Source organism: Rattus norvegicus, chromosome 7, assembly GCF_021556685.1.
Source record: "Rattus norvegicus strain SHRSP/BbbUtx chromosome 7, alternate assembly SHRSP_T2T, whole genome shotgun sequence".
Classification (NCBI taxonomy): Eukaryota; Metazoa; Chordata; class Mammalia; order Rodentia; family Muridae; genus Rattus; species Rattus norvegicus.
This window is the reverse complement of record NC_141540.1, coordinates 142,968,904-143,107,660: the sequence shown is the minus strand read 5'-3', so window position 1 is coordinate 143,107,660 and position 138,757 is coordinate 142,968,904. Positions and strand designations below refer to the sequence as shown.

At 48.7% G+C, this 138,757-nt stretch overlaps 8 protein-coding genes and 1 pseudogene across 20 annotated transcripts in view; 3 read left to right on the top strand and 6 right to left on the bottom strand.

The window, feature by feature from the left end:
* Nucleotides 1-19,439: 19,439 nt before the first annotated feature.
* Nucleotides 19,440-19,536, bottom strand: LOC148004995 (U6 spliceosomal RNA; annotated as a pseudogene).
* Nucleotides 19,537-26,718: 7,182 nt separating this feature from the next.
* Nucleotides 26,719-36,950, top strand: Sp7 (Sp7 transcription factor). 4 transcript variants are annotated; one of them, XM_087556861.1, is made up of 3 exons: nt 26,719-27,013; nt 27,487-27,514; nt 34,135-36,950. In XM_087556861.1, the coding sequence occupies exons 2-3, from the start codon at nt 27,494-27,496 to the stop codon at nt 35,398-35,400; spliced, it is 1,287 nt and encodes a 428-aa protein (XP_087412987.1). In that variant the 5' UTR covers nt 26,719-27,013; nt 27,487-27,493; the 3' UTR covers nt 35,401-36,950. The 4 variants fall into 4 exon arrangements, with proteins under 4 accessions (XP_087412987.1, XP_087412986.1, NP_001032721.1 ...); XM_087556860.1 differs by having other exon boundaries at nt 27,203-27,514; NM_001037632.1 differs by lacking the exon at nt 27,487-27,514 and having other exon boundaries at nt 26,775-27,013; nt 34,135-35,400.
* Nucleotides 36,951-44,054: 7,104 nt separating this feature from the next.
* On the top strand, nt 44,055-57,181 carry Aaas (aladin WD repeat nucleoporin). Of its 3 annotated transcripts, none has more exons than NM_001106795.2 (16): nt 44,055-44,319; nt 44,715-44,842; nt 48,265-48,320; nt 48,602-48,693; nt 48,815-48,861; nt 49,542-49,640; nt 50,953-51,096; nt 54,902-55,022; nt 55,265-55,389; nt 55,534-55,594; nt 55,739-55,829; nt 55,957-56,050; nt 56,122-56,189; nt 56,469-56,550; nt 56,639-56,723; nt 56,932-57,181. In NM_001106795.2, the coding sequence occupies exons 1-16, from the start codon at nt 44,197-44,199 to the stop codon at nt 57,154-57,156; spliced, it is 1,641 nt and encodes a 546-aa protein (NP_001100265.1). In that variant the 5' UTR covers nt 44,055-44,196; the 3' UTR covers nt 57,157-57,181. The 3 variants fall into 3 exon arrangements, with proteins under 3 accessions (NP_001100265.1, NP_001424835.1, NP_001424836.1); NM_001437906.1 differs by having other exon boundaries at nt 44,055-44,343; NM_001437907.1 differs by having other exon boundaries at nt 44,055-44,361.
* A 342-nt stretch (nt 57,182-57,523) lies between these two features.
* On the bottom strand, nt 57,524-64,802 carry Myg1 (MYG1 exonuclease). 2 transcript variants are annotated; one of them, XM_087556859.1, is made up of 7 exons: nt 64,552-64,802; nt 63,093-64,414; nt 61,802-61,961; nt 58,458-58,610; nt 58,216-58,338; nt 57,927-58,108; nt 57,524-57,738 (listed from the first exon to the last, which is right to left on the bottom strand). In XM_087556859.1, coding segments are annotated over exons 2-7 (819 nt in total). In that variant the 5' UTR covers nt 63,095-64,414; nt 64,552-64,802; the 3' UTR covers nt 57,524-57,539.
* Nucleotides 64,803-65,029: 227 nt separating this feature from the next.
* On the bottom strand, nt 65,030-69,767 carry Pfdn5 (prefoldin subunit 5). 2 transcript variants are annotated; one of them, NM_001106794.2, is made up of 6 exons: nt 69,653-69,767; nt 69,374-69,476; nt 69,058-69,089; nt 67,398-67,472; nt 67,177-67,282; nt 65,030-65,244 (listed from the first exon to the last, which is right to left on the bottom strand). In NM_001106794.2, exons 1-6 carry the CDS (start codon nt 69,722-69,724, stop codon nt 65,168-65,170), a joined length of 465 nt encoding a protein of 154 aa, NP_001100264.2. In that variant the 5' UTR covers nt 69,725-69,767; the 3' UTR covers nt 65,030-65,167. The 2 variants fall into 2 exon arrangements, with proteins under 2 accessions (NP_001100264.2, XP_087412983.1); XM_087556857.1 differs by lacking the exon at nt 69,374-69,476 and having other exon boundaries at nt 69,653-69,748.
* A 793-nt stretch (nt 69,768-70,560) lies between these two features.
* Nucleotides 70,561-97,481, bottom strand: Espl1 (extra spindle pole bodies like 1, separase). 2 transcript variants are annotated; one of them, NM_001170602.1, is given in 31 exon segments: nt 70,561-71,218; nt 71,451-71,615; nt 71,741-71,824; nt 71,980-72,095; nt 72,280-72,384; nt 72,509-72,679; nt 72,775-72,930; nt 73,937-74,059; nt 74,167-74,294; nt 75,031-75,221; nt 75,311-75,524; nt 77,001-77,162; nt 77,321-77,669; nt 78,177-79,162; nt 80,786-80,895; nt 81,526-81,682; nt 81,798-81,926; nt 82,289-82,460; nt 83,437-83,556; nt 84,443-84,577; nt 88,540-88,679; nt 88,862-89,000; nt 89,089-89,233; nt 89,659-89,898; nt 90,666-90,859; nt 91,803-91,939; nt 94,460-94,571; nt 94,854-94,958; nt 95,134-96,189; nt 96,970-97,059; nt 97,381-97,426. In NM_001170602.1, coding segments are annotated over 30 exon segments (6,330 nt in total). In that variant the 5' UTR covers nt 97,051-97,059; nt 97,381-97,426; the 3' UTR covers nt 70,561-71,010.
* A 12,664-nt stretch (nt 97,482-110,145) lies between these two features.
* Nucleotides 110,146-112,445, bottom strand: Slc61a1 (solute carrier family 61 member 1). 2 transcript variants are annotated; one of them, XM_087557610.1, is made up of 3 exons: nt 112,270-112,445; nt 110,788-111,722; nt 110,151-110,703 (listed from the first exon to the last, which is right to left on the bottom strand). In XM_087557610.1, exons 2-3 carry the CDS (start codon nt 111,702-111,704, stop codon nt 110,352-110,354), a joined length of 1,269 nt encoding a protein of 422 aa, XP_087413736.1. In that variant the 5' UTR covers nt 111,705-111,722; nt 112,270-112,445; the 3' UTR covers nt 110,151-110,351.
* Nucleotides 112,446-115,721: 3,276 nt separating this feature from the next.
* LOC134479581 (uncharacterized) lies at nt 115,722-119,730 on the bottom strand. Its single transcript, NM_001447245.1, is given in 2 exon segments — nt 115,722-117,736; nt 117,764-119,730. A coding segment is annotated over 1 exon segment (534 nt). The 5' UTR covers nt 119,704-119,730; the 3' UTR covers nt 115,722-117,736; nt 117,764-119,169.
* An 11,528-nt stretch (nt 119,731-131,258) lies between these two features.
* Rarg (retinoic acid receptor, gamma) overlaps nt 131,259-138,757 on the top strand; it is a 22,191-nt gene continuing 14,692 nt past the window's right edge. Inside the window, 3 exon segments of one of the 4 annotated variants that reach the window (NM_001135249.1) lie at nt 131,259-131,535; nt 132,300-132,369; nt 135,585-135,910. In NM_001135249.1, coding sequence (NP_001128721.1) covers nt 135,727-135,910 — 184 coding nt within the window. In that variant the 5' untranslated portion in view covers nt 131,259-131,535; nt 132,300-132,369; nt 135,585-135,726. 4 annotated transcript variants of the gene reach the window in all.

Below are 138,757 nucleotides of genomic sequence, written 5' to 3'. Positions count from 1 at the left end.
AGAGTCAGGAGGATCTTGGCCAGCCTGGTATAGTGAGTCAGGGGCTGGAGAGATGGCTCAGTGGTTATGAGCACTGACTGTTCTTCCAGAGGTCCTGAGTTCAAATCCCAACAACCACATGGTGGCTCACAACCATCTGTAATGGGATCTGATGCCCTCTTCTGGTGTGTCTGAAGATAGCGACAGTGTACTTGTATATAATAAATAAATCTTAAAAAAAGATAGTGAGTCAGTACTGGTGGATATGTAGTTTAGTATTGATGGATATATAGTGTAGTATTAGTGGGTATTATTGGCTGGTGTCTGCAGGGAGTAGGAGATAAAGCCTTGTAAAATAATAGTAACCCACTTGGTATTAATTTCAGACATTAGATTGTTTCCACTTGTTAGAACTTAGTTTTTGTCTTCCAATACTTATGGTTATGCTTATGTCTCTACTAAAGGTTCTTTATTTTAACACACAGGGACAGTTTAGAGCAGATAACTAAAAACAGACAAAGGTTGTTTAACTCAGATACAGTTAATAGGTAGTAGCCTATCAAACCTGTCAGAGAACCTGCTCAGTATGGCGTTTAAGATGCTTAAACTCACCATAACAGAGACTCCCAAATCCTAGCAGCGACCTTCAAGGTCTCCAGGAAGATATGGGCACAACAACAAAGGCCTCTCTCTGGATTGTTATAAAGTTTAAGTGTTATTTATATGACACAACCAACCCCACACACAATAATCAAGGCAGAGTCCTATGGATTTTTTTTAAAGATTTACTTATATTTATATGTGTGTATGTGCTCTATCCGCATGTACACCTGTATGCCAGAAGAGGGCATCAGATCCCATTACAGAAGGACGTGGGCCACCATGGAGTTGCTAGAAGTTGAACTCTGGTCCTTTGGAAGATCAGCCAGTATTCTTAACTGCTGAGCCATCTCTCCAGCACTATCCTATGGGTTTTTCAAAATCATCTATATAGCACAAGTACTGGGTAATTACCCCAAATCTATATTGCTAGTCACTAGACTGTCTACTTCCCAGCTACTGCGTTATCCAAGAACTTGCCGTTTGAGTCTTGCCCGAGTTACTTGTGTTCCTTCACCACGCGGTCCTCAGGGTCCATCTCACTCGCGCATGTACTTCCTGGTCCATATCCAATGGAAACTTCCTGTTCTTTCCGTTTCCTTTTCCTCTTCCTTCACTTTTCTTTCGCCTTCTTTACCACACTTTTCCTTCATCCTTGTGGTCCTTACCTGTGACCCTCAACCGGGTACCTGAAACTCCGCCTCCTTCTATTCTCCCCAGCGATTGACTGTAGCCATTTTTATTTAACCAATAGTTTAAAATTTGGGAGCGTGGTGCCTGTGAGGATCATCTGTTCATGGGGGCAACCAGATCTTGTGGGCCAGTATGTTTAACAGTTGAATACATAAGCAGCCCAGATCAACCAGATTGTGGTACGCTAACCCCTGGATGAGGCTGCCCCATTGCCTCTCCTGCGCCTAGGGCCCTGTCTGAACTGTGGACATACAGGACAACCAGAGAATTAATTGTCCCACATTCCTTAAGACAACGAGAGGTCAATCTTTCCCATGTTTCTCCTCCACAGAAAAAGCCTCTCATCTTCTGGGCCGGATGGCCAGACTGCCTCCCCTGAGGCGCCATGGGGATCTCAGGAACCTGGGATAACTGTCTAGGTGGTGGACTTTGCACTAGTCTCTGTCATTTTAACTGATACATAGGCCATTTAGATTATAATTTATCTTTCTCAGGTCTCTGAAGGGTTTGAGGACTAGACTAATGAAAGAAATAACCTTTTACTATTTCTGTATCTAAAGAAACTCACTTTACAGGGGCTGCTCCCAGTCAGTGATCAACCATTCATGCCTGGTGGTGAATAATTGGACAGAAGAAGTATAAAGTTTAAAGTTTATGTAAGGTCTGAGCATACAAAAGCTTCTAAGAAAGTATTTGAGGATCTAAGAAAGTGATGGTCTAGGAAGGTGTTTTGAGGTTGGTAAGTGCATGTTATGAAGTTCGGAGGATGTGAGAAGCTTGAACGGTGATAGGAACCTGAGTTAAGGTATCTGGGATGCATAAAAATGCTTCAGATTTCCTCCCCTCACTGTGCTACTGTTGTACTGAGACCTCAAAGTTCAGAGCTTTAACATTACACAGTGGCAATACTAATACATCTGAAATGTATCTCTGTGTAAACTCAAAAACATTCTTATAAGCTTCAGGGCATGCACTCTAATCCACCTCTCACAGGTCAAGTAGACTCCATGTAAGTACTGTTAATCAATAGCCCATTTCCTTCCCCCATGCCTATTTCTGAGGGTGGGATCCATTTCCCTTTCCCTGGTCCTGGGGCACCCCCATACACACCCCAACTACCAAGACCATGAGCCTAAAATTTTCAGATGTGTACCCAAGAAAAAAAATTTCTCTCTAAATTCCTTATCTTCTGCCATATGTATGTATATATGCATTGTACATATACATATACATATACATATACATATACATATACATATATACATATATACATATATACATATATACATATGTGTTACAGCATCCTGCCAAGTCCAGGTATTTCCTGGAATCTGCATCCAGGATCGCTCTGAAGTGGCTACCCACAGATGCTTCAACTAGGCCTTTGTGTCTAGCTCTAGATGGACATGAAGTAAAACAAGTAAACCAGCCTGCTCTTTCTGGACTTGGCCAACATTCCAAACCCCCGCACCCCACAACAATGCCTTAATGTCAGGAAGTGGTCATAAACAATTACCCAGGATCCCTCAGACCCTACCTGTTACAGGGCATGGCTAGCATACCCTGCCCTCCTTCTCCCCTGAACTTTCCAGCCAAGGGACCAGGTTTCCCGACCCCCAAAAGCTCCTCCCTATAAAATCCACTTCTTCTTGCTTCCTCTCCCCTTCCCCCTCTCTGCATTTTTCCTCTCCTGACCTGTTGCATGCTCTTTCTCTTCCTCCTTCCCCTCTCTCTCCCCCTTTCCTCCCTCCTCTTCCCCCTTTTCCCTCCCCTTCTCCTCAGCATTTTCTTTCTCCTTTGCATGTTCTTCCTTTTCCCCTTCCTGACTGTCTACTTCCCTGGCCTCCTCCCTTGAAACCAGTGAACCTGCCAGAGAGCAGCTTCCAAATAAAACTGCCTTTATTTACTCTAATTTGGCTTGAATTAGCTCATTTTCCTGGCAGAGAATAACTTATCAGGAGAGAGGAGTTGGGGGTGGATACTGAAGTGAATTTTATATACATGTATGGAATTGTCAAAAAAAAAAAAAAAGAGAGAGAGAAAAGTATTCTAGAGAAAAAACTGAGCTTTGTCACCTCCACTCGAGTGTCTTTGTCTGAATCCAAGGCAGTGGAGCTTGTTTTAGTATGAATTTCTCTCTCTCTCTCTCTCTCCCTCTCTCTCTCTCTCTCTCTCTCTCTCTCTCTCTCTTCTTTTTTGGTTTGTTTGTTGTTTTAGCGATGGTTGTATTGGTTACTTTTCCTGTTGCTGTGCAACGCCAGGGCAAAAGGCAACTTAAGAATAAAGTTTATTTTGGCTTATTGATTCAGAGGGATACGAGAAGTCTATTATGACAACCAGGCAGACACAGTGGCCAGAGCAGGAAGCTGAGAGCACACATCTTTCATAAAAGCAAAAAGTGGGCTGGAGAGGTGGCTCAGCAGTTAAGAGCACTGACTGCTCTTCCAGAGGTCCTGAGTTCAAATCCCAGCAACCACATGGTGGCTCACAACTATCTGTATGGGATCCAATGATCTCTTCTGGTGTGTCTGAAGACAGCTACAGTCTACTTAAAAATAATAAATAAATCTTTACAAAAATAAAAGCAAAAAGCAGAGAGGAAGAAAAATATAGGTAAAAAGCCCCACTCCACCTTCAACAGGAGATATAGTTCTTTAACCAAGGCCGCACTTCCTAGACCTCCCTAGACAGTACCCACCAACCAAGGACCAAGAGTTCAACCCCCTTAGCCTACGGGGGACATTTCTTTTTTTCTTTTCTTTTTTTTCTTTTTTTCTTTTTTCCTGGAGCTGAGGACCGAACCCAGGGCCTTGCACTTGCTAGGCAAGCGCTCAACCACTGAGCTAAATCCCCAAGCCACGTTTCTCTTTTAGTATATGTGCTGCCGAAGCGAGCACATCACATTTCTCTTTTAAACCACTGCACAGGAGTTGAAGAGATGGCTCAGCCGTTCAGAGTACCTGCTGTTCCCTCAGACAATCCAGGTTCAATTCCCAACACTCACGTGGCGATTCATAACCCCCTATAACTCCAGTCTTGACTTCTTGGGCACTGCCCTTGCATGATGTGCACAGGAAAAAATACACAGTAACAAAACGCCCATACACATAAAATAAATGGAAACAACAGTTAAACCACCACGTTGTCTTTTATTTAATGAGAAAAAAATGAATTTTTTTTTATTTTAGGTACATGAATACACTGTCGCTGTCTTCAGACACACCAGAAGAGGGAATCAGTTACCATTTACAGATGGTTGAGAGCCACCATGTGGTTGCTGGGAATTGAACTCAGGCCCCCTGGAAGAGCATTCAGTGCTCTTTACCTCTGAGCCATCATGCCCAGCCCCGAGTGAATTCTTCAAACTGTGCCACTAATGAAAATATCAGATAAGAGAGGGTTTTGCTTTGCTTGTTTGTTTGTTTTACAGAGTTATGTCATACCATTTGTGGTGGTTTGAATGAGAAATGTCTCCTGTAGGCTCAGGTGACATTTGGTCCCAGTTGGTGATGCTATTTGGGAAAGACTATGGAACCTTTAGAAGGTACAGCCCTACAGGAGGAAGTATGTCTCTCTGGGCTGGTTTGAGAGTTTGAAGCCTTATTTCTTTTTTTTTTTAAAGATTTATTTATTTATTATATATAAGTACACTGTAGCTGTCTTCAGATACACCAGAAGAGGGCATCGGATCTCTTTACAGATGGTTGTGAGCCACCATGTGGTTGCTGGGAATTGAACTCATGACCTCTGGAAGAGCAGTCGGGTGCTCTTAACTGCTGAGCCATCTCTCCAGCCCTTGAAGCCTTATTTCTAGTTTCCTGTCTCTGCTTCTTTTGTGCAGTAGAGATTCTGAGTTCTAGGTTCCGGGCCTGACTGCCTTGCCTGCCTTCTGCCATACTTCCCCAGACATCAGAGACTTTCCCGTGGGAGCCTTAAACCAAGACAATCTCTTTCTTCCATAAATTGCTTTTGGTCATGGTGTTTTATCCCAGCAACAGAAAAGTAACTGATCCTGAGTCCTTTGGGAACCTCTGCTGGAAGAGTAGAATGGAGTCTCAAGTAATGGCTCTTAATTAATTTGTAACCTCAATCACTATGGAGACAGGACATAATGTAAAATATCTTGTACCTGCTTTATGATACATTGTAGTGGCCATGGCCTGGCTCATCACGTTTGTAATAATGTTATTTTAAAATGTTTGCTTTCTACATGATAAATATAATTTAAGAAATGGTGCTAGGGGGTTGGGGATTTAGCTCAGTGGTAAGTGCTTGCCTAGCAAGCGCAAGGCCCTGGGTTCGGTCCCCAGCTCCGAAAAAAAAAAAAAATGGTGCTAGGGGGCTGGAGAGATGGCTCAGTGGTCAGAGGTCCTGAGTTCAAATCCTAGCAACCACATGGTAGCTCGCAACCATCTGTAATGGGATTCAAATCCCTCTTCTGGCGTGTCTGAAGACAGCTACAGTGTATTCACATACATAAAAGAAAAAAAGAAATGGTGCCAGTAGCTGGGTGATGGTGACACACGCCTTAGGTAGGACAACAGTAATGGGAAAAAGAAAACAGAGGAGGCAGGGTAGCAACAGTGATGCTTTCCTAGACTCAACTTGGTGGTGGAGGTCTATAATGCTCACAGTTGGAAAGGAGAGGCAGGAGGATTGACCCAAGTTCCAGGCCATCTTGATCTACATAAGGAATTACAGGGCAAAAGGAAGGAAGGAAAGGACTGGAGAGATGGCTCAGGGGTTAAGAGCACTGACTGTTCTTACAGAGGTCCTGAGTTCAATTCTCAGTAATTACGTGGTGGCTCACAAACATCTATAATGGATCCAATGCCCTCTACTGGTGTGTCTGAAAACAGCGATAGTGTGCTCACATACATGAAATAAATCTTTTTTTTTTTCTTTTTTTTTTCCGGAGCTGGGGACCGAACCCAGGGCCTTGCGCTTGCTAGGCAAGCGCTCTACCACTGAGCTAAATCCCCAACCCCGAAATAAATCTTTTTTTTTAAGATTTATTTATTTATGTATAAGTACACTGTAGCTATCTTCAGAAGAGGGCATCAGATCCCGTTACAGATGGTTGTGAGCCACCATGTGTTTGCTGGGATTTGAACTCAGGACCTCTAGAAAAGCAGTAGGTGCTCTTAACCTTTAAGCCATTTTTTCAGCCCTAAATACATCTTTATAAGAAAGAAAAAGAAAGGAAGGAATGAGGGAAGAAAGGCAGACAAATCATCCATGTGTATTAGACATTAAATTTTTTAAAGCCTTTTTTAAAAAGTTTTATTTAACATATGAGTGCTGTTGCATATACATCCGCTGGCCTGAAGAGGGCATCAGATCCCCTTATAGATGGTTGTGAGCCACCATGTGGTTGCTGGGAATTGAACTCAGGACCTCTGAAAGAGCAGCCAGAGCTCTTAACCTCTGAGTCATTTCACCAGCCTTCAGACATTAATTTTTTACTTCAAACATGACAAGTAGGCTTGATAATCTCAGCACTCAGGAGGCTGAAGAAGGAAGGTGGTGAATTCAAAGCCAGCCAGGTATGATGGTACACACCATTAATTCTGCACTTGAACAGGCCGAGGATCAAGAATTGCTTCAAGCTTGGGTTTAAGTGAAAGACTATCTCGACAGAGAAGGGCAGAGAACAATGGGTAAAACTGTATTCCTGGGGTTGGGGATTTAGCTCAGTGGTAGAGCGCTTACCTAGGAAGCGCAAGGCCCTGGGTTCGGTCCCCAGCTCCAAAAAAAAGAACCAAAAAAAAAAAAAAAACAAAAAACAAAAAAAAAAAAACAAAAAAAAACAAAACAAACAAAAAACTGTATTCCTGCTGTCTTCCTCTAGTCTCCTCTAGCCCTCCCACATGCACATGCCACCAAATGCTCACATGTGCTAAACGACAACGACAAACCAGACAACGACAAACCAAGCCTGTGATCCTAGATATCTCTGGAGATGAAGAGGCAAGAGGGTCAGAGGTGTCCCGTACCGCCCCCATCCCGCCTCATGATACCCCCCCCCCAACACACACACACCACACCCTGTGCACTGCGTCCTCATCTTCATTGAGGCCAGCTCAAGCTATGTGAAGCCCTGTCTGAAAAATAAAACAAAAGCAAACAGGCCTTGGTGCTGACTCGGTCCTGGAATCCTAGTACTCAGGACAGTCAGTAGGGTCAGAAATTCAATACTCTGAGATCTCAAACTGTCTCACTCTGTGGCTCCTCCCAACGCTGCCCGCCCCGCCCCCTACCCGAAACCTCTGCCTCCTCCTATGGGCTGGGCCTTGCTTCCTTTCACCAAGCCTGATCCCCATACAGCTCAGTCGTTTTTTTTTTTGGCGACCCAGGTGTCCTGGCCCTAGCCACCTCGCAGTAGGTGGCTCCTCTCCTGTTCTCTCACCCTCTCTCCTCTCATGGCTCAGTTTAGTGGTCTGGACATGGTCAGCCTGAACTCTTCCCTCTGCCTGCTTTCTCCCTATTCTATAATAACAATATTCTCCATACCTTAGGAGTCATCACATCCTTTTTTTTTTTTTTTTTTTCTTTTTTTCGGAGCTGGGGACTGAACCCAGGGCCTTTCGCTTCCTAGGCAAGCGCTCTACCACTGAGCTAAATCCCCAACACCCCCCCCCCCCCGTCCTCTTTTTTTAATACCATCCTACATGGTGTGTTCCAGGCCATCTTGGGACTATATAAGACCCTTTTAGGCTGGAGAGATGGCTCAGTGGTTAAGAACACTGACTGCTCTTCCAGAGGTCCTGAGTACAAATCCCAGCAACCACATGGTGGCCCACAGTCATCAGTAATGGGATCTGATGCCCTCTACTGGTGTGTCAGAAGACAGCTACATTGTACCCATATGAATTAAAAAGAAAAACCCTTAGTTTTATTTTCAGACAAGTTCCCACCATGTAGCTCTGGGTGGCCTGGAACTTACTATGTAGACCAGTCTGGTCTTGAATTCACAGTGGTTCACCTGCCTCTGCCCCTTGAATGCTTTAATTGAAAGCTTGTACCACCACACTCCACTTATTTTATTTTTTTAAGAACATGGCCTCTTGGAGCCTAATCTGGCTTCAACCTCTACTTGTATCCATGGTAACTTTGAACTACTGACCTTCCCAAGTCCCTCAGGTTGCTAAAATCACAAGAAAGTGCCATTTCACTAAGGTTTATCGGCCTTAGGGATGGAGCCCAGGATGAGACTCTGTATGCTAGGCCATTTTTCTACCAGCTGAATTGTGTAGTCATTCAACTCTGGGAAGAATTGAGCTGATGCCTGTTGATGTGTGGGGAGAATCCAGAACATACTGGCCTCCAATCAGGGAAGCTAATCTTGTCCTTGGTCCCCGTTGATACTGAGGCAGGGAGTGCCTGTCTTTGTTCTTTAAATGTATCTGCCTCACTCCTTTTCCTATGTTACTCTCACTCTCCCTTCCTCTCCCTTCCTCCCCCCCCCACCCCCCTGCAGAGTCTACTAAGCAGCCCCATCGACCCTAGAACTATCTATGTAGACAAGACTGTCCTCTTTTTTTTTTTTTTCTTTTTTTCCCGGAGCTGGGGACTGAACCCAGGGCCTTGCGCTTCCTAGGCAAGCGCTCTACCACTGAGCTAAATCCCCAACCCCGACAAGACTGTCCTCAAACTCACAGAGATCTGTCTGCCCGAGGGCGAGGCTTCCATTGTAGTATATCCAGCGTCTTCGAATCTCTACTTAGTGCTTCCATTTACTGGAAGTTTTCAATACTGAGTTCTGTGGGTGTTCGCGTGTATGTGGTGGTATGAGGAAGTGAATCCGGCGCCTTCTGCGTGCTCGGCGAGTATGCGCTCTACCACGGAGCCGCAGCCCACTGTCCATCTTCGAAGGAAGTGCCCTCATCTTAGGGACAAAGTCAGAGAGGGTAAGGTAACTCCCTGGTTATCTGACGCCCAAGGTGGTGTGTTTACTCAGTATTCAAACTGCCTTCCAGAGTCATGGCCAAGTGCATGCAGTTTTTTACCAAGCTGTCTTCACCAGTTTACACTTACTCCCTCCCACACTTCTAGAAAACCCCTGGCACACAATAAGGGGCTCAAGAAATGTCTTTGAAAGGAATACAAGCAGGTGGGGTAGGAAACCGGAACTTTGGATTCTGGCCTAGGGAACAAGATACCTTTGGACCTTTGTCAAGTGAGTCTCTCAGTCAAGACTGTAAGAAGGGCTAGAAACATTACCACAGACGTTTCCCTGCTCCAACCTTTGCTCTAGTACTGATAACTCTGATATTGCCTCCTACAGAAGAGTGCCCCTATGCTGCCCAGAAGTCAAGAGGCCCAGAAGATGCTTAAGTGCTACAGCGGCAGCTTCTGAGTAACTCACTGCTGCCACCTGGTGAGGAGTAACATTGCTGACTCCCTAGGACTTCTTATGATTCGTTCTCAATCACAGAAAGATTTGACATTCCTGATGTTTCCACAGGCTGAGCTGATCTGGACCGTGTGAAGGGTTTTTGTTTTTGTTTTGTTTTAACATTTATTGTGTGTTGTCTGTGTATGCATGCGTTTGCCACCATGTCTGAGGACCTGAGTTAGACTCCAACACAGACTGAACCCTGAATTCTACATGTGCATCTTGGGATAAACACAGACACACACAGACACACAGACACACAGACACACACACACACACACACACACACACTAAATAAATAAATAAATACAGATCTTTCTTCTAAAAAGAAACATTAGGTGATTTCTTTAAAAGCGATCTCTCAGGCTGGAGAGATGGCTTAGCAGTTAAGAGCACTGACTGCTCTTCCTGAGTTCAAATCCCAGCAACCACATGGTGGCTCACAACCATCTATAATGGGACCTGATGTCCTCTTCTGGTGTGTCTGAAGAGAGTGACAGTATACCCATATTAATAAAATATACCCATATTAATAAAATAAATAAATCTTTAAAAAAATAAAAGCGATCTCTCAGGCTGATAAGAAGGCTCAGCGGTTAAGAGCTCTGACTGCTCTTCCAGAGGTCCTGAGTTCAAATCCCAGCAACCACATGGTGGCTCACAACCATCTGTAATGGGATCTGTTGCCCTCTTCTGGTGTCTGAAGGCAGCTACAAGTGTATTTATATACATAAAATAAATACTTTTTTTTTTGTTTGGTTGGTTGGCTTTTTGTTTTTTTGTTTTTTTCTTTTTTTTTCCGGAGCTGGGAACCGAACTCAGGGCCTTGTGCTTGCTAGGCAAGTGCTCTACCACTGAGCTAAATCCCCAACCCCAACTTTTTTTTTTTTAAAGATTTATTCATTTATTATATATAAGTACACTGTAGCTCATTGAACTAAGGACCTCTGGAAGAGTAGTCGGGTGCTCTTAACCGCTGAGCTATCTCTCCAGCCCAACTTTTTTTTTTTTTTTTTTTTTTGGTTCTTTTTTTTTTGGAGCTGGGGACCGAACCCAGGGCCTTGTGCTTCCTAAGCAAGTGCTCTACCACTGAGCTAAGTCCCCAACCCCCCCTTTTTTTTTTAAAGTGATTTCTCCCTTCCTGTTCTTCAAGTTTAGCACTGGTGGGTACCACTGGGAACTACACTATGGAGGTAGAATACAGCAATATAGACTTTCTCCCACCCAGAAACAGAGAATATTCCTAATGTAAGTCTATAATCCCTTTTTCATTAATGAATTTCTGTATTATATAAATTGGTCTTGCCTAGGATTCTACAGAACAAAAAAATAATACCTCCCACACACTTTCTTTCTCTTTTTTCTTTTTTTCTTTCTTTTGGTCTAGCCTACTCTCATTCTGTAGACTAGCCTGGCCTTCTTGAACTTGTGGCAATTCCCTTTCTTTCTCTCACAAGTTCAGGGATTACAGATTTTGTGACACCTCTTGTATTGTTTTAGTTAGGGTTTTATTTTGCTTTTTTGTCACAGGTCTCACAATGGAGCCCTCATGGCCTGAAACACATTATGGACTCAGACTCAGAAATTGCCCTGCCTCTGCCCCCGAGGTGCTGGATTGAGATGTGGGCCCCAACACCTGGCTGAGGTGTTTGAGATAGGATCTCGTTGTGTATCTCAGACTGGCCTCAACTCAAGATCCTCTTGCCCCAGCCTCATGAGCACTGGAATTACAAGCATTTGCCATAATAGATGGATGGTGTCTCTGCATCTTCCAGGAAAGGGATGCTTGCTGGCCCTCTGTACCTTGTCAGAGTGTTGATGAGTCTGTCATACCTGTGTCTATGAGTTTACCTCTCAATAGCCACAATTTCCTTTCTTCTTTTTTTAAATTTTATTTTTCTTTTTTATTTCTGTTTTTGAGACAAGTTTTGTCCGTGTAGCCCTGCCTGTCCTCAAACTCAGAGATCTACCTGCCTCTGCATGCTGGGATTAAAGGATGTGCCCCTACACCTGGCTCCCCCACTAACCCCCCCATGAGACTTTCTCTTACACAGCTCATGCCTGCCCTGAGCTCCAAGTAGCCAAAGATGACTTTGAATTCCTGATCATCCCGAGTCCTGAGATTATAGGCTTTACCACCAGTATATCTCCACAATGTTTTTTGTTTGTTTGTTTTTCTTTTCTTTTTTATTTATTTATTGTATGTATATGAGTACACTGTAGTTGTCTTCAGACACACCAGAAAAGGGCATCAGGTCCCATCACAGATGGTTGTGAGCCACCACATGGTTGCTGAGAATTGAACTCAGGACCTCTGGAAGAGCAGACAGTGCTCTTAACCACTGAGCCATCTCTCCAGTCCTTGTTTGTTTTTCTTTTCTTTTTTTTTTCTTGTTTGTTTTTCAAATCACAATGTATCTCTATCTCCAGGAGAATGGTTTCAACTCTCAAGAAAGATCTCAAAGTTGCAGTCTTTACCATTTGTTAAGTTTCTTTCTAAATGTCTGTAGTGAAGAATAGACACTTTGAATTTAATAAAATGTCTTTGTAATATCCACTTGAATGATGTGGTTTTTTTTTTCTCTTGTTCTTGTTATGAAACCAGCATAAACCAAAACCAAACAGAGTCATTAGTTTTGAGCAGTTTGCGACCATATATTCATCACCCCCATCCTTCAATAGTGACTTAGGACTCAGACTTCTGGAACTTTCCAATTCCATATACTTCATACTTCCTCTGAACCAATGAGATGGTCTGAGAAGCAGAAGACTATGTATCTCTCTTCTCAGCTTTTCTGAATCTTTGTTCCAGACTACATCGGCAGATGTACTCTGCCCCCCCCCCCCCTAAGAGGCAAACAGATGGGAGGCATCATAGTTCACACGTGTAATCCTAGCATTTGAAAGATGAATATGGAAGAATCAGAAGTTCAAGGCCATCTTTAGCCATGTAGTGAGTATACACAGGAGGCTCCATATCAAAGCAAAGCAAGCCCCACAAACAGACAATCATCTAGATGTTATGTGGTGATCCATGCCTTTAATCCCAGCACTTGGGAGGCAGAGGCAGGTGAATCTCTTGTGAGTTGGAAGCTAGCCTGGTCTACATATTGAATTCTAGTTTGTTTGAGACTGTCTCAAAGCAACAACAATAACAACAACAACCCAACCCCTGGATGTCATATGGTGAGCCACGTTTTCTCTCTTTTATAATTTACTTATTTTTATTTTATGTGCATCCGTGTTTTGCCTGCACAGATGTCTGTGTGAGGGTGCCAGATTCCCCAGACTGCCATGTGTGTACGGGGGACTGAATCTGAGTCCTCCAAAAGAAGCAGCCAGTGCTCTCAAACACTAGAGCCATCTCTCCAGCCCCACTTACACACCTTTAATATCAGCACCCAGGAAGTAGATGCAAGCCGATCTCTGTGAGCTTAAGGCTGGCCAGGGCTACAAAGTGAAATCCTATAAATATCAGAGGAGCAGCAAAGAGAGAGGAAGAGAGGCCTGTTACCAGGGAGGTTTCTTGATTTCCTGTCTGTCCTTGAGAGACAGACAGCCTAGTGTTTGTTCTCTCCCAGGAATGTAGAATCCCAGCATCTGCTTGTCTTTGCTCTCTTGGACTCTGGCTGTCATATATAAACCTAGTGGACGGATATCCTGCATTTCTATAGTGGAAACAGAAGGTGCCCTCAGAGACACAGTCAAGAAGCGTCTCACTTCCCAAGGCCCACGAGAGATGAATCAGACCTAAAAGTCACTCAGAAGGGGAATGGGGTCCTAGGTATTGTGCAGCAGAGCATACTAGATGTCCCAGTCTGTCTTCTTTGTAATCTAATACCTTCCTGGGGCACTATTCCATTATTTTTGGATCCTTAAGGTCTCCTCATGAGACAAGGAAGGACCAAGAAGTTAGAAGGGGGTGGGGTGGGGTGGAGATAGAGTGTGGTGATATCTATGGGTGTGTTGACTTTCTAAGACTCCTCAGCCTGTGGTTCCTGTGTCGCCACGAATGCCCATGAGTGTATGACTGTGGCATGTGGTGTATGCCTATGTCAGTCTGTGTGTCAGGGTAGGGGCTCCCTGTGGTGTGCAAATGTGTTGGGAGGGGGTGATGGTGAGAGCCTGGCTCCTTTGCTTCCACCCCCCATCCCTGCTCCCATCTGGCCTTGATCAGTGGGTCCCTGGGGAGGGAGCCGCGGTTTCGGATACAGGAAAATGTTCCAGGAAGCGGCCACTGTGCTGAACCCTGCTTGGGCTCCCCCAGCGGAAATTGTTACAGGAGGGAGGAGGGGAGGGAGTGTTGCGATAGGATTAAGGGTGGAGGAGGGTGGCTCTTGGCTCCTCTCTGGATGGGATGAAGCTAGATAAATTGATGGGAATCTCAGGTCAGGCAGGATCCTGGATGCTATTACCCCAATCATTGAATGCAAAACTGGGAACGAGGAAAAAGAGTCCCTTTCCTTTTTTATTCACTCAAATCCTTTTTATAGCTCTGTTACCACGAATACCAGCTGGGGACCAGGATACCTGGGCATTGCCTGAAAATGACTTGGTTTGGTGAGGGGCTAAAGAGTCTGCCCCTCTCCTCTCCTCATTGAAGGGGCTTTGAAGCTTCTGTCCAGGACTGGGAGGGATGCCTAATTGGGATAATGGAGGTTAATGGGGCGCCTGGAGGGGGGTGGCCACGCTTTTAGATCAAAGAGGCCAGCTCTTCCCAACCACCACAGCTGGAGGTCACAGCTGGAGGGGGAGGGGCAGGGGCTCAGAGCCAGCCGGCAGGGGGTGCTCTGGTCTCGGAATGCTTGTCTTCTGGTGTCTCTGGTTCCTTCTGGGATCGGCTTTTGCCGAGAGCGCTTCTGAGGAAAGTGGGATTAGAAAATCTGAAATCTTGAAGTTCTGAGTCCTCCTTCTCGGGTGCTGGGGAAGAGGGACAGGTCAACAGGATGTCAACACCCTCAGGTTGTTGCAGGGTCCCAAAGCACTAGCTTTAGATCCAGTTTGGAGAAAGCCCAGGCTGGGAGGCTAAGTTTATAAGGGAGTCTGAGAAAGACCCGGCTGGGCATCTAGGGGGTGCTGGCTCGGATGGAGGCAAAGGGGCACCAGCGCTCCCCCGCCATCGCCCCCCTCCCCGGGGTTGGCGCTCCCTCTCGGGCTCTAATCGGCGCGGCGGCCGCAGCGGGCAGAGTCAGCGCCGCCAGTCTCCGGGACGCGACTCCCAGCAATTGTGGTCGGGACCGCAGATATGCAGCTGCCTCCTGCCCGGGCGCCTGGCCCGGCCTGCCCCGCCTGCGCCCCGCCCCCAGCCGGCCCGCCCCTTGCCTGCCAGCAGCACCCGGACCCTAAGACTTGCAAGAGGTCCGGGGCGGCCAGCGTAAGCGGTGGAGGTGCCCCAATCCAGACCTCACTACTTCGTCCCTCTGGCTGCATCTGTTTCTCCTACAGCCTTAGCTGGAGGCTGAGACTCAATGTTATACTTTCACTGTACGCCTAGCTTCGAGCCTCCACAGGAAAAAAAGTCGAACAGTGCTTTGAAATGCAGAGGGGATGTCCGACCGAGATGGAGGAGGAGGAGGGTGGAGATGGGCGTGATAGCGGACTCTCACTGCCGAGGGCAGCGGGAAAGTTTCTAAGTAGAGAAGAGGAAGGAATGGGAGAAGCAGGGGTGAGAGTCAAAGGTAGGGAAATTGTTCTTTAGAGGCACCCTAGCTGTTCAAGGGCTTCCTGCTAGAATGCTGAGAGAAAACGCTCAGATACTGCGCTGGACCCTTATCACTGTTAAGCAGAGCCACCGGCTATCCTGGGCCATTCTGAGAACTGAATTTTAAAACCTGTGTGCCTGTTTGTTCCTCCTGTGAGGCTGTCTCTCTCCTTTCCACTACAACCTTCCCGTACACTTTTGACCTCTGGCTTGGTGGGACGACACACACCAGTTGCTTTCCTCATCACCAGTTTTGTCCTCCAGCAACTTGTGATGACACTAACAGGTATCATATATGAAGCAAGTGCCAAGTGGTGGACACTGCTTATCATCGTTAAGGGATAGCGGCATAGTCTGATGGTAGTTATAGGCGTAGTTCAGTAATAGAGCACTTATGTAGTTTGTGTGAGACCCTGTGATTGATGTCTTAGCACCAAGTGGGTGGTTCAGCATACATTTCTCATTCACGTGGGTTTTTAAAAATTAGCCAAGCGGTCGTGCCCCACACCTTTAACCCCAGCACTCAAAGGCAGAGGCAGGCAGATCTCTGTGAGTTAGAGGCCAGCCTGGTCTACATACACAGTGAGTTCCAGAACAGCCAGGGGTCACAGTGAAACCCTGCCTCAAAAACCAAACAGACAAAATCACTTTTATTTGTGTGTTGGGCTGGTGTGTGGGCCACGGCGCGTATGTGGTGGAGGTCAAGAGTCAGTACTCTCTTTCTACCATGTGGGTCACAGGGATGGAACTCAGGCCCGTGGCTTGATGGTAGATATCTTTATCCACTGAGCATTATTTTCTTTTTTTTCTTTTTTTTTTTTTCGGAGCTGGGGACCGAACCCAGGGCCTTGCGCTTGTTAGGCAAGCGCTCTACCACTGAGCTAAATCCCCAACCCCTGAGCATTATTTTCTAATCATTATAACAACCTTGGGAGATTACTGTCTTGTTTCCCCTTTCTGCAGAAGAGGAATCATAGGTTAAACCATTTGCCCAAGCTTGTGCCATACTAAATGGCTGACAGACACAGAACTGCCTGGCTCCAAGACCTCCTTTCATCCATCTTTCTTTTGGTTCTTTTTTTTTTTTTTTTTTTTTTGGTTCTTTTTTTCGGAGCTGGGGACCGAACCCAGGGCCTTGAGCTTCCTAGGCAAGCGCTCTACCACTGAGCTAAATCCCCAACCCCCCTTTCATCCATCTTTACACCAGGGCCATCTTTCTAATACACAAACATTTCTATATGTTGTCCTTGGGATCAAGTCCACATACCTTGCATAGCTGATGAGACATCCCCCCCTCAGCCCCCCTCTGCTTTCTCTCTCTTGTTCTGGGGTGGAACTCAGGGGAACTATGCTTGTGAAACACTACCACTATCCACAGGCCAGCATCCAACCCCCACACCCCCCCCCCCCCCCGTGTGTGGCAGAGTTTCACTAAATTGTCTATGCTGGCCATGGGCTCTGGAGTAGCCCGCAGCCTCTGGAGTAGCTGGGAATACAGGCCCAGGCCATGAGGCCTGGTTCAGCCTCCACCCCATGGTGCAGTCATATTCACTATCAGCGCCACAGAGGTGTTGACTCTGCTTCCCCTGGGACACTGCGCATTTGCGGTATCTCTATATTTGTTGTTATTTGTTTGGGGAATAAGATATCAGGATGTAGCTGCCTGGCCAGGAACTCATGATTCTCTTGCTTTTCTGCCTTCTATCCCAACTGCTGGGATTGCCAGTGTGTTCTACCTCGCCCAGCCAGACCAATTCTTTTTTTTTTTTTTTTTTTTTTTGGTTCTTTTTTTCCGGAGCTGGGGACAGAACCCAGGGCCTTGCGCTTCCTAGGCAAGCGCTCTACCACTGAGCTAAATTCCCAACCCCCAGCCAGACCAATTCTTAATTTTTATTGAGCCTTCCTTTCTTCCTCCCTTCCTCCCCTCGTTCCATTTCCTTCCTTCTTTCCTCTGATAGAATCTTACAACATAGCTCAGGCTAGTTTTAAACTCATGGCATCCCCCTTCCCCTTACCTCAGCCTCCTAAGCGCTAGGGTCACAGGCATGAGCCCCCCACCTCCAGCTTGGTTTGGTTTCTTTGTACAGTCCTGTTTTCTTCTAGCCTTCCAATACTGACTTAGATCAATCCCGCCTCCTGTAACACCCTGTACTTGCTGTGATGAAAAGGATTCCTCTCTTTTGTCAGTTGCAGGCTAGTTTGTGACGCACCGAACTGGATCAGTCAGTCATGCTTACCTTTGTAGACCTGTGCCTGGCTCTGTGCTCTGCCTGCGTAAAGTAGGTGCCCTTTGAACGTTTGCTGAGTGAGTCAACACTCTGTAGACTCACCCCACATCTCATGTATCTGTGATCCTAACAACAAGAGCAGGGTTGTGCCTATTCAGCATGTGGGAGATCCTGGGTTTAATCCCCTGACATACCACACACACACACACACACACACACACACACACACACACACACACACACACGCATGGGGGGGGGAGAGAAGAGAGAGAGAGAGAAAGTTAAAGATTAGGATGTAACTCAATTGTTGAAATGCTCTCTTGGTCTGCATGAGGGTCCGGCTATAATCTCCTCTAATATTGCACTGGACGTCATGGTTAACTTTTGTAATCCCAGCACCTTGAACTTAGAAACAGGAGGATCAGGACTCAAGATCAAGAAACCAAGAAACGGGCTTGAAACTCACTGTGCAGCCCTAGGCCGACCTTAATTTAAGGTAATCTTAAATTACTTAGGCCTTGGCCTCCAGAGAATCTGGTTTATATTCAGAACTTCACTTTTTAGAAATTCAGTCTTTTTATTTTATTTTATTATTTGAGACAGGGTTTCTCTGTGTAGCTAGCCCTGGGTGTCTTGGAATTCACTCTGTAGGCCAGGCTGGCCTTGAACTCAGAGATCCTCCAGTCTTTGCCTCACAAATGTTGCCATTAAAGGGGTGTGTATTAAAGGAGTGCGCCCCCACTGTGAAAGTGTCATTTCTTAGCTGGGCATGGTGGTGCACTTCTCTAATCCCAGCACTGGGGAGGCAGAGGCAGATGGATCTCTGTGAGTTCAGGGTCAGCCTGATCTATACAATGAGTTCCCAGGACAGCCAGGCCTACATAGAGAGACCCTATCTCAAAACCCAAGCCAAGGGCTGCAGAGATGGCTCAGTGGTTAAGAGCACTGTCTGCTTTTCCAGAGGTCCTGAGTTCAATTCCCAGCAACCATATGGTGGCTCATGACCATCTATAGAATGATCTGATGCCCTCTTCTGGTGTGTCTGAAGACAGAAACAGTGTACTCACACACATGAAATAATTAAAATCTTTAAAAAAAAACCAACAAAAAAAACCCAAGCCAAAACAAAAACGTATGTGTGTTTTTATTTATTGTTTGTATGTGCATGGGCACAAGGATCTCACAACACATGTGTAGAAGTCAAAAGACAGTTTGCAGGAATCTTTCTCTTCCACATGTGAGTCTGGGGATTGATACATTTGGCAGGAGCTACTGTAACTGTAACTCACTGAGCCATCTCACCAGCCCTCTCAAAAGGAAGATTTATTTTGTTTTTAACTGTGTGCCTGTGCGTGTGTGTATGTGTGTGTGTGTGTGTGTGTGTGTGTGTGCGCGCGCGCGCGCGGGCACGCACATGCGTGTGTGTGAGCAGGTGCCTGCAGAAGCTAGAGACATCAGATCTGGAGTTAGAATTATAATTGGTAGTTGTGGGCTACCTGATAAGGGCAGGGAGGACTGAACTCAGGTTCTCTGAAGGAGCAGTCAGTGTATACTTTTTTTTTTTAAAGATTTATTCATTTATTATATATAAGTACACTGTAGCTGTCTTCAGATACACCAGAAGAGGGCATCGGATCCCATTACAGATGGTTGTGAGCCACCATGTGGTTGCTGGGAATTGAACTCAGGACCTCTGGAAGAGCAGTCGGGTGCTCTTAACTGCTGATCCATCTCTCCAGCCCCAGTGTATACTTTTTATCACTGTGTTGTCTCTCCAGTGCCAAAGATGCTACTATGTTTCATGTGACAGATTTCAGGTGTACTTTTTTTCTCTAAAATTACAAATATGGAACACTTCATGTACTTGTGTATCATCCTCTCACAGGGGCTGCCTGGATCTCTGTGTTGTTCCAAGTTTTAATACCTGTGCTACAGGTCTGGAGAGGTGGCTCAGTAGTTAAGAGCACTGACTGCTCTTCCAGACGTCCTGAGTTCAATTCCCAGCAACCGCATGGTGGCTCACAACCATCTATAACGGAATCCGATGCCCTCTTCTGGTGTGTGTGAAGACAGCGACAGTGTACTTATATATAATAAATAAATAAATCTTAAAAAAAAAAAGACCCTGCGTTACAGAAGGGAATACCCAAGACCTTTCCCCGTGACTGAGAGGGTCTTAGTTCAATACTGACCTGTAGATACCCAGCCAGGGTAGCATCTCGTTTTCCCAGGATACACCTGTTTTCCTGTTTCCTCCCAGATTCTCTCTGTCCTTGTTTCTTCTCTTTCTTGTCAGAGTTCTCTCTGATTCTGAGCTGTCTCCCCTGAAACTGCAGTTTCATTTCAGAGGTCAGATGTCAACCAAGGAAACTGAGATTCAGAGAAGGAGGAGTCCAAGACTGGAGCCTTGCAGTTGCCGGGAGACAGAGAAACCTGTATTTGTGTATATGTACTTGTTGGGGTGGGGGACTTCTTTTCCAAGCTGCCTTGGATGAAGTTTGTCCCGCTTACCCCTTCCTGTGCCATCAGCTTTACCTCTGAGCTCCAGACTCCTCAACATCAAATCAAAATGCTAGACTGGGGGCGCTAGGCTCTTCCCAAATCCTGAGCTCATGAGTAAGTCCTTCCCTTGACCCAAGGAAAGTTTCTCTGGTTTCCAGCTCGTGGGCTTCAGCTCAGTCAGGTGAGCTTCTGTTCTTCACAGCTGTGTTCCTACCCTGTGTCTATCTATTTTCTGTTTCCCTGTCTTTGTCTTTTCTGGCTTTTTGTTGGTTTGGTCCTTGTTTGTTTGTTTTTTTTTTTTTAAGATTTTTTTTTTTTTGGTTCTTTTTTTCGGAGCTGGGGACCGAACCCGGGGCCTTGCGCTTCCTAGGCAAGCGCTCTACCACTGAGCTAAATCCCCAACCCTTTATTCATTTTTTTTAATGTACATGACAAGTATACAGTCGCTGTCCTCAGACACACCAGAAGAGGCCATCGGATCCCATTACAGATGGTTGTGAGCCACCATATGGTTGCTGGGATTTGAACTCAGGACCTCTGGAAGAGCAGTAGGTGCTCTTAACCGCTGAGCCATCTCTCCAACCCATCCTTTCTTTCTTTTTTTGGTTCTTTTTTTTCTGGAGACCGAACCCAGGGCCTTGCGCTTCCTAGGTAAGCGCTCTACCACTGAGCTAAATCCCCAGCCCCCATCCTTTCTTTTTGAGATGTGTTTTTACCATGTCATCCAGGCCAGTCTTGAACTCACAATCCTCTCCCTCGGGCTAACCAAGAGGAAGAGCCTCATACCCTGTGTCTGGGTCTTTTTGTCTTTCTGGTTTCCTATCTCTGGTGCCTACTTCTTTCTCTTCCCCTCTAGATTGCCTGTCACTGGAGTCATGACTGGAGGGGAGGGTTGGGCCAGGGTGCTTGGGGGCGGGTAGTGGCCAGACTAGGGGCCCGGGACATGAGCGTAACTTTCCAAGCTTCTCTTCCAGGCCCCTGTGGTTGGGGAGCTCTACAGAGGGAGAGATGAGTCAGCAGGGCCACAGAGCAGGGGGGCAGTTGGGTGGGGGTAGGGATGCCTGGGGTTCCCCAGGGCCCAGGAGTCTGCTAAGGCTATCTGGGTCTCTGGGTATTAAGGGATTGAAGGTGGCTTCTACTCTAGTAGGAGGGAGAAAGGACAACATCTTCTTGATGCCTAGTCTCAGATTTGCTTGCTCGCTTTCTCATATAGCCCAGGCTAACCTTGACTTCACTATGTAGCTGAGGGTAACTTTAAACTTCTGTCTTTATTCTCCCAAGTATGGGATTGCTTGCCTACGAGGAGATGCTGGGCTGACATGAGTCAGTGTGGGCTCACAGGGAGGTGTCAAGGTCATCGAATCTGTATGCATGTGATGTGTATGAACTGGTGCGTATGCCTTTTGTGCTGGTGTGAATGGGGAAATCATCGAGGAGCCTTAGCTTTGAGCGCTGTATGCACAGCTCTGAACCAGTGTGTGTTAGCGTGAATGATGATGTCTGCATATTACACAAGGTGAATGGGTTCTGGGTTCTCCGGGAAGTTCGCTAGTGTGTGTACCTGACTGGATGCTATTCGCTCGGCATGTGGGGTTACATGTCAATCTCGTGGGTTCGCTTTGGTCCTTTCTGCTGAGTCTCCCTGAGCAGCCAAATCTAGAACAGTTCCAAGGGAAGAGCCTAAGGGGCCCCTTGGATTAGCGATTTCAAAGACAGCTCAGCCTAAACAGAGTGGGCACAGGCAGAGGTTGTGGAAGAAGGTAGTTCCCCTCACGTTTCGTTCTCCCTCCACCTTTCTGAAGAGATACAAAATCTTTAGAGAGAACTGAAGGCAGGTCCCAGATTCAGCCCCTCTAGTGTAGGGAAGCCCACCCTGAATCTCTCAAGGGAGGGAGGAAGGGAGGGAAGGGAGTGGTCCCCGTGGTCCCTGCGGTTCAGCTCAGTGCTGGCATTGGAAGATCAGAAAGGCACCATCCACCCTTCAAGGGACGTCCATCTTAGAGCTCAGCGTCTGGGTGGCCATGGGCGGAGGCTGAGGGGCCCCCAGGGTGGTGGGGGGTGGTGGATAGAAACCAGATGCCTAGGGGGTTTATACTGGAAGGGCCAGAGCCGCAGCCTCTACCCGCCCCTGCCACATGGCGCCTCTGCCTGGGCAGCCCCACCCCCTGGGAGGCTGGGCTGAGGGAGGCCTGTGAGGGTGGAGGTAGGTCCTTGGTAAGGGATTCCTGTTGCTACCCCCAGCCCTTGAGGGCACTGGAGAGACGGTGGGGAGCAGGTCCCAGGGATGCCAGATTCACAGCTGGCTTGCAATACCGTCTTTAACAGGCACGTGAGAGATGTCAGAAACCAGGGTCTGAGGACACTGGGCGAAGGTGGCATCTCTGAGATTTAAGCAGCCCTTTGCCTGGTTCCAGGAGGCTTGTCTGTGTCGGTGTGCTTACTCCTCCTCCAGGTGTCTGGCTTTCACGTCTTCCGGGGACTCCGCTCCTCCTGTTTCTTTTTCTAAAGTTGTTTGGATATGACAACTTCTATCCCTTCCCACCAGGAAGTGGCAGGGCTGACCCTTGCCTTAGCTCAACCCCCTCGAGTCTCTTCTTTGACCTCTTTATCCATCCCTTGCTCTTTCACTCCTCCGTGTCCAGTCAGATTTGAGTGCCAACTGGGTCTCCCACTTTGTTCTAGATTTGCCTCCTGCCTCAGTTTCCTGACCAATCTATCCTCCCTTTGTCTAGTGATGCAGTAATCTCTGGAAAGCTTCCCTTTCTTCTTTCCAGTTTCTTAGCTAAAGCCCTAGAAATTCAGCTAACACTTTGGCCTCAGACTCCTGCTCCCCATCCCCACCCCCATGGAGGAGACTACGAGGTCATAGGAACATCCTACCACGGGCACTTCCTTTTGGGCAGACGGGTGGGGTGGCCCGTGTAATCATCGGACACAATTATGCACTATTTATACTCCTTCCCCGCCCCCCACCTGCTGGCTGCTTTACCTTCCACCTCCTCTGACCCGATTGTGTTCCTCCATCTTTGTTCCTCTGAGTTTGTTTCTTTTTCTTTTAAGGTGATTTTGTTGTTGTTGTCGTCGCTTTTTCTTTTGCGCTCTCTGGGTTTTGTCTTGTCTTGTCTTTTTCAAAGCCAGGTGTCTGGGGTTTGTTGTTGTTGTTTCCTCCCTCTCTCTCTCTCTCTCTCTCTCTCTCTCTCTCTCTCTCTCTCTCTCTTATTGAGACAGGGTTTTTCTATATAGCCCTAGCTGTTCTAGAACTCGATATGTAGACCATACTGGCCTTGAACTGGCAGAGATCCTCCTGCCTCTGCCTCCTGAGTGCAGGAATGAGAGGAATTATATTAAAGCCAGGGCTACATAAAAAAATACCACACCTGGCCTTTTTTTAATTTTATTTACTCTATCTATCATCTATCTATCATCTATTTATTTATTGAGACGGGGCCTTACTATGTATCCTTGGCTGACCTGGAACGGGCTGGCCTCAAACTCATAGAGATCTGCCTGCTTCTGCCTCTCAAGTGCTGAGATTCAAGGTGTGAACCACCATACCCCAGCTCTTCCTTTCTTAAGCCAATACCTTTCAGATTCTCTTGGACTGTTTCCCTCGGTGTGTCCTCTGATCCTTCTGTTTTGCCTTTTGCCTCACTTTTTTGTCTGACAGCCACAAGGTTCCAATACTTTCTTTGAACGTTGAGGTTGGGCTCACAGGGTTTCTTTTTGAAATCGTGTGTGTGTGTGTGTGTGTGTGTGTGTGTGTGAGAGAGAGAGAGAGAGAGAGAGAGAGAGAGAGAGAGAGTTTAGCATGCACCGTCACTGAGTTACATCCTCAACCCTCCTGGGGGGAAACAAAAAACAAACTTGAGAGTTGGAACCCAGAACTCTTGAATCCTACCTGAACTCTGCTTCTGCTTGCTGCTTAAACTGCCATGTCCCTGAGCCTCCATCTACCTTCCCTCTCTGGTTTTCTTTGAAGAGCTGTGAGGTCAAAAGGAACAAGAAAGTAGGTACTCTTCCCCCATAAAGAGAAACTGAGGATTGCTAGAGAGTCAAGAGTGGAAGAGTCCAATCAAGACTGGCTGGGTGGGGCTGGAGGGATGGCTCAGCGATTAAGAGCACTGGCTGCTCTTTCAGAGGTCCTGAGTTCAATTCCCAGCAACCACATGGTGGCTCACAACCATCTGTAACAGATTCTGGTGTATCTTAAGACAGCTACAATGTATTCATATCCATTAAATAAATAAAATATTTAAAAAAAGACTGGCTGAGAACAGAGGGTGATGATAGGCTGCCCTGCAGTCCTCCTGCATTCCACCTCTAGTCCTCCTGCACTCTACCTCTAATCCTCCTGCAGGCCCCCTCCAATTCTCCTGAAGTCCTCCTGCAGTCCTCCTCTAGTCCTCCTGCAGTCCTCCTGCAGTCCTCCTCTAGTCCTCCTTCAGTCCTCCTCTAGTCCTCCTCCAGTCCTCCTCTAGTCCTCCTGCAGTCCTCCTCTAGTCCTCCTTCAGTGCTCCTCTAGTCCTCCTTCAGTCCTCCTCTAGTCCTCCTCTAGTCCTCCTGCAGTCCTCCTCCAGTCCTCCTCTAGTCCTCCTCTAGTCCTCCTGCAGTCCTCCTCTAGTCCTCCTGCAGTCCTCCTCTAGTCCTCCTGCAGTCCTCCTCTAGTCCTCCTCTAGTCCTCCTGCAGTCCTCCTCTAGGCCTCCTCCAGTCCTCTAGTCCTCCTCCAGTCCTCTAGGCCTCCTCCAGTCCTCTAGTCCTCCTCTAGTCCTCCTGCAGTCCTCCTGCAGTCCTCCTCTAGTCCTCCTGCAGTCCTCCTCTAGTCCTCCTCTAGTCCTCCTGCAGTCCTCCTCTAGGCCTCCTCCAGTCCTCTAGTCCTCCTGCAGTCCTCCTCTAGTCCTCCTCCAGTCCTCCTCTAGTTCTCCTCCAGTCCTCCTGCAGTCTTCCTCCAGTCCTCCTGCAGTCCTCCCCTAGTGCTCCTCTAGTCCTCCTCCAGTCCTCCTGCAGTCCTCCTCCAGTCCTCCTGCAGTCTTCCTCCAGTCCTCCTGCAGTCTTCCTTCAGTCCTCCTGCAGTCCTCCTGCAGTCTTCCTCCAGTCCTCCTGCAGTCTTCCTCCAGTCCTCCTGCAATCCTCCCCTAGTGCTCCTCCAGTCCTCCTGCAGTCCTCCTCCCCAGACAGGCCCTCCCCTCTGTGGGACATGTGCTATTTTTTTTTATTCCACTTAGTTATCTAGTCTTCTCCCACTAACTTATCCTAGGGCCAAAGTTGGGTTTTTTTGGGGGGGGGGGTTCTGCTAGGGCCAAAGTTGATCAGTTAATAAATATTTTAGATTTCTCTCTCGCATCCTAATTGAAATTCCTTTTCTTTCTCATTCAGATTGGATGCCACAGCAGGAAGTCTTGATTAAGCACTTGCCTAAGTTCTTTCTGGAGTGAGCTGAGGGAGTCGCTGCCATTGAGAAGGAGCAGGAAACCCCATCCAGGGAAACAAGATGATGTATGAGAGGAGCTACTGTTGAAGAATGGATATTAGATCCTTAGCCAAGAGGGCATCGGGGATGGCACCCGGTGACTCAGAAGGAAGGATAGAGCTAGAGTACTTTTTCTGAGGGGATTAATCCCAAGAGGCTAAGTGTGAGCATGAATGAGTTGCTTTGTGCCTCAGTCCTGCTTGCCTTAAACCATGTCAGTTTCCAGGTTCTGTCCTGCAAACTGAGGTGGGTCTCATTGCTTAACAGTGAAATCGAGGCTGCCCTCATCTGCAAACAAGACGCGGTCTTCCCACTCTCCATCACCTGCTCTCCAGACTAACTCATTGACAGTGAAACACTGAAACATTGCAGTAAAAGAAAGCACACTTGACATATTATCCCTCCTACTCCACACAAAACACACACACGCACACACACACACACACACACACGCGCGCGCGCACAGCACAAATGCACTCTCACACATGTACACATACACACACATGGACACACATGGACACACACATACATGAATACACACACATACACATACATGCACATGCATACACATACATACACGAATACACATGCAGACACACGGACACACATGTTCACACACATGTTCACACGTGTGCGCGCACACACTACATGTGCACACACATACATGTGCACACACATACGTGCATGCACACATACACAGGTGTGCACATACATACACGCATACACATGCAGATACACACACATTTGAAAACACACACGTTCACATGTCACACGTGTGTGTGCACACATGTTCACATGTCACACGTGTGTGTGTGTGCACACACACAGACACGCACAGTGCCATCCTGATCTAGTGGTGGCTGAATGAACAAAAAGTCTCTATCACCAGCTTGGGAGGTGGTAGGTGGTAGTGTAGGTGCCCCCATTGTGTGATCATATTCATTGTATATGAGTTTGTCTGTGTTCATTCATCACATTGACAGTCCCCATGTGGGTAGCAGTGAGTACGTGTTCATGCATCATCCCTGTGTTTGCTCATGAGTGTGTATGTCAGTGTGTTCCAGTCCTTCTGTGTGAGTGTCGTCCCCAATCCCCCATCCCCCCCCAGATCTCTAATTAGTGGTTTGGGGTTTGTTCCTTTTCCCTCCTGTTCCTTCCCTCAGCAGCGCGGCAGCGGCGGCAGCAGCCTCGGTGGTAGCAGCAACAGCAGCAGCAGCAGCAGCAGCAGCAGTAGCAGCAGCAGCAGCAGCAGCAGCAGAAGCTGCCGCGCCACTGAGTAGCGGCAAGGACTCCGAGTCAAGAGTCGGATTCTAGGATTGGATCTGAGTGAGCCGGCCTGAGAGAGGAGAAGATCCCTCCCAGCGCCCTCGGGCCACCCATTGCCAGTAATCTTCGTGCCAGACCTCTTGAGAGGAGACGGGACAGCCAACCCTAGCCTCCCCAGGTACAGATACTGGGCTGCTCTGGGGGACTGCCCACAGCTGTCTATTGGATTTTTGGGGTATGTAGGACACCTGGGTCTACCAGCCCTTTTCACCTTTCCCCGTAGCACCCCAAGGGAGCTCTGACAGCTTGCCCGTGTTCCTGCTTCCCACACGGTCCCTGGGCACCCCTTTTCTTCTCTCCCTCCCAGATCCCTTCTTTGGGGAGCTCAGCAAATGGAGCAGGAAATTTGGACCCTCTGCCTCCCTCTCTCGCCTTCCTCATTGGATCCGGAGTCTTCTCCGCTGGGAAAGCTGTAATTAGAGGGTGGATCCCTACAGACAGAGAGCAGCCCCCCCACCCCCACCCCCCAGTCCCTTCTAACTTTAGATCTCTTCTCTCCCATTCTCCCATTCTCCCTCCCTCTCCCTTTCCCCTCTCCCACTGGCTCCTGGTTCTCTCCATCTGCCTGACTCCTTGGGACCCGGTCCCCAGCCTGAGGATGGCGTCCTCTCTGCTTGAGGTAACTGTTCCCTCCTCTTCCTTAAGAAACCAGCTACAATCTTCCTGGTCCTAATCCATGCCTACTCCACCCCCTCGGCTCACACAGACAGTAGCTGCACTGCTACTCACTTCCAGGGTCCTTCTCACGAAGAGGAGGAGTGGGGTCCTAGAAGGGGCAAGCAGAGGGTACAAGCAAGGAAGAGGAACAGAGACAGGGGTCAGAGGGCAGCAGTCAAAGAAGGAGAAAGCCAAGGCCCCTAAGGTCATGTAAGCCACATGAGTGAGAGAAAGGGAAGAGAGGGGATGGGCAGGGAGAACAGGTAAAGTGACAGTGGACGATGTCTGAGTGGGCACAGAGAAGCCTTTAGCTACTGTTCTTTGAGTTAGGGGGAATCCCATGTCTAGGGCTCCTACATCAAGCAGGATCTGGTCAGGTCTGTGTTGAGGAAAGAGCCTGGCCTGTGAGCTGGTGTGTGGGAGAGGAGGAGGGCAGCCCTGCATGTGGGGGGCTGGCCAGGGGAACTGAGCCCAGGACTGAGAGGGAAGCAAGGAGGAGGGACAGGGTCTGAGGCCGCTTGCCCGGCTCACAAATATTTAGCTTTCAGCCAAAGACAAACTAAGCTCTATTTTGGGAGTGGGAGGCTCCAGGGAGGACTGGGCCACTTCCCTTCCAGACTGGGACCCCAGCAGTGTCCCTTGCCTCTTTGGTTCTGAAGATGAAGCGAACCAGGGTACCATGTGAGTTTAGGATCTTGAGAAATTAGGATTAACTTTGTCAGGGCTTCTGGGGTACCCAAGACATAGAGTTAGAAGGGAGGACTCAAGTCACTCAGAGCCTGAGTTCTTCCTCATCTCCCAGTGTTTCTGTGTCACCATCTCTGGGCTGCTTTCAGGGTATCTCTGGAGAAATCTGGGGTGAGATAATACTCCTTGAATGTCAGTGCCCTCCAGGAGCCTCAAATCGTCCCTATTCACGGGGCCTTATCTCAGTCCAATGTAGTGACACAGATCTTTAATCCCAACACTTGGGAGGCAGAAGCAGAAGCAGGTGAGTTCAAGGCCAGCCTAATTCTACATGGAGAGCCCCAAGAAAGCCAGAGCTACACAGAGAAACCCTGTCTCAAGATCAAACCAAACCAACAAAATCTCTGTTCTGGGAACCCTACCTCAGGTCCCAGGAGTGACTTAGCCCTTGCTGATTGACTCATCAGAAAGCTGACTAGTTCAACCTGAAGGAGAGGGTGTGTGTGTGTGTGGTGTGTGTGTGTGTGTGTGTGTGTGTGTGTGTGTGTACACCCGCCTGCCTCAGCAGGAAGCTTTTGAACTTAAGCATCCACTGGCTTACCTATGTTAGATACATTGTTATACTTGTTGCTGACTTTACCTGTGTGTGGGACCACAAGAGTGCATGTACACACACAAGCTGGATTGTGTTAGTACTTAGCCCAGATGAGAAATGGTGTCTGTAAGACTATGAGATAAGGACTTTATGACTGAGTTTGAGGTAGTGGCATATGAGCCAGTGGGTGGCCACATTCTGTAAGCAGGTAGCCCAAGTACAGAGATCCACTTTCAGCTGCATCGTGAACAGATTGTTACCATGCCCTTTCCCCCCAACAGACTCTAAATTTATTCCTTATTACTTATATGTATGACCATAGTGGGCACACGTGTGCCGCTGCTTGTGTGTGGAGGGAGGGCAGAGGAGAACGTTTGAGAATCAGTCTTCTAATTCCACCTTGGATTCTGGGAATTAAATTCAAGTGGGCAGGCTTTCCTGGGAGCCTGCCGAACCTTTATCATCGTCATTATTATTATCATTGTTGTTATTATTTTTACTCAACAGACTTTATGTTGAGCCACCATTGAAACAATGGTTTTGAGGAAGCAGGAGGAAAGAGGGGCATATAAGTCCTGGGTTCGCCCTGTCGGTCCATATCCGTGGACACTGCCCCTGCCCTGCCAGCGTGGCATTCTTGCCTGGGGGAGGGGCAGTTCAGAGGCTTTCTGAAAAGACACAGGCTTGGGGAAGCATTTGGCAATAGAATGTGTCACGGATGCTAAACTTTTGGTTCCCCCCTATTCTGTGTGAACAGGAGACTCCCTAACGTAAAGACACCCCGTCTCTCCATTTGTTTTTTCTTTCTTTTTAGTTATTTATTATCTATTCACGTATTTATTTATTTTTTTGAGGCAGGGTCTTCCTTCATAGCCCTGACTGTCCTGGAACTTACTATGTAGACCAGGCTGGCCTCAAACTCACAGAGATCTGTCTAGCTCTGCTTCCCCAGTGCTGGAGTTACCTGGCAGTTTCTGTTCCTCTTACCTAGCTTTTAGGATCCTGGGTGCTTTACCTCCTCCCCAATCCCTCTGCCTGCTACGAGTTGGTTCTTCAGCAGTGGGAGGGGTTAGGGGTTCAGAGAAGGGACTCAGCTGCTGGGGGTAAGACACGTAGCAGGGGATCAGAGAAGAGGGAGAGTTGAGGGAAGGACACTAGGCAATGAACTGGGAAACTCATGCTAGAGACAGATACAGCTCAGTGCTAGTGTGGTCGCTCAGCAGGGAAGGGACCTGGGGTCCAATTCCTAGCCTCTAAAAAATACTCATAATAAGAGAAACTGGTTTTTAAAAACTGCAAAGCTGGGGGAATGAAGAAACTGGGGAGAAAGCTGGGAGCTAGGGACAGGGACCCTTGGTGTTCAACATATGTAGTGGCAGCCCCATCTCCCTCCCTCCCAGCCTCCCAGACAGGGTTTCTTTGTGTAGCCCCTGCTGTCTGGAACTTGCTCTGTAGACCAGTCTAGCCTCAAACTCAGAGATCTGCCTGCCTCTGCCTCCCGAGCAGAGCACTGGGGTTAAAGGTGCAGGTCACCACCTCCCAGCTTGGCCATTTTCAGTTTTTGAGACAAAGTCTCACTATGACTGTCCTGGAACTCTGGGTTAGGGTTAGACTATTTGGACTAGGCAGGCCTCAAACTCACAGAGATCTGCCCTCCTGCCTCTGAGTGATGGGATTGAAGGCATGCACCGCCATGCACCGCTATGCGAGGCTAAGCCCTTTATTTTAAAGGGTGGTAGAATAGGGATAGGGACAGGGAAACTGGAGAGTGGGTGTCCCGGGTACTACAAGGTAATGCATATGGCCAGGTAAGGAGCGCATGCTCAGAACCCTGAATCTTCTCCCTAGGCTCTCGCAGAGCGAGCAATCAGCCCGAAAAGGAGACTGAGGATATGAAGGAACTTCAGCGCTTGGCTCCACGCGCGGTCCAGTACTTTGGTTTTTCTTTCTGGCCTTCAGGGGCCGCGTTGGCCTTGCTCCCCAAAGTCGGGGTCTCATGTCAGCTTAGGGTTGGCTGTCTTCTTTCACCCCTCCCTACCTCCCCACAGCTGGGTGGGGTCCCTGGGCTTGGCTGAGGCCCTTGTGGCCACAGTGTGAGGGCCGGGCAGGCGGGGGACCGCGTCGGCGTTTTTAAAAATAAACCGACCGCAGGGAAGCCACCGGAGCTGGAGCCGAGCAGGGCCATGCTGGGCAGGGGGGGAGGGGGCAGCAACTAAGGGGAGAAGGAGGGAGGAGTGGCCTGGTCCGGGGGTTTTCTGGGGCCCATCGCCATGGTGGGTTTCTCTTGGGTGGGAAGTCTACGCTGTCCTCCCGCTCCCTCTTTCTTCACCTCCTGTGTTTTCCTTAGCTTTTCTGGCCCAGGATCTCTTACCACCTCTCCTTTGTTTATTCTGCTTCCCTCGCTCTCCCTCCCTTTTGTCTTTTAACGTTCCTGTCCATTTCTGCCTCTTAATGCAAACTTCTCCCTTAGGGGCCCGCCTTCTCTGTCCTGCGGAGCTTTCCACAGCAGTTCCTCAGGCACACTGGACTTTGTGTCCCATGGTTTTGTGCCTCATGCGTCTTTGAACTCCCATGTTGCTACCTCTCCTTCATACTAAGTTTGACTCCAGTCCCTATCAGCTCTCTCTTGGCTTGGGTCATTAGCAGATCCAGGGAAAGTCTTACTGGGAAAGCCCAGGGGGTTACTTACTGTTGGACAAGGTTTTGGTGGCTCTTATTGAGAGCCTATAGGATTGGCAGGTCCAGAGAGAGAGAGAAAGGAGAGAGAGAGAGAGAGAGAGAGAGAGAGAGAGAGAGAGAGAGAGAGAGAGAGAATATGAATGAATTGGGCAGGAGTGCAGTATAGTGATCACACACACCTTCACTGAAACCTTGAGACACCAGTGTTGGTTACCGCTAAGATTTGGCGTCGTGTATCTGAGAGCCCTGGATTCTCTCCTCCTTCATATGTTTTACTAGGAAGGCACTGGACAATTAGATTTTTCTTTTCTGTAGCTCCAGCTGTCCTAGAACTTGCTGATAGGCTGGTCTTGAACGAATTCAGAGATTTGCCTGCCTCTGCTTCCCCAGTGCTCTGATTAGAGGTGTGTACCACCACGTCTAGCACTTTTTAAAAAAATTTTTATGTGTATGGGTGTTTTGGTCACATGTATGTGTGTGTTCCTGGTGTCTGTGGAGCCAGAAGAGGGAGTAGGATCACTTGGGACTAGAGTGACAGATGACTTTGAGCTACCACATGGGTGCTGGGAATCCAAACCCAGCTCTCTGGAAGAACAGTAAGTGCTCTTAACTTCCAAGCCATCCTTCAAGTCCCAATGGCTAGCTTTTAAAAAATTTTTGGTAAAACACACACACACACACACACACACACACACACACACACACACACACACACACGGGGCGGGGGGAGGCAGAGAGGGAGAGAGGGAGGGTAGGGTAGGTTTATGGGAATGCCATGCCAAAGCATCTGAAGAAGTCTGAGGACAACTTTGTGGGAGTCTCTCCTTCTAGCATGTGGGTTGTGGGGATTGACTTTAGGTCACCAGGCTTAGCAGCAAATGCCTTTACCCATTGGGCCATCTCGCTGGTCCCATATAGTCCAGCTTTTGAAAGATGCTTCTTGGGTTGGGGACTTAGCTCAGTGGTAGAGCACTTGCCTAGCAAGGGCAAGGCCCTGGGTTTGATCCCCAGCTCGGGGGAAAAAAAAAAAAGAAAAATGCTTCTTATTTTTTTTCTCTTTTTTATAAGTCGATTTGGTTGAACCCAGGATCTCATACATATTAACCAAGGATGCTGAAGTGTATTTCTTCATAAGTGGTTCTGATTCTAACCTAAAGAGGGTACCAGGAGGTCCTGAGGGATGGTTGTCATTGAGGGATGGTGTTATGAGGGGGGTCAGATTGGTCATAGCAGTTTGGTAGGTATTAAGGAGCTCTTTCTTTCTTTCTTTTCTTCTTCCTTCCTTCCTTCCTGAGGCAGGGTTTTTCTGTGTAGTCCTGGCTGTCTTAGAACTTGCTCTGTAGTCTAGACTGACCTTGAACTCATAGAGACCCGCCTGCCTCTGCTTCTGGAGTGCTGGGACTAAAGATGTGTGCGGTCACTGACCAGCTACCTCTGTGTTTCTAACCACCCCCCTCCATCCCACTTTCATGTTTTACTTCATTCACAGCACTTGAATGGTGAGGTGCAGACCAATCCCATGTACTACACCTTGGGGGACACTGAAGCTGTGTCTAGGGTCTTAGCTCCCTGTCTCAGAGCGTCCTGAGGACTTTGTAGTCTCTCACTGCTCAAAGGGACGCTAGCTGGTGATGCCCAGCCACTGCTTAAAAGACATTTCTTGCTTCACCACAACCCAGGCTTGGCTGAGGCCCTGTTCCCTCTCAATGTCCCAGTGTCTCCGCTGTCCCTTCCTCTACCTTCCCGGGTCCAGAGTGCACGCCAAGAGATTCTTCACTAGGGACATGTGGATCTGACCTCAGGGAGATGGGGAGACAGTGGCTCCTTAGTCAGGAGCTGAAACAGAGACCGGAAATAGAATTGAGGTGAAGACAGGAAAATCTGGAATGGGGTAGGATGTCCCAACACCGTTGCTTCTCTCTGTGCCCCCCACACTGCTTTCCCTGGAGAAGGTATGGAAGACGGTGTCCTTGCTGTGCTGACCAAGCTGGTCTCAAAGACTCCTGGGCTCAGCCTGCTGAGGGGCGAGGCTAGTTTGTTTGTTTTTGAGTCAGGGTCTTTCTACATAGCTCCGGCTGTTCTGGAACTTACCATGTAGGCCAGGCTGGCCTTGAACTCCTGCCACCACACCGAGCTTGCTTGTTTTTGAGACAGGGTCTATGTAGCCTGGAATTTGCAGTGTAGCTGAGGGTGACCTGCGGTTCTGATCTTTACTTCTGCCTCCTGAGTGCTAGGATATTATAAATGACTGCCACCTCATCCAGGCCATACAACTAAAGAGTCCCTGGCTGGGCTTCTGTCTGCTTCATATCCACTCTCCTAGGTCAGGCCCCTAAATCTTACCTCAGCCAGCTGGCTGCTTCCTTTGTTTCAGCTCTTCCTGGGAGACACTTGTACACCCCTGTGGACTCCACTGGAGGCTCTTCTTCCTGTCTGCCGGGCTAGAGCACCAGGCTTGCCGGGCCCCACTGGCAGTCTCGCCTCCAGGTCCCTTTCCTCTTCCTCTCCCAAAACCCTGTGCTGTTCTCCATGTTTGTAGGTCTCAGACTCATAGCTATGCCCTTCCCTCTATCCTCTCTTCCTCCCTCCTAAGCGGTGCCTCTCTCTCTCTCTCTCTCCAGGAAGAAGCTCACTATGGCTCCAGTCCCCTGGCCATGCTGACAGCAGCCTGCAGCAAGTTTGGTGGCTCCAGCCCTCTGCGAGACTCAACAGCCCTGGGAAAAGGAGGCACAAAGAAGCCATACACTGACCTTTCAGCCCCCAAAACCATGGGGGACGCCTACCCAGCTCCCTTCTCAAGCACCAATGGACTCCTCTCCCCTGCAGGCAGTCCCCCGGCCCCGGCCTCTGGCTATGCCAATGACTACCCACCCTTTCCCCACTCATTTCCTGGGCCCACTGGTGCCCAAGACCCGGGGCTGCTGGTGCCGAAGGGGCACAGCTCTTCTGACTGCCTGCCTAGTGTCTACACGTCCTTGGATATGTCCCATCCCTACGGCTCCTGGTACAAGGCGGGCATCCATGCAGGCATCTCACCAGGTCCTGGCAACACTCCTACCCCTTGGTGGGACATGCACCCTGGGGGCAATTGGTTAGGTGGTGGGCAGGGCCAGGGTGATGGGCTGCAAGGGACACTGTCCACAGGCCCTGCCCAGCCTCCACTGAACCCCCAGCTGCCTACTTACCCGTCTGACTTTGCCCCCCTTAACCCAGCTCCCTATCCAGCACCCCACCTCTTGCAACCAGGTCCCCAGCATGTCCTACCCCAAGATGTCTATAAGCCCAAGGCAGTTGGCAATAGTGGGCAACTGGAGGGGAGTGGTGCAGGCAAACCTCCCCGGGGTGCAGGCACAGGGGGCAGTGGTGGATATGCAGGCAGTGGGGCAGGGCGTTCTACCTGCGACTGCCCCAACTGTCAGGAGCTAGAGCGGCTGGGGGCAGCAGCGGCTGGGCTGAGGAAGAAGCCCATTCACAGCTGCCACATCCCCGGCTGCGGCAAGGTGTACGGCAAGGCTTCGCATCTGAAAGCCCACTTGCGCTGGCACACTGGCGAGAGGCCTTTCGTCTGCAACTGGCTTTTCTGTGGCAAGAGGTTCACCCGCTCTGACGAGCTGGAGCGCCACGTGCGCACTCACACCCGGGAGAAGAAGTTCACCTGTCTGCTCTGCTCCAAGCGCTTTACCCGAAGCGACCACTTGAGCAAACATCAGCGCACCCACGGGGAGCCAGGTCCCGGGCCGCCCCCAAGTGGCCCTAAGGAGCTGGGGGAGGGTCGCAGCGTCGGGGAAGAAGAAGCCAATCAGCCGCCCCGATCTTCCACCTCGCCTGCACCCCCAGAAAAAGCCCCTGGAGGCAGCCCAGAGCAGAGCAACCTGCTAGAGATCTGAGCTGGGCAGAGGAAGATCTCCAGCTCCAGGGTCCTCTTGTCCCTCGCTCTCTCCTATGCATGCCATGCCATACTCTGGGGGATCTCTCTCTGATCCCTTAGGCTTTCTCTTTGCATGTCTCCTCACTCTTCTGTCTTAGCCAAATTCCTCTCAGGCCTTTGCCCGTGCCTAGTTCCCATGCTCTGACCTCCTGAACTCTTTCTTCGCTGCCCCTGTTCTTCACAGCTTCCATCTGGCCGCACATCATTTTCTCATTAATTCTTTGCCATTCAATCTTTCTGCTTCCCAACCCTATTTGCCACTTTCCCGGAAGCTTCCAGGCTGTCGCCCCGATTCCCCCCCCCCCCGCTTTCCATTCTCTTGAGCTTTTTTAAAACAAACACGATGATGATGATGATGATGATGATGATGATGATGATGATGATGATAATTTATTGCCCCCTTGGTGGTTCTTCATTAGGAACCAGAGTTAAGGAGATTGGTGTTAGTAACCTGGCTGCGAGCAGAGTGCCAAGAACGGGGAAGCCCAATGGGGATCTGATCCCAAAGATGGGGTGACCCCAAGGTCAGGGAGGCTGTCCCCCAGCCTTGAGTACTTAGCCCCTGTGCGCCAGGAGTAAAGAATAATAATAATAATAATTCTATTTATCTAAGTTATGATGACGGGTCAGGTACAGTGAGCTGGAGAGGGAAAGGGAATCTTTTTTTTTTTTTTTGTGCTAAGGGTATTCTAGACAAATGCATCTGTGTATAGATAGACAAATGATAGTGGAGACCTTCGTAGATTTCTATCATCGAGGTCTCTGAGTTTCTTTTTCAGCGGAGTTTTGGGTTGTTAGGCCTCTTTTAGTTTATGTGGGTGTCTCTCTGTGAGGCAGTCACTAAGATCTCAAGCCCCAGCCAGAAGCTGTGAAACTTCAAGTCCTATGGAGGGGAGGACTGGAATGTACCCCAGCTCTCTTGACCACAGAGCAGGTTCTTCAACTGACCCTCTTCTCATACCCTGTGACCTCATCAGGCTATTCCCTTGTTGTCATGGTTATGGAGAGCTTGCAGCTGCCATCTTAAACGAGTTCTTTGGAGAGCCCATCTAACAGGAGGATTTTGGTTTGGAGGTGCCCCTCCTGAAAAAGTAGGTGGGCAAAGGCTTTCTCTGGGATCAAATTCAAATAAACCAAGTATTTATTGAGTGCTTACTATGTGCAAGGCCTGGTGCCTAGAAGCCATGAGAAAGAATTTATAACAGGACAGAGGTCCCTAAACTATAAACATCCACAGTCCCCCAATCTAGGAGGTTCCACTCCACTCCAGTGACTTTTAAAGCCGCTTGTGCCTTTGAATGCCTTTCCTGAAACTTTTGGATCTTCCTGTTCTGTCCCCTGCTCCTTCTAGGCCCCAAGACAAAGGGTAAAGCCAGTGGAGTCTGGGAAGGGCATATAACACCGTTGAAGGGATCATCCCTTTGTGGAATCTTTCTCTCTCTCTCTCTCTCTCTCTCTCTCTCTCTCTCTCTCTCTCTTTAATTTAATAAATAAAAGTTCGATTTGAAATTGTGTCTGGTGAGAAAGGAGTGAGAAGAGGGAGATGGATGGGCTACGGGTCACTTCCTTAGCAAAGCGGGAACTTCGTGTGGTAGATGTTTAATCCAGCATGATTCTGCTTCACGCCGAAAGTTTAAAAAAATTTTTTAAAAGGGATAACACTTGGTCGTCCCGACTCTCTCACGGAGTTGAATTTTTAGTCGCGTAGGGCTATCCGGGGCATCGGGAAGGCCGAGTGCTTTCTTCCGCGGCTCTTTCTCAGTTCACCAATCTTGGTCTGGGCAGTGACCCGGCCTGAGTATTAGAACTGCGGTCACAGTATGGATTAGCACGCAGCGCAGCCGCAGCGCGGCTGTGGTGAGACTCCCGGCTGGCTGACCTGCCTGGCACCTAACCCGCCCCCTGCCCGGGGCCTGCAATCAGTCGTGCCTGCCTCGGAGTTAGAGGAGGAACAAAAGCCACTCTGTGGCCTCCGTCCCCCAAGCCACAATAGGGCTTTGTGCGGCCCCCGCCCCAGGGCTCCCCCGCTGGGCTGAGGGGGTGCATGGAGCACTTTCCCAGGCTGCGGCACCAGGACTGCCGTCCACCCCGCTGCCCAAGTGGAGGCTCGGTATCCGAAGGCGACCCCACCCTGCGCTTCCCGTGCCCTTGCCCAGGTGCAAGATCCTAAGCCTTCTGGCCCGGCGCGCGGCTTCAAAGGCGCTTTGAAGAAATCTGAGTTCCGAAGAAGTGTAAAGGAGACCCGGAGGAGTGGGCAGGACCTGGTGGTGCCGGGACGAGCATCCAGAAGGCGGAGGGCGAGAGCGGACCCCCGGTCCCGTGGCGCACAAGACCCCCCAGGGGCTGGCCCTTTTGCCTCCCGGGCTCCGCCTGTCGGGTGCCAGCTCCCGCCCGCCGCAGCCTCGCGGTCCTCCCCCTCCCAGGCCCCTCGGCCCCTTTCATCTTGCTAGACTCGGCTTGGGGTTTTGCTGGTTTCTGGGAGATAAAAACCGCCTCAAATAGCGGCGGCGCGATGCCAGGACAAACAGGGCCGGGCGGGCCATGTGCGCCTGGTTACCAGCCCGGGGCGCCCTGCTCGGGAGGGCGAGCTCAGGCTCCGGCTATGCCTCCCAGACTGTGTGTGTTGGGGGGGGGGGGGGGGGAGGGTGCCCTTAGAAGTCTCCGGCCGCGGATTGAGCGCTGCCTGGATTTGCCCGCTCAGGTCTCAGGAGGAGCAGTGGTAACCTAATGCAAAATACTCGCAGCCCTGGGGTTGGGTGCCATTGGGCCGCAGTCGCTGCGTCGCCCGGGTCATCGCGCCCTCTAGTGCAGTTAGTGGGGGGCTGTGCTAAGGCTGGACGTTAGCCTCCCTACAACCCGCAAAAGCCATTTTAAAAAATGTTAAGTTAGCAGTGTGGAAGAGGAGGACCGTGCTTGAAAGAAGCCGAGCCAGGGCAAAATGGCACTGTATAGCTTTACTCCAGGGCACATTAAAGGTTGAATTGGATACCTAGCAAACACATACCTGAGGGTGACGAGGGGTGGGGGGTCTTCATACAAAGGTGCTGGAAGTTGCAGGCAGGAATGCTGTTTTGGAGTTAGGGATGGACGGTGATGGAGGTTCAAATAAAAACTGGTTGCATTTTGCTTCAACACTTTTTTCCTGTTATCTGGCTGGCAATTTCTCTTCTTCAACCTGCCCGATTCCACTTCTCTCAGAGAGCTTTCTCAGTCAGGTGCCAGTTAAATGATTTCCCAGATGACGGAGAATTAATTTATCAAGTCAGCCTGGCTAATTTGAAAAGGCTAGTGCTTGGTCACTTAAAACAAGGTGCATGCATGTAATCCTACCACTTCGGAGTTTAAGATTGGCCTGGGCTACGTATTAAAATCTTTTTCAAGGACTGAGCAAAGTTATTATATCTGATGATTCTCTGGAACTATAATTTTGAGAGCCTAGAATCTGCTTTTTATTTATTTTATTATTTTTTAAAATTCAATAGAGAGATAGTAAGGGAGTTCTTACAACTCTTGCAGAGGACTCAGTTTCCATTCCTGGAACCTATAAGAAGGATAACCATAACTCCAGTTTCAGGGGATCCTAAACCCCCTTCTGCAAACAAGCACTCATTCACATAAAAAAAATGCTGCTTCTTTTTGGAGACATGATCTCTCCACGCGGCCCTGACTGTCCTGAAACTGGATATGTACACGAAGCTGACCTCGAAGTGGCAAAAATCCTCCTGCCTCTGCCTCTTGAGTGTTAGGATTGACGGCGTGTGCTACCATACCCAAAAAAGGTTTTTAAAGATTCATTTCCTTTTATTCTATGGGTCGAATTCTTTAAAAGCTACCTGATATAAATTCTGGGAACAGAAGAACTAGGGTCCTCCTGGAAGAGCATCGATTGCTCTGAACTGCTGAGCCATCTCTTCAGTTCCACCAGCAAACTTATAAAAAAACTTTTAAAAAAAGAGAGAGAAGAAGCTTAGTTTTTGTTTGTTTGTTTGTTTTTCTTCGGAGCTGGGGACCGAACCCAGGGCCTTGTGCTTACTAGGCAAGTGCTCTACCACTGAGCTAAATCCCCAACCCGACTCCCACATTCTTTAACATTTGAGGAAGTAAGAGATCAGGCAAGTCCAGTGTGGAGGCTTTAATTCTAGCACTCGGGGCACGGAAGGCTCTGTGAGCCAAAGACAACCATAGTTAGCTCCAGGGCAGCAGAGACAGCACAGTGAGACCCAGCTCAGCAAAACAGAGCAAAGGGAAATTGGGGCAAACCTTATCTTAGATGAAGTGTACCTGCAGGCATCTTCTGACCCGGGAGCCTCTCTGGGAGGCCCTTCTAGTTTGAGCAGAGAGGCAGACACAGAAGCTCAGGACACAAGAAACTGTTTCTGCTATTGCCCCCTTGCATTCTTTAGTGAGACTGGGGGTGTGGGGCCCAAGCCTGCACATAGCTTAGAACTTCCTTCCTTCCTTTTTCTTTCTTTACCTGTTTTTTTTTCTTTTCTTTTTTTTTCTTTTTTTCTCTTTTCTTTTTTTCGGAGCTGGGGACCGAACCCAGGGCCTTGTGCTTGCCTACCACTGAGCTAAATCCCCAACCCCTTTTCTTTTTAAAAGAGATTTATTTATATTATTTATATGAGTACACTGTAGCTATCTTCAGACACACTAGAAGAGGGCATCAGAGTCCATTACAGATGGTTGTGAGCCACCATGTGGTTGCTGGGAATTGAACTCAGGACCTCTGGAAGAGCAGTCAGTGCTCTTAACCGCTGAGCCACCTCTGCAGCCCCCGTTTTTTTTTTTTTTTCTTTTTTTTTTTTTGAGACAGGCTTCGGTGTACTAGACTAGTCTCTCAAGTTTGCTGTGTACAAGACGAATGACAATCAAGGTTAACGATTCACTACTGTTTGTGGTTCTCAGCACTCAGGAAGCTGAGGCAGGAGGATCCCAGGAAGTTAGAAGTCAGCCTCAGTCTGTCTCAAAAATACAAAACGGAAAACGGGCTGGAGAGATGGCTCAGAGGTTAAGAGCACTGATTGATTGTTCTTCCAGAGGTCCTGAGTTCAAATCCCAGCAACCACATGGTGGCCCACAACCATCTGTAATGGTATCTGATGCCCTTTTTTGGTGTGTCTGAAGACAGCTACGGTATACTTATATATAATAAATAGATAAATCTTTGGGCTGGAGAGATGGCTCAGCAGTTAAGAGCTCTGACTGCTTGGGGTTGGGGATTTAGCTCAGTGGTAGAGCGCTTGCCTAGCAAGCTCAAGGCCCTGGGTTCAGTCCCCAGCTCCGAAAAAAAGAACCAAAAAAAAAAAAAAAAAAAAATCAAGTACTTAATTGAACTTGTATCTCCAGGCATAGTGTGGTTTTTGTGTATTTGTTTTTGAGATGAGGTCTTGCTATATATCCCTGACTGGCCTATACCTTCCTATGTTAGACCAGGCTAGCTCTGAATTCATAGTGACCCACCCACTTCAGCTTCCTAGTGCTGGAAGTAAAAGCCTGCACCATCAGGCCAACATGTTTCATTTTTCTTTTTCTTTTATTGGATAGTTTTAAATTTATCTATATTTCAAATGTTATCCCCTTTCCCGGTTTCCGGTTCATAAACCCCCTATCCCATTCCCCCTCCCCATTATTCTCTGAGGGTGCCTCCCCCACCCATCCACCCTCTCCTTCCCCTCTCCCTGCCCTGACATTCCCTTACACTGGGGTTGGGGGGGTCCATCCTTGGCTGGACCAAGGGCATCTCCTCCCATTGGTGTCCAACAAGGCCATCCTCTGCTACATATGCAGTGGGAGCCATGGGTCAGTCCATGTGTAGTCTTTGGGTAGAGGTTTAGTCCCTGGGAGCTCTGGTTTGCAAACCCCTTCAGCTCCTTCAATCCTTTCTCTAATTCCTCCAACAGGGACACCATTCTCAGTTCAATTGTTGTTTTGTTTTTTTTCTCTCCCTCTTTTTAAAAAAGATTTATTCTATATAAGTACACTGTAGCTGTCTTCAGACACACCAGAAGAAGGCATCAGATCCCATTACAGATGGTTGTGAGCCACCATGTGGTTGCTGGGATTTGAACTCAGGACCTTTGGAAGAGCAATCAGTGCTCTTAACCACTGAGCCATCTCTCTAGTCCTCTTTCTTTTTTTAAAAGATTTATTTATGGGCTGAAGAGATGGCTCAGTGGTTAAGAGCACTGACTGCTCTTCCAGAGGTCCTGAATTCAAATCCCAGCAACCATATGGTGGCTCACAACCATCTGTAATGAGATCTGATGCCCTCTTTCAGTATGTCTGAAGACAGCTAGAGTGAATTCATATCTAATAAATAAATCTTAAACAATATTTAAAAAAGATTTATTATGGGGCTGGGGATTTAGCTCAGTGGTAGAGCGCTTACCTAGGAAGCGCAAGGCCCTGGGTTCGGTCCCCAGCTCCGAAAAAAAGAACCAAAAAAAAAAAAAAAAGATTTATTATATATGAGTGCACTGTAGCTGTCTTCAGACACACCAGAAGAGGGCATCAGATCCCATTACAGATGGTTGTGAGGCACCATGTGGTTGCTGGAATTTGAACTCACGATCTCTGGAAGAGCAATCAGTACTCCTAACCCCTAAGCCATCTCTCCAGCCCCTCAATTGTTTTTCTTACGTATGTAAGTACACTATCACTCTGTTAAGAACACCAGAAGAGGGCATTGGATTCCATTACAGATGGTTGTGAGCCACCATGTGGTTGCTGGGAATTGAACTCAGGACCTCTGGAAGAGCAGTCACTGCTCTTAACTGCTGAGCTATCTTCCCAGCCCTTGTTTTTCTTTTTAAAGAGTTATTTATTTGGAGACAAAAACCAAAACTAAAAGCCAGGTGATGGCGGTGGTGGTGGTGGCACCTTTAATCCCTGCACTTGGGAGGCAGAAGAATGTGGATCTTTGAGTTTGAGGCCAGCCTGGTCTACAGAGTGACTTCCAGGACAGCCAGGGCTATACAGTGAATCCCTCTATTGAAAAACAAAACAAACAAAAAGTTATTTGGAGGCTAGAGATGGCTCAGTGGCTAAGAGCACTTACTGCTCTTGCAGAGGACCCTAGTTCTGTTCCCCAAATCTACAGGATGATTCAAAATCATCTGTAACTTCTGTTCCGGGGGAGTCCAGTGCCCTCTACTGGCTGCTGTGGACACTGCATGCATGTGGTACACATAGATATATACAGGCAAGACACAAATCAACGTATTAAAAAAAAAAAAAACCTTATGCTCCCTGTCTAGTGTTGGTATTACAGACATGCACATACCATCATGCCCAGTGACAAAAGTGCTCCAAGGGGGAGGGTCAGGCTCAGTGTCAGTTTCAATTAAAGGTCAGATGAACCCATTTTTTTAGGCTTCAGGTGGAAGAGTTTGGTTATTCATAGTGGCCAGGAAGCAGAGAGACAGCATTAACAGGAACAGGCTAATACCCTCTGAAGGCCCAGTTCCTGTGAGTTTCATGATCCCACACTTCCTTTCCAATAGTCTATCCAGATTTTGAGCTCATAAATGAATTAAGCCACTGATTAGAATTAAGTTAGAATTAAACCATCTAATCATCTCTAAATCAGATAGGTTTACAATCAAGAGTGACCAATTATCTCACTTCCCACTCTTCTGTAGTTCTAACCACCTCCCACCCCCCCATGCACTCCCCATTTCAGAAAGGGTCTTAGGAGAGCATGGTGGTACATCTTCAATCTCAGCACTCAGGATATTGAGGCAGACAGAGCTTTATGAATTCAAGGTCAGCCAAGTTCCATGCTAGCCAGAGCAACATAGCCAGACCCTGACTCGAAACACCAAAACAAAGCCTACATAAGACAAAGTCATGGTGGTATGTATCTCAGGCTGGAAGAAACTATAAAGTGCACCTTCAGTGGTCCTCTTGCCTGTACCTCCCAATGGTGTGATTACAGATAGGAGTTAATGGGATTTTTGAGGCAGGGTCTAGCTATGCAGCCCACGCTGACCTGTATTCCCTTCCACATCCTGTAGGTATTACAGCCTTGGGCCAACATACCTTGTCAATGTCTGATTCGTGTGTATTTAGGTTCAATCTGTGTCACTTCGCTACTTTTGGGGTTATTGTAACGATTATAAAAGCGTTTGTAGTGATGTACTTAGGAAATGTTACTGTCTTTCCAGTGTCAGTCTCTTTCAGAACTCCTTACCCTGTGGCCTCTGGGTTCAGCAGGCATAGCATTGTCTCCAAAAGCCCGTTCTGACTGTCCTCTAAAGATTTGGGGGGGCGGGGAGGGACGGTGTGGGGAAAGCTCACTGGTAGGATGACACAGTCTATTTTCCTCAGGGCTATTTACGGGGGTTGGAGAGTTTAATTGGGTACTTTCCTAAACCTGGCTTATTTTGGGCTTTTTCCGTACTAAGTAAGTGAGTGGGAGACGCTGCTGGAGATTCAGAGTTGGAAAAAACAGTAGTCTCACAGGAAAAAAACCAAAACCAAACCGCGGCATTCCTTACTATACAGGTCGGTCCTCGGACGTGTCAGTGTCGTGTCCGCTCCGTCCGCAAGGGGGAGCGCCAGGAAGTTCCGGAAGTCCGTCCTGAAACCTCACGCGGAACTTTCTTCCTTGCACTTCCGTTCAGCTTCACGCAGTAGTTTGTCCTGTACGGCTACCCGTCCGCATACGAATCTAGCCCGGGAACTAAGATTCAAGAGAGCGCAGTCACCAGCCGGGAGCCTGTCGGTTCCAGACACCCTCCGGACTGACAAGATGTGCTCCCTGGGGTTGTTTCCCCCGCCGCCGCCTAGAGGTCAAGTCACCCTGTATGAGCACAATAACGAGCTGGTGACCGGCAACAGCTATGAGAGCCCGCCTCCCGACTTCCGGGGCCAGGTGGTCGGGGTTGGGGATGCGGCGGTGGGTCTCCAGAGAGTGGTAATAGGGGCGACGAGGCGGGGCTCACAGATTGGGGAAGGCTTGGCTCCCACGGGGGACTGGAGAGAACGAAATATATTTTAGGGCCTGTAAGGGATCCCCAGGCATGTGAGGAGGTCCTAGGAAGGGTAGAGAAAAGATGAAGGATGCGATGAATGAAGTCTTGTTAGTGTCAACACTGTAAAAAACGATTGTGGTTTGCAGATGAGTACTGAAAATGTTCTGTCCTACAAGTGTTACATTTGTGGATATGGGGAATGGGGCCGCCAGCCATAGGATGGGGATGGAAGGGAGTTCTGTTAAGATTTGGGGAAGAGACTGACTGCCTCCCCTCCCTCACTTCTGAGGTATAGTGGATCAATCTTCCTGTCCTACACCTGACCAAGGATCCCCTAAAAGCTCCTGGGAGGCTGGACCATGGTACAAGAGCTGCCTTCATCCATCATCGGGAGCAAGTGTGGAAGAGGTGCATCAATGTTTGGTGAGGCATGGCAAACGGTTGCTGGGCCATGGTCTACCCAGTCTGCTTTGGGCAGCTCTTGAAAAGGCTACTCATTGCAGCCTGTGTTTTCCCACCAGTCATATTAGATGATCCATCTTTATTGTAAAACTCCAGGGCTTACCATAAGCTTCATTTATCCCTAATAGCTTGGCTTGATTTTACAAACCTCTCAGCAACGATCTTTTTTTTTTTTTTTTTTTTAAAGATTTATTTGTTTTGTGTATATGAGTACATTATCACTGTCTTCAGATACACCAGAAGAGGGCATCAGATCCCATTGCAGATGGTTGTGAGCCACCATGTGGTTGCTGGGATTTGAACTCAGGACCTCTGGAAGAACAGTCAGTGCTCTTAACCGCTGAGCCATCTCTCCAGCCCCTCTCAGCAACGATCTTACGTTGTGAGTTATTCATTTGCTTTTATCTGAAACCCAGGAGAGTTAGGTGAAGGTTGTATTATTCCTTAATAAGTAGGACAAGTAAGAGTTGAAGCTGTGTTACCTTTTTTTTTTTCTTTTTCTTTTTTAAGCTGTGTAAGTTTGGAAGAGTTACTTAATTACTCAGTCCTAAAACGAAACTCCTTTACACTGTGGTGACTAAAGAGATGGGAAGCACTTAGAGGCATTTCCTGGCACATTAAGCCCTACATATGTTTGCCTTTACCATAATTATAATTGCCATTATCTGTAAAACAAATCCATGGAAATTAAATACCTGGGTTCCTGGGTTACGTTCATTTGTTACTTTGTGAGTTGTTGCCAAATAGTCTTTTATCCAAATTTTACATACAGGACATGGGATGTAGCTAAGTTGGTAGAGTGTTTGCCTAGCATGTAGGAAGCCCTAGCTAGGATCAGTAACTAGCACCACGTAGAACTGGATGTGATAGTGCATTCTGTAATCTCTGCACCGGGCAGGAAGAGCAAGAGCTTGTTGCCATTTAAAAAAAAAAAGATTTAATAAGTACACTGTCTCTGTCTTAAGACACGCAGAAGAGGGCATCCGATCCCATTACAGATGGTTGTGAGCCACCATGTGGTTGCTGGGATTTGAACTCAGGACCTCTGGAAGAGCAGCCAATGCCATTAACCACTAAGCCATCTCTCCAGCCCACTTGTTGCCATTCTTGACTACACTGCAAAATTGAGGCTAGCCTGGGCTACATGAGACTATTTCAAAAACAACCAATCAAACCAAAAAGCAAACAAGACAGAAACTGGGCAGTAGTATTGGGGTGATGGTTAAATTGACTGTGGAAGCACCTAGACCAGTGCCTGACATGTTATAGACATATTTGCTGATATAATTACTGCTGGCTGTTTCTCAGCCTTACTGATGTCTCTCTCTCTCTCTCTCTCTCTCTCTCTTAAAGATTTTATTTATTTATTTATTTTTAAAGATTTATTTATTCATTTATTATATATAAGCACACTGTAGCTGTCTTCAGATACACCAGAAGAAGGAATCAGATTTCTTTACAGATGGTTGTGAGCCACCATGTGGTTGCTGGGAATTGAACTCAGGACCTCTGGAAGGGCAGTCAGTGCTCTTAACCGCTGAGCCATCTCTCCAGCCCCCAAGATTTTATTTATATGAGTACACTGTCTCTGTCTTCAGACGCACCAGAAGAGGACGGCATCAGATCCCATTGCAAATGGTTGTGAGCCACCATGCGGTTGCTGGGAATTGAACTCAGGACCTCTGGAAGAGCAGTCTGTGCTCTTTAACCTCTGAGCCATCTCTCCAAGCCCTTACTGATGTCTTAATTATTCCTTAGGTCTATGTATTCTGCTTCCCAAGTTTCTCAAACTGGGGTTGGGGATTTAGCTCAGTGGTAGAGCGCTTGCCTAGGAAGCGCAAGGCCCTGGATTCGGTCCCCAGCTCTGGAAAAAAGAACCAAAAAAAAAAAAAAAAAAAAATTTAAAAATCCAAGTTTCTCAAACTTGTCTGTTTTGAATCCCACAAGTTCAGGCTACTTCACCTTTTTTTCTGAGGAGTCCTTAAGTAGCTTCTTCTTTTCTCTTTTTATTTTATTTTATTTTATTTTATTTTATTTTATTTTTCAAGACAAGGATTCTCTGTGTAAGAGTCCTAGCTGTACTAGAACTTTCTCTGTAGATGAGGCTGACCTCAGACACAGAGATCTGCCTACCTGTCTGTGCCACCTAAGTGCTAGGGTTAAAGTTGTGGGCCACCTTAAACCATTTCTTATTTGATTCCTTTCTCCATTCTGGACTCCTCTAATGTCCAAATTGATCTTTGTGAAGTGCTCATGTGGTTATTTGTTTCCCTTGGTGAAGACACTTCGATGACTTGCCATTTACTGTTTGAAAGTATGGGGCTGGAGAGATGGCTCAGTGGTTAAGAGCACTGTCTGCTCTTCCAGAGGTCCTGAGTTCAATTCCCAGCAACCACATGGTGGCTCATAACCATCTGTAAAGAGATCTGATGCCCTTGTCTGTACCTCGTGTGTATCTGAAGACAGTTACAGTGGACTTATATATAATAAATGAATAAATCTTTAAAAAAAAAAAAAAAAGAAAGTATGGTTGATGCCTCTCTCCCTCTCCCTCTCCTCATCTCCCTCTCCCCCTCTTCCTCCTCCTCACTCTTTTTGAGACAGGGCCTCATCTCAATCAGTATCATGTGGCTGGATGAATTTACCACTTAGATCAGTTTGGCTGAGGACTCACAGGGTTCTTCCTGCCTCTGCCTCCTGCAAACTGGAATTAAAGGTGTTTGCCATCACACCTGGCCAACTCCTAACTGAGGAGCTCAGAAAGTCCACCAACTCCAATCCCTGACATTTAAATTGCCTCATCTGTAAGTGGGCAAAATGTCATTTAGACTAATGTGATAAGTAAATTAAAGGACAGCATATAAAATGCTTGATGCATAGTTGACACTCACTAAAAATATAATACCTCTTTTTTTGTTTGTTTTCTTTGTTGAGACAGGTTTTCTGTACAGTACCGACTGTCTTGTAACTCACTTTGTAGACCAGTCTGGCCTTGAACTCATAGATCCGAGAACTGGGGAACTGCCTCCCAAGTGCTGGGATTAAAGCCATGAGGGACCACTACCCCACTTCCTTTTTTTTTAAAGTGAGATAATGCTTCATCCAGCCCTGGCTGTCCTCATAAGAGCTGTGTTGCTAGAGATCTTCCACTTTTGATTTTCTCAAATTTACCCACCCAGTGTTGGGCTACGGGCATAAGCTACCACATCTGATTCTATGTGCTGGTGGGGATTCACTCCAGGGCTTTACTTATGTTAGGTATGTATTCTACCAACTGAGGCACACGCCCAACCCTCTTATTTGTAATGTTTATTGAGTGAATGAAACCTATCAGGGGGACTTACAACAGGATCAGAATAACTCTATCTTTTTCTCCTTGTGAGGCACGATGTGGGTCTTTTTGGAGTCCTGAATGAAATTGCAAATTCAGAGGAAGAAGGTAAGTTTCCCTCCAGACCCTTCTGTTTGTAGGCTCCTCCCCGTACTTCCCAACCTCACTCCAACACCTGTTAGCCCAGCATCTCCCTTTCACCTGCTTTTGCCTGTCACTTTTTCTTCCAAGTACCCAGATACCCAGAGTGGGTACTGGAGAGGAGATGTCCAAGCCCATTCACTGTTGTGTGCAAGAACTGAAGAGCTTTGACTCTGTCCTCACCCAAGAGCAGGGCTGGTTGTAGCCCCGTGCATGATGGCATCAAAGTTGTCTCTTTTACCTCACAGTGTTTGAGTGGGTAAAGACAGCCTCCAGCTGGGCCCTGGCTCTCTGTGGCCGGGCCTCCTCCCTCCATGGCTCCTTGTTCCCACACCTCTCAGTAAGTTTAGACTTCTGCCCTACCTTTTTCTTTTGTGGGCGGGGCTGGCTGTGATGTCTCTGTGGGAAAGTTGAGTAGGTGAGCTCCTTCTGTATGTTGTCTATTTGCTGTGTTTTTGCAGCTCAGGAGTGAGGATCTGATTGCTGAATTTGCCCAAGTCACTAACTGGTGAGTGCACAAACTCTGGCACCTGTAGGACAGAGTTCCTGAACTGAAATTTCCTTTAGGGAGAGAGGTCAAGGCAGAGACTCCTCTTTCCACATTGTTACCCTTGGTCTAGCTTTGTCAGCTTGCTGTGAGCTGGAGTCATTTGCAGAGCTCATCCCTGTGGGGAAGCTGTGAGGCACTTTGAGTGATGATTGATGTAGGAAGGCGACCTCACTATGGTGGCCCTGGGTGCTATAAGAAAGCAGAATAATTGATATAGTTATGATTCGCTTTAACCTCAGCACTCAGTCTGAGTTAGAGGCCAGTCTGGTCTACAGAGTGAGTTATGGGCAGCTAGAACTACCTCCTGGGACACTGCCTCATACAAAACAAAAAAGCCAGCCACCACCTATCCCACCCCATCCCTCAAGAAGAAAGAAAGAAGAAAGCAGGCTGGGCAAATACCATCCACCATAGTTCCTGCCTTGGGTTCCTGCCCGATCCCCTGGATGGTGGATCGAGAGCTGAAGGATGGAGTCAGCCCTTTACTCTCTAGTTGCTCTAACTAAGACACCACTCTGCCCATCCTCAGAAAGGAAGGAGAGCGAGCCTGAGCACCCCTTTGCTCCTGTGGAGGGGAGTCTGAGTTGCTAGGCTGTTGACGGAGGTCCAGCTGCCAACTGGGTGCTCATCCACTGCAGGTCCAGCTGCTGCTTACGGGTCTTTGCCTGGCATCCTCACACCAACAAGTTTGCAGTGGCCCTGCTGGATGACTCCATCCGTGTTTATAATGCCAACAGGTGCGTGTGTATGCAAGTAGGGTCAGGTTCAGACCAGTCTCACCTTCCTGCTGGCCTTGGTCCTGCACTTCATGGGCTGGTCCAGAATTGAGGTTTGGGACACTCCAAAATTGAATGAGTCCTTTCTGCATCTAACTTTTCTTTCTTTCTTTTTTTTCTACGACTGGATCTCTGCCAGCCTTGAATGCAGAGATCCCCCTGCCTCTGCCTCCCAAGTGCTGGGAAGAAAGAGGTGTGCCATGACGCCTGGTGTATATCTAAGTTTTACTTTATTTATGCTTCTGTCTCACAGTACCCAATGCTCTTGACCCAGTCCCTGGATGGACTCCACTATCCCTTTGGTTTTACCAGGGTTACCCCTGAGCTATGTCTTTAGGTCCTGACTTAGAGTCTTCACTGTGGTTTTACTTTTTATCTTTTGTTTTCCTGTTTGTTTTTGTTTTTTTAAGATTCATTTTATTTTATGTGTATGGGTATTTTTGCCTGAGAATGCACATATATGTGTACCATGTGCATGCTTGGTGCTATGAGAGGAGTTACAGACAGTAGTAAGCTGTAAGCTGTCATATAGGCACTGGGGATTGAACCCAGCTCCTTTAAAGGAGCAGCCAGAGCTCTTAACCTCTGAGCTTCTCTCCAGCCCTCCTCCTCCTTCTCCTCCTCCTCCTCCTCTTCCTTCTTCTCCTCCTCTTCTTCCTCTCCCTCCCTCTTCTTCTTCCTCCCCCTCCTCCCTTCTTCCTCTTCCTCCCCCCTCCTCCCTTCCTCCTCCTCTTCTTCCTCTTCCTTCTTCTCCTCCTCTCTTTCCTCCTCCTCTCCTCTTTTTTTTTTGGAGGCAGGGTTTCTCTGTATAGCAGCCCTGGCTGTCCTGCAATCTGCTCTGTAGACCAGGCTAGCCTCAAACTCAAAGATCTGCCTGCCTTTGCCTCCTGAGTGATGTGATTTAAGGCATGTGCCATGACACCTGGCCTGTTTTACCTTCTTAAATTTTTTTTTAAATTTTATTTTATATTTTATGTGAGTGTTTTGCCTGTACACTGCATCCATACAGTGCCCAAGGAGGCCAGTAGAGGGCAACAAATCCTCTGGAATTGGAGTTACAGACAGTTGGGAGCTACCAAGTAGGTTCTGAGAACTGAACCCATGCCTTTTGGAAGATCAGCCAGTGCTGTTAACCGCTGAGCCATCTCACCAGCACCTTGGTTTTGTTGTTGTTGTTTTTGTTTTGTTTTGTTTTGTTTTAGTGGGACTCTTGGCTTGGTTCTTTGAGCTTAGTGTCTCTGCTTGGACTTAGTTTCCTACCTCTGTGCCCTAGCACTATAGTTCCCTCCCTGAAGCACCGTCTACAGCGAAATGTGGCAGCACTGGCCTGGAAGCCCCTCAGTGCCTCTGTCTTGGCTGTGGCCTGCCAGAGCTGTATTCTCATCTGGACCCTGGACCCCACTTCCTTATCTACGAGGTGAGTCCTGGCCTCCTGGCTTGGCCTTTCTGAGGGTCATGCAGGGGCAGGCCCATAGGGTGTCAAGTTATCCTCCTCACAGCACTTCCCAGGGCTGTGGGAGAAGCAGACCCGAGGTCAGGTAGGTGCCAGGATGCTCTGTCTAGACAAAGGGACAGATTCAGAGGTCTCTAGGATTATGGGAGAACATACCTGTGGGTCACACACTGCCAGACAGAGGGATAAAGTAGAGTAGGAACAGAGACAGACATGGGTGGAAACCATAAAAGTTGGAGCAATCAGCAGGTAGTGGTGGCCCCATAGTTCTAACCCCAGCACTCCAGAGGGAGAGGAAGGTGGACAGCCAGGGCTACACAGACAAACCCTGTCTCAAAAAAGACTACAGCAAAACAAACAAAAAGTCGGGATAATACCATGAGAACTAAAAATAAAACCAGAAAATCTGAAGTTGTGAATAAACAAGGAAACCTTAGCCAGGTGATTGGTGCACGCCTCCACTCTTAGCACTGGGAGGCAGGGCCAGGCGGATCTCTGTGAGCACAAGGCCACCCTGGTCTACAAAAGGATTTCAGGACAGCCCTATTACACAGAGAAATCCTTGAAAAACCAAACAAAAAGTACATTTATGTATGGTATGTGGGGACTCATGTGATAGGTCAAGTGTGGAGGATGGTTTTGGGGAGTTGGTCCCCCCTCCCACTGTGTGGGTCCCTGGGGTTGTCTGCCCTCAGGTCTTCAGGCTGCACCGCCATCTTTCTTCTCCCTCCTCCATTCTTGTTTCTTTTTCTCCTTCCCTGCAGCCCTGTTTTAGCACAATCTTCATAAAGAAGTTAGGAAATCACTGTTTCGGTATCTTTTCTCTTTATTCTTTTGTTAGGGTCTCCCTTTCTTGGCCTAGAACTCACTGTGTAGACCAGGCTAGTATTGAGCTCTCAGAGATAGACCTGCTTCCGACTCCTGAGTGCTGGCACTGAAGGCTGCACCACCATACCCGACGCCTTTTGTTCTGCTCAGTCAGTGGCTGAGTTGGTGTCTGTGTCTCCATGTCAGACTCTCAGACTGAGAAGCTGATGTCTGCCCATCACTTTTTTTTTTTTGAGACAGGGTTTCTCTATAGGCCTGGCTATTCTGGAACTCTGTGGGCCAGGCTGGACTTGAACTCACAGAGCTGTGTCTACCTATTCATGTGCTGGGATTAATGGGTTGAGCCACCCCCCGCCCCTGCTGTCCTTTACTATTACCTATGCTCAGAAATTACTTGGATCTCACCAGTAGTTCCCTTCAGGTCTGACTTTTCTTTATTAATGTTCTGTCTTGAATTGCAGTTATTTAGAAAAAAAAGTCTTCTTAATTTTACAAAAGGCACGAAACATTGGCACTGGTAATACTGAGTCATGTGCCTTTGGTTTAATTAGGCAACTCTGACCCCCAAGTTAAGTATAGATAGGGCTGGCCTTTAACTCTTGATCCTCCTGCCTCCACCTCTCAAGGGAAAGGAGTGTAACACACACTGTTTCTCCTGGGAAAATCTTTTATAACAAGGTTTATTTCTTAAAATTTTATGTATGGCTGTTTTGCCTACCTGTATGTCTGCATACCATGTGCATGCAGTGCCCAAGGAAGCCACAAGAGGGCGATGTACTCTGGGACTGGAGTTACCCATGGTTGTGAATCATCATGTGGGAGCTGGGAATCTAGTCTGGGTCCTCTGGAAGAGCAGCCAGTGCTTGTCCACATAGCCATCTTTCCAGCCCCTTGCCTAGGAAATTAGAATTAAAAAAATTTATTTTTTAGGGAGAAGCCAGCAAAGTTTGATGGAGGAGTGACAGTTCTTTTAGCAGGGATGCTACAAACGACAGGCTGCCGTTTAAAATGGTTTTGTTTTAGGGCCGTGGAGATGGTGCTGAGGATAAAAGGTTCAGGAGATTGATGCCCTCTTCTGTCCGTCATGGGCAGTACATACACATGGGCACTGATGTGCGTGCAAAACACCCACACACATGAACAGTAAAAGATGTATTTTTAATCGTGTGTGTGTTTGTGTGTGTGTGTGCATGCATGTGTGTGCGCACGCACAGCACTACAGCAGCTACAGACATTGGAACTGGTGGAACTGGAGTTACAGACAGTGGTGAGCTGCCAGATATAGGTACTGGGAATCAAACTCTGGTTCTTTGGGAAAAAGATACACACTCTTTTTTTTTTTTTTTTTAAAGATTTATTTATTCATTTATTATATATAAGTACACTGTAGCTGTCTTCAGATACACCAGAAGAGGGCATCGGATCTCTTTACAGATGGTTGTGAGCCACCATGTGGTTGCTGGGAATTGAACTCAGGACCTCTGGAAGAGCAGTCAGTGCTCTTAACCACTGAGCCATCTCTCCAGCCCTGGGTTGCCCTTTTTAAATAAAAAAAATAAAATAAAAATTTATTATGTATGTGTGCACTCAAGTGGTGGTCAAACACAACTTTTTGTTTTGTTTTGTATTTTTTTTTTTTTTTGAGACTGTTTTTCTGTGTAGCCCTGGCTGTCCTAGAACTTGCTCTGTAGACTAGGCTGAGCTTGAATCCAGAGATGTGACCGCCTTTCTACTGTCAGAGTACATGTTACAGCTAGAAAACAGTGTTTTGGAGTGGTTCTATCTGTCCACTGTGGTTTCTTAAGATTGAACTTTTATAATATTTATTTAATATATATAAAATACATATTTAATATAAAATATTTTACATAATAGATTTAAAATACATCTTTTTTTTCTTTTTTTCGGAGCTGGGGACCGAACCTAGGGCCTTGCGCTTGCTAGGCAAGCGCTCTACCACTGAGCTAAATCCCCAATCCCTAAAATACATCTTAATACATAATCATTTATACTTATAGAACATGTCTTCTATGCCATATTATATTGGATATGTATTATAAAAATACATTTTATATAAATATATCTATAATAACAGCCAAAGCTTGGGCAATGTGCTGCATGGACAGTCTGAATGTGCATTTGAAGAGGTCTGAGGAGCAGGCTACAGGGACAGTGGAGCCACTGACTGTTGGAGCTCAGAGCTAATTTGAAAGTCCTCAGTCCTGTAAAGTTGAATCTTCTGTCAGTTACCTGGGCCTCACAGCAGTTAAAGGTGGCTACTGCTGGGTGGAAAGGGGAAAGCCACCCAGGCTGTGGCTCTGAAACAACGCTCAGTGATGGAGCACATGGAAATGGGTTCTGACACAGAAAGGTGACTAGGGTTTGGGGTGAGAAGAGAAGCAGAGGTTGGATTCTCGATGATTATGTCAGAGGAAATTCCATCCCAGTTCAGTGGGAAGTGACACTCCCAGCACAGCCCCTTAGACTTACTGCCATGAGCGGTCTTTTTTATCCTGGCTCATTCCCTGTAAATCACAGGCTCTCCATAGCACTTCCCTTTAACCTCCACCATAATTTTTTTTTTTTTTTTTTCTCGGAGCTGGGGACCGAACCCAGGGCCTTGCTAGGGCCTTGCTCCTGCTAGGCAAGCGCTCTACCACTGAGCTAAATCCCCAACCCCCACCATAATTATTTTTTACCAGCCTAGGTTGAAGTTAGAGGCAAGCAAGGAAATGGAATCATGGTAGGGATTTTCATTTCGTTTTTGTGTTGTTGGTTGGTGGCAGAGGCTAGAGAGGGCACTGACCCCCTGGAGCTGGAGTTAGGGGTGGTGTGAGTCACCTGCAGTGAGTGTGGACCCACCTTTACCCTCTGGAAAGCAGCCCCCTTGGTGCTTTGGTCTTTACTGTTCCTCACCACACACCTTTGTTTATCCCGGCAGACCCTCCTCTGGCTGCGCCCAGGTCTTGTCTCACCCTGGGCACACACCAGTCACCAGCTTGGCTTGGGCCCCCAATGGGGGGTGGCTGCTCTCAGCCTCACCGGTAGATGCTGTTATTCTGGTGAGTGGTTCCCCACTCCTCAGACAAGAGCCTTCTTCCCCTGGTGCGGTTGTCTGTCCAGAGTTTATCTGGGCTCCTCATATATGAACTCGGCCAGCTCTTACTGTGATCTTAGACATAGGCCTCTATGTTGAGTAGCCAGTTTCTTGCTGCTTCCTCTTCTGTGGGGCTTTGTGTACCTAGGAGGATAGCCCACCTCGAGCTGCTCGATAGTCTTTTGAGTTTCTGTACTTCTATTTCAGGTATGGGACGTTTCAACAGAAACCTGTGTCCCCCTTCCTTGGTTCCGAGGAGGAGGGGTTACCAACTTGCTGTGGTCCCCAGATGGCAGCAAAGTCCTGGCTACAACTCCTTCCGCTGTCTTTCGGTGAGTAGGTGAAAAGCCAGGGGAGCAAAGAACCCAAAGAAAGGCACTTCACTTCAGGCCCGACCTTGGGACTGCAAGTTGCTGGATCAGTCCAGGGTTGGAGCCTGAAGGCCCCATGTTATAATCTGGCTTTCTTTGGCTCAGAGTCTGGGAGGCCCGGATGTGGACTTGTGAGGGGTGGCCAACTCTCTCAGGGCGCTGCCAGGTAAGTGGGGACTGTTGGTTCAGAGGCTGGGAGGAAGGGGTTCTTCTGGGCCTGCATCCCGTCCTGCGTGGCTCCCCATCTTTACTTCTCTCCTGCTTTAGCCCTTTGTAGAACTATCTCCTGTCTTTTCCTTCCTGTCCCCAGACTGGCTGCTGGAGTCCAGACGGAAAACGATTGTTGTTCACTGTATTGGGGGAAGCATTAATTTATTCCTTGTCATTCCCAGAACCATGTGGTGAGTTAGGACATTTCAGAATGTAGACTCTGGGGTGGTCAGAGGAAGACAGCTGCTATAGGGTGCACTGAGGGATGAAGGGAGTATAGAAGCCAAAGATGCTGCATAGAAACCTCTGCACTTATAGGAACAGAGAAAGGACATGTTGGAGGTGCAAAGTCAGCCACCATCGTAGCAGATCTTTCTGAGACAACAATTCAGACCCCAGATGGAGAGGAGAGGTGAGTCTGAGTAGCTGTGGGAGGAGTGATGAAGTCGGAATGAGCCACACCCAATGCTTGTCTTATCACAGACTCGGGGGAGAGGCTCACGCCATGGTTTGGGACCCTAGTGGTGAACGACTGGCTGTGCTCATGAAAGGTAAGGAGCAAAGAGAATGCCCGGGCTGTCTTTCTGTGAGGCAAGGTCTCATTGAGCAGTCCCGACTATCCTGGAATCCAGTGTCTCGCTCAGGCTGGCCTTGAACTCACAGTCCACCTGTTTATCTGCCAGTGCTGGTATTAAAGGCGTGTGCTCTCAACTAGAGAAAGGGCTTTCTTAAGTCATAGCCTAATAGATTTTGACAGCCTGGGCTGCTGTCCTCTGCGTCTGGGCCTTTGCTTCCAGAGGTCACTGCATTGGCCCACCCATTTCTTACAGGAAACCCACGGGTTCAGGATGGGAATCCTGTCATCCTCCTTTTTCGAACTCGAAACAGCCCCGTGTTTGAGCTGCTTCCCTGGTAAGTGCAAGCTGACCTTGGGGCAGGCTATGAAGACCTTCCTACACCTAGCTGCCTCGTGACCTTCTCACCTCTTGTTTTGCCCTAGTGGTGTTATTCAGGGGGAGCCGGGAGCCCAAGCCCAGCTCGTCAGCTTCCATCCTGCTTTCAACAAAGGGGCCTTGCTCAGTGTGGTGAGTCGGCAAGGGCTAGGCTGACTGTGTGCGCGTGAGCATGTGTGTGCAGAGTCGGCAAGGGCTAGGCTGACTGCGAGTGAGCATGTGTGTGCAGAGTTGGCAAGGGCTAGGCTGACTGTGTGCGCGTGAGCATGTGTGTGCAGGTGTCTTCAGGATAGCTGGAGGTCTAGACAGTGATGATGCCCTTCTTCCCCATTCTCTGCAGTGCTGGTCCACAGGCCGAATCACCCACATCCCTCTGTACTTTGTCAACGCCCAATTTCCACGCTTTAGCCCAGTGCTTGGTCGGGCCCAGGAGCCCCCAGCTGGAGGTGGAGGCTCTGTTCATGAAGTACCACTATTTACTGAGACATCACCAACCTCTGCCCCTTGGGACCCTCTTCCAGGACTACCATCTGCTCAACCCCACTCCCCTCACTCCCACTTGTAAATAAAGTTTTTCTTGTTTCCACTCATTTACCAGGATGTAACTCTGAGTGTGTTGGTGTGTGTTGCCTGCATGTACAAATGTGGACCACATGTGTGTCTAGTGCCCAGCCAGAGGTCAGAAAGGGTATTGGGTCTCCTGGAACTGGAGTTAGTTATAAGCTGCTGTGTGGGTGCTGGGGATGGAATCTGTCCTCTCCCACAACAACCATGTGAACTGCTGAGCTATCTCCAGCCCACTGAGATGGTTCTCAACTAGTGTGAAAAGCAAGGCTGAGATGGGGAGATGCCAGGCATACGGTCCTGCCCATAGGATGTTGTACTTACAAGTCAGAGGATTCCCAGGTTCATGGATGAGGGACTGGGTCAGCTAGAGATGAATAAGTTTTATTGGACTACAGCATTTGCAAGAGGTACAGGTGCTGTGCGCTGGGCAAGGGTGGCACGGGCCATGTTCAGGGCACCCTCTCGAGTGTGGTGCCCACCAATGAAGCCACTGGCATGGACGAAGATGCAACCAGGGATCCCACTGACTTGGTCCAGGGCCTCATCCCGAAGTCCCCGCCATGGCTCGGGCAGGGGCAGCCTATATAAGAACAGAGGGGGCATGAGGAACTCGGGGGCAGCCTATGTAAGAACAGAGGGGGCATGAGGAACTCGGGGGCAGCCTATGTAAGAACAGAGGGGGCATGAGGAACTCGGGAAGGGAGCAGCTGTCATGCATGGGCGGCAGCCTCCAGCAATGCCAAAACAGACCTCAAGGTGGGTTCTCACCGGCTTTGGAATGAGTGAGGCTCCTTGGGCACACACTGGACTCGCCACTGTCCAGCCTGGTCAGTGTAGATAACAAAGGTGATGGCTACTGTGGGAGACAGCTCAGATTCTAGGTGGTACAGATGCTCCTTCCAAGGGCATCCGCCCTTTGCAAGTTCCACTATCTCCCCACTTGAGTCTACCTGAAAGGGAAGCAGAGTGTGGCTAGAAGGTTTGGGTAGAGCAAGAGGCACAGTTGACCAAATGGGTCAGAACCATCCCTGGCCCCGTGGCCACCTCCCAGGGCTACCTTGAATCTCTGGGCCAGGGCCTCCTCTACCAAGGCCCGGGCTGGCAGCCAGCTGTGCTGGTAGAAGTTTAGTCTTTGCAGAAACTCCTCTTGCACCAGGTCCATCGCACGCCTGAATCCTGCCTGGGAATGGTTGGAATGACAAGACATGTTGAACAGTGGTCCAAATTTTACTTCACAGGGCTTGGAAGACCCTTGGAAGTTCTTACTTTGTCTTCTGCAGTTCTGTGACTCAGGCTTACCTCAGTGTCTTGGTCGGGCTGGTTCCAGGTGGGATTAAGGCGAGAAACCCGGGCACTCAGTGTAGTGGTCAGTGCATAGCGAGGCTCCCCCTCTGCCCACTGAGAGATCCCATTGTCCACAGCATCCACCTCTTCCACAAAGTTCTCGTACATCTAAAGCAGCAGCAGGGGAGGATCCTTGAGGCTTAACAGCATGTAAACACACACTACCTCACAACAGCCCTCAGTGTTTGATCAGATGCAAGTGGGAGAACAAGGGATGGCAGCAACTGAGTGCTGGGTCTGGAATTCAGTCACCTGCCTTCTAATGCTGTCCCACGAGCATCCAAGGCCCCGGGCAGCGTGGGTGTGGAAGGATTGCTGAATTTTTTTCCATTAAATAAATTTTTAACCAGTGTAGTGGCACACACCTTTAATCCCAGAAGCAGGCAGATCTGTGGGTTCAAGGAAAGCCTGTTTTACACAGTGAGTTCCAGGACACCCAGAGATATGTAGTAAGACTTTGTCTATTTAAAAAAAACTAGGGGGCTGGAGAAATGGCTCAGCGGTTAGAAACACTGACTGTTCTTCCAAAGGTTCTGAGTCCAGTTCCCAGCAACCACACAGTGGCCCACAACCATCTGTAAAGTGATGATGCCCTCTTCTGGTGTGTCTGAAGACAGCTACAATGTACTTATATACATAAAATAATTCTTTTAGAAAATAAAATTAATAAATTTATTTTTATGTATATGGGTGTCTTGCATGTATGCCTATGTACGATGTATATGTGTGGTGTGGTGCCAGTGGAGGCCAGAAGAGGGCATCAGAGCTCCTGGAACTAGAGTCACAGGTGTTTGCAAAGCACCAAGTGGATGCTGGAAAAACAAATTCTGTCCACTTGTGTTCTTAACCCCCAGCCCGGCCACTGACTTTTGAACAAGGATTTCAGTTCCTAGGTAGGCTTGTGGGAATGGACTCTGTGCCAAAAGAGGGAAGAGTGGGTGGGCAGGGTAGACTGGATAGCAAATTAATGAGGCAGGAGTTGGTCTGGCCTAACACAGTTGAGTGGGGAAGTGTTGGTCAGACATCAAGAGCTGCGATGCTTCAGACTCTAGAGGGGAACCAGTATGAGATGCTGAGACATGGCCCTATAAGGCAGGCCTCCATCAGTAAGTAACTCGGTGTGTGGAAAGCACTGGCTAGCCCAAGGGAGCACTACAAAAGAAAGTCCTCCCTGAGCACCTCTTGGTCTATACCAAGGCCTTGAGTTCATTTAAAAACAGTTTACCCAGGGGTTGGGGATTTAGCTCAGTGGTAGAGTGGTAGAGCGCTTGCCTAGCAAGCGCAAGGCCCTGGGTTCGGTCCCCAGCTCCGAAAAAAAGAACAACAACAACAACAACAAAAAAAAACAAAAACAAACAAACAAACAAAAAAACCCCCAAAAAAACAGTTTACCCAGCTACTTAGAAAACCCATCAGAGTGAAAGTGGAAACTGACTCCAGGTCTTGGCATTCTCAAAACTCTTAGCCCACTCACATCATCCCCCTGTGGTACAATCAAGTGGGAGCTGGAGAACTAAGCCCAACACCTGAGCTCAAGAGCCTAAGTAGCCAGCAGCTCAGGCTGCTGTCTCAGGGCAGGGAACTGGTAGATCTGAGGTTTGGAGGGATAAGGGTATGTGCTGTCCTTGGTACTGCTTGGTTCGAACCTGAAGATGTCTGCCCTTTTCTGCCTGATCCTGCCAAACTCCTGTGTAACCAGTGAATTATGGAGAATTATTATCCAGCCACAGTGTTGGAATCTCTGAGCCCAGTGCTTCTTCTGATGCAAGTAGCTTACTGAGAAATATCAAAAATTCTGTTTGTTTGGTCTGGTGTCTGCCTGTGTGCTGCCGTGCTCCCCACTACACGACAGCATGTCCGCCTGAGTTGGGGTACAGGTTGGCCTGGCATTCAAGATCCTCTGTCTAAGCCTGTCAAGTGTTGGATACAGTGGGCTCCATCAGACCTGGAGCCCAGGTTTTCTTGATATATATGAAGAAAAAAACTGGAAAAGGCTTTCAAAGCCCCTCCCAGAATGATGTGGTACTGTACACTTACAGGTCTAACAGCATAGATAGAACCTATCTCAATATAACAAAGTACTAAGGCTCCTCCCCATATATTAATGTCTAGTCCTCACTCCCTCTCCAAGATGCAGGCTGGAAGGAACAAAGAGCATGCCTGAGGAGGAGAGTGACTGAGAATGGCTAGTTATCAGGGAGTGGTGGCTCTACTTAAGAAGTAGGTGTGGGCTGGAGAGATGGCTCAGCGGTTAAGAGCCCCGACTGCTCTTCCAGAGGGCCTGAGTTCAATTCCCAGCAACCACATGGTGGCTCACAACCATTGTAAAGAGATCTGATGCCCTCTTCTGGTGTCTGAAGACAGCTACAGGCTACAGTGTATTATATATAATAAATGAATAAATCTTAAAAAAAAAAAGAACTAGGTGTGGCCCTGTTGGAGGAGGTGTGTCACCAGGGGTGGGCTTTGAGGTTCCCAAAGACCAAGCCAGGCCCAGCGTTACTTTCGCCTGCTGCTGCCTGCTGATCCATAGCAGAACTTAGAGCAACTTCTCTGGCATCATGTCCGCCTGTGTGCTGCCATGCTCCCCACTATGACAGCATGTCTGCCTGTGTGCTGCCATGCTCCCCACTATGACAGCATGTCTGCCTGTGTGCTGCCATGCTCCCCACTATGATGACAGCATGTCTGCCTGTGTGCTGCCATGCTCCCCACTATGATGACAGCATGTCCGCCTGTGTGCTGCCATGCTCCCCACTATGATGACAGCATGTCTGCCTGTGTGCTGCCATGCTCCCCACTATGATGACAGCATGTCCGCCTGTGTGCTGCCATGCTCCCCACTATGATGACAGCATGTCCACCTGTGTGCTGCCGTGCTCCCCACTACACGACAGCATGTCCGCCTGTGTGCTGCCGTGGTCCCCACTAGATGACAGCATGTCCGCCTGTGTGCTGCCGTGCTCCCCACTATGATGACAGCATGTCTGCCTGTGTGCTGCCGTGCTCCCCACTACACGACAGCATGTCCGCCTGTGTGCTGCCGTGCTCCCCACTATGATGACAGCATGTCCGCCTGTGTGCTGCCGTGCTCCCCACTATGATGACAGCAGATGTTTTAAACTTCTGAAACCATGAGCCAGCCCCATTTAAATGCTTTCTTTTGTAAGAGCTGCTGTGTCATGGTGTCTCTTCACAGAAATAGGACAGTGACTAAGACCAGAGGCCTAGTTCAGGGCTGCAGCCGTGCAGGCTGGTGGGAATGCATAGACGGGACAACTCTGTCCTCAGGCTCCTACCTTGTCATAGATGGTGTCCACCACGCTGTCCTCTTCACTAGTGCCCAGCAACTGGGCCAGGAGCTTATGCCCAAAGTGCAGATAGACAAGTCCCGCACTGCTCAACTTGGTCTGCCATGGCTTCCCAGGGCACAAGGAACTCATGGTTTCTGTAAAAGTCCTAAGGAGCACAGGGAGGGGCTGAGCTGAAAAAGTTGCTCCACGAGTCTAATCTGTGTGTGCAAGTTTATACATTGAGACCTGGGTATCAGTGGGATGGGGGATAAACCACTTGAGAAGATGTTAGGGTTTCCTCTGTGCCAACATAGGCCTCGCTGAAAGCTTCTACTCCGGCATTCCCGTGACAACGCTGGGACTCATCCTATTGTACGCTGGGTTTATGTTTTGAACGTTATAGAGAAAAGTCAAAGATCCTGTCCTTCCAAGTCCATCCGTGAGAGGGGACAAAGGACAGAGCAACTACAGCTTACTGTCACCTGCGAGAGGGGACAAGTGACAGAGCAACTGTAGCTTACTGTCACCATCTGTGCTTCCCAAGGGCCTGGCCTCCAGACTTCAAGTTCTTTATGTAAAGTGGGGCAGTGTTTGCCTGGAAACTTCATACATCCATACACATGCACACACACACAACACACACACACACACACACACACAGAGACATGTACAGACACACACGCACATGCACACACACAGAGACACACAGACACAGACACAGACACAGACACAGACACAGACACAGACACACACACACACACACACACACACACACGCTTTTGGAGACAGGGTTTCTCTGTGTAGTCCTGGTTATCCCAGAACTCTACCTGCTTTGGCTCTCAAGAACTGCGATTAAAGGTGCAGAACATCATACCTGGCTATAATTTTTCTTCCTTGAGGGGAATGGGATTTATGTGATCCAGGCTAGGTTCAAACTTGCTAGCACATGATGACCTGTAACTTATGACTCTCCTGCCTCTACTTGGGAAGTGCTGGTCACAGCTGTACACCATCACCTGGCTCCTCCTCCTGCATCTTCTATATCATCTCTAAGTTACTTATGATGCGTCTTAGGATGCAGATGTTAGGGAAGTAGCTGTTATACTTTAGAGGACAAGACTATTCACAAGCTGGGTGTGGTGGCACAAGCCTTTAATCCCTGCACTTGGGAGGCAGAGGCAGGCAGATCTCTGTGAGTTTGGGGTCAGCCTGGTCTACAAAGTGAGTTCCAGGACAGTCAGGATACATACAGAAACTGTCTTGACAAGCCAAAAAGCAAAGCAAAGCGGCTACTCACATTCCATACCGGTGATGTTTACTTTAAAAGGGGAAAGCCAGGCATGGTAGCGCACCTTTCATTCCAGCACTGGGGAAGTAGAGGCAGCCATGTTTCTGGGAGCCTGGACTACAGAGGGAGTTCCAAGACAGTCAGTGCTATAGTGAAATCATGTCTCAAAAAACAAACCAAACAAACAACAGAAGGGAACAAATATTCCTAAATTGGAGGGTGGAGTTGTGAGATTTTGGACGAGGGAAAGAAGCACACACAAGGAAAGCCTATCTTTTAGGAACGGTGGGGACCCGCACTGAAGCATGAGTTCGAGTTGGAGGTGCAGTAGTGCTGTGATCATATCACACGTAACAGCCCATTTTCCTGTCTGCTGCTGTGATAAAACACCTGACAGAAACAACTGGGGAAAAGGTTTATTGTAGCTCACAGCATCAGACTGCAGTCCATCACAGAAGGGAAGGTGGCATAAACTTAGAATAGCAAGTCACATCTCTCCCAGACAAGAGGAGAGAGAAAACAAGGGCACACGAACTTCACCATCTTCCCCTCACACAGCCCAGGGATTGGTGCCTCCCACAGTGGGCCGGGTCTTACAAGGCAAGCAAACACCCCACAAACACGGCCAACCCCATCTGGATAGTCCCTCAATGAACCAATTCCCTGGTGATTCTAGAATCTAAATTGTGTCAAGTTGATAATGTTAATTAAAATTAACCATCACAGGGCTGGAGATGGCTAAAAGAGCGGGATGCTCTTGCAGAGGATGCAGGTTCAAGTCCCTGCATCCAGGCGTTGTCTCAGGACTTCTTTGATGCCAACTCCAGGGGATCCTGACGCCTTTTTTCCGACCCCCGTGGAAACCAATGCACTTGGTGCACAGACGTGAATGCAGACAAGACACCTCTACTCTTAAGCAAAAGGCCACCTCAGTAGATTGTCCTTGAACTAGAAGAATCCAGCAGCCTTCGGCAAGGACAGGAGAATGGAAAACTGCTGGTGTGAAAAGAAGTGAGTGCAGGAGGGAACTGATGGAAGTTCCAGGCTAAGGAGCAAGCCCAAAGCAAGCTTTAATTCCCAGAGCAATAAATTGCGTGGCTTCAATGATGAGGCAGTGTGACCTTGGCTGTCATGGACTTGGGGGTGGGTGGGTGGCCGGACTGGAGCATTAAAGTTAAATCAAGAAAGTCAGAACAGGCAGCGAGTTTGTGAACTCACCTCTGGTGATGATCATAACGGTGTCTCTGAGGGTTGTACTCACCACCCACATCCACCACGATGTCACACAAAGCCAGTTTTTCAGGATCCCGAGTCCGCACAATCTCTGCATTCTGCAGACACAGAAGGGGCTGTCAGATAGGAGTCAGAGAACTAAGGTTGGGTTTCCAGGGCGCGTGTCTCAGAGGACGGTGGTGCTTAGGCTTCTGCAAGCATCAGAGAGGACCTGGTTAGGTTCATGGGTCCATACCCTGTACTCGGGCAGTAGGCGGAGCAATGCGCAAGCCAGAGCCTCATCGCAGTGGAAGGTGCCGTTGTGCGTCCCGATTCGGGGCGGTGCCATGAGGTTGTTGCGAGGTCTTTTAGGGGGCAGATCGGGCTCCGAGACAAGCATGCAGTGCTGGACTTGGAGAACTGACCGGAGCGGCAACAGTGTTAAGACTCCTCGCAGGAACCCTCTACCCATAAGGTTCCCTCCACAGGAAGATCGACCCGGAAGAGGAAGTCTCTGGTACAGCTTCACTTCCGCCTGCCATCTGTCCCCATGGCAACAAGCAAAACCGCACGAGCAACTTAGTGCAAGCCTTCTTACAGCTCCTCAAACCGCTGGTTGGAACTTACAAAAGGCAGTGTGGCTAGTCCAGTTTGGGGGCTCCTGACAAAAGTAAACCCCCCGGGCACTCCCAGTTCACCACCGGTCCCGCGTTTAATGTAAGAAAAGACCACCATTTGCACAGCTGGCACATTTATTAACATTAAACACAAGACCCTCTCTTCCCAGACACTTTCCCAGGAGGCCACTGCCAAAAAAAGTCCCAGGCCCCTTGAAAAAGGGTCCTTCTCTGCTTCGTTTCCGCGACACATTCTCATGCCTTGGCAGTGGCCTGCGTTGCCCCCAGGGCTGTGAGCTGCTGAATCTTCTGGCTCATCATTTCCACGACGGCTACAAGAAAAGAAGGAGCAGTCACATCCTAGCGAGAGTATGTTGAGGACCCAAGGTAGAAGAACACTGACAGTTAAACCACTAACCACTGGAATGTAAAAATAAACACAATGTTAGCCATAACCATAAGACTGTCATGTGAGGGCTGACAACACACAACACTGAAGGCCATATTCAATCTCCAACACCACTTAAAAAATGAATCAGGAGGCTGAGTCAGGTGGATTTCCTTGCCTTCCAGATCTGTTCTGCCTATAGAATCTGGTCTATTCTCTATTCGATACTCTAGTTTATAGTATAGAATGAGGTTGTCTCAAAATAAAAATAAGCCCCCCTCCACCACTGCTTTAAAATCAAGACCTTTAAAAAAAAAAAAAAAAAGCACTCCCAGAACACCTTCCTACACCCTTTTCCAGATCGATTTCTGAACTGGACCTACACTTTCCTTTTTAACTTCCTGGTAATTACTAGTGTTTATTTAACAGATCCCTATGCACTTATAGTCATTTCATCCCGACTCATTAACAGACACCAAAGAGAAGCAGAAACGTCTTTTGTATTGTTGCTGCTTTTGAGACAGGGTCTCTACATAGTCCTGGCTGGCCTCAAACTCGCATGTGCCTGCCTCTGCCTCCCAAATGCTGGGTTGACAGGTGTCACCACCATGTCCCACAGACACGTGAAGATGTCTTCCAGCTTCATGTTATGCTCCATATTTTCTTCATGTTTGTATGGGGTGTGGACGCGTGTGGAGACCAGAGGAGAGCATGGCATCTCACTGTGCTTTGTCATTCTCTGCCTCTCCCTTGGGACAGGGTCTCCATTGAACTTACCAATTCAACCAGGGCGGCCAGCCAGTGCACTCCTAGATCTGTCTGTCTCTGTCCCACCAGCACTGGAGTTACAAGTACTTGGGCCATGTCCAACTTGCATGTGGGTGCTGGAGATTTGAACTCAAGTCCTTATGGTTATGCAGCAAGCGCCCTGAGCCATCTCCCCAGCCAGTCCTTGGTTGTTTTTTAATATTTAGTTTGTGAGTGTGCATGTGTACATACGTACCATGATCATGAAGGAGCAACAGAGGGCATAGCTCCCATTGCCAGCTGCCTGTGTTTTCTGCAAGCACATTAAGTGCTGGTAACTGCTGAACCTTTCTCTAGCCACCGTTGTTTTTTGAGACATGATCTTGGTATTTACCCTGGCCTCCACATGCAATAAGGTGTGCCCCACCACATATAGGTAGGTTACTCATTTAAATGGATAGTATGGTATATGATTACATATGTGTGCACTATGTCCCAGGCTAATTCAACTGTATCTATTTGGGGGTAGGACAGAGTCTCATGCATCCACACTGGCCTTGAGCTGGCTATGTAGTAAGGGTGATTCCTCTGCCTCTACCTCCTAAAAACGGGACTGAAGTGTGTTCCACAAATCCTGGCTGCTGTTTTCTTTTGAGACAGGGTCTTGCTATGCAGTCCTGGAATTCACAGCGATCCTTCTGCTGTAACCTCATCTTAGCTAAAAGCCACACAAGCCCGATAACAAAGTTTAATCTCTAGGACCCAGAGAGGAAGGAGAAAAACAATTCCTGAAAAATTTTTCTTCCAACTTTCCCATGTACACCACAGCTCTTTTTTTTTTTTCTTTTTCTTTTTTTTTTTTTTTTTTTTTTTTTTTTTTTTTGGTTCTTTTTTTCGGAGCTGGGGACCGAACCCAGGGCCTTGCGCTTGCTAGGCAAGCGCTCTACCACTGAGCTAAATCCCCAGCCCCACACCACAGCACTTCTATGGCCCTTGCCTGTCTGGTTTTTTGGTTTTTGGTTTTTGGTGTGTGTGTGTGTGTGTGTGTGTGTGTGTGTGTGTGTGTGTGTGTGTAATAAACACAACCTGCTAATAGCAGTTTTACAAGAGGTGCCTGGGCAGAACTGACCTTGTTTCATGGCATGCTTCTCCTGCAGAGCTGGCTGGATTTTCTCCATCTGTTTGGTAAGAAAGTCTATCTTCCTTTTGAAGAAGTCCTTGGCATCCTCAGCTGTCTGCAAGAGCAGAGGTGAATGAATGAAAGGCTAAAGAGAGACCCTGCCCTACGCCACACCTCTTCCCTTAAGCTCCCATTGTCACCTTCTCCGAGGACATCCACACACCGCTCACCTTCTCCACGTAGTAACCAGTTCCCACATCGATAAGCACATGTTCCACATCGTGGAGCTTCCCGGGGACATACATCTGAGAAGCCAGGGTTAAGGGAAAACTGGTACAGCATGAGACATGGTTTTGGTAGCCACAGTGCTAACCGCAAAGTGCCTTTTCTAAAAAGCTGCAGCCAGGAGAACCAAGTAACCGAAGGCCTTAGCTTCCTGGTCACTGTAAGTGGAAGGAGACAGAGAAGCTGAAACACTTTCTTGTCCTGACCCCATCTCTCATCCTTAAAGGAGCTCCTGTATTCCCCACACCAGTCTTTCCAGGGGGAACGGGTTGGATACTTAGGATTCTCTCCTAAGGTTCTAGAGATGGTATGAGCAAAAAACCAGCCTCACTCCCCCTGATGGACTGTTATTAATTTTTATTTAATTTTTTAAATTTTGGTAGATTTGTGGTGGTTAGAATATGCTTGGCCCACGGAGTGGCACTGTTAGGAGGTGTGACTTTGTTGGAGGAAGTGTGGCGGTGGGGCTTTAAGACCCCCCTCCTCCTAGCTACCTGAAGTCTCTTCTCCTGGCTGCCCTTGGATGAAGATGTAGAACTCTCAGCTCCTTCTGCAGCACCATGTCTTACTGGTTGCTGCCATGCTTCCTGCCATGATGATAATGGACTAAACCTCTGAATCTGTAAACCCTCCCCAATTAAAGGTTTGCCTTTATAAGAGTTGCCTTGGTCACAGCGTCTCTTCACAGCAATGAAACCCTAAGACAAGACTGTGTGTATGTACATGCATGCCTGGTCCCTGCAGGAGCTGGGAAAGGTTGCTGTATCCCCTTGGAGTCACCTACACCGTGTAGACACTGGGGACCAAAGCAGGTTCTCAGCAAGAGCAAGGGCTCTGACTGCCGAGCCATTTCTCCACCTTCCAACTACCACTACATTTACTTGTTTTTGTGTGTGTTTTCACAAGTGTGCAAGCCATGGAGCAGAGGTCCGAGGACAACTTCTGGGAGTTGGTTTTCTCGTTCTACCATGTTCGTATCAGAGATTGAACTCAGGTTGTATGTGTGGTTTTTTACCTTCTGCGTCACCTTGCTGGCTCTATTGTTGTGACTTAGAACAGTCTTCACCACATTGCTATTCTTAGGTTTCTCTCTCTCTTTTTTTTTTTTCCTTTCTTTTCTTCGGAGCTGGGGACTGAACCCAGGGCCTTGCACTTGCTAGGCAAGTGCTCTACCACTGAGCTAAATCACCAATGCCCTTAGGTTTCTCTTTAACTGTCATTTCTGACAGCAGGTCATTTCAACAGGTGGAAACAATCTAGGTTTCTTAGTGAAAGTAGTTCAGGGATGAGCCGCAATTAAGCTAAAATTGAGAAGAGACATGTTCACAATTTCAACACCCTAACATTTTTTTTCTACTGCATTAGCCGAATGCCAGCTTTATCTCTGTATTATAATAACATCTCTAAACAACAAAGAGAAACACCACATTTCAATTAACTGAACTCTGATACAAAGTATTACATGGACACCTGTCCAAGGTTAGACAAGAGAACTACATAGTGTGCAACTATTCATAAATATCGTTGGGGAATAATCAAAACTCTCTCCGGTTTTGGGGAAGACTGTGGAAGAAGGTAAGGTAGCAATTCCCGTGGAAAGGATACAGAACTCGTCAGTGGGACCAGTAATTCTTTTCCTGTGAAAGTAATGAAGACAAACAGCTGGGGAAGGCTAGCCGCTCCCACGTGAAGACGTTAAGGGAAGCTCCCACCTGGGCTCAGTGTCCACAGACATTGAAAAGAACAGTAACTGAGGAATGTCTTGTAAATTTTAGATTTCCGTAGGCAACATGCGGGGGCTCGTGTGGTTATACACACTACGTAACGGATAATTTTCTCTAACGAAAACTGACTAGGAAAAAGCCACAGAGAAGCCGGCTAGCGACGTTTCCCCAGGTGCCCTCACCCGCCTAGCCCATACCCTCGTTGCTCTTGTTCAGCACGTTCAGACAGTCCTTGGCTTCCACATACTTAGTCTGTACCACCTTGAGCTGAGCAATTGACGTGGACAAAAACTCCACTTCCTACAGAAGCCGGGGAAAAAAGGGTCAGCTCGGGAACCGAGAAAGCCGGGCTCAGGCAGAGGGGGCGGGACCTGGGACCGGATAGGGGTTTCCCTGGGAAAGGAAACCTCCCCCACCAGGAGGGAACGCGGTCGGAGGATGTGAAGCGCTAGGAAGGTGCTGGGACAGGTCCTCACCTGGTCCAGCTGGTTCTTGAGCATTTCCAGTTGTGGCAGATTCAGCTCCGTGATGTTAATCGACTGCGCCATGTTGGGAAGGAGGAATGCCGAAGCGGAAGCCGGCTAGGCGAGCGAAGCTCTAGCCACTCTGCGTTATCTCTATGGTGCCGCCGGGGGATACGCTCTGCGCCCGTTATCTCTATGATCCTGCGTTTCGGACCCGCTATACGAATCTCAAGCTTGATTAGAGAACAGTTTCTTTTCGTAAGTACACTAATGCTGTCACGATTAACTAGCAGACACGACTTGAGACCTCAAGGAACTCGAAACTCTTGATTCACTGCACAACCACAAGATTGTAAAGCAATATGCCACTGCATGTTTTTGGGACGAGCCTGCAGGGAGCCAGTGTTCTGACAGTGTACCACGTGCTTTAAAGGATAAAGTGGAAGTGCCAAAAAGGAGCAACTGTCAACCAACTACATTTATTTTCGTGTCTCAGTTATGCAGGCAAACCAACTTTAGGTCCTCTGAAAGAGCAGCCCAGTGCTCTTAACTGCTAACCATTTGTCTCACCTCGCCATAATTGCTTCTTTGTGTTGGGTATGAAGGGTATGTGTGCTTCCCAGCAATTTGTTTAGTTGGTGCGACAGAACATATGTGAGTAGCAAACCCCAAAGAATCTGCTACTGCCATTGCTCAAGTGTAGCCGCCTTCATGGGATGAGCAATGGTTTCTAAAATCATCCAGGAGAGGGGCAATGGCAGTAGAGGAATTAAAAACATCCGCATCGCCTGATCACTGCCTTTCTTTGCTCCAATATAAACTTTGCTTTTTCTTTTTCTTTTTTAAACTGACAGGGTATTGTTTTGAACTGGCTGAACAGTAACGACTAGGCTGAGCTAGCTCACTGTTTGCCTCACTCTGAACATTTTGTTTTTGGAAGATAGGGTTTTTCTCTATGTAGCCCTGGCTATTCTAGAACTTGCTAAATAGACCAGGCTGGGGTGGGGGTGGGGGTATCCCTGCCTCCCAACGGCTGGGATTAAAGATATGCACCACGGGCCACTCTCAGTATTTTGATGGCCGTCTGTTCATCTTCATCACCCAAGCCCCAGCTGCCCCAAACTTTGTCCTGTGGTTTAGCTTTCAAACTTTGAACTCCCTGGTGCACCACCAGTCTGCTTACATTCACAGAGCAGGAGTGAGGAGAGGAGCTTGAACTCTCACAAACCAAGGCTTGGTATATCTTTATTAAGGTCACATTAAAGAAAATATTTCATACAAAACACCAGGGAAAATCACTTTAAAAATTCTAAATATTCAAAACCAAGTTTGGAGGTAGTCACACAGCTTCTACCATAGATAAGACAGCTTCAGGATGTTTGTAGAGAGACAGGTAGGCCGTAGGCTACAGGTGCAGCACCAATAAGATACTTGAGTCGTGGGGCCTGGCGGGCTTGGCTGACATAGTGGAGAAGGGGAGCCCCTGGGCCTGCTCCCAGCCAGCCCTGCAGCAAAGCCTCTGTGTAACGGTCAATATCACGGTCAGTCACATCCCAGAGATTACCTAGGAACAAGGGGCTTGGAAGAAAGAAGAAACACAAAGTAAGGGCTCTGAACAAGAAACACTGGGAACCATTATTGGTAGGCCATGAGAAAGAGACTTGAACAATGAGGGGCTCCCTGGGCTTATAGTTTCAGAAGAGTGCGTGAGAGGAGGAGGAAGAAGCTGCACACGTGAGAAATTCAGGGTTCAGACATGGGAAAGAACCTGAGGAGAGGGGGCCAGAGTTTTAATGTCCTTTGGCCTTACCAGCCAGCCATGATGTACTTGAGCACAATACCAGCTCCCTCCAGGTTTCCATGCACTGCGAGGGCTGCACTGCTGCAGCCGAACAGTAGGGCCACTGCCCGGCAGTTCAGCCGCAGGACAGCCTGCCCATCAAGGAAGCGGGCACCAGCTCCATGTCCTGCATAGCTAAGGCAGAAGGAAGTGAGACAGCACTGAGTACCTGTTTACAGAGACTCTAAAGTGCCCAATCAACCATAAAGACACCACCTCCAGAATGGTCCCCTTCCAACTTCCCTGCCCCAAACACTCACATATATAAATCATGCTCTGTCAGGGCAGCCTGCACCTGCTCAAGGCTGGGCACTTCCCCAATCACGCCTTTCCATCCGGCTTCACTGCAGGAACAAGCCGGTAATCAGCCCATGGCAGACAACCATGTAGCAAAGGGCATGTAGCAGAGGGAGCAGCAGACAGAAATGAGACATAACCACTGATTCTGGAACAAAAGCACACACATTCCCCACCCTACTTTATGCCTTCATCACCTGACCTGCTAAAACTGGCTCGAAATCTCTCCTCCGTGCTCGACAGGTTACTGTGAGGGTTTAGCACATAGAAGGTATTGCGTGGATCAACACCTTGGCTCAGCACTGATGAGGCCCCAGCCTGAGAGGCAAGGCAAGCACCGACAATTAGGTTCTTGGTCAGTCCAGGAAGCCCAGCCCCAGCATATTCTAAGCCCCTTCCTCAATCGACCCATTGTTCCCCTCTCCATCCCCCACCCAGGGCTCTGGCCTTCTTTTAGGCTTTATCCAACTGCAATCATTCAGGCCCTGTGTCCTGTCCCCACCTCCTTAGCGATTGAGTAGCTGAGCAGGAAGCGGAGGGAGGGCAGCCGGGTGACCGGCAGTGCTCGGAGGCATGGCATGCTTTCCCACGGCAGCTTCTGCAGGTCCTAGAAAAAGCATCCCAGCGTCACTGTCACCAGTCACACAACCCCAGTGTCTGAAGGACCTAGAGAGGACCTCGTCGTGCTCGTTACCCTCTGGACCTGTCTTGTCTTGTGCCCAGCTCTTTACCTTGTCTAACACCAGTACAAGATGTTGACTCGGAGGGGCTGCCTGGCTCTGTACCCGTCCTACTGCCTCGCTCAGGAGCACTTGGGCTCGCTCAGGTTGGGCTGGGCACAGCCCACATGCCAAGGCCTGAACATCCTGGCTGGAGAGGATTCTGGCCCCACTAAGAATGACCTGCAGGAGAACAGAGGTTAGTGGGTATGGGTGCCATGCTCCACCACTATGGCTGGTGGAACACAACTATTTTCTCCTTCATTTCCTGAACTCACTTTTAGGAGAGTGTAATCAGGATATTCCCAGCCACATTCGTGCAGCAACTCTTGTAGTTGGGAGGCCTCCTGGGAAAGGCCAGGGTCGGTGCTACACGGCAGCAGCAGCCCCCTCCAGCAGCCCAGCACATGCTCCTCTAGGGAGGTAATGAGTTCCTAGGGCAGGGACCAAGCTTTCAGTTAGATGGAAAATGTCTTATAAGTCAGAAAATTCTACTAGTCTTAGTAAGTCTATAATGCCTTGTTTTCTCAAAGGTTGAAGATGTCACTATGTTGTTAACAAATATGAATGGTTTTGTTTCTTTTCTTTTTCTTGTTTTGGAAATAAGGTCTCCCTATGTAGCTCTGGCTATCCTAGAACTCACTATATAGACCAGGCTAGCCTCTATGTAGTATGTATTCCCTATGTAGTCAAAATGATTTTGAAGCTGGATGGGCATGGTGGCACATGCCTTTAATCCTAGTACTTGGGAGGCAGAGGCAGGCAGATCTTTGAGTTCAAGGCCAGCCTGGTTTATAGAGTAAGATCAGGACAGCTAGTACTACACAAAGAAATCCTTTCTCAAAACAAACAAACAAAAAAAAAACAAAACAAAACAAACTTTGAACGTCTGGCTCCCCTGCTGCCACTTCCTGAGTGCTAGGATTACCAGCCTGTATAACCACACCATTCTTTTGCTATTCTGGGGATCAAACTCAACACAGGGGTTCCTAAATTCTAAGCTAATACTCTTCCAATTAAGCTATATTCCAGCCTTGTCAATCATAGAGGAGGGAGGGAGTGTACCTAGGATGGCCTCAACCTTGCGGTGTAGCCCTGTCGTCCATCTCTGGCTTTGCCTCCCAAGTGCTGGGATTAAAGGAGAGGGCGACCACACATAGAGCATCTTTGAACGTCCTCTGCTCTCCCTCTTCTAAGTCTGGAGCTCTTTTTTAAAAGCCACCCTCAAATGACACAACTAGCCCAGGCTGTCTTTGAACCTGAGATAGTCCTCTTGCCCCAGCCTCAAGAGAGCTGGTATCACTGGCACAAGCGACCATGCCCAGGTCACAATTGGTATCTAACAAAGAAACACTGACCTGGACCTCTGCTCGGAAGGTACCCCCCACCCTGCTCTGGGCCCTTCTGTGACAGGACAGCTTGTTACCCCGGAGCACACACCTCCATCCTTTGGTCTAGTGCTAGCCGGCCCGTCCACCACGCTCGTTTCTCAGTACAGCCGCTGTTCTCTTTCTGGTCCTTCTGGATGGCATCGAACTCTTTCAGCACCGCACTTAGTGGGAACTATGGAGATGCAGAGTTTATGAGGTTCGTCCTCCCTGGGGATCCTTACCTTACATCCTGTACCCACAGAATCTGGCACACACTAGTCCTTGGCACAGGAACCCTACCTTACTTTGGGCAGTGGGGATCTTCACAGTAATTGGGGGGTTGTCCTTTTCCAGGCGGGTCAGTAAGAGAGTGTTGCTCAAGGTTCCAGGCTGGAGGGTGGCCAGGGCCAACACGCAGACAGTCACCCCTAACATACACAGAAGACACACCCAGAGTCATGTAAACTTTTAGGAGATACTTGTAGCCTAGTCTTCTACAGTGTGCCTCAATACGTCTTCAAGGAATCTTCCCTAGTCAGTGGAGTTCCAGCTCTTTCTGCCAGAGCTCCCTAGGAACAGGCTACTGGTGCTTCTGTGTCCCTCACAGCAATTAACAAAGGTTTCCACTCAAAGTGCTCACACCATCTTTCTTCATACCAGGGCACTCCAGACATTTCAAACACACACCAAAGAAAGAAAATTTCTGAATTCAGAGTACTTCTGGTATGAGAAACAAGTGTTAATATATAAAAAGGCATGACTGGGCTGGAGAGATGGCTCAGTCGTTAAGAGCATGGACTGCTCTTCCTGAGGTCCTGAGTTCAATTCCCAGCAACCACATGGTGGCTCATAACCATCTGTAATGGGATCTGATGCCCTCTTCTGGTGTGTCTGAAGACAGCTACAGTGTGCTCATATAAATAAATAAATAAATTAATAAATAAATAAATTAATTAATTAATTAAAAAAAAAGGCATGACTAACGAGGGGATGGTACATGCCCAAAATCTCAGCACCAGAAGGTAGGCGACACACAAAGATCCTGTCTCAGAAGAAAAAAATATGACAAAGAACATGAGTCTAGTTAAACTAAGCAATGTCTTATGCTCATCCACTCAGTCCTTCAACTACAGACAGGAGACATAGCAGAAGCAGATACTATACCACTGGGGATGAGAGCCAGGCGCTTCTGGAAACTGTCCTTCTCTGCCTGGGGGAAGCAGCCAGATCCCAAAGCCCTGAAGGAAAAGAGGTGCTGCACGCGGGCCAGTGGGACACCTCCGGGCCTCTCCTTCAAGTCCAGCCTCTGTAGATGCTCTGCTAGTTCAGGTGAGCCTTGCTGCTTCTGGGCCTTGCTGTGGGCAACACAAGAATGAGTCTGGCTCGTTCCAAGTCAGAACCTTCCAGGCAGTTTACCCATTTTACCCCAAGAGCAAGCCCTCACCTGAGCTGTCGGTGCAAATGGGTGAGTAGCTGGTGACGGCAGGTGATGGAGACAGACTCTGCTACAAGGAACGCAGTGGCATAGGGATCCCGGTGGCCCAGACACAAGGCCAAAAAGCGGCAGAGGTGAGCGTAGAGCCCACTTGGAGGGCAGTGACTAATACCACGAAAAGCAATGCTCAATGAGTCAGCGATGGAATCCAGGGTAGAAAGATCTAGAAAAAAGTCAGGATTATTGCTGAAGATGAGCAACCAACTTTTTTTGTTTGTTTGTTTGTTTTGGTTTTTTTGTTTTTTTTCTTTTTTCTTTTTTTCGGAGCTGGGGACCGAACCCAGGGCCTTGCGCTTGCTAGGCAAGCGCTCTACCACTGAGCTAAATCCCCAACCCGCAACCGACTTTTTAATTAATAGGAACTTCCAAGGAGTCCCGCTCTCACCTCCGATAGAGAAGAGCAGCGACTGCTTACAAGGGAATGTGCTAAGATTGCTCCTAACAGGCCTCATTGCACCCTATCCTCCCCAAAGCTCCCTGTTACTATAAAGACAACAAAAGCTCAGAGAAACCAAGTCTCTTCCAGAAAATGCAGAATCCAATGAGGCTCAGAGACTGCTGGATCTAAGAAGCCAAAATGGTGGACAGTTTGGGAGATATAGGGATTGCTTAGCCTGTAATCCCAGCACTTTTAGAGACTGAGGCTCAATATTCCCGAATTCTGAGACAGCTGGGACCACAGTGACATCATGCTTCAAAAACAAGAGGAAAAAGGAAAGCCCAGCATAGTGGTGTGCGCATGTGTTCTTGCCATTTGGTAGGCAGAGGAGATGAGCCTTGGCCAAAGAGAAAATCCAGACCAGCAAAGGCTACACTACTCCTTGTCTCAAATACAGTAAGTTTTTAAAAGCTAAGCCTGGAGGTGTGTGCCACACAGTGGGTAATCCCACCATATGAGAGGCTGAGGCAGGAGGATTAGGAGTTCAAGGCCTGCCTGAGCTACATGAGATTCCATCTCATGGATCCTCATCCAGATGGCTCAAGTAGCTAAGTAGGAGGGTCGTGACCCCCCAAAAGTGCCCTCTGACCCTCACAAGTAGGTATGCAAATGCTACTTCCCACAATAAATGATCCCAGCCCTGGGGAGGAAGGGTAAGCAGATCTGTGAGTTTGAAGACGGCCTGGTCTACAGAATAAACTCTAAGCCCACACATTGAGGCCCTGTGTGGGGAGATGGTTTAGTTGTTAGTGTGTCTGTTGTGCAAGCATGCAGAGCCATGTTTGGATTCTCAGCAACCACTGTGAGAGGAGCCAGGCACAGAGACGTATACCTGTAACCCCAGTGCTAAGGAGGCAGAAAAAACACGTGGAGCCCCAGGGCTTGCTGCAGCCACTCCATCAGTAAGTGAAGGCAACTGACATCGACTCCTGGTCTCCACACACAAGTGCAAGCAAATGACGCTCATGTAGCCACACATAGGAACACACACACAGTGTACCCATTCAGCATGAACACACACAGAGAACACACACAGCTGGATGTGATGATGCATACCTGTAATCCTAGAAGCCACCCTGGGCTACCTGAGATTATGTGTCAAGAAAACTGTCTTTAAAACTGTGCCTCCCAAAAAAAGGATAAAAGAGAGCTGGCTCAGCCCTCTCTGGGTAAGCTAACATCAGTGGTCCACATACTCACCAATGGGTGCAGGAATTGAGAAGGGTGGGAGCCAAGGACTAAGGTCACTATCGGCCTCTGTATCAGGGTACAAGACAGGTCGCTCTGCCTTGCTGGAGTCCCGTCTCAACACCTCACGCTCTCCTATGGGTAGACCAGGCTCTGCAGCTGCTGCCTTCTCGCCTAGGGAGAGAACACTGATTTTCATGCTCCTTTCTCCAGAGATAGCAAAGGGTTTTCATTTTGGGTGGGTACTGTTATTTCTTAAGTTTTAAGTCCCAGGGACACCCAACAAACAGTACAGAACACATGCCTTCTGCTTCTCGCCCTTCAAGTCCTACCTGAGGCTGAGTCTTCCCCATCAGAAGCCCTGAGAATCTCAAAGCTCTTTTCTAGCTGGCTGTCCATCAGCTCCTCTTCAGGGATGCTTCTCATGATTTCGGGTCCCAGGCTGGCCCCGACACCTTCACAATGTCTTGAAGCCACCTTCCTGGCCCTCCGAGTCCTCCCACTGAGACTGGGATGTCCAGGGGTACTACCTACGGCAACCGCTGCATCTGTCTTTAAGCTAGGGCCCTTCCTACTCTGACCCCGGGTGCGGGAAGCAGTCCCTCGCCTCTTAGGTTCCTCCACAAGTTGTGTTTCAGCTGAGACAAGGTCTTCCAGGTCGCTGTCATCGCTGAAGTTCACCTGTGACAGAGGCAAAGGGAGAAACTAAGGCCAAGAGACTCAATAACAGGTTCAAACAGCAGGTGGCACTATGGAGGCACTGGCAGGCCTCCGATGACTTTTTTTTTGTTTTTATAAAGGTTTTATTTATTTTATGTATGTGAATACACCATCAGACACACCAGAAGAGGGCATGAGATCCCATTTCAGATGGTTGTGAGCCACCATGTGGTTGCTGGGAATTGAACTCAGCACCTCTAGAAGAGCATTCAGTGCTCTTACCCACTGAGCCATCTTGCCAGCCCCTCTGATGACTTCTGAACTGACTCCCACAGTGCTTGCCACTTAAAGGCCATGGTCTCTGATTGGAAGAGGAAGAGACAGAGATGGAGAGGAAGGATGACAAAGGGACGGACCCACAGCTAAGGGGTGCAGGGTGCTGCAGGCAGATGACTCTCTCCATGCCTGAGAGCTACTACCCATGCATGCTCTGTGCAAAGCCATCCTGATACCACAATCCCAACTCACCTTGAGTCGAGTCTGGGCCCGCCTGTGGACCCTGGGAGCCAAGGGAACCTTAAGCTTGCTCTTTGTGGGGTGGATGTCTTCAAATATGGTGAAAGGGACACGAGGGCCGGCTTGCCTAGCACGGCCTGGGGGCTTAGGTGTACAAGGTGGCCCTTCTTCCAGACCTTCCTGAGAGCTGCTATGGAGGGGTGAGGGGGCAGAGGCTACCCGCTGGCGCCCCTGTCCAGAGCATTTTTGTCTCCGAATCTTAGAAGGCTCAAGGACTGGCGGGATTTTTACTAATGGTGGCTGCCAGCCCCAGGCGCTTGCAAAGAGTTCGCTAGTACAGCAGCTGAAGCGGGCCAGCTTTGCAAGGGCCTGAACCAAGAGCAGGCTGGCTTGCCAGAACTCTAAGTATTGTATCCGTGTTGCCACAAACTTCAGTCCTGACGCCAGGACCTTTCCCAGGCTCTTTTCAGATGTCTGATTCAGGCACTCTAATGCCAAGTGTGTGTACACTTGAGCCATGATCTCATCAAAGAGGCTTGGAACACAAGAGGGGGGTGCTTTGTGATTCAGAGAAGTTTGAAGATTCTGTGTGAAGCGCTTGGTGGCTGCAGGGCAACCCTTCAGCACAGCTTGCAGCAGATCCAGACCCTGAGCTTTATGACCTGTGGTGAGCCTCACTCCTGCAGTGACCAACACCCAGCGCAGACAGACGGTGGAGAGGGCAGGACTGGCACACAGTAAGCAATCACAGCTGGGCAAGTGAGACAGGAAGCCAGGCTTGGGTGATGCCTTGGTCTTGAGGACCGGGGAGGAGTTTCCAGAGGGTTGGATGGGACCGGGCTCCTTGAGCACAGTGGCCACCAGCTCAAGGGCAGGGCCTCTCAGGAAGGGTTCCTCTTCTGGTAGAGGTGGGGAACAGGGGACTTGAGCCTTATGCGTCCCTTTCTGCGTGTGCACCCTCTTCACTGAGTCTGGGTGCTGTGTCACCACACCAAACTCTAGGAAGAGAGCAGATCACAAATTACAACACTGAGTAGTCTCAAGAGTTCTGTCTTGCCTAGCAAATGCAAGGCCCTGGGTTCGGTCCCCAGCTCCGAAAAAAAGAAAAAAAAAAAAAAAAAAAGAGTTCTGTCTACACCTTAGGGCTCAACCCCATGACTGTACACACTATCTATTTTTTTTTTCTCCCACCTGGGTTGAAGGAGGGGCACACAAAGTAACCGAGGTAAAAGTATTGACTAGCTCGGCATTCTGAACACACCTTTGATCTCCAGCCCACAAATAATCTTTTTTAAAAATTAGTACGTGTAGACAAGATTGTGCTACATGTGCACGTCCAAGTTAGAGGGAAGCCTTTATTGTTTTTGTTTTTGTTTTTTTAAGATTTATTTATGGGGGCTGGAGAAATGGCTCAGAGGTTAAGAGTGCTGACTGCTCTTCCAGAGGTCCTGAGTTCAATTCCCAGCAACCACATGGTGGTTCACAACCATCTGTAGTGAGATCTGGTGTCCTCTTCTGGCCTGCAGGTATGCATGTAGGCAATAATAAATAAATATTTAAAAAAAAAAACTTTAATAAAAAAAAATTTATGGGGCTGGGGATTTAGCTCAGTGGTAGAGCGCTTACCTAGGAAGCGCAAGGCCCTGGGTTCGGTCCCCAGCTCCGGAAAAAAAAAGAACCAAAAAAAAAAAAAAAATTTATTATGTGCAGTATTTTGCCTGCAAATATACCTGTATTCCAGAAGAGGGCGCCATATCCCACTACAGATGGTTGTGAGCTGCCATGCAGTTGTTGGGAATTGAACTCAGGACCTCTGGAAGAGCACTCAGTGCTCTTAACCACTGAGCCACCTCTCCAGCCCATGAGGGCAGCTTTTAAAGAACTTTTCTCATCCTACTGTATGGCTCAAGAGGTCAAGCTTAATGGCACTGAGCATCTTGTCGGCCCCAAAATAATTATTCTGCTTGGTTGTTTTTTTTTGAGTCAGGGTCTCATTACATGGCCTTGGCTGGCCTGAACTCAAAGATCCACCTCCAGAATTGTGGAATAAAAGACACGTGCCACACCCAGCCCTAAAAGAAAGCCAAGTGTAGCAAGGTGTACTGACATACACCTTTAGTCTTAGCACTGTAGCGACAGACAGATGTGGTTAGCTTCATGATTTTTTTTTTTTTTTTGGTTCTTTTTTTCGGAGCTGGGGACTGAACCCAGGGCCTTGCGCTTCCTAGGCAAGCGCTCTACCACTGAGCTAAATCCCCGACCCCTAGCTTCATGATTTTAAAGCCAGTTGGTTTACCTAGTAAGCTCAGGCCAGCCAGGACCACAGAAAGACCTTGTCTCCAAAAAAAAAGGAAGGAAAGAAGGCAGGCAGCAGGCAGGGTGGCCAAAATCATTGTAGTAGCACTGAAAATCAGCCAGGCATAGTTCTGCCTGTGCAGATTCACTCTGGAGGAAGGGGAGAGGGGGGACAATGACATCAACACAGTAATGGTTGCACTGAAGTCTGTGTCGTGTAAAACCAGACACCTGTCTGACTTAGAATGCAGTCAAACCTTTTCATATATTTTCGCATGTAACATGAATTCTCTTCAACAAGCTTGGCAGGGAACTTGGTAGCTCACCTGTGGAAGACTCGAGCAAGAACAGAACCTGCTGCAAGTCTGACTGACAGAGGTCAGTGTCTCCCCGGGCCAGCTCCAGCTCACCCTTCAGTACAAGGAACAGGGCACACCTTGTGAGGAGGGGATGAGAGTCAGTCAACAGCCTGCTGTTTCCCTGGAGTCTCTCCTGCCCTCTCCCAGGCCCAGGCCTCCACATGTTTTCCTGAGTCCTTAAACTGACTTACAGCCTCTCTGGTAGAAACATTCTATACCAGCAGCATTTCCCAACCTTCCTAATGCTGGGACCCTTTAATACAGTGCCTCATGTTATGGGGACTCCCAGCCATCAAGTTATTTTCATTGCTACTTGCTAACTGGTTTTGCTGCGCTTATGAATCACAATGCAAACATCTGACAGGCGGGATATCTGGTATGCCACCCTTGTGAAGGAGCATTCAATCCCCAAAGGGTCTGGATTGAGTAGTGAGTGCTGCTCTATCCGGTCTCATCCCAAACCACACTTCAGGTAAGCCCGCTGCACTCCCTACCAAGCCCCATGGGCATGAAAGCTTAGGCAAAGGCAGTACACTAGTTGTCCTATACAAATTTGTCAGGCGCATGATAAATGATAGTATCTCACACTTCCTGCTTAGCCTCCTCCCACAAGTCTCCCTAAACGTAACATGGAATTTCTACAATCACTGGGGAATCCACACTCAAAAGCACATGGCAGGAGCCAGCACTGGCGTCCTCTTACTCACTGGCGAGGTATCTGCAGCTTGGTGGTAAGTTTTAGGGCCTCCAAGCAAAAGGCCTTGGCTTCACTCACGTTCCCCAGGCGGCCCAGGCGGCTGACCAGCCTCTCCGAGCAGGTCAGCACCTCTGTGAGAACTTGCCATTTCTGCACCAGATTCTCACCTGCAGTAAATGAAAGACAAGACGTCAATATAGAGCCATGGTCAGATGGAAACAAAACAGCCATGGCAACTAGTATGTCTGATTCCACAGGGGCCTGCTCTCTCCTCAGACTCACCGTAATCCAGAAAGGGCGACTCCACAGCTGCTTTCTGAACGGAGAGCACATCGCCACCCATCAGCAAGATGATGATGCTTCTCAGAAGCTTGTGGGCATCTATCAGTGCTGTCTCTGGGGTCTGCCAGCCTGGTGTGGGAGAAGTAAGAAAAGGCAATTGCAACAGCAGGCCTAGACCTTCAGCTAAAATAGCAAACACAAGGCTCTTTCTTCTGCACCGTAGGTAGACAGAGCTAATCAATCACAGAGCTCTTTCCCTCTGAGATCGCTTAGTGGTCTTAGAACTCCTTTCAAGTTTAGCATTCCAAGCAGCTGCTAGTTAAGAGATAACAGATAGCAGGTGAAGTGAAACCATTTGCTGTTACAGGCACAGGTAGGTTCTAGGTGTGCTTCCTTAAAAGCCTGACAGCATAGGCAAATGTCTGCAACGAACAAGGCAGACCATTATCCAACCATGACCATCATCCAAGAAAGCCAGCAGTCCCTTTCACCTTGATCCCAGAGCTCCTCTCGTAGGGCACTTGAGAGGAGGTTGGACGAGAGGCTGAGGTAGAAAGCCAGAATTTGCAGGGCCTGGACACGTAGCAAGTACCAAGCCTTGGATGACTTCTGGAGGGCAGGATCTCGAAGGACAGAAAGCAACAGAGAAACGCCCTCAGTCACCTGAGAGACAAAAAGCCAGAGAGAAATGTCACATAAGCTGGAGATGGCTTCAGAGGGCTCTTCGGTGCAAATGTCAACAACAACCCTTTAAAAAACTAGAGCTTGATCAGTAGAAGAGATGATCAAGGCACACAGCTAATTTAAAACAAACCTGAGATCTTTTGGAACCTATTAGATCGAAACAAATGCCTCCTCTCACCCAAGCCACCGTTTTCTCTCTGAGATAGTCTTGCTCTACAGCCCAGGCTGACTTCAAAGTCTAGCTCCTCCAGCTGCAGAATTACAGAAATAGCTACCATATCAGCCTGTCTCCCCCAGCTTCTAAAGACCTTTCATGTTTTATGCCAAAGCAGAAACTGGGAAAAAAGACTGTCTCTACTACCAAGTGAGGGAATTTCTACAGCTTTTCAGGGTCCCGAACAATCTGCCTTGCTGCAGGAAAATTTCAGAGCACATATAAATATCATGAAGATCCCCAAAATTTTCCTGGGGTCCAGAGCCTTTGGAAATTTAAGTGAGAAGAGAGTGTAGCTCAGTGACAGAGCACTTGTCCAGCCCGCAGAAGGCCCGCTCAATCCACAGCACTACAAAACAAAATAAAAAGGGTGTGGGGGGGGGGGGGGATAAAGACTGCCAACACCAAACCTGAAAACCAGAGTTTCACACCAGGATCCCTATAAACACCAGATGAGCACAGCCAACCTTCCCAAGGCTGAGACCCTTTAATAAAGTTCCCCATGTTATGGAAACAGCCATAAAACTGGTTTTGCTGCTACTTTATAACTGTAATTTTGCTACTGTTATGAATTGTAGTGTAAATATCTGTGTTTTTCAATAGTCACCCCTGTGAAAGAAAGGGTCCTTCAACCCCAAAAGGGGTCCTGACCCACAGGTTGAGAACCACTGCCTTAGGGCAAGCTCTGGGCTCAGTTTCGCCCCTGTCTGTAGTATGGGCAGTGGGGAGCATGGGCATCACCTTCTGGCAAGCCCAGCAGAGCTGGCTTCGAAGCAGAGCACAGGTCAGGGAAAGCAGCTGGCACGTGTCAGTCGCTTGGTCCAGATTCTTCAGGCTTGACTCTGCCTCTTCCAGATACAACTGAAAGCAGACAGATGATGCCACACACACTAATTAGACTCTTCAAATTAAAACAGAGCAAAGCATCTGCAAGCAAGGCACTGAATACTGTATTATCTCGATTATTATAACCTGCAAGAGCTATGCATTTGATGCTTATAACACTTCAGTTAACTACCACACCAAAAAACAAACAAAGAAAAAACAAAACCCTAAAGGACAATAGAGAAACACCCTCAGCCACCTGGGAGAATGGCTCATTTGTTTAGGGTTTGGTTCCCAGCACTCACATGGGATAGTTCACAACTGCCTATACTTCCAGTTCCAAAGGATCCATAACCCTTTGGTCTGACCTCCATGGGGCCTGCACACACGTGGTCCACACACAGACGAGTAGGCACACACATGAGAATAGATAAATACATGATACTGGGATGTAAAGTGAATTAATGAAAAGAATAATTTTTATTAAAAATGTTAAAGAAAGCTGTGTTGTGACCAGACAGTGTTGCTCAGGTTGTCAGAGAAGCCATGGAGGCTTTCAGGAGGGAAAGAAGTGATCAGACTTGAGCCGACTGGCAGAAATCAGAAGATAGGGGGGGTGGGGGGGAAGAGCACGAGTGCCTGGGCTTGAGTATAGTGGCAGAGCTCTGATCCAGGGGGCCTGAGGCCTGGGTCAAACTAGCACTGCCAAGAAAGAAAAGGGGTAGGGGGGACACTGACAGTCAACTGAAGTATGACAGCCGCACCCAAACAACAAGGCATCAATTAAGTAAAGAGGGAGGGGTCGGGGGATCAGTGACCAGGACAGGAGATAAGCCTGCTGCTTATCTCTGCACTGCAGTCAAACCTTCTCAAGGAAAGATGGGCCTTTCGAGCCATTTGGCCCCTGTAGCCTCAGACTCACCTGGGCATAGCTGGGACAGCCAAGGTTCAAGAGTAGCTGGGTAAGCTGGCAGGAAGAGCTGACTGCCTTTGCATGATCCTGTAGTCTCTTAGATACAATCTGAAGGAGCAGGAGGGTCTCCAGAGCCTGCAAGGGCTGGTCATCCAAGAGCAACAACATGTTGACTCAGTTCCTGTGAGAGCCCCAGGCCCCAGGTTTCTGAAACCTGGGTGTTCATACATACCGGAGAATTCAAACACCACCCTCAGGAGACCTACAGCCACTGTACACACTTTGGGCCTTGGGGCATGGTGTCATGTGACCCAAACTGGCCTCACTCAAACTTGCTATATAACTGGCCTTAAATTGGGTGGTGGTGGTACAGGCCTTTAGTCCTAGCATTTGGGAGGCAGAAGCAGGCAGATCTCCATGAGGAGGTTAAGGCTGGTTTGATCTACAGAGGGAGTTCTAGGACATCCAAGGCTACACAGAGAAACCCTCTCTTGAAAAATAAAAAACAGACCCTCTCCAACCACCATCCCACAGACATGGATCACGTAATGCAGTTTGTTGAGCCAAGTTGGCCGTTTGTAAAGGACTCGATTTGGTTGGTTAAAAGGCACGCCAAACCCGGTAGAAATAATTCCAGAGGACTGGCACGGCCACAGCGAGGATAGGATTTGTGACCATGGGATTCACTGGAGTCTTTGGGTGGCTGAGTCCTTTCTCACCCCAGTAACTAGTGAGCAAATGAAGGTATGACAAGCTCATAAAGTAAAATGTTGCCTGGACACTGTGTTCTTCTTTCCTTTCCTCCTTCCTCTGAGTTTTTTTAATTTCTAAAAATAATTTCAAAATAAGCATTAAAAAAAAAGAAAAAGAAAAAACAGTATAAATTAAAAAACAGAAGAACTGATGTGAACCCCTGCCTCTACCACCCAAATGCAAGACCACAGCCCCTTCTGTTTCAAAACAGCCTCAGCGGCACATGCTCACAATTCCAGTACTGAGGAATGGAAGGAAGGACCCAGCTATGACTTAGAAGCCAGTCTGGGGGGTTGGGAATTTAGCTCAGTGGTAGAGTGCTTGCCTAGCAAGCGCAAGGCCCTGGGTTCGGTCCCCAGCTCCGAAAAAAAGAACCAAAAAAATAAATAAATAAAAATAAAAACCAAATCAATAGGGAGAGCAGTTCAGTTACTAGACTACGGCTACGGTTTGCCTAGAATGTACAAAATTCCTGGGTTTGACCCCCAGCACCACACAAATTAAATTAAAGGCCTAGATGCCAATCACCACTGGTAAATGGGTACTCACTGTGCCAAGAGGTTCCCATGCGCTCACGTATGATTCTCACAGTGATTCTAATCTCAGTAGCTTGGAGCAGGAAACTAAGACTCCTTCACAGACGTCCCATAACTTATCTGAGTAAGTGCTCATATGGTCGACCCAAGACTCAAATCTAGGCTGAGCTAGGGTTTCAGCCTCCTTGTGCTAGACTTTTCAAACCGTATTTAAATAAACTGTTTTAATCTTTTATGGCAACTGGGGTTTAACCCAAACCCTGAACATCCTCAGCCAGTGCTCTACTACTGAGCTGCCTCCCCAGCCCTCTCTGAGCTTTGGAAAGAGTGCCATTCTGGTTTTAAGGCTGAAAATCAAACCTGCAGTGCTCTGTCCGGCCCAGGCTGGCGCTGGCGCTGCGTGTGTAGCCACCGCGTGTGTAGCCACCACACCCACTTTGCTCTCCTTCAGTTCTCAACTGAATACTGGGTGGGCCTAAGAAGAGCACAAGGGAGTCTTTGCCACCCCTTAAAGTTATACATAAAAATACAAAGTTGGCAGGCGGTGGGTGAGATAGCTCAGCAGATAAAGGCTCCTGTCGCTTGGCCTCGTAACCTAAGTTAGATCCCTTGGAACCACATGGGAGTAAAGAACTGACCCCCACAGTTGTCCCTGAACTGCCGTACTCACATCCACACACATATGACAAATACAATTTTTCAAAGCATGTAAAATTGGGCCTTGTGGGCTGGAGAGATGGCTCAGCGGTTAAGAGCACTGACTGCTCTTCCAGAGGTCATGAGTTCAATTCCCAGCAACCACATGGTGGCTCACAACCATCTGTAATGAGATCTGGTGCCCTCTTCTGGCCTGAAGTCACATATGCAGGCAGAAGGCTATATATAAAAGAAAAAAAAAAAATTGGGCCTTGTATGGTCGCAGAGGCCTTTAACCCAGAGGTAGAAGCAGGGGGGTTCCAAGTTTTACCCTGGCCTAGGCTCCACAATGAGATCTTGTCTCAAACAAAAGAAAAATCGGGCCAGAGAGATGGCTTCTTGCTCGACACGCACTCTTGCGGAGGCCTGGCAGCACCCACATGTCTGTTCATAGACATCTGTAATTCCAGTATCAGGGACTCTGACACCCTCTTTTGACCTCAGCAGGCACTGGGCACATATGTGTTGTATGTAACATACATACATGCAGGAAAAATATTCATACCCACAATATTTTTTTTTTTGGTTCTTTTTTTCCGGAGCTGGGGACCGAACCCAGGGCCTTGCGCTTCCTAGGCAAGCGCTCTACCACTGAGATAAATCCCCAACCCCCACAATATTTTTAAAAAGATGGGGAAGGCAGGGCCTAAGGCACAGCCACTTGGGAAGCTGAGGCTGAGACAGGACAGGAAGTGCAAGACCTCCCCAAATACAGAGTTAGTGCAAAGACAGCACAGGCAACTTAAGGAGAGCCTCTAAAATCTTTTTAGAATTTATTTTATGTGTATTTGTGTTTGCAGCATACACGTGCACCATTTTCGTAAAATGTCCACAAGGCCATAAGAGGGCATTAGACCATCAGAATCGAGAGCTACAAGTGGTCGTGAGCCACCATGTGGGTGTGTTGGGAACTGAACTCAGGTCTTCTGGAAGAGTAGTCAGTGTTCTTAACTGCTAAACTATCTCTCCAAACTCAGGAGATCCTATCTCAGGAAAACAAAGGGGGGAGCTGTGGTAGCTCATGCCTGAGAGCCTAGCACTTGGAAAGCTAAGGGAAGGATCACCATGAGTTTTATGACTGCCTCAGCTACATACTAAGGTTAATGACAGTCTGGTAATGTAAGCCTTGTCTCAAAAAGTAGGGGCTGGAGGGACGCTCAGCAGCTAAGAGCACTGGCTGTTCTTCTAGAAGACAGACATTCAATTCCCAATACCCACATCTCAACTCCACTCCTCACCATCTGTAACCCCAGTTCAGGGGAATCTAACACCCTCTTCTGATCACCGTGGATACCAGGCTACACATGGTGCACAGACATACTCACAAGCAAAGAAAAGCACCCATACACATAAAATAAAGGTTAACAAAATAATTTAAACAGGGCCCAAGCATAGTATCACATTCTTTAATCCCAGCACTTAGGAGACAGACAGGAGGTTCTGTGAGGTCAAGGCCAGTTTGGTCTACATAACGAGTTTCATGCCAGTGAGACCATAGTGAAACAATCTCAAAACGATGGGGCAGGGGCGCCTGGATCGACAATTCAGTCACTACAGTACCTAATAATCTGAGTTTGGGTCTTCATTACCTACGTAAAATTTAAGCATGACCAGTAATCCCAGAACTGGGGAGGCAGAGGCAGGTGAGTTTCAGGCCAGCCTGGTCTACAGAGCAAGTTCTAGGCAGCCAGGGACTAAAGAAATGGGCCTCTACTGCCCGGAACCAGTAATTCTTGAGGTTAACATTTGAGTTTTCCATTTATACAAAGCATCTTCTATGCATCGTGTTAATGTTAACAATGCCATTTAGAGAAAACTACTGCTTCCCACCTCTTTGTGGCACTGGGACTGAATCCAGGACTCATTACTGACCAAGTACTCAACCACTGAGTTATGGATTTGCTCCCCACCCCCATTTAAACAAAAGAATGTCACCACATACTGCAAGCTGGCCTGTAAGTCACAATCCCCTGCCTTAGCTCCCAAGGGCTAGAGCTATGTACAGCACCACAGCCAGCAGAGCCCACACTCTTAGGCCACATGGCTTCTCACAAGCACAGGTCAAAGGTGCAGGTGCTCGGGTTCCAGTTTAACCCTGGCCGACTCCAGCCATCCCATTACCTTTGCCACCAACTGATAGACGGCCACCAGGATTTGCAGGGAGGCTGCCGTCTGCTGGAGACACCGCACAGCTGGGGCTGGCTCCTTGGTGAGCACTTCCTTCCACAGAGTCAGGGCCTGGTCCAGGCATCTGGACTGCGCTGTAAACCAGAAGGTGACACTTTCTCCACCTGGCCATCCTGAAAGAGCTTGGCTTTCCCCACACCATGCTGTGCCTTTGAGCCGGCCTTCTCCCTCGCTGCCCCACATCCCCAGCATAAGGCCAGCCTGGGGCGCGTTGGGAAGCCTCCCAGATGCCTGCCCAACACTGCTGAGCCCTCACCTGCATCAGCAGCCAGATTGAAGGCAATGTTACTGTATAGAAAGCGATCTTCCTGCAGTTTATCTTCATAGTTCAGGTCATTGACTTCAAATTCCTCCAAGTTACTAGGGGCCTGGGCCCTCCGATCCCGCTCGATACCCTGGTTGGGAAAGAAGAGAGATTGAAACAAAACCCAGGACTGGTACCAGCTTGGTGGGAGCAGCTGGGTCGGGCTCAGTTCCACATACTTCCTGCATTTTGGCCTCCAAGGTGCAGATGTAGAGCCATAGCAGGGCCTGTGCTTTGTCATCTAGAAGGCGGTCCTGCTCCTGTGCCTCGGGACTCACGGACTCCAGAAGCTGCAGGGCCTCCTGGATAGCATCCAAGGCAGAGCTGTAGAAAGATGAATGTAAGTGGGGTGTAGCTGGTCTCTGCTACTATGTGAGAAGGTAGGGGAGGAAGGGGAGGAGGAAAGGAAGGAGAGAAAGAGACAGATATTTCTGAATCTGATCTCTCATTTTTGCTTCTTCTTTGAGCACCACTACCAATAACAAACCACCCTGAACGGCCAACACCACCAACCCCACTTCTCTGTGCCCTAGCATTTAAACAGCCTCTGAAAAGTTCCCAAAACTCCAAAGGTCACACAATTGCAGAAACGGTCTGCAGCTGGCAAAACCATGCCCTCTGCTAGAGCACGAGGCAAACCATAGTGAGCTGCGCTTAACACAAGGGGAGCACTCAGCGATAGACTAGGAAACTGATCCCCATTATCAGAAACATCAGGACGGGCAGTCAGTCTCCTGTTATCTCCTCACCAGTTTGTCTGCTGGGCAAAGCTATGGTAGCACAGCACTTGGGCCAATTCCACCAGGTGGGTAGCTCGTGCCCAGGCTCCAGCTGCTGTGTCCTCAGGGCTGAGCTCAAGCAGATCGCAGATGACGTTGAAGCGTTCCTGCCCAGTGTCAGCCCGTACTGCCTTATAGGCCTGCAGCTCCTCCCTCAGTAGCAGAGACTGCATCTCTGGGTCCCAGCAACTTAGGCTGTCTCGCAAAGTCCTGAAAGGCAGATCAGCACCAGGGTGAAGACCTCGAAGAGTCTGTACCTTACCGGGGAGCCTCTGCCTTAGCTCAGTACTTGCTGTGCATCTAATTGTGTAATCAGGTCATATGGCTCCTCTAATATAGGGGGCTCCATGAGGGGTCACCTCCAAACCTGTGCCATGGCCTATAAAATAAAACCCTGTGTGGCCTGGCTTCTAACCCTTCTACTGGCAGGCTACACCCCAACCTCTCTCCCCTTCCTCAATGCTGGCTTTCTCTAACCAGTTCCCACTTCCAAGTTTGTTTCCACCCCAGCACCGGTATTTTGTGATTAGTTCTTTAAGGCATTTGATGATGGATTTCTGCATATCTTCAGGCCTTACATACAGACCACTTGCCTAAATTACCCCCCTAAAGTTTACCCCTTTTATTTAACAGGTCATGGATGTTCTGTCTTCATGAAAAATACATGCAATATACTTAGTTCTATTTCTCCAAGTAGAACAAAAACCAAACATTGCTTCTGACCACTATCTGCCCTATAACCAGTTATACTCAATGCATAACTGATGAAAAAAATCACTTTCAGAAGGACTGAGGAGGCCAGGCACAGCACTAAGGACTGAGGCGGCCGGACCCAGCGGCACAGGCCTTTAATTCCAGCACTAGGAAGGCAGAGGCAGAAGGATCTCAAGGCCAGGCCTACATAGACGGAGTCAGGTTGAGGGACGTGCCCCAATCCATGGGCAGAAAGGATGGTCCTCCTCCCCCCTCCAACTCACTGCAGTTGTAGCTCCTTGTCTCCTGCCTTGGCTGCATCCATTTTGACCCGAACCCAGAAAGTGACTGGCTCAACCATGTGTTGGAGACCGTAGGGTTTCAGAGCTGCCAGCCATAAGGTCACCATCTTGCAGCCCTGGGCCTGTTTACCCCATTTCTTCAAACTCTCCACATGCAGCCGGAAGCACCTATGTAGCTGACCAGAGACAGGAGGGTTGGAACGTGGAGCCACTGAGTGCGCGCAGCGCAGCTCAGCTCAGCGCAGCGCAGCGGGCAGACAGCTAGCACAGCACAGCACAGCGCAGCGCAGCGCGGCGCAGCACGTGGAAGAGAGATAGCAGGTGGTCCTCCTGCCTCTGTAATCCTCGAGAACCAAGCTTCTGGTACTCTCTGCTTCAGGAGCCCCTCTACGGTCTACATCCACAACCTGAAGGACCCATTCCACCTTCTGTGACTCTTTCCTTCCCACCTAACTAACTCAAGATGAGGGCCCTGTACCATCCATTGCTTTTTGTCACAGCCGTTCCTGCCCAGGCTTCTGCCCTACAACTGTTTGCCAGTAACAGCAAAGCCATTCAGACGCCCACCTGACGTCATGGCTCCATCCACACCCCTCAGCTCCTCATGCCCACACACCCCAAGTCACTTGCCAATGCAGCAACCCGTCAATTTCAGCCGTTCTTAACCCACTGCTTTTTACTCTGGCCGCCCTGGGTGTGTGGGAGACTTTTTAGAACATGTAGATGCCTGCGATCTAGGGTGAGGATCCAACGTAATTAACTTGAGGCAAGCATTACACTAGAATGTCCCTGAGGTTCACTCAGATGACTCTAATGTGAGGCTAGGATTAGAACTGGCTTACGAGAACACCAAAAAGTAAAAAGGAAAAGAAGCCATTTTAAGGATAAATTGTCAGGTTGAGGAGGCCAGCCTGGTCTACATAACAAATTCCAGGCCAGTAAGACCCTGTACCAAAAAAGGAAAGAAGGAAGGAAAAAGCAACAGCTCAGGCAAGGTTGTTAGGGAATCACTGCCCTGGGCACGCTGCCAGCCAGTCCCACTGTCCCGCAGAGCTGCAGGCTGGCCCTTTCACAACTCGCCCGACATAACCTCCCTTTCCACACCTCATTCCCTCCTACCTTCTCAGGAGGCACTTCGGGACAAGCGCCTGACTTAGCCAAGCCCAAGTGCTGACAGACTGGCTCTGAGATGGCACAAGCCTCCTCATAGAGCTTCTGACTAAAGAAGCTGTAGGCCAAGTTGCTGGTGTAAGAGGCTATAGGGAGAGAAAGGACAACCGATGTCAGAGGTGCTCAACCTGGGGTCATCTTGTTAGCTTCCAGATAAGGACACAATGGAATCCAAACCATCAAGGAACATACAGGAGGGCAATCTTTGGCTCCACCCCAGCTGCTGCTCAGGATCCCTGTGAGGAAACTCACACCAGCAGCCCCTCCACACTTGCACGAGGCTGAGCTGCACTGACCTCCCTTGCCTCCTCCTCCCCTCATGCCACTGGTTGTTAGAGCCATGCCTGCATGTATGTTCTCTCCCCTGGCATCGTCATGCTAAAGGCTTCCAAGTGTAATTCAATGGTACTCAGACTCCTTGCCCTTCCTGAACTCTGCTTTTTTTTTTAAAAAAAAAAGAAGGTTTACTTGGGCTGCAGAGATGGTCCAGTGGTTACAAGCACTGGCTGCTCCTCCAGAGAACCTGGGTGTGAGTGAGGACTTACACACCTGTTTGTAAGTCCAAGATCTCATGCCCTTACACAGACATGCATGCAGGCAAAACACCAATGCACTGAAAATAAAACTAAAATTTTTTTTTTTTTAAAGTTTACTGGGATTGGGGATTTAGCTCAGTGGTAGAGCGCTTGCGTAGCAAGCGCAAGTCCGTGGGTTCGGTCCCCAGCTCCGAAAAAAAAAAAGTTTATTTATGTGGGGTGGAGAGATGGCTCTGTGGCTAAGAGCACTGACTGCTCTTCTAGAGGTCCTGAGTTCAATTCCTAGCAACCACATGGTGGCTCACAACCATCTGTAGTGGGACCTGATGCCCTCTTCTGGTGTCTGAGGATAGCTACAGAGTACTTATGTAAGTAAAGTAAAATAAATCTTAAAAAAAAAAAAAAAAAGCTTACTTATTCTTTTTTCTTTTTTTCCAAGACAAGGTTTCTCTATGTAGCCTTGGCTGTCCTGGAACTCATTCTGTAGACCAGAATGGCCTCAAACTCAGGAGATCCCCCTGCCTCTGCTTTCTGAGTGCTGGGATTAAAGGTGTGTGCTACCACACCTGGCTGTTTTTCAAAACAAGGTTTATCTTGGAACTCTGTAGACCAGACTGGCCTTGAACTGAGAGACCCACCTGTCTCAGCTTCTCAAGTGCTGGGATTAAAAGCATGTACCATGATGCCAGGCTGGCTTACTTACTATTCTACCTTACTTTATGTGTATGGTGCCTACAGAGGTCAGGACACTGAATTCCCTAGGACTGGAGCTCAGGTGGTTCTAACACCACACGGGTACTAGGAATCAATCACAGGTCCTCACATAGAACGGCCACTGCTCTTAACCACTGACCCATCTCTCCAGCTCCTGGGGCCTCCCTTTCTAATCTACTCCTTACCTTTCATTTTTCATTACTTCTTTCAAAATTGTATTTGTTTTGTTTGTGTGTTCATATGCCACAGTGCACATGTGAAGGGCAGAGGACAACCTCAAGGAATTGGTTCACTTTCTATCATGTGGATTCCAAGGACCAGACTCAGGTCACCAGCCTTGGCAGCAAATGCCTTCACTGGCTGAGACATCTCCCTTGTCCCCACTTTTGAGTTCTGAAATGGGGTCTCACACTGAGCACTTGGTGCTCTTCCTTCAGGCTCCCTGGAGCTAGGAGCAGAGGTGAGTCCCCAGGCCCAGGTATTATCATTTACTTTAAGATTTCGATTCAGTGTTTATGTGTATGAACGTTCTGCCCTCACGTATGTGTACATGTGTGTGCAGGTACCCACAAGGGTCAGAAGAGTGAGGAGATTCCCTGGACTGGAACTGGGTTTACACATAGTTGTGAGCTGCCATATGGATTCTGGGAATTGAACCCAGGGCCTCTGTAAGAACAAGTACTCTTAACTGTTGAGCTACCTCTCCAGCCTTTCACCTTTTAATGTTAGTATTTCATTTATCCAGTTACGTTTCCCCCAAACTAGGATGAGGTTCCAGTGGCAGGAATGGATCTGACATGGCTTGGCAGTTTTATTGAGTGAATAAATTTTAGTGTTATTTATGGAGCTGGAGGGGAGGAAGCAGTTCTAAGGCTAAATAAACTCCTTGACCTAATGCAGTTTCTCAAAATAGATGTAGTCGGGTGCGGTGGCGTATGTCTTTAATCCCAAATTAAATTAAAAAAAAAGGTAAACTATGACTTGTGACCCCAGACTTGGGAAGCTAAGGCAGGGGTACTGCTATGTGTTTGAGCACAATTTTTACGACACAGTGTGACTCTGGCTAAAAAAGAAAACTAACAAAAGTTAAGGTGCATACTTCTGTAACATTGCATACTAGGCACACATTTTTTTTTTTATAAACAATTACCAAATCAAACTGCCAAACATAATGAGAAAAAAATCCTCTGTCCTAAGCCTCACCATCTCTCCTGTATTAGCCTTACAGATATGTCTCTCCCTGCCTCCTTAAACCTTTGGCACTCAGCACAGCGAGTGGTCAGAAATGTATACTAGCCAGCCTGACAAGTGATAGCCGTCCCCTAGAGCAGTGCAGCGGAACCCCAAGGCACTAACCAGTCACGCCCAGGTAGTCAGCCAGCTCTCCACCAGACAGGCCCTCTAAGGCCTCCAACATCCAGACAACAGCAGATCTGCAACTGTCCACTAGCTGAGCAAGCTCAGCTACCTGAAGGAACAGAAGGTCGAGGGTCAGAAGTCATGCAAGGGCCACTGGGACTTCCACCTGAACTGACACCCGAAACCAAACATTTTTTTTTTCCAGATGGGGTGTAGCCCTGGTTATCCTGGAACTCGCTCTGTAGACCAGGCTGGCCTCGAAGACTGAGATCTGCCTGGCTCTGCCTCCCGAGTGCTGGGATTAAAGGAGAGAGCTGCCACTACCCAATTACCCAAAGCTCTTCTGAGAAGCAACCTCGACTATCCATGTTTCCTGACTCCCAGATGGTACCTGACAGCCTTGGGCAAAGTCATACACAATCCCAGTGAAGAGGTGGAGGGCATGGAAGTGCATCTGGAGCAGGCTCTGCTGCTGCTTAGAGGACGCTTCGGAGGCCTGAAGGGAGAAAGGAAGGGGCAGCTGGTCTGAAACCCAGAGATGGCGAGCTTTGTGCCAAGTACTGTCTAGAGTCCTTGAAGCCGGGCACAGCTCAGAGGGCAGCTTATCAAGGGTAACTTCCAGTTATTTACAGAGCCACTCCCCACCCCTATACTCTAGGTCCTTAACTCACTTCTCGCAGGTGCCGGACAAGGGAGTGGTATCCCCCAAGAAAAGCAAAGAGATTCAATATGGCATCAACTCCATAGTGCCTCTTGATGGTTCTCTCCAGGCCTGAAAGGAAGAACTGGCAGCTGTCATACAATGCCCGGAGCGGGGGTGATGGCCCATCCATACTGCTGTTCAGAATAGCCGCTGCCTTCATCAGGAGCTGGGCCACTGCCCCTGGTCTTTCTTCCACAGCTTCCAGCAGCTCAACCCCCATCTGGCACAGTTGGAGGCTGGGAGCTACATTGCTATTTCCTAGGTGATCTCGAGTCTTCTCCACTGCTATGGTAGCCTTGTGGTGGTGCTGGTTCCAGCAGAGTCGACGACAATGTTCCAAGGTGAGTTCCAAGAGGCAGAGGGCCCTCTGAGGAGAGAGCGGTCCAGAAGCCCTACCACCCTCGCCTACTAAGACTCTGATCACATGCCTAGAAAGCAAGTCATAGACGAAGTCAGCGTCAGCTGCATCTAGACCTTGTCCAGTAGCATCAAACAGCTGATAGGCGGCAACTACCCGACAGGCTGTTGGAGAAGCAAAGTGAGGGACCTCACAAGGGAGGCTGCCATCCTCCAAAAGCACTAAGAAACTCAAGGCCTTCAGCCTAGCTGAGAATGCAGCTCGCCGCTCTGACAGGGCTTCTGCTCCCTTCCAAAGCAGAGAAAAAGTACCCCGGGTCACAGCCTCATAGTCCTGAGGGGCAGCCTCTCGAGAGTTCTGTACCAAGCAGGCATGGAGAGGCTGGGCAAGGCGGAGCACAGCGTCTGGGTTTCCCTGAGTCAAACCATTCCGAAGTAAGATAAAAAGAATGCGTTCCAGATAGAGGGGAGGGCGCTGTGGGGTAGACAACAAGTAGCCGTCACAGGCCAGCTCTGCCAGGTCCAGGATACTTCTCAGGTGACCAGGGCCGTCAAGCTTGGCAGTCAGCTGCTGGGTGCAAGCCCTCAGGATGGTGTCACAGACCTGTCTTCTCTCAGCATCGGTTCTGCTGCTGACTGAATCAGTTCGAGATCTAGACAGGAACTCCTATGAGAAAGAATTAAGCCGGGTAAGCGGAAAAGAGAGGTAGGGAAATAAAAGTAGAAATAGGGCCTCTCACATGTATCTCTCTCCAAATTAAGGCAAAACACAAGCCAGGCTTGGTGGCGGCGCAGGCCCGTGCGGAGGCAAAAAAATGATAAAGTTCAAAGAGCCTCCCAGGCTTGAGTGAGTTCAAGGCCAGCTGGGGCCACTTAGTGAGAGCACTGTCTCCAAATGAAAAAGTGAAAACAGGAGGCTGGAGATGGCTCAGCGGCTAAGAGCACTGACTGCTCTTCCAGACGTCCTGAGTTCAAATCCCAGCAACCACATGGTGGCTCACAACCATCTGTAATGGGATCCGATGCCCTCTTCTGGTATGTCTGGAGACAACTACAGAAAGAAAAAGTGAAAACAGGCCAGGCATGCTGATACATGCCTTTAACTTCAGCACTTGGGAGGCAGAAGCAGGTAGATCTGAGTTTAAGGTAAACCTGGTCTATATAGTGACTTACAGCCAGGGCAAGAGATGAGACCCTGTCTCAAAAAAACTTGATATATATAGCTTATATATTGTACTATATACAATATATAAAGATATATGTTATTTTTAAAAGTGAAAACGTATATAGAGTTATAGCCCCGTGAAGTGCTTTCTTGAATGCATGAGATCCTGTAGTATGGAAAAGTAATTTTTAAAATAAAAACAATAAATAAAAAGGAAAAGGAAAAAAAAAAAAACAGATAATCTCAGAAACTAGGTGTGTCCTGAGCCAGAAAGGGCCCCACCTTCAAGTCAGGCAGCAACTCCTGGGTCTCTCTCTTGCAGCAAAGTAGAGTGGCGAACTTGACTCCTTTGAAGTTCCTCATGGCAAAAGTCTAGACACAACGAAATGGTTTGTAGAAGCCTGCGAAGGGTCATAATGGAAACAACGGGAGGAAAGAAGGGATTGAAAGTTGTAAGAGGATTCAAAGGAAAAAGCAGGCAAAGAATCCCACCAGAAATCCTATGGGGGAGGGGAGAACATGCCTGGACGCTGGACTCCCGTTATAAACTGGCCCCTTGTCCCCCGTGTCCCACCAGGCCACCCCAGGGGGCTCCACAGGGTCCTGGGCACCGACCACACCCTTTCGGGGGTCGCCGAGCCTCCGCGGAGTCGCCCCGTTTCTCCCCAGGTCAGCAATGGGAACGTCACTTACCGCAGCTTGAGCGCGCGCTCACCAGACCCTCCAGGCCGTGTTTCACCGGTCTAGGACTACCCTCCAGCCGGAGTTCCACCAAACACCGGTGGGTACGCTTCGTTTTCCGCGCCAGCACCTCCTTTCAAATATCTCTAGTGGCCAATCAGCGAGAAAGCGTTACGCAGGCCGGCCGCTTGGCCCTCTGGGAGTTGTAGTTTACCCACCGCGCTGTCTGTCACGTGTTCCTGGAGGGGCGGTTACCGCTCTGGAGCGGAAGGACTGGGGCACCGGCTGGTTCTTCAGCTGCTGTCAACTACAGTCACCCTGCAGTGTGACTTCGTCTTTCTTTCCTTTATCCCCTGAGCTCAGTCAGGGTTTTAAATTTCAAGGGAATTAAAATACTAAGAAACCCACATGACTTGCTCTGTGTTACTAGAGAGGAAAAGGTGTAGTAACCTTCGACGGACTTTTGTTTTTCCTTTTTTGAAGTTGGTTCTTATTACGTGGTCCAGCTGTCCTGGAACTTGCTGTGTAGACCAGGCTGGCCTCTGAGAGGGATCCACCTGCCTCTGCCTTGGGAATGCTGGGGTTCAAGATGTGTGCCACCACACCGGGTCTTTAAAACGCTTTTTTTTTTTTAAAGATTTATTTATTTCATGTATATGAGTACACTGTCGCTGTCTTCAGACACACCAGAAGAGGGCATCGGATTCCCATTACAGATGGTTGTGAGCCACCATGGGGTTTCTGGGAACTGAACTCGGGACGTCTGGAAGAGCAGTCAGTGCCCTTAACCACTGAGCCATCTCTCCAGCCCCAACGTGGAACTCTCAAGGGCTAAGATTCTGGTAGCAAAGATAATAAAAGAGAAGAAGAAAAGAAAGTAAAAGGAGGAGAAGGAGGAAGGGAAGGGAATAAGAGGAAAGAAAACGACATCTCCCCCACAAGAAAAATTCAACGTGGGAATGGTGATATTTAATGCAGACACTAAAGATGCTGAGCTTTTCTCTCAAGTCAGGGGTTTGAGGAAGAAGTGACCATCTTAGAAACTCACCACCTCTATTTCCTAGCCATGGCCCCGTTCCCTATCTGTCTGCCTACTAAGCAGTTGGCCTAACTCCTGGACCAGAAAAAAAATGCTTGGAGTTCAAAGCCAGCCTGGGTTGTCTAGTGAGATCTCGTCTCAAAAAAAAACAAAAAAACAAAAAAACAAAAAAAAAAAAAAAACCAAACAACGTTCTAAAGGGGGGGGGGAGGGTTGAAAAGATAGTTCAATGGTAAACAGCCAAGACTGCTCTTCCCACATGGTGGCTCACAGGTCTCTGAAACTCCAGTTCCAGGGATCTGGTCCATTAGGGTACCAGACACACACATGGTACCCAGGCATATGTAGAGACAAAACACCTACACATATAAGTATATCAAATCAATTTTTAAAACGAACAATACTTGTTACAAGGTGGGCCTGTTAACCCAAGGCTATAATCCCAGGTATTGGGAAGCCTGAAGCAAGAAGATCTCAGGTTCAAAGAGTGAACCACAGAGGGAGTTCAAGGCTAACATGGGCCATTTAAACCATTTCAAAATAAAAATTTGCCGAGGATCCAGGTTTGGTTCCCAGCACCCACAGGGTGGCTCACATCCTCTAGGGATCATTATGTCTTCTTCTGACCCCTTCCGGCACCAGACACATAGGGTCACATAGCCATGCAGGAAAATAACTCATAAAAAAAAAAAGAAAGAGGCCTTTTAAAATAAACAAACAAAAATAAAAAGTGAGAGGGCTGTAGATATAGCTCAGGGGTTAAAGCAGATGCCTAGTGTGCACAAGGCCCAGGGTTCTAGGAATCAGTACCACAGTAGACCGATCAGTAGTGATTAGACATTTCCAGGATACCCCTCGTAGGGTAAAGGACCTAGGAGAAAGGAGGATGAAGACATCAATGGTCGAAGCGTTGATCTCCTCTTACACCACAATACCTAGCTTATTCACACGGTCTTTACCGAAAGCTGGGTGCAAGTCAGGAATATGGGATCCAACACTCGAGAGACCGAGAGAGAAGTTAATCAGGGGTTCAAGGTCATATGTGGTTACTTACCAAGTTCAAGGCCAGTGAATTCTTAGAAGCCTGGTCTCAAAACAAAGCCAGGTGTGGCGGCTTGAAGCCCAGCCTTTAAGCCCAGCACCCTGGAGGCAGACACAAGTACATCTCTGTTACTGAGAGGCCTGCCTGGTTTACAGAGCAAGTATCAGGTCAGCCAGGACCTTCTAGACAGGCCTTATCTCAAAAACACAACAAAAAAAATGTACCTGATAAAACTTGACTCATGTGATTTATTTATTGTGTATGTATTCATAGGGTCATGTACGGGTACCTGTGGAGGTCAGAGAACAGCTCCCAACTTGAAGAAGTCTGTTCTCCCTCAACCATGTGGGTTCTGGAGATTGAACTCAGGTCATCAGGCTTGGTGGCACGAATCCTTAACTTCTGAGCCATCTTACCAGCCCTAAGTCATGTAGTTTAATCTTACATCTGAATACTGAATGTATAAAAGAGGCAGCATAGAGAGGGGAATGAACTTTGAACTTGAGACTGGGCAGTGAAGCCAGATTCATTTGCTCAGTCTCTGTAAAAAGGGCGTACAGACTCCCAGCTCTCGGCAGGAAGAAGCCAATAGTGTCTCTGAGTTTGAGGCCAGGGTCTACATAATGAGTTCCAGACTGGCCAAAGCTACATAAAAGTACACTGAGATAACCCTATCTCAAAAAGGGGGAGGGGGGAATCTGGAGAGAAGGCCCAGTCTGTTCCTGTAGAGGATCCAGTTCCTAGCACCCGTATGGCAGCTCAAACCATCTCTACTTTGACACCCCTTCTGACCCTCTCGGGCTTGTCAACTCATGTCATATGTATGTGTACATTCAGGAACACGCATACGCTTAAATGTTTTTAAAAGGGGGAGGAGTCCTAGGGTTACAGGTTGAGTCAAATGTATTAGAAATAGTTAGGGATGTATGATTATAATTAGGGATTCTTAGAGATAATTAGGGTTACATCCTTTCTTGTGTTGTTTTGTTCTGTTGAGACAGGGTCTCTCTGTGTAGTCCTGGCTATCCTAGAACTTGCTCTATAGACCAGGCTGGACACAAAATCACAGAGATCCCTTTGCCTCTGCCTCCCAAGCGCTGATGTTAAAGGATGTTAAAGGAGTGCCCCAACACCACAATCAGCTAAGGGTTACATCCTATAATGAAGACCCTGAGAGTGCTTTGGATTTCATTTGTGGAAGGTTTTTTTTGTGTGTGTGTGTACAGAAATAAATATGTGTGTGTGTGTATGTGTGTAGAAACATATGTAACATTTACACATTCAAATACATACTTGAACATGCATGTGTACATGTGTATATATACACACAGACACATATAATGTGTGTGCACATATACATATATACACATACACACATGTATATATAATGTCTTAGGGATAAGACCCACATGTACTGCCTGTTTTTTTTTTTTTGTGTGTGTGTCAACTTGACCCACGCTAAAGCCATCAGAGAAGAAAGAGCCACAGTTGAGGAAATTGAGGAAATGCCTTCATGAGATCCAGCTATAAAGCATTCGTGATCAATAGAGGACGACCCAGCCTATAGTGAGTGGTGCCATCCCCAAATAAACCCTTTTCTCCCCAGCTTGCTTTTAGGTCATGGCGTTTTGTTGCAGCAATAGATACTCTAAGATACAGAGATGTCTTTGTTTTCTTTTTTTTAAAGATTTATTTATTTATTCTATAGAAGTACACTGTCACTGTCTGCAGACATACCAGAAGAGGGCATAAGATCCCATTACAGAGGGGCTGGGGATTTAGCTCAGTGGTAGAGCGCTTACCTAGGAAGCACAAGGCCCTGGGCTCGGTCCCCAGCTCCGGAAAAAAAAAGAACCAAAAAAAAAAAAAAAGATCCCATTACAGATGGTTGTGAGCCACCATGTGGTTGCTGGGAACTGAACTCAGAACCTCTGGAAGAGTTCTCTTAACCACTGAGCCATCTCTCCAGCCCAGATTTCTTTGTTTTGTTTTGTTTTGAAGGTAGGGTCTCATGTACCTAGGCTATCCTAGAGGCTGAACTTAAACTCCTGATGCTCTTGTCTCCGCCTCCTAAGTACTGTGATTACCGTCCTGGAGTGCCACACTTAGTTTAATTATAGAATCAGTTAATTACAGAATTAATTAATTTATTAATATTTATTTGCAGTGCTATGGGTTAAACCTAGGGCATTGCTCATGCTAGGCAAACCCTCTACCACTTAGCTATACTTCAAATTTCCAACATAAAAATGTTTTTAATAAATCTTTGGATTTATTTTATTTTTGGGGGGTGGGGTGAATTTTTTGATAGAGTTTTTCTGCATAGCCCTGGCTGTCTTGGAACTCACAGAGATCTGTCTGCCTCTGCCCCTCGAGTGCTGGGATTAGAGGTGTGTGCCACCATGCCCATCCTCCATCTATGGGTTGTTTTTTTTTTTTAAGATTTATTTATGGGCTCAGTGGTGAAGAGCACTGGTTGCTCTTCCAGAGGTCCTGAGTTCAATTCCCAGCAACCACATGGTGGCTCACAACCATCTGTAATAGGATCTGATGCCCTCTTCTGGTGTGTCTGAGGACAGCTACAGTGTACTCATATAAATAAAGCAGACAAATAAATTTTTAAAAAAAGATTCATTTATTATATATAAGTACACTGTCTTCAAACACACCAGAAGAGGGCGTCAGATCCCATTACAGATGGTTGTGAGCCACCATGTGGTTGCTGGGAATTGAACTCAGGACCTCTGGAAGACCAGTCAGTGCTCTTAACCACTGAGCCATCTCTCCAGCCCCCATCTGTGTTTTTAAAGACTTATTTTATGGTTATGTATGATTGCTTGTATGTGTATATATGTAGCACATACATGTCTGGTGCCCAAGAAGACCGTGGGAGTGGGATTGCTTCACTTGTAACTAACATTACAGGAATTGTGAGCCTTCTTGTGAATGGGTACACTGAACCTTCTCTCCAGATCCTACATCTCCATTTTTTTTTTAAAGATGTATTTATTTATTATATATAAGTTCACTGTAGCTGTCTTCAGATATACCAGAAGAGGGCATCGGATCTCATTACAGATGGTTGTGAGCCACCATGTGGTTGCTGGGAATTGAACTCATGACCTCTGGAAGAGCAGTCGGGTGCTTTTTTTTTTTTTTTTTTTTTTTTTTTTTTGGTTCTTTTTTTCGGAGCTGGGGACCGAACCCAGGGCCTTGCGCTTCCTAGGTAAGCGCTCTACCACTGAGCTAAATCCCAGCCCCAGTCGGGTGCTCTTAACCGCTGAGCCATCTCTCCAGCCCCTACATCTCCATTTTAACTGGGACCCATGGGGCTGAAAAGATGGCTCGGTGGCTAAGAGCACTGAATGCTCTTCCAGAGGTCCTGAGTTCAAATCCCAGCAACTACATGATGACTCACAACCATCTGTAATGGGATCTGATGCCCTTTTCCCTTCTTAAATAAATAAATAAATCTAATAGCAGCGGCAGCAGCAGCAGCAGCAGCAGAAGAAGAAGAAGGAGAAGGAGAAGGAGAAGGAGAAGGAGAAGAAGAAGACGACCTTGGTGACCATGACAGTAATTTACAGTCCTTGAACAGCTGCTTTTACATTTTGCTTTTGAGACAGGGTCCCACTGTGTATCCCTGGTTGGCCTGGAACTCAGAGATCCTTCTGCCTCTATAACCCCAACTCCAGGGCTAGGATTAAAGGTATGTGTCACTTAGTGAAAAACAGTGTTAGGACTAAGAGTGCCCCTCAGTGGTCGGGCATATCTATTTAGAATATGGTCATGGTTTGAACCTCAAGTTACAAAAAGCTTGTCAATTGAACCATAGCTCAGTTGAGGCTAGCATGCACAAAGCCCTGGATTCAGTTCCCAGTACTACATAAAACAGGAAATACCTCAAATGTCCACAATCCCAGCACTTGGGAGATAGAGGCAGAAGGATCAGAAGTTCAAGGTCATCCTTATGATACAGTGAATTAAAAGCCAGTCTAGGCTACATGAGATCCAATCTTTTGAAAAAGGCATGTGGGGGGCTGGACAGATGACTCAGCAATTAACCTTGGCTGCTCCTCCGGAGACCAGGGTTCAATTCCCAGCGGGCATGTGGCAGCTCACAACTGTAACTCCAGTTTAGGGGGATCTGACACCCTCATACATGTTGAGGCCTGCCCGGCTAGTATAGCTGTTGTCCCTTTGTTCCATGCCTGCCAGTCAGAAGAATAGGCTGACCCAGCAGGATCAAGCTGACCACATACCCAGTTATGTGATGATAACGACAGCAATTATGAGCATTTGCTTCTCTTCCAGAGGACCTAAATTCAGTTCCTATCACCTACACGGCAGCTCACAACTGTCTGTAACTCCTCTCCCGAGAGGTTTGACAACCTCTTTTCACCTACTTGGGCACCAGGCACACCAGTGGTAAACATACATATACTCAATACACATTAAAGATAAAATGAATAGGGCTGGAGAGATGGTTCAGTGGTTAAGCGCATCATCTGCTCTTCCAGAGGTTCAATTGCCAGCAACCATATGTTGGTTCATAAGCATCTATACTGGGATCTGCTGCCCTCTTCTGGCTTGCAGGTACACATACAGATAGAGCATTCATACATAAAATAAATACTTTTTAGACAAATCTAAACACGTGTAAATACACTAAAAACATTTATTTTCATGTGCATTGGTGTTTTGCCTGCATGCGTGTCTATGTGAGAATGTCAGATCCCTTGGAATTAGAGTTAGACAGTTGTTAGCCACCATGCAGGTGCTAGAAATTGAGCCCTGGTCATGTGAAAGAGCAGTGCAGCCAGTGCTTGTAACCCTTGAGCCATCCACTCCAGCCCCTTAAATACAGTTTAAAAAAATTTTTTTTAGGGGCTGGGGATTTAGCTCAGTGGTAGAGCGCTTACCTAGGAAGCGCAAGGCCCTGGGTTTGGTCCCCAGCTCCGAAAAAAAGAACCAAAAAAAAAAAAATTTTTTTTTTAAATAGGGGGCTAGAGAGATGGCTCAGTGGTTAAGAGCACTGGATGCTCTTCCAGAGGTTCCAGGTTCAATCCCCAGCAACCACATGGTGGCTCACAACCATCTTTAATGGGATCCAATTAAATGCCAATGCCCTCTTCTGGTGTGTCTGAAGGCACTGACAGTGTACTTATACATAAAATAATAAGTAACTCTTTTTAAAAAAACAATTAAAGAAAATGTTTCTCTATATACTCCTGGCTGCCCTGGTACTCACTCTTGAAGTAAGCCAGTGTGGCCTCAAACTGAAAAGATCTGCCCAACTTTGCCTCCACAGTGCTGGGGTTAAATGCATGTCCCTCGACTGCCCAGCAGAGTTACGACAGACATGAGCTAAATCCCCAACCCCTTAACCTTAAAGTCTTGATCTCCTGCTTCAGCCTTCCAAGAACTAAGACTACAGGTGTGTGCTACATTTAGCCTTTGGGGATTTGTTTGTTTGTTAGTTTTGAAACAAAATTTCTCTATATAGCCCTGGCTAATCACTCCATAGACCAGACTGGCCTCGAACTCCCTCATCTGCTTGCCTTTGCCTCCCCAGTGCTGGGATGAAAGGTGTGTGGTGCTTTTCAGTTTAGACCTCATTCTATTTCTATAGCCCAGGATATCCTGAAACAGTACGTAGCCCAGGATGGCCTCAAATGTGATCCTCCTGTCTCTGCCTCCTAAGTGCCGGGATTACAGGTTTCACCACATCCTTCTCATTCTCTTCTTTTTGTAGTACCCGGGACGGAGCCCACACGTCCAGACTGCTCATAAGAAGCAAGCAGTCTACCAGGGTGCACTAAACACACTTTATTATTGTCTGTTACCATGTTTCTTTAGAACCATAGAATAAAAATACTGGGGTTGGGGATTTAGCTCAGTGGTAGAGCGCTTGCCTAGGAAGCGCAAGGCCCTGGGTTCAGTCCCCAGCTCTGAAAAAAAAGAAAAAAAAAAAAAAGACTTTAAGGTTAAGTCAGAGAGATTGCTCCACGGGTAGAGAGGTACCTGCTGCCAAACAGATAACCTGAGGTTTATATCCTCTGACCTTCCCAGTCATACTATGGCAGCCTCACCCTGCCACACACACGTCACATACAAAATAAATAAAATAAACCAATTTTTAAAAGTTTAATATCATTCTTTGCTACCTAGGATGTATGCCTGTCGTGATGAAGCACACCTTCTGTTGTTGTTTGTTTGTTTGTTTGTATTTTGAGATAGGGTTTCTTTTTTTTTTTTTTTTTTGGTTCTTTTTTTCGGAGCTGGGGACCGAACCCAGGGCCTTGCGCTTCCTAGGCAAGCGCTCTACCACTGAGCTAAACCCCCAGCCCGGAGATAGGGTTTCTTTGTGCAGTCCTGGCTGTCCTCCAACTTACTTTGTAGACCAGGCTGGCCTCAAACTCAAAGATCTAGTGCTTCTGCCTCCCAAGTACTGGAATTAATGGCGAATGTCCAATACCTTTAGTTCTAACACTTGGGAGGCAGATGCAGGTGGAGCTCTGTAAGTTCAAGACCAGCCTGGTCTACAAAGTGAGACCCAGCCCCAACCAACAACAAAACAGAGAAACAGAGGAAAAAGGAGAGAGATGGGAGGGAGGAAGGAATTGGGTTAGGGCATGGAACACACACCCCCTCTCCAAGAAGACTGCCAGCCAGGCCTTAGGACCAGTATTTCCTCGCACCCAGCCCTCTGTCTGTGTCTGTTAGGTTCTATGGGGGCTTCTCTTCTCTCCCCGGGACTATTTGAAAGCCACAGAGAACTGTTCCTGGATGGATGGACAGGACCAGGAGCTCTTGAGGAAAGATTGTGCTCTCTATCAAGTCTGACCCCAAACTGACCTTCCCACTTGAGGAAGAGGAAAGGATTTCAAGTGGAATATACTGACAGTTCATCTGCGCACACACACCCAAAGCAGAAGGTCACTTGGACAGCCTGATCCGTCCATCTGGGCCAGAACGAAGAGTAAACACTGCTGGGAATCCCCCATCCATTGGGATGTGCTGCTGAAAAGCTCTGCTTCCCCCACGGCCCCATCAGATCGCTCTCATCCCCAAAGCCTGATAAAGGCAGCTGTATTAGAAGAGTCAAGAACTAAGACGTAAAAACAAACAGCCGAGGCTGGGGGTGCAGTTCACTAGCAAGGCGCTTGTCCCGGGTGTCCGTACTTGTGACAACGCCCCGGGGTTCAGTCTCCCGCATCGAAAAAGATAAATCAAACACTTATGCAGCACTTAAAATGTGGGCCAAGTACTATTACGAGGACTTAAACGCAGTAATGTTTAATCTTCCCAAGAGCCCTCCTATAGGGTAGAAATAACCATGCTGTCCTTCCCATTACACAGATAGGGAAACTGAGGTGGAGAGTGGAGGAGCCAGATTTGAACCAGGCAGCTGAGGCTGGATGCTATTTTCTCCTCCTCCTCTTCCTCCTCCTCCTCTTCTTCCTCCTTCTCTCTTGTTTGTTGTTGTTGCTGTTGTTTTTCCCACCTGGAGAGGTTTAATGAGAGAAGAAGAATAGAGAAGAAAGGAGGCCGGCCATGGGCACTTGGAGGGAAGAGAATGGGCAAGGAAGAGAGGAAGAGCAGTGAATCCAAGAACAAAGAGCTTGTTTGTTGGTTTTTTTGAGACAGGGTTTCTCTGTATACTCCTGGCTGTCCTGGAACTCACTCTGTAAACCAGGCTAGCCTTGAACTTAGAGATCTTCCTGCCTCTGCTTCCCAAGTGGTGGGATTGAAGACACACACCACCACTGCCCAGCTTTTTTTTTTTTTTTCTTTTTTTGCTTGTTTGTTTGATTTATGCGTGTACACTGTCACTCTCTTCAGACATAGTGGAAGAGGGCATCAGATCCCATTACAGATGGTTGTGAGTCACCATGTGGTAGCTGGGAACCGAACTCAGGACTTCTAGGAGGAGCAGTCAGTGCTCTTAACCCATCTCTCCAGCCCGACTTTGTAATCTTGATTGTACAGCTCAGCCTCCCAAGGGCTAGGAACACAGGTGTGAACATGCAAAGGATAACTGAGTTGACTGTGCAGGCTCAATACAGCGCCTATGTGCAGGAGTCAGCCTCTCATTGAACCACACGAACTGTCACCCACAGATGGACTGCAGAGCCTACTGCTCTCACCCTGGTCTAGCTCCTGGGGCAGAGCAAGCAAGGCTAGAGACTAAACCATGAGTACTGTGTGTCAGAGAAGGGTCACAGCTTGGCAGCGAGAGGTAGGTCTAGTCTGTTTACCATTCGTTTGCCACTTGATTTTAAGCCAAGGAATAACCTTTGCATGCATTTTTCCTCTAGGCCTTAAAAAAAAAAAATGCTTACAGTGATAAGGACCTTAAACTGCCTTCCAGAGCTTCCGACCGTCAGACGGGAAAGAATACACCCTACTCTTATCTGACCCTTCGAAGCCAGCTCATCAGGGAAAAGGAACTTCCTAAGTCTTCCTTCCACCCTACTTCCTTATCATTTAAAAATATGAGCCCCATCCCCAGCAGTAAACGCTACTGTCATCTACAAAACAAGTCACTAGTTAGGCATAGAGTCTGTAACTCCAGTTTCCCAGGAAGCGAGGCAGGCAGGCCTCTGAGTCTTCATGGCCAGGCTGGTCTACAGCGCCAGTTTCAGGCCAACCAAAAACTACATAGTGAGACCCTGTCATGAAAACAGAAACCACCACCAACAACAAAGCCAGGTCACCAACTGGGCTCTAGAGTCCCTTCTATTCTAATCGGCCTCTGCATGGGTGATTCTTGACTATGTAGATGGGAGGTAGGCTGTTTCTTCTCCAGACATGCACTAGGCATCGGCTTGTTATACACATGTGGGGAGGATCAAGTGAAAGAGCCTCCTGCTCTCAAGAGATTACAAGATAGGAAAAGCCGGAATGTCCACAGATAACTATAAAACGCATCTCCGTCTAGCTCAACGTGGTAGAAAGAGGAAGTTAAATGATTGCAACAGACTTTGTTTTTGCCTTGAGATGAGGGAGGGAGAAGAATGATACCTGTTTTTGTACTTATCCTCAACTTCCACTGCCTGGGTGGGGGAGACACTGCCTTCTGCTGAGTGCACACTTGAGACTGCGTTCCACTTCCCCAATACCCTGGTGCAGAAACTCCTCCCCTAGCTTACGACGCTCTTTTCACACAGGCCGGTACCTAGAGGACCTGGAACATCCTGAATTCTCCTGAGACCCAAGGAAAGGTAGTTAGTTCCTTTCAGAACAGGTGGGTTCTCTTACCCCACCCCCGTGCCCACCTCAAGCACATTCCAGGACACACCCTAGTGCCACTGTCCTTCACCCTAACCCTTCTTAGAGCAGGCTTGAATTCCCTAGAGAAGCCCAGATTCTGTTGGGAGGAGGAAAGACAGATACAATCAGGGGTGAGGCAGGGCGGGGCCCACAAAACTGGCGTTCCCACTGGTACAGTTTCCTGCCCCGATGACTTGCTAGCCTTCACCTAGGCTGGGTGGGGAAGAATCAGGTACAGACAAGATGTCTCAGTTCCTCACTCCTTACCACTCTTCTTGGCAGCCCTTATGTTTCTTGAAGGGACTCAGGACCCAGTAGGCTCAGATGGCTCTGGACAAATGGGGCACAAAGGCAGAAAGCAGAGGAGCTCGAATGTTCAGAACAGCAAGCTCATTCCTACAGGAAAGGCTTTTGTTTACCATGACGGGGTAGCAGCCTAAACCTCTGGAATCTTTGTTCAATGGTCTGGTATACTGGGCACTGGCCACATGCTCTAAGATCACTTTCCCCCTTTCATGGAGAGATGGCTCAGTGGTTAGAAGCACTTACTGCATAATCACGAGGATCAGAAGAGGTCGGATCTCAACACATGTTAACGAATTGAGTGAGGGTCCCGACTGCAACCCCAACTCCAAGAGACCATCTTTCCCCTGCATGTGGACTGAGGGTTTTGCTGGACAACTGAAGAGGGTAACTGTCTTAATCAAGAGTAAGGACTTAGTAGCCTCTGAATCTTTCTACCCAGTTCTGTTGATTGGCATATTTCACAGCTCTCAGTTTGGCTGGAGACATTTAATTTGGAGACATTAGAAATAGTATTTGCGGGCTGGAGAGATGGCTCAGTGGCTAAGAGCACGGACTGCTCTTCCAGAGGTCCTGAGTCCAATTCCCAGCAACCCCATGGTGGCTCACAACCATCTGTAATGGAGTCTGGTGCCCTCTTCTGGTGTGTCTGAAGACAACGACAGTGTACTCATATACATAAAATAAATCTTTTAAAAAAAAAAAAGAAAGAAATAGTATTTGCTGGGGTTGGAGAGATGGCTTGGCGGTCAGGAGCACCGACTGTTCTTCCAGAGGTCCTGAGTTCAATTCCCAGCAACCACATGGTGGCTCACAACCATCTGTGATGGAATCTGTCACCCTCTTCTGGTGTGTTTTAAGACGACTGTGAACTTACATAAAACAAGTAAATAAATCTTTAAAAAAAGAAAAAAGAGGGGATTGGGGATTTAGTTCAGTGGTAGAGCGCTTGCCTAGCAAGCGCAAGGCCCTGGGTTTGGTCCCCAGCTCCGAAAAAAAGAAAAAGAAAAAGAAAAAAAAAAGAAATAGCATTTGCCAATAAACCCACCTGTACCTCAAAAATCTCCAGTTGCCCCCTCACTAGAAACTGAGGTGGGTACAGGAGAGGACAAGTAACTGGAATCCATTAAAAGTGTTTATTTTTACACAGCAAGGAGAAAGGGAAGTACATAGTCAGCCTTTGGCACCTTTCCAGTCTGTCGCCCCCATGTCCTTCCCAATACAAAGCACTGGCAAGAGGGGCTGCAGGACAGAGTCACAAAGTGAGTCACAGGTGGGTAGGTGGGGTTCCAGAGCCCATCTCAGACCCCTCGTCCTGGAGAATCAAAGCTCAGGGGCATAGGGCTCCCCGGTGGGCGAGGGCACCCGCAACTCAGCGTCGTGTCTCACGACTGTGAAGAGTCCTGCCACGGCCAGCAGAGTCGTCACCATGACGGCCGAGCAGATGCTGAACATATTCCTGGTGCCCGTCTTCCGATCGCTGTCATGGAGGACCAGGAGCCCCAGACAGGCCAGTAAATGCAGGGGCACTCGGAACCAATTGAGAACACCGGCCTGCTCCGTCTCGGGGATCACTTTCCTCCGCAGGAAGCTCATGCTGGGAAAGTAGAGCCCGCAGGCCAACTCGATAAGTAAAAAAGCGATAAAGGATTCCACGGGGTTTTCTTGGCCTGGGCTGGTAGAGAAAGTCAACATGAAGAGAGAGAATACAACAATGAGGACAGCGAGGGAAAGTAGGTGCATGGGTTGAAGGTGGTACCTCTTGGAGGTAGCGATGCGGTACAAGGAAGAACCCAGAAGGCTGGCAGCCATGAAGCTGGAGAACACAATGCCCAGCGGGGCCCCGTGTGGGTCCAGCACAGGTGTCCAGAGGAAGACAAAGATGAAGATGACACTCTCAAACAGGGCTTGTATGACACCCAGCAGCAACACCCGGCGGTCGGACAGGAGGCAGCGCAGGCCTCCGGCACAGGTCTTGGAGAAGGCACGCTGACGGTCATAATTCTCTCCCCAGTTTCGAAGGGCCAAGGCCCCAGCCAGAGCCAGAAGAGGGATGGCAGCCACATAGGGTGCTACAGGCCCCAGACCCATCCAACTAGCCACAGCCTCGGCTGCCACACCTGCTGCCACAGCCAGCACATGGTTCCAGAAGGCGGCTCGGGCGAAGGTGGCTGGGATCCACTCGGCAGGGAAGTCATGCCTTTCCACGTGCTCATGGATGTACCAGGCCTCGAAGGCTGAGAAGAGGAGAGCGGTCGACAGCCCACCAAGGGCTCGGCCCACCAGCAGCACAAAGTAGTCTTGAGAGAGCTTGGTTATGCAACATAGAGAGTAAGTGAGGGAGAAAAGGACACAGGACTTCTTACGACCCAGCCAGTCCACAAGGGATGAGGCCACTAGGCCAAAGAGGACCGTGGAAGCCAGGCCACAGACGTAGAGGATAGCAATCTGACCCTCCAGGAAGTGGTAATGCTGATAGAGTTTATACAGGTAGGGGGCTTGGAGCCAGTCCGCTGCCAGGGCCAGAAAGTAGACTTGATAGAAGTCTAGTTGAAACTGAAGGAAGGAGGGGTTGCTGCAAGCTCTTCCAGGGGGCCTGGCTCTGCATCTTGACAGCTCCAGGCCCAGGCAGGAGGCCAGGAGGCCCACAAAAGACAAATAGGCAGTCACCAGCATGGTGGGCCCCCGGACGACCTGGAGAGAGAACGGTGGTCATAGTCACATCCATAATCCAGATAGCACAGTCAAGGGGTTGGGTGTCTAAGCAGAAGGCAACTCCACCCAACTGCACTGTCAATTTCTCTCCCCCAGAGTTGGGACTGGAGGGACCAGTTGGGTGGGTGGGAGGAGTGGTTGTCTCCTAGGACTCTGTGGGGCAGGTGAGGGTGACTGTGGGGAGAGGCCAGAGCACTCGCCCCACCCTTGCCTGGTACAGCAAGGGGGACTCCTTTCAGTAATCCCGGTCCCGCAGGTTCGAAAGGGGCTACTGCCCTTCTCCATGATAGGTTCTGCAGGCTTCTTGTACCTCCCATCATCACAGAAAACGCCAGTTTTGGAGCTTAAAGTATCCACATCTATTCCCGAGCATCCCTTCCTCCCGCGTCGGCCTCTCCACTGCTTCGCGGTCACGCGCACGCACAGCAGGTTCCCCGACTCTGGGTCACGGTTGACCCCCCTGCGCCCCCTAGCCTCAGCCGAGCGTCCCCTCACCAGATCGCGCCTCGCCTGGCCCCCGTCTCACCTGCTGCCCCGGTCTGCGGGGACGCTCCGGACACGTCCGGCTCCAGGCCGCCGGGCAGCCCTCCCCGCACTAGCTCCGGCTCCGCTCGGGTTCCAGCAGCGCGCCCGCCCCTCACAGCCTGCTTCCGGGAGCCGGGCTGGCTCGTGGCCGCCGCCATGATAGCCCCGTCACGTGACGGGGGCGCGGCAGCCCCGCCCCTCGCGGCGCCCCGCCCTGGGGCGGAAGAGCCGGTGGGGCTGGGGATGTTGGAGCGGCGGGCAGCTCTGTCAGTGGCATCAGGTCCTCCAGCGGACCTGTACCCTCGGGGTCGTCGGGAGTAAAAGCATATTTTCTGTTTTCCTCCACGCAGTACCTCGGAAAGGTGCCAGCAGTCCCTCCGAGCCAGCGGGTACCGTTTGCTAATGAACTCCACTGTCCTAAATCGAGGCTCCCCTGACCTCCGGACCAGCAGTCAGTATTGTCCAGACACCTGAGGGAGGCGATGTGGTGTAAAGCCGGAGTCCTGCTGCACATAGATTGAGGTAGCAATCTTACCTGACCACTTTCTCTGTGTGAAATCAGGGGAGCAGTGCCCAAATGAAGAAAGCTTAAGGATCAATGGCAGCTTTAGAGTTCAAAACTTCAGCCCTGGAGTTCGACTCCCACCTCCTGCTACCTAGGATCTGCTTTATCTTGGAATGTTAAGTTTCAATATCCAATATTATGTCTTGGAAACCCTGCAATGGCTTCCCTTTTCACTAAGGATAGAAGCCAAAATCTGTGTACAAATGCATCTGTCCGGAGGCTTTTTGCTACGTCCATGACTTCATCTTTTACCACGAGGTCTCCTCTGTCTACACTGGCTCCCACCTGGGCCTTTGCACACTGCTTCCTGCAAGTTCCTTCCACAAGATAGTTACCTTCTTTACTCCTCCAATTTTCTGTCCAGACATCATGTTATTAGAGAGGACTTCCAACTGGAGAGATGGCTCAGCGGTTAAGAGCACTTGATGCTGCTTGTGCAGAGTAATATGCAGAGTAGTTTTCACAATTGTTTGTAACCACAGCTCCTCCAGGGAATCTGACTGACCTCTTCTGACTTCTGAGAGCACCTGTGTGAAAGTGGTGTGAGTATAGTCACTTAGGCACACACCCGTGCCCATAAAATAGTAAGTGTTGAAATAAAATAAATCTTTAAATTTATAAATTAAAATTTAAAAAAACAAGCAAACAAAGATCCTAAGAAATATTTTTTAGACACTCTCTTTTTCACAAAAAAAAAAAAAAAAGTATTTTTTGGAGAGGTGGGGAGGGAAAGAATTCCCTCAATTTTATTTTAAATCTGTTTTACATATGTAACTGTTTTGCCTTCCTATATGTCTGTGTATCATGTGAGTGCCTAGTGTCAGATCACCTGACACTAAAGTTACAGACAATTGTGAAAAGAAAAGTCATGTGTGTGCTAAGAACCAAACCCTGGGGGCTGGGGATTTAGCTCAGTGGTAGAGCGCTTACCTAGGAAGCGCAAGGCCCTGGGTTCGGTCCCCAGCTCCGAAAAAAAGAACCAAAAAAAAAAAAGAACCAAACCCTGGTACTCCTTTGTCTGGGGCATGGGGTCTCATGAATCTGCAGGCTTAGTGTTTGTAGCCTGATTTGAGTCTTAGGAGGCGGAGTGCTGAGCCTTGCTAGAGAAGAACTTTATCAACTGGCCCACATCCCTAGGCCCTTTTTGGGGGTTATTTATTTTTTATAGACTAGGTCTTGGGTTGCCCAGTCTGGTCTTCAACCCAGTATGTAGCCAAAAGTAACCTTGAACTCCTGACCTTCATGCCTCTACTTCCCAAGTGCTTGGCTTTCCTAGATGCACCACCAGGCTTAGTGTCCTGCTCTCTTTCCTTCTCTGTCTTTTTCTATGTGCTATGTTTTCTCCATAGCACTTAACACCATCTGCTGGTCTGGATTTCTTTTTAAAGATTTATTTATTATATATAAGTACACTATAGCTGTCTTTAGACACACCAGAAGGGGGCATCAGATCCCATAACAGGTGATTGTGAGCCATCATGTGGTTGCTGGGAGTTGAACTCAGGACCTCTGGAAGAGCAGTCATTGCTCTTAACCACTGAGCCATCTATTCAGGGGTTTTACTGTGTAGCTCTGGCTGTCCTGGAACTCACAAGGTAGACCAGGCTGTTCTTGAATTCCTAGAGATCCACCTGCCTCTCTGCCTCCCGGGTGTTGAGATCAAAGCCGTGTGCCCACACTGCCCAGCTTTTTCTATCTTTCTTAAAATCAAATCCACAATTTCATGTTACATGTTCTATAAAAGGAGGTATGACAAATGGGTCAGGGTTGTTAAAAAGAAAGAAAACAAATGCAGGTTTACGAATATCATTCCATTTACCTTTTACTCGGTTGTGGAGATGTCCCCACGTCAAACACAACAGCTACAGTTGTTGGAAGCCCAGACATACTTCACACCCACCGGAGCCACATGCCTTTTATAATCTCACCCATGGATTCTGTAGATCATCAATAGAACATTTGCCTACCATGAATGAGAGCCTTTGATCCCTCACTTTAAAAAAATTTTTTTTGGCCAACTACTATGGATGGCATTTAACTGTTAAAATAATTCATAAGGTAGGTGCTATTAGCTCACAGGGTTGAAGAAGTTTATCCAGCATTCCATGGTAAGAGGTAAAACAGGAATTAAGACTACAATCCTGTCCTCCCACAGTTCCCAGGGAAATGGAATGGGTACAGTAGCTGTATAAACTATGTGTAAATGTTGACTTTTGTCTATTTAAAACCTTGGAGAAGCTCAGCAATGGTGGCACATGCCTTTAATGCCAGCACTCAGGAGACAGAGGCAGGCCGATCTCTGTGAGTTTGAGGTCAGCCTGGTCTGCAGAGTGAGTTTCAGGACAGACAGGGCCACACAGAGAAACCCTGTCTCAAACAACAAAAAAAAAAAACCAAAGCAACAGCAGAACTCCAAAGATTTCTTTATTCTGATTTTACCTGTCTGAGTGTTTGCCTTCTGACATGTTTATAGACTCACTATGTGATCATGGTTCCCTCAGAGACCAGAAGAGGGCGTTGAAACATGTAGAATACGGGTTTCAGGAGGTTGTGAACTGCCCTGTGGATGCAGATGACCCAATATGGGCTCTCTGTGAGAGCAGTGTCCACTCTTACCCATGTGCAATCCCTCTAGACCCTGTGCTGTTTTGTATTATTGTAGGATCCATTCAGAATACGTATACTCTTAAGGCTGCTATGACCCCTTGGACTCTGAGGTACAACTGGGAAAGATCTTGTATGAAAGCTTGCCAGCAAGTGACTAGAGGGCTCTGTCCATTCAGTTTATCTCCAGTAGCTGGGATCTGTGTGCAAGAAGCCACGAGGAAGTCCTAGCTTTCAGGGAAGAAGTGCTTGGAGTGTTGCTGAAGCCAAAGTTACCAGAGGAGTTTGTTTAGTATTTTATTATTAAAATGTTTACAACTCCATTCGCATTTAATCCAACAATGATACAGTCTGTGGCTCTCACTTCTGCCCTCCCCATTCAGACATTCAAACCAAGTAGGCTGTTTCACTAACAACCCCAAAGCCACATTTACATCTAACAAAATTAGCACTGGCTCCCTGGATCGCAAAAACTCAGTCCAGGGCCAGGAGGATGGCCCAGAGAGCTGACTGCTCACCACCAGTTTAATTCCCTGAGACCCACTTTGGGGAGGTAAAGAACAGACTTGAAAAGTATCCTTTGACCTCGACATGCATGGTGTGTGCATGTGCATATTCAGGAGTCCACATACATGCACGCACACACACACACGCACACGCACACAGGAGCACATACACTACATAGGGAAATGTTAAGTAAAATTTAAAGCTATAGCACCCAAGCTGGTAATGATGACACACACATTTACCCTTAGCACTGGAAAGGCAGAGGCAGATGGGTCACTGTGAGTTCAAGACCAGCTAGCTCTATGTAGCAAGTTCCAGACCATCCAGGGCTATATAACCAAAAACTAAAACCTAGTCTACAGTTAAATGTTCTCAACCTCTTTTTTTTTTCCTTAAAGATTTCTTTCTTTCATGTATGTGGATACACTGTCACCGCTGTCTTCAGACACACCAGAAGAGGGCATCAGATGCCCATTACAGGTGATCATGAGCCACCATGTGGTGGCTAAGAATTGAACTCAGGACCTCTGGAAGAGCAGTCAGTGCTCTTAACTGCTGAGCCATCTCTCCAGCCCTCAGCTTCTAAATATCTTTATAGTTGGCATCCCCTAGTCTTGAAGGAAAAGAGATCCCTATGTTCCGTGTTGTCGACCACATCCTCACACCCTCAGGCTTTGTGCAGCCTGCATATGGGCTCTGTTACTGAGGTATATTCTCAGCTCTGTATCTGTGTTTTAAGCTCCTTCTCCTTTCTCCCACAGCCGATGACTTATTTAGGTAACTGGGTCAGATTCTCTTCAACGTCGCCCACATTTTACCGGAGGAGTCTACCTACTTCCTTGTGTCATTTATGTTTCTCTATCTCCTGCATTTCTCATTAAATAAAAGGGGCTGAGGGAGGCTGGTGAGATGGCTCAGTGGTTAAGAGCACTGACCGCTCTTCCGGAGGTTCCCAGTTCAATTCCCAGCAACCACATGGTGGCTCACAACCATCTGTAGCAGGATCCGATGCCCTCTTCTGGTGTGTCTGAAGAAAGTGACAGTGTACTCATAAATAAATCTTTAAAAGGGGGGGGCTGAGGAGTCAGTTCAGGTAGTAAAGCACTTGCGTGACATACAAACTTGATATGAGCTTAATCCTCATAAAAACTGTGGGCATGGTGATGAGGACAAGAGTGTAATTTCAGAGCCGAGGATGAAAAGACAGGATCTACTGAGAGCCTATGTTGAAAAATAAAAATAAAAATAAGGTGGACCATGCTCTGAGGAACAAAACCAGGGTTGATCTCCATGAAGTCCTGCATATGCACAGGATATACACGCGCCACACTCATGAACACTCATGAACACTCCTGCATGTGTACACACACACACACACACACACACACGAGACAGCGTTGAGGGTTTGATCTAATTCACGTTGAGAGGATTGTTTGCTTCTTCAGCCAGCATCTTTCCTAGGCAGTGCTACAGGCCTCAGACTGCATCCATCATGACCGCAGACAAACGGTGTCCGTGCCTGGCTCTGTCACATTTAGTGATGCTAAGCTTCGTTAGCGGACATCATGCTTCTTCCACTGTAAAGTTCTCCGTGAATCAGCTAGGCACTGTGGTACGCATCTAACACCCCAGGCTGTGGCGGAATAAGAGTTTGAGGCCAGCACGGAGTAAGAGTCTGTCAAAAAGCAAAAAGAAGAAGAAGAGGAAGAAGAAGAAGAAGAAGAAGAAGAAGAAGAAGAAGAAGAAGAAGAAGAAGAAGAAGAAGAAGAAGAAGAAGAAGGAGAAGGAGAAGGAGAAGGAGAAGGAGAAGGAGAAGGAGAAGGAGAAGAAGAAGAAATGAAAAAGAGAAAAAGAAACTCAGAAGGAGGAAAAACAGAGACTGGGCCTGGCAAGTTGGCACAACACCTGCTGCTGAACGTTCATTTAATTCCTATGCGGTGGAAGGAGAGACCTGACTCCGGGAAGTTGTCATCCGTCTTCCACTGTGGCGGGCCAGTGCCCACACACATACACACAAAGTAAATAAAATGTAACCAAGAGGAGAAGGGGGAGGAACTGAGGAATGTAGTAAATTAAAAGACCAAGGGGAGAGAGAGTTAGGTGTGGTGGTACATACTTGTGATCCCAACCCTTGAGAAGTAGAAGCAGGAAGAATAGGAATTTAAGGCCAAACTTGGCTATATTGTAAATTTATAAGGCTATATGAAACTCTGTCTCAGGGTTGAGGTTTAGCTCAGTGGTAGAGGTTTAAAGACTTATTTAATGTATATGAGTACACTGTAGATACACCAGAAATCCTCAGATCCCATTAGAGAGAGTTGTGAACTGCTAGGTGGGTGCTGGGAATTGAACTCAGGACCTCTGGGAGAGCAGTCCATGCTCTTAACCACTAAGCCATCTCTCAGTGGTAGAATTCTTGCCTAACAAGCATGAGGTTCTATCCTGGCTCTGTCCTCAGCTCCAGAAGAAAACAAAAACAAACAAACAAAAAAATTAACGAAGCCACCTCTCTTGGTGGCTTTTGAATCTTTCACCTCCACCCCGACAGGGAACTTACAACCACTGGTGTGTGATGTGTGGGTAGGACCCCTGAGAGCCTGAGGGGAGGGTCACCAGTTCCCCTCTTCCCCAAGACAGATGATCAGACAGGGACAGACAGCATTAGTGCTGTCAGATTGAGGTCATGAGGCTAAGTGAATGCTTAGAAATTTCCAACACAAAACATCCACATCCGGGTGGGCAGAAGGTTCCTGGATGGACACAAAAGACCAGAAAGGATGTCAAGCTATCCCAGGGGACGGAGAAACCAAGAGCCCTTGGCTCAATCATCTCTTCTAGTCTGAGGGGCTGCTTTGTCTGGCTTACGATTTAGAGGTTAGGAGGCCAGAGACCATCAGGAGTGGGGATGGATTCTAGAGTCAGAAGTGACTTCTGAACCAAGAGCTTCCCCACCCCGTGTTCCCTTGTGGACCGCACAAGGTCTCCACTGGAGTCTGAGTGGAGAGGAACATAGACATGCTTACCTTTAAAGAGCTGCAAGGAAGGTTCTGAGGATGCTTTCCAGGAGGAGCAGGTTTTGGAACCAGCAGAATCAAACATCCAGAAGCAAATAAATGTCCACGGAGTGGTCCCCTGACCCCCTTAAGTTAAGGGCCCGCCTGATTACATCCAGGCTCTAGCCCCAGGGCCAGCTGAACCACCTTTCGCAGGACACAACCTCTCAGCCTAGATTATCTGACAGAGCCCTCGAGAAGCAGCCCTCTGTCTCCTGAAGCAGACACTACAGCAGCCCGTGGAGCCCCGAGGCCCCCATGCAACACCACGGCCACAGCTGCAGCTGCTACTGCAGCCCAAGCGGGAGCTCCGACAGGCAGTGGTTGACAGGCAGTGGCCCCCGGAACAAGAGTAAGTAGGGCAAGGCGAAGGGCGGCAGCAGGTCGTAGATGGGCTGGAGCAGAGGACGCAGTAGGTATGCGGACACGTTGAAGGAGGACAGGCAGGGCAAGGAGGGCAGGAACACGTGCAGGGTGGGCCAGGGAGGCCTGGACAGGAAGGGCAGGTAGCAGCAGCGTCTGAGGGACAAGCAGTGCAGGAGCATGGGGGAGGGGGGCAGCTGGGACAGGGGCAGGCACAAGCGGAAGGGGGACAGGACAAGCAGGGAGAGGTAGTTGGGGGTCCACGCACAGAGGACGGAGGCGGCTCCTGGTAAATAGCCTTCTTATTCTGAGGCCCCAATCGAAGGCCCAGAGAGAAGTCCATTTGGCTGCAGGAGGCTGCTTTGGGGGCTGGGTGGAAGGGAGGGCTGGGTGAAACCTGAGGGTGCAATGTGTGAGTTGGGGGGAGGGCGGGGCTGGGGGGCGGGGGAAGGATTAAGCCTAAGACACTCTGAGCCTCGCTGATCCTGCAGGGAGCTCAGACCTCCCCACCTGGCCATTCTCTTCCAGACGTGCCTGACAATACGTTCATCGACCCTCCCTTCTTTCCTTTACCTGGGCCAGATCAGGACCCGCACTGCCCTTCCGGTGGTCTGCAGTCACTCACACTAATCCTTCTGCCTGGAATACCTTTCCTGTCTTAGACTGGTCTTACCTTTCTCAAGTCTTACCTCCCACTATTCAATCCTAAGGTACTTCTAGCAATTCTAAGCCCTGATACCTGCCTGAGTCTCTCCAAGCCTGATGGCCAGAACTAAGACCTCAAGGTTCTCCAAAAGTTCCCAGAGGGGCTCGGTGAGGCAGCAGCAATAGAAGCACTCCAGGACACTGAGTCTGGGATGTTGCTGGGAGATGGTAGGAGTCTTGGGGTCCCTGGGTACTGAGAGTTTCTGAGAGAGTGAGTCCCAGTGTGGGTATGGGGGTGCCTGGCTGTCTACGGGGAAACCAACAGCTGGCCCGGACAACTATTATTTGCTGGTTTATTATGCATAGGCGCTGGCTGCAGGAGTGAGCTAGACAGCCGGCTTTCCTCTCTTCAAAAGGGCCCTTAATGTGAGGAGTAGGGCAGGGTGGGGACAGAAACCCAGTGGGTAGATAAGTCAGTATTTCAGAGCTTGAGTGGCTGTGTTCATCATTACAGGGTCATCGGATAAAAGGCTGTTTGAAGAGGGGAATCCGGGCAGCACCCAGTACTTAGGATACTCCTTAAGGATTCGGGGCAAATTTTCAAGCCCTGGCAGAAAAGGGGGAGTTGTCTGAGGCCGAATGAACCCAAATAACCAGTTAAGGAAAAAAAGAAAAAAAAAAAACAAAAAACAAAGTTAGCAACAAGGGAACCTGGGCCTGAGAGGTTCAGGCTCAGAGGTTAAGAGCAATGGCTGCTCTTCCAGAGGTCCTGAGTTCAATTCCCAGCAACCACACAGTACCATACTAAAAAAGGGGAGCAAGCAGAAGACACAGGTTATCAATTACAAGCACTCGCTGCTCTTTTAAGGGGACTGGGTCCAGATCCCAGCACCCACAGGCTCACGAGCATCTGTAACTCCAGGACTAGGGGATCCGATGCCCTCTTCTGACCCACGTGCGTACTAGATATGCCTGTGCTGCACACTTAGACACGAAAGCAGACCACTCCTATGCATAAAACAAAAACAAACAAGTCTACAGATTAAACATAAATAAAAGGAAGAGAAGCTGGAGAGATGGTCTATCCAGGAACGTTCTTGTCTGCAAGCCGGGTAACCTGGCACTGGTCACGAAGCCCCACACCGTGGAAGGAGAGAACCAACTCCTGCCAACTTCACATGTGTGCTGTGGTGTGGGTGGGGTGACCTCCCAACAACAAGTGAAACAAAGTGACAAGTAGAGGAGAAGGGAGCCCGGAAGGGCAGGGAAGAACCCTGACTACTGAAGACTAGGATGTTAATGAAAGACAGCTTCAGGGAAAGACTTGAACGGAGAGAACAAGCCATGGAAATTTCTAGTGCAAGAGCATTCCACAGACTGCCATGAGCGGAGACAAGACTCATTACGACACAGGTCAGAGTTCAAGGTAGAGGCTCTACGGAGCAGGGCTTGTGAGCCAAGTTAGGGATTTGGATGTTTGTCTTTCTTTTTCCTTTTTTTTTTTTTTTTTTTTCCGGAGCTGGGGACTGAACCCAGGGCCTTGCGCTTGCTAGGCAAGCGCTCTACCGCTGAGCTAAATCCCCAACTCTGGATGTTTGTCTTTCAAGACAGGGTTTCTCTGTGTGACAGCCCTGGCGCTAGCCTGGAATCCAGAGATCCACCTGCCTCTGCCTCCCGGGTGCTGGGATTGAAGGCGGGCACCACCAACTCCCAGGGAACTTGGATCTTATTCAAGAATAAGAATCACCACAGATGGTTGGCGATAACAAAAGCCTGTGGGGTTTCTTGTTGCTATTCTTGACCCTGTCAGAACTTATTGTTACCTATGTTGTTGTTGGGGTTTTTTTTTTTGTTTTTTTGTTTTTTTGTTTTTTAGCTTGTTTTTGTTTTTTGAGCTCGGGAGTCTTCTGTAGCTTAGCTGGCTGCTTCAAATTTATTATGTAGCCAGTAACTTGAACTTTTGAACCCCCTGTTTTGACCTCCCCAGTTCCGAGATTATAGGTGCTAGCTTTGATGCATTTATAAAAAGATAAAGAAAGTGAGAATATGTTCTATGGAGGTGTGGGGGAAGGTGGGGCATGCTGAGGCATCCCTTCTCTCTGAGGGACCAGCCACAGGATGAAAGGATGGTATAGTACAGAATAAATTGAGTGTATTTCAGGACATGGGGAGGGGAGTTAAGAGGGTAGTAGGAACAGAGAAAGTGTGCGCATGTGTGTGTGTGTGTGTGTGTGTGTGTGAGAGAGAGAGAGAGAGAGAGAGAGAGAGTGAGAGAGAGAAATAGAGGAGTAGAGGCCAGTCATGAGCACAAGGAGAGAGAGGGGGAAGGGAATGGGGAGGGGGGTAGGCAAGAGCAAGAGAGAACAAGAAGCAAGAGAGTGAGGTGAGGAGGGGGCAAGCAGCCCCTTTTATAGTGTCAGGCATACCCCGCTATTGCCAGGTAACTGTGGGGGTGGAGCTTAGACAGAATGCTAACACACTTGACCTAGTATAACTGTCTGGTAAACAACATCGTCAGTTACAACTGAAACTGAAGGATATGATGACACAAACTTGTAATCTCAGTGCTAGGGAGCTGAGGCAGGGGTACACAATCCCTGTTCAAAGCCTGTTTGGGCTACATATCCAAGACCCTGTGTCAAACAAAACTAAACTAAAACCAACGCCAACAGAAAAGGAAAATTGAATATATAGTTTGATTTTTCTCGAGGAACTGTGATGTTCAAGCTGGACCGGAGAGACAGCTTAGAGGTTAAGGACACTGGCTGCTCTCCCAGAGGACCTGGATTCAGTTCCTTGCGCTCAAAGAGGGGCTCACAACTGTCTGTAACTCCCATCCCAGGGGGGCTCTGACACCCTCTCCTGGCCTCTGTGGATGCCAGGCACACATGTGGTGCCCATACATGCAGACAAACCACCTTATATGCATAAAAAGAGAGAAAAAGATTATGCAGAGATGTGGTGTTTGCAATGGTCTAAACTGAATCACCTTCCAGATCTATGACCACCAGGATGAAGGGGTGCATTGCGACGTAGGAATGAAGGGCTTTGCAACAAAAATGGCAATTCTGTACAGACACATCTCACAGAAAAACAGAAAATAGTTGCAATATCATTCTATTATAAAAGCCTAAAATCGAGGGAAGTGGAGGCCAGGCCAAGATTGCAAGTGTAATGCTATGTGACACCTCCCTTTGAGAAACTGACTCTGGATATTGTATGAGTTTGAGGCTAGCCCGGACCACACACACAGTAGGGGAAAAAGACAAAATCAAGTTTTTTAGGGAATCACATATGGGTGCTAAAGTAGAACAAATGAAAAAGGAAGGTTGAGGAGCTGGCTCACTCAGTCAAAGGTTTGCCATGGGAGCATAAAGGCCTGGGCTCCATCCCCATGATGTGGTGTTTGCTTAAGACTCCATACTGGGGAGGCACTGGCCAGCCAACTTGGTCTACTTGGTAAGCTCTCGGCCACTGAGAGACTTTTTTTAAAATTTTTTTTAAAGATTTATTTATTTATTATGTATACAGTGTTCTGCCTGCATGAATGCCTTTGGGTTAGAAGAGGGCACCAGATCTCATTACAGATGGTTGTGAGCCACCATGTGGTTGCTGGGAATTGAACTCAGGACCTCTGGAAGAGCCATCTCTCCAGCCTGAGACTCTGTTTTAAAAACACAGACTGGGAGCTGGGTGGTGGTACGCACCTTTAATTCCAGCTCTTAGGAGGCAGAGGCAGGCAAATCTCTGAGTTCATGGCCAGCCTGGTCTACAGAGTGAGTTCAGGACAGGCAGAATGACACAGAGAAACCCTGTCTTGAAAAAAACAAAATAAAAACAGCACAGAATGGTGGTGAAGAGATGGCTCGGAAACTAAGAATCATCTCACCCTTTGCAGAGGCCATGGGTTCAGTTCCTGATACCCACATGTTAGAGGACAACCGGCTGAATTCTGGTTCCAGGGGATCAGATTACCCCTTCTGGCCACTAAAGGCAATGCATGAATGTAGTATACTTATGTAAGAGCAGGAAAACACTCAGACATAACTCAAAAACAAATGAAATCTTTAGAAAGGGAACAAACAAATAAAATGGAGCAGATGATTCCTGATGAACGACACCCAAGGCGCACACACATGCACATGCACATGCACCTACACGCCTGCACACATGTGCACACACACGCACATGCACAGATAAACACTTGTATATACACATGCATGTATACACTTGCACACACACATGCATACACAGACACTTGCACACACACGTGCATATGCAAGACTTCACACATAAGCAGACAGTCATGTAAACAAACCATGGTACACCAAAATAAACAGTAATAAAGGAAAGCCCTTGTGTATAATTATTACAAATGTCAGGTAGCTGGTTAGTTCTCTCCTTCTACAATGTGGGTCTAGGGATAGAACTAAGGCTCTGAGCTTGGCAGGAAGCACCTTCACCTACTGAGTCATCTCACCAGCCTTGTTTGTTTGTTTTTTAAGATTTGAGGTCACTGTAGCTGTCTTCAGACACACCAGAAGAGGGCATCGGATCCCATTACAGATGGTTGTGAGCCACCATGTGGTTGATGGGAATTGAACTCAGGACCTCTGGAAGGGCAGTCAGTGCTCTTAACTGCTGAGCCATCTCTTCAGCCCCGTTTTATTTTTCACTGACATTTTAAACACTGTATGTGTGTGTGTGTGTGTGTGTGTGTGTGTGTGTGTGTGTGTAAATGTCTCAGACATGTCTGTGGCTGCTCAGATAAGTCAGAAAAGGGCGTCTGATCCTCTCGAGCTGGGGTTACAGGCGAATGTGAGCCACCTAACCTCAGTGTTGGGTCCTGTGGTAGAGCAGTTTGTGCTCTTGACCACTGAGCTATCTCTCCTGTATCCTTTGCTAGATTTCTTTTCTTTTCCCTTTTGGAGACCTGGTCTCAGGAATTCCGGGCCAGCCTCAAACTCACCTCACAGCCAAGCATGACCTTCATTTCCTGCTCCTCCTCTTCTGTCTCCCGAGTACTGAACTCACAGGCAACTATGTACCACCTTGCCCAGCTTGCCCTCAACATGTTCACACCCAACCTGGCACACACACAAGACAAAAAGAAAATGACTCTCCTGGGTTGGAGGCTCCTCAGTGGGCATCTTTAAAGCCCTGGATCCCTTCTGGTCTCCAGCTGCACATAAACAGGTGCCGTGTGTCTGCGATTCTGCATTCAGGATCAGAAATTCAAGCTCATCTGAGCTACACAGCGAGTTCAAGGCTAGCTTGGGTTACTGAGGTTAGACATTTGCTGGTCCTTATACACTCCTCTCCCGTAGATCTTGAGGATAGTGACCCCTTTATTTTTGGCAAAGTGCCTGGGGTATGTATATAAGATGCTCAGTAAATGTGTCTTCTCCCATGGAGAGGAGTGGGAAGCTAAAGAAGAGGCGTAGAAAGTCTGGTATGGTCAAGAGAGCTCAGAACTACCAATATCTGGTCACTGCACCTCAGCAACGTCCTAGCTATGTGACATTGGGCAAGTCATTCAGCCCCTTTTGCTTCTCAGCTCCCTCATCTATAACATGAGAACAATAAACTATAAACTCTCTGGATCACACTGGTGTGCATTACATGAGACACCATGCATGCCTACACAATGCCTGGCACGGAGCAAATGATCAACAAGGGATAGCTTCCTGCAAGCCCTATCTTCCTTGCCCCACATCTCCAAAAAAAAAAAAAATTCTTCAGTCAGGCTTTCTCCGGCACTCAGGAGGCAGAAGCAAAAGGATCTCTGTGAGTTCAAAGCCAGCCTGGTCTACATGAGCTCTAGGACAGCCAGGGCTACACAGAGAAATCCTGTCTCGAACCCTACCCCTCTACACACAAGAATCTTCAAATAGGGAGCAGCCAGGCATCAAAGAAGGCCCTAAAGGGTGGATCCATGGGGTTGAGGTCCCTTGGTCTGGGTATCAAGATGTAGTTTGACATGTAGTAATGGAGATCTGACAGGAGGCGAGCAGAACCCAGGCAGTTGGTGAGAGTTGGCAGAGCAGGGAGGAGGCCTGGGTCCTGGGGCTTTCCAATCAGGGGAAGTCCCAGGTGTGGGTACAGGGGTGCCAGGCTGGCTCCACCCAACACGCTGGCCTCAGGGGATGTGGGCACAGGTAGAAAAGTAGGTCAGATCAGGGATGGTGCTTAACCCCATTGGTCCTATGACCTATGCCACCTCCAGAGGTAGCATGGCTTCCCTCTTTCAAAGGGCCGGCCTTCCATTCTTTTCTTCAGAAAGGAAAATCTGTGCAACTGGGGTATAGCTCTGTTAAAAAAAAAAAAAAAAAAAAAAAAAAAAAAAAAAAAAAACTTGCTAAACACATCCAAGGCCCTGGGTCCCATCTCAAGCACTGATTTAAAAAGCAACATTTGAAGGACGATCCTTAGAACTTTGGTACCTGGGCAATGGATGGAGGAGAAGGAAGATCCTCCCTCCCTAAGCAGGTTCTGTACAAAACAGACAGCTGCCCCCGCCTACATGCTGCTGGCAGACACCTGGAGCGCTCACCTCGTACACACTGTAGCAACTGTGGAGGCAGACATGCTAGCTCCAGGGAGTGGGGCAGGTCAGGGCTGGATCTGCAGGAGGGCGGAGTATACAGGGTGGAGAAAGCTTTCTCCCCAAGAGGCTCCAGCCAGGCAATGCAAGATTCTTCATGCTGGAGAATTTGCCAGTTTGGAGCCTTGACTTTAACATGGTAATCTCAAGCCCGAGCCTGTAATGTTTCCCTTTTCTGTGTCTCAGTTTTGCTGTTTGGAACAGGAGAAGGAGTAAATGGATCCATTCAGGCACAGCATCAGCCTGGATCCTAGAGCTAGCTCTGACCTTGAGGAGGAAGGTCTTACTATTCTTTCCCTAGGGCATACTGGACACAGGAAGGGCACAGGAATAGGGAACCCCTCTTTTTTTCCAGAGTTATATGGGTGAGAGCTAGGACCTCAACCCCGGGGCCTTTGAACATTTTCTTTCATTATCCTCCTCTTTCCCTTCTTCCCGGAAAGCTCTTCTGATGCCCTTGGCTGGGTATAAATAAACACATCCTTCTGCATCGCCTCTCCATCCTGATTGCCTGGTTAGTTAACACCTGACACCTCCATCAGACTTCAGCCAACAAGGGCAGGGACCGTGTATACTATTCCCAGGGCTTAGCATACTGGTTAGTGCGCAGTCTGTTCAATCCAAATTTGCCAAATTAACAAACGGCTTGGCTCGGGTCGGGAAAGAGCTCCTCAGAACACATAAAGTGTTTCGTTCGAAAACCAAGGCACTATTCTACATGGGCTGCCCTGGAGCTAGATAAGACCTTCTACATACAAACTTACACATCAGCAGAGCCAAGGAGCTGGCAAGCACAGACAGACCTGGTGCAAGGGTAAAATCAAATAAGCACCAAGCGCAAAGCCAGCACCAGCCTTGGCGCAGGGCACACCTGGAGGGAGGAGGTGGCGAAGGAGGTAAGGAAGGACGAGGAAAGCACACGTGTAGTACAAAACATGTTTTCATCATGGTCTCCCCGGGTGCCCCGGTCTCCAAGCCCCTACAGTACTCCTGCACATTAATGATATCCTCAGGGACTGTAATCCGGCTTCCCCCAGCCCCCACCGACATCTGCCAGCAACCTTTGAGTGTGGCATGGGGCAATCCTGCAGGCCCAGACCGAGGAAATGACCTAGGCAATGTCTTGAAGCTAGTGGGGTTTCTGAGTCCTCTTCTCCCTGCAGTTCTTCTTGGTCTTTGCTCTGTTATGCAAGGAGTAAAGGGGTCTGGAGGGGTGGCTCAGCAGTTGGTCATACTTGTGGCTCTTCCAGAGGACCAGGGTTTGGCTCCCAGCACCCGTACAACTCTCTGTAACCCTAGTTCTAGGGGATTAAATGCCACTGCCTTCTTTTCCTCCTCTTCCTCCTCTTCCTCCTCCTCCTCCTCTTCCTCCTCCTCCTCCTCATTCTTCTTTCTTTTTTTAACTAAGACTGGGCTTCTCTGTGTTGCCTTCTTGGCTGTCCTGGAACTCGCTCTGTAGACCAGGTTAGCCACCACTGCCTGGCTGCCCAATACCTTTTTCTGACCTTCACTGTCACTGGATACACATGGTACATACATGCGCGCACGCGCGCACGCGCGCACGCACACACACACACACACACACACACTCATAAAATAAGTATTAAAAAGCAAGAGCAGCAAAGGAGGAAGCATGATCCTGGGACCCCCAGGATATCACTTCTCTGAGCTGTCACAGTGAGCAAGCAAACCACCCATAAGCAAAGCCAAGCCTAGAAGCAGACGTAACCCTGGGGAAGGAATAGGGAGCAGAGCCCCCTCCGCTGGGATGGAGAGAAACAGAATGTGACTCAGTTGCAAGTTGGGGAGTGGTGGGAGGGGAACATTTAAACTCTTTGGTTTCTCTCCCTATCTACTGTTTTATTACACTACTAATTTTTTACACTACTGGGACCTGAGCCTAGGACTTTATATTGCTAGCCAAGAGCTGTACCAAAGACCTGACCTAGCCAGCCATCTTTTTCCTTAATTTTATGTACACGAATGTCTTGCCTGCATGTATGTATGTGCACCCAAATCCTGGTCCACAAGGAGATCCTAAGAGGGCAGAGGTGCTGGAAACTGAACCCAGGTCCTCTGCAAGAGCAACAAGTGATCTTAACGGCTGAGCCCTCCCTCCTGCCCCAAGGAGATGGGGGTGGGAAGGGATTTCAATGCACACTGGATTTGCGTTTCTTTGATTGCTGGTGAGTTTGAACATATTTTCCAGTGTTTCTTGGCCATTCGTATTTGTCTTTCGAGACCAGTCTGTTCATTTCATCAGCCCGTTCACTGCTGAGTTCTTTCTCTAGCTATTACTCTTGCTAGACGTACGGCTGGCCAAGACTTTCCTGCTGATCTGTGGCTGTCTCTCCACTTGGTTGATTACTGGTCTCCTTTGCTGTACACAAGCTCTCCACTTTCATGAGATCCCTTATGCTACAGCCTCTCAAGTAGCTGGGATTAAGGCCTCTGTCACCAGGCCTTGCCTGTTGTGGCTAACTGCTTCTGAATATAATTCCAGTGGTTGAGTTTGGTGAGGGGCAGAGACAATTATTGATGAGAGAGGTTGGTACAGGGCAAGTATTCTTGGACAGTGTCTCGCCCCCACTTCCCACCCCAGTCATAGGCTGGAACGAGGAAGTCTCAAGGAAATAGTTATACTAACCAGGATGGATTAAGTGAACAAACCACCCACCACAGACAAAGACAGAGACATATGGACAGATGAAGACAAAAGGGGACAGGAAAACAATGGAATTTAAGACTTACTGTCCTCTTGGGTGTGCTCCCATATTTGCCCCCCCCCCAATCCTATTAACTGCTCCATCCCCATCTACTACTCCAAGCTGAAGTCTCAGAGTTCCAATGCTTGGTCTCTGGTTCAAGTCCCTGAGATCCTGAGGTCCTGTAAGGAAGGTGAAAGGAAAAGCCAGTGGAGAGAGCTGAGCAGGGTGGTGCCTGGGTCTGTGTCCCAGTGCCTGGGCAGGAAGGGAATGGTGCCCAGGCCGGGTTCATGAGGACAGGAGACTCATTCACTGTAAACCAACTACAGATGTGCTGGGGTGGGGTGGGGAGGGGGATTAGGGCCACATTCCCAAACCGCAACTGGGCCCGCCCCTCCTTCCGCCAGCCGCCACCAGGGCAGGGCAGGAGGGGTTAACTTTGCAGCCTCCTGGCAGGATCCCTGCCACACAGGCAGCTCACTATCCCACCCCAGCCTGAATGCCAGGGTCCAACTCCCTAACACACACCCCTCCCACACTGCTAAGAGCTAGCTGCTCCCAGGGTAACCGGCAAAGTCAACAGCAGTCAGGCCACCTGGGGACGGGACCCTGGAGTACCTATTCCCAGCCCTGGAGTGAAAGGCAGTTTGTCTGCGCCCCCTCCTCCCCCATGACGTCTCTGTCTCCTGCGATTGCCACAGCATGCCTCTTCTTCTCCCTTCTCCTTCAGCTGATAATGGCTACCCAAAAAAGGTCTTTCCCAGGAGGGTGATACCTGGCCCCTAGGGTGACAGCAAGACCAGAGCTGAGTAAATTCCAGGGTGGAAAATGTGATGTGATTCAGGGGTCCATTCCCCAGGTGCTGGCCACTCTGGGAGCGTTGCTGGGGATGGTGCTTTGGGCCAGTGCCTGGCCCAATGATCTTTCTCCTCTTCTGGAGTCGTGACCATCCCTGTGGGAGTGCTTCTGCTCTGTGCATAGGACTTCACTTTTCTCTAGCTCTGTGCTTTGTAGTATAAAACCAAACTATTGGTTTCCCTCTCTAGGTTTGAGAGCCTTTCGGCCTCGGTTTGTTTGGAGTCAGAGAACGACCCTATTAGACACAGGTTTTGGGCTTTTGGAGACCCAGCGTCAACAACATTCGTGGCGCATCTACCAGGCAGCCAGGCAGGCCTTGCTGGCTGAGCCAGACACACACCCTCGCCTGGGCTTTTTCCCTCACACCCAGCTCAAGGCTCCTCCCATCCCCCCTCCTCCCTAAAGTTCTTTCAGCCCTCCTCCCAGCCAGCCTCTCCCCCTCTAAATCCAAGCCTAAAGGTGGGGACGATATTGGCAGCGAGAGACCCACGCGTCTCAACTCCTGGAACTGAGTGCAGGCAGAGTGAGAGGGAGGAGGTCTGTGAACCCAATTCGCAGCACCCTCATAACCCCCCACTAGTTAAACCAGTTTGCTCCTAGGCCACAGGACAGAGAAAGCCAGAGTTGACCTGCAGGTGGAGGTTAACTAAGAAAAGGGGACAGTGCCTTCTCCTCTGGTATACTCTTGCCCCATCACTCCACGTCCTGGGAGTGTCCACCTCCCTCACTGCCTACCCTGGGAGGTACCAGAGACCGGCCTGGCAGAATACAGCGTGGCCAAAGACAACTCAGTCTCCCCAAATGGCTGGAAAGGGGATAGCACCAGAGAGAAAGGGTTGGCATCATGGAGCCCAGGACACTGACCTCTGCCAGCTCTGCCCGGCCTCCCGGGGATGGAGCCACGGAAGCCTAGCAAATGGGAGGGGCAGAGACCCAGGCGTCCTGGGCCGCCCCGCCCAGTCCCCCCCCCAGCCGCCTCCCCCCCAGCCCCAGGGCACCGAGGAGGGAGCCGGGCAGGGGCAGGCGGCAGGGGAGGGAGGAGCGAGGGCGGGAGGGGGAGGAGGGAGCCAGGCAGGGAGGGAGGTGGGGGGGGTAGGGAGGGAGAAAAAGAAAGAAAATATTTTCCGTGTCCCCGCCTGCGGAGTCAGTGTGCGGTTTGGGAGAAAATGTGTCGGATATTTTGGGGCGGTCACGTGGGCGGGCGGGCTCCGAGAGGCCCCGGGATTGTCCCAGCCTAGAGCCGTGCCCCCCTGAAGCCCCCCATTACCGCGAGTCACTAACACCGCGGCGCTCCATCCCGGAGACCGCCCGACGCCGGGACCTCGGGGCTCTGCGGCCTTCCTTCCCCCGCCCTCCCCTCCAGGTGAGTCAGGCGGGGAAGCCGGCTCGCCCGCTCGCCCGCCCTCCGGCCGCGGACGCCGGGGTCCTCTGCTGAAATGAGCCAGGGGCGGAGGCGTCGGGACCCTTGGGGTCCTTTCCCTCCGGGGGTGGCCAAGCTGTTAGCCGGGCTTGCGAGGAGGCTTCCTGCCCCAAGTTGAGCTCAGTCGTGACCTGGGAAGGGAAAGGGAAGATTTTTAGACAGACTGAGGATGGGCCGGGTTGTCTGCCCTTGATTTTGGTGAGTATTGAAGGAGAGCATTTAGGAAAGTCTTGGGCATGAGAACCTATCTTCCTATACTTGGAATGTCAGAGAAGACGGGTTTTCCTCCTCTGGGAAAGGATGGCATTCTTCCACCGAGGGGTACTGAAGGGTGGATCTGATGGTCTAAGTACCCTCTCTCCAGTGGAATGGCTCTGCAGTGGAAGGGCTCTGCAGAGGGACCAGGAAAGGTCTAGCAAGTGGTCCTGGTTGTGTCTAGGTGGATAAAGTGGCCTGTGGAGTTTGGACTGCAGACTCTGGATTCTCTGTGACCTATCCTAACTGCACAAGTGAACCAATGAAGGGGAGCTCTTTTAGAATATTCTCTAGGGGACGCCCCAATGAAACAAAGGTGGAGTTTAATGCCAGGACACCAGGACAGGTTCAGAAGAGCCCCAGTCCTGGAGAGCCACTGACAGTGCTTCTCTCATTTGTTTTTTTTTTTTTTTTTTTTTTTTTTTTTTTTTTTTTTTTTTTTTATTTTCCAGCAGTTTCTACCAGGTCCCTCACCTCAGCCTGGCCCAGTATGTAGAAGGAAATCTCTGTAGAGGCCAGAGGGTAAGAATATGCTTAGTGGATGGTCATTCGGATGGGGCGGCAGGGATGTCTGACTCTGGGAGGGGACTCAAGGACAAAATGCTCAAATAATTCCCTCTCGTAGGGCTTAAACCTTGGGCAGTTGGGATCCTACTCCTCAAATTTGAGGCTCCTGCCCTTACGGTCATTCTTCAGGTACTGAGTTGGGGAGTTGAGGACCACAGCCATTGTCAGGGAGGAGAGGACTTGGAGGGGGGTCAAGAGGAGTGTGTGTGTCCAAGGCGCTCGGAACTTGGGTATCCCAACACACACACACACACACACACACACACACACACAGTGGCTTAGAGCTGGTAGGCAGCACAGGACACGCCCCCCCCAGCCCCGGCACACCCCCACCTCTGGCTCAGAAAGCCACCTAACTGGCACCTCCAGTTCCCCCCTCGGCCCCACCCTGCCCGTGCCCTCTGATGCCCACACACATTCCACTGGCATTGCCTGCCTGCCTCCTGGGTACTGCCCCTCCCTGAGGCCAGTGGGGTAGAGGGAGGGCACCTGAGGATTCAAGGTGGAGAATCAAGGGTCTAGACTCCCCCAGCAAGGGCACAGAGGCAGGGAAGCCAGGTCCACTGCTGCCTCCTTGTTGCCGCCTGGAGAGAGCAGGCTGGGGGCTCAGGCTGGAGCAAAGGATGCCTGGGTTCTCCGCCCATTCTGGAGATGGGGTCATGGAAAAAGGTGGTCGTGTTTATACAGAGGGGAGGGGGGCGGCGGGTGGAGAGCAACTGACAAGAGCAGCTTTGTCTCGGGCTCTGGAGCGGGCAGGGCAGCAGGGAGACGCCCCCCTCCATCCGGCAGCCCCCTTCATCCATGCCCTCCCCTCAACTCCACCTCATCTCTGAGAGAAGCTTTGTAAGAACTCTTTCCCCAAGTCAGTTGCCTGCCTTCCAGACCGCACCGTCTGAGGTGGCATCTTGGGAAGAGGGAAGCAGTCTCCTTCTGCAGGTCCCGCAAAGACCCAAGACAGCTAAGGCCCTCATTTAGGATTTCCTTTGACTCCACACTATCTTGCTCTCTTCTACCTGGAACTGAAGGGCGCCCCCTTCCCAGAGAGACCAGACCTAGAAGAGAGGAATCTTCTTCATCTCCAAGCCTCCCATCCCAGGTAGTTGAGAAGGAAGGCCAGGGAGACTTGTCCTTTGCTTACAATGTCCTTGGTGAGAACCAGGAGGAGCCTGAACATCCCCCCTCTCACCCCTCCTGTTGAAGTCCTGCCCTACCCTAGAGGTCTGTTTCCCATCTGTAGGTAAGAGGCCAAGACAAGGATGGCCGGAATAGACAGCCTATTCCCAGTCTAAGCAGAATCAGGGAAAGATTGGGGTGGGGGTATCTACCAGCTAGTAACTCGTGGCATTGGAGGGGTTAATCCACCTGGAATGTAGCCCAGCCTGTTGAGCTATGGCCCAGGGGCCTAGGGGGCCCTGGACTCCTGGATCTACCTGGGTTCAACTTGGGATGAGGATCTCATGGACTAAGAGAAGGATCCTGGAGGCTCTGAGTTAATCCCCGTAGGACTCTGGAGACAGTGGGGTAAAGAGTTGGAGGGTCCTGGTCCTATCAGTGGTACCTAATGAGGATTTGAGTCTCCTTTACAGATTTATTCCAAGGAGTCTGGAGGTTGAGAGAGATGAGAGGAAGAAAGAGGGAAAAGGGCAGAGGTACAGAGACGGGATGCTGACCCTAAAAAGCTTCTCATGGGAACGGATGTAGAGGATGTGTGTAAGGGGCCCACCTGTGCGCTCACCGTGGTCTCTGGCCACCTCCCTTTGGTCTCTTATGGAGCCCATTAACCTTCACAGTGGTAGATGGCTCTGGAGATCCTGATCCAAGACCTTTCCTTTGGTCCTTTGCACAGGACCTGGATTTCCTTTTCCTCCATCGGGGGTCGGGGGAAAGCTACATTTGAGAGAAGGAAGAAGATAGGGAGGGCTTTTTAGAAGTCCAGAGAGAGGAGGAGAAGGAGGAGCAGCAATGTAGACCGAGGGTGAGGAGGGCATTTTTCTGGTGCTACAGTTCTCTCACAGTGAGGTTCTACCTGCACCGAGGGCGTAGGCAGTGCAGGCTGACCGTGGGATGATTGGTGACAGAGGAAGAGTTGGGAGGGGAAGCAAGGAGTACTGGGGAAGACGGAGAAAGCAAATGATAATTAAAAGACACGCAGGAAGTACAAAGTACGGGAGTTTGGCATAGCATTTAGCATACGCTCTACTCTGTCTCAAACACCCTGTGCACGATGAATTAGTGAACCCGCCAAACAACCGCACCAGCTGGTGGGGTCCTGTTATTCTTAGATGGCAGACGAAGAAACAGAGGCACGGAGAGATTAAATAATTCCTTCCAAGTCCCCAAGCCAGCAAGTGGGGGTATCGGTTCAGGGAGTCTGCATGTGACCGGTACACTGTACTCTCCAAAGCCGTATCAGAATCAGAAGTTATGGGGTTGGGGATTTAGCTCAGTGGTAGAGCACTTGCCTAGCATACGCAAGGCCCTGGGTTCGGTCCTCAGCTCCGGAAAAAAAAAAAAAAATCAGAAGTTACAGCAGAGATTGCTGCCACCACGGTAGTAAGGGGTTTTAATTAATTTATTTTTTAATGTGTTTAATTAATTATTATATATATTTTTTAAAGTTTTTGAGGCAAGGTCTTACTGTGTAGGCCTGGCTGCCCTCAAACTCAGGGAGATCTGCCTGTCTCTGCCACATGGGTGCTGGGAATCAAAGGTATTCGGGGCTAAAGGTGTACACGCTCAGTTTGAAATTTGTTTCTTCCCGGCTCTAGGCATCGAACCCAGAATGTTGCTCTTGCTACACCCTGAGCAAGCCACCCACCACTGAGCTCACCAGTCTGAGTGTTTAAGTGTTGGGAGTCACAATCTCTACTTTGCAGGACAGGTGTCAGAGCAGACGTCTAGTCCAGGCGTGACACTTCCATCCAGGAACCCCACCAAGAGGTCTCGAATCTTATTCACCTTAGAACCTCAGTTTCCCCTTCCCTGAAGCTAAACCTAGGAACTTTCTCAGAATCTGCACGACTTTCTGCCCTGCCCACTCTATGGAATCGCAAGTGCCCAAGCCAGGGTGGTAGGATTAACAGAAGGATGCTCACTGCCGTGGGCTGCATGGCAATCCGCACGGTGACTGTCAGTCATCTCACGTGTCCCTTTCCTTTATCTCTCTCTAGGACCCTTGGAGACCCATTGGACAGGCCAGGCAGGGTGGGCACGGAGCCTCCCAGGCCAGGGCAGTGGGCATGGGCGGGGGCTGCAGCTGAAGATCACCCCCGCCCACGGCAGAGTACAAGGGATTCCCACGCTGCAGCTACCATGGCCACCAATAAGGAGCGACTCTTTGCGCCCAACGCCCTGGGGCCTGGATCTGGTTACCCAGGAGCAGGCTTCCCGTTCGCCTTCCCAGGTGCACTCAGAGGGTCACCGCCATTTGAGATGCTGAGCCCCAGCTTCCGGGGCCTTGGCCAGCCTGACCTCCCCAAGGAGATGGCTTCTCTCTGTGAGTCTCAGGGGTCTTGGGGAAATTAGGTCAGATGGGTTAGGGGGTGATATAGGAAATGGACATCATTGTCGGGAAGGTGGTCAGGGATGGAACCTTGGTGGGATAGGATGGTGGTGAGTATGAGAGAGGGGTAGTGGGAGTGGGGTTAGATGTATTTGAGGGTAGTATCTATGGATAGCAATTCTATTCAAATATGATCTCAAAGTGGAGGGCCTAAAACTGCCTCCTGGGCCACCCAGCACAGAAAGGAACACAGTCCTGTGGACACCTGAGTGTGATTGTGTGTCTAGTGTCTTCCTTCAAGGCTACATGTGGCTGGGGGTGGAGGTGGTGGGGCACCAGGGGACTAGAGAATCCGAGAAGTCAGTCTGTCAGCTGGCTCTGTGAGGAAGAAGGGCAATAGGGTTCTCAGGCTGCAAATGGAAAGGGAACTTAGCGCCCAATGCGTATAGACATGTGGGGCTGGGAAAACGCCTGAAGTTTCCGAGGACAGAAATGGCCTGGTGGCAAAGAGGTGGCTCTTGGTTCACAACATATCTAGACCGGAGCAAGGGTTACTCAGGAGCATCCTCTCCCTTAGCCACGTTTCTGGACTCCTCCCTCCCTCCAGGTCTGGAATAGTCCCCACACACTGCAGATCCCTACTTGTCCTGGGGCCTGCCCTCTTTAGGTTAAGTGTTTCAATGCTGCCAGCAAGTAAGGCCTCAGGTTCCGTTCTCCCTCTGGAACCCCTCTTTGCCCACTTGGCGATTGTCCCTCCGGACCAGGACATGACAAGCAGGGGTGCGGTAGGGGGTCTCGGACTCCAGTTTCTGGCACAGGGCTCTTTGTATACAGTGACAGCAGGAAAAGGGGTGAAGCGAAAGTTTTGCTTGGGGGTGTGGGTGGGGGGTCGTAGAAACAAAAAGAGGAAGACCCATTCCTTAGCATGGTGGTTCACACTTTTAATTCCAGCCCTCACAAGGCAGAGGCAGAGATCTCTGAGTTTGAGACCAGCCTGGTCTACACAGGGAAATCTGTTTCAAAGGGGAACAGCAGCAGCAGCAGCAGTAAAGGAGTAAAGGTGTAGCCGAGAGGCTGAGCAAAGGAGAAAGAGGGCCTTTAAGGCGAGGGGGAGAGACCCGGAGGGCTTCGTATGTAGACAGGGTTAGCAGCTTCACTGGAAAGAGTATGTTTATCCGGAGCGTGTGTGTGTGTGTGCGTGTGTGTGTGTGCATGTGTGTGTGAATGTGTGTATGTGTGTGTGTATGTGTGTATGTGTGTATGTGTATGTGTGTATGTGTGTGTATGTGTGTGTATGTGTGTGTATGTGTGTATGTGTGTGTATGTGTGTGTATGTATGTGTGTATGTGTGTGTATGTGTGTATGTGTGTGTATATGTGTGTGTGTATGTGTATGTGTGTGTATGTGTGTGTATGTGTGTGTATGTGTGTGTATGTGTGTATATGTGTGTATATGTGTGTATATGTGTGTATGTGTGTGTATGTGTGTGTATGTGTGTGTGTATGTGTGTATGTGTGTATGTGTGTGTGTATGTGTGTATGTGTGTATGTGTGTGTGTATGTGTGTGTGTATGTGTGTGTATGTGTGTGTGTGTGTGTATGTGTGTGTATGTGTGTGTGTGTGTGTCTCCCAGACCATGTGTAGTTGGTGAGTACATAGCGTCTCTGAGTTCTGCTCCACAGAACTCCAGTGTATGCAACAAAACTGTGAAGAATCGGGGGGGGGTGATTATCATGGATTTGTAGGGGCTGCCTGTGGTGTGGCGTGCAAGGTGAGTGTTTGGAAACTTCAGCTGGACCCCATCCTCCTGAGTGTCATCCTGTGTCCCGCCCCAGCACCAGGCAGTGGGAATAACCCTCAACTCCCATGAGCCTCGCAGGGAATCAAACAACTTAATCATACAATCAGAGGACTGGGTTTCCTCAGGTTCTGTGGGAGGTAACTAAAGGAGCCGAAGTCAGAAAGGAAGAAGGGAAAGGCTGGTGGTAGAAACAATGCTGAGAGACACGGCCAGTACCCCGTCAAAGTCTCCTTGGTTCCTGTATTCTAGATACATGGAGGTGGAGGTCAGGGTTCAAAGTGCGGTCAAGGTATCTCAAAAGCAGCAGGCTGAGCCCCATCCTCAGAGGTCGCCCTGAAGGATGGAGACAGGTAGAAGAGCTCCAAAGGGAGAGCCAGCACCAGGGAGAAGGCAGCTGAAGAGGGTGTGTCGGGCTAGCATTGGAGGGACAGGCCCAGGCAGGGAGGTAGCAGGTGGGGTAGGGAGGAGGGGAAGGCCTGGGTCCAGGCAGTGTGCTTGGGGTGGGGCATCCAGCAGTGGGGAAGAAGGGATCCTGGAGCTTAGGGAGCCTCTCTTGGCAGGAGAGTAACTGACCACAGGATGAGAGAGTGGCACCTCTCCTGTGCTTTGATCCCCTGTCCCTTTCTGGATGGAGCCATCTAATCATAAATGGGAGGAGTGGATCAGGGCCATAAATCTGAGGACATAGTCACCTACACTGTGAGCCTCTGTCTCTTGTTACATCCTCTTCTTCAGGGTACCACCCCCTTTCTCAGGATAAGAAGGGGTGGTTTAAGGAGGGGCCTGACGCTTCTCCTTGGGGGGTTTTTGGATTAATATTGAAGAGTCAGCCCCTGGCACCTTGGGGATATCCTTGGTGCGAAGTCTTGCTCCACCTCTTGGGTCTCTCCTGGGGCCTCAGTGGGTGAGGCAGGCAGCTTAGAACCCTGTTGTGGAGGAGGGGAGAGGAAAGTGGAGCATGTGCTGCTGAGCCAGGCAAGCATAGACCTGTGTGCGTGAAAAAAGGAGGGAGCGTGTGCGCACGCGCACCCTGTCTATGC

Coding starts and splice junctions, on each gene's coding strand:
- Sp7 (XM_087556861.1), top strand. CDS start 27,494: ATGGCGTCCTCTCTGCTTGAG. Junction 27,515..34,134: donor TGGCGTCCTCTCTGCTTGAG/GTAACTGTTCCC, acceptor CTCTCTCTCCAG/GAAGAAGCTCACTATGGCTC.
- Aaas (NM_001437907.1), top strand. CDS start 44,197: ATGTGCTCCCTGGGGTTGTTTCCCCCGCCGCCGCCTAGAGGTCAAGTC. Junction 55,023..55,264: donor CGGTAGATGCTGTTATTCTG/GTGAGTGGTTCC, acceptor CTTCTATTTCAG/GTATGGGACGTTTCAACAGA. Junction 56,051..56,121: donor ACCCCAGATGGAGAGGAGAG/GTGAGTCTGAGT, acceptor GTCTTATCACAG/ACTCGGGGGAGAGGCTCACG.
- Myg1 (XM_087556859.1), bottom strand. Junction 58,339..58,457: donor AGCCCGACCAAGACACTGAG/GTAAGCCTGAGT, acceptor AACCATTCCCAG/GCAGGATTCAGGCGTGCGAT. Junction 57,739..57,926: donor CCTCACTCATTCCAAAGCCG/GTGAGAACCCAC, acceptor GTTCTTATATAG/GCTGCCCCTGCCCGAGCCAT.
- Pfdn5 (NM_001106794.2), bottom strand. CDS start 69,724: ATGGCGCAGTCGATTAACATCACGGAGCTGAATCTGCCACAACTGGAA. Junction 67,473..69,057: donor TGGTCCCACTGACGAGTTCT/GTATCCTTTCCA, acceptor CTGGCTTCTCAG/ATGTATGTCCCCGGGAAGCT. Junction 65,245..67,176: donor GAAGCATGCCATGAAACAAG/GTCAGTTCTGCC, acceptor CTTTTCTTGTAG/CCGTCGTGGAAATGATGAGC.
- Espl1 (XM_087557611.1), bottom strand. CDS start 97,050: ATGAGGAACTTCAAAGGAGTCAAGTTCGCCACTCTACTTTGCTGCAAG. Junction 94,572..94,853: donor ACTTTGCCCAAGGCTGTCAG/GTACCATCTGGG, acceptor CTGTTCCTTCAG/GTAGCTGAGCTTGCTCAGCT. Junction 75,525..77,000: donor CTCAATTCCTGCACCCATTG/GTGAGTATGTGG, acceptor ACTTTTTTCTAG/ATCTTTCTACCCTGGATTCC.
- Slc61a1 (XM_087557610.1), bottom strand. CDS start 111,704: ATGCTGGTGACTGCCTATTTGTCTTTTGTGGGCCTCCTGGCCTCCTGC. Junction 110,704..110,787: donor CGCATCGCTACCTCCAAGAG/GTACCACCTTCA, acceptor TTTCTCTACCAG/CCCAGGCCAAGAAAACCCCG.